The 144,179-nt window shown below is 40.2% G+C and overlaps 5 protein-coding genes and 2 pseudogenes across 8 annotated transcripts; 3 read left to right on the top strand and 4 right to left on the bottom strand.

Moving 5' to 3' along the window:
* Positions 1–10,236: 10,236 nt before the first annotated feature.
* LOC148355455 (claudin-24-like) lies at positions 10,237–11,164 on the bottom strand. The gene has a single exon (XM_088349726.1). The coding sequence runs from the start codon at positions 11,111–11,113 to the stop codon at positions 10,466–10,468; it is 648 nt and encodes a 215-aa protein (XP_088205852.1). The 5' UTR covers positions 11,114–11,164; the 3' UTR covers positions 10,237–10,465.
* A 14,063-nt stretch (positions 11,165–25,227) lies between these two features.
* Positions 25,228–86,016, top strand: wwc3 (WWC family member 3). The gene is made up of 21 exons (XM_088349997.1): positions 25,228–25,714; positions 53,824–53,933; positions 54,100–54,303; positions 54,613–54,689; positions 56,130–56,209; positions 63,314–63,443; positions 67,443–67,607; positions 67,680–67,741; positions 67,811–68,134; positions 68,815–68,904; positions 70,265–70,797; positions 72,418–72,538; positions 73,977–74,060; positions 74,905–74,991; positions 75,974–76,169; positions 77,413–77,583; positions 78,812–78,952; positions 80,726–80,893; positions 82,589–82,918; positions 82,988–83,115; positions 85,432–86,016. Exons 1-21 carry the CDS (start codon positions 25,563–25,565, stop codon positions 85,502–85,504), a joined length of 3,426 nt encoding a protein of 1,141 aa, XP_088206123.1. The 5' UTR covers positions 25,228–25,562; the 3' UTR covers positions 85,505–86,016.
* Positions 86,017–87,313: 1,297 nt separating this feature from the next.
* Positions 87,314–107,747, bottom strand: traf3ip2l (TRAF3 interacting protein 2-like). 4 transcript variants are annotated; one of them, XM_088349381.1, is made up of 10 exons: positions 107,488–107,741; positions 102,910–102,973; positions 94,125–94,660; positions 94,013–94,049; positions 90,241–90,311; positions 90,072–90,169; positions 89,923–89,991; positions 88,771–88,887; positions 88,623–88,697; positions 87,711–88,455 (listed from the first exon to the last, which is right to left on the bottom strand). In XM_088349381.1, the coding sequence occupies exons 2-10, from the start codon at positions 102,954–102,956 to the stop codon at positions 88,309–88,311; spliced, it is 1,197 nt and encodes a 398-aa protein (XP_088205507.1). In that variant the 5' UTR covers positions 102,957–102,973; positions 107,488–107,741; the 3' UTR covers positions 87,711–88,308. The 4 variants fall into 4 exon arrangements, with proteins under 4 accessions (XP_088205506.1, XP_088205505.1, XP_088205508.1 ...); XM_088349380.1 differs by having other exon boundaries at positions 87,314–88,455; positions 94,013–94,660; positions 102,910–102,976; positions 107,488–107,747; XM_088349379.1 differs by having other exon boundaries at positions 87,707–88,455; positions 94,013–94,660; positions 107,488–107,743.
* Positions 96,139–96,288, top strand: LOC148355453 (U2 spliceosomal RNA; annotated as a pseudogene).
* LOC148355452 (U2 spliceosomal RNA) lies at positions 100,947–101,103 on the top strand (annotated as a pseudogene).
* A 3,696-nt stretch (positions 107,748–111,443) lies between the features above and the next one.
* On the bottom strand, positions 111,444–134,255 carry chd1l (chromodomain helicase DNA binding protein 1-like). The gene is made up of 25 exons (XM_088349378.1): positions 134,083–134,255; positions 133,482–133,594; positions 131,279–131,385; positions 131,109–131,214; positions 131,014–131,045; positions 129,972–130,053; positions 129,742–129,904; positions 129,521–129,676; positions 129,286–129,378; positions 128,041–128,137; positions 126,776–126,849; positions 126,605–126,715; positions 125,006–125,120; positions 124,371–124,524; positions 123,214–123,406; positions 122,962–123,107; positions 120,466–120,629; positions 120,204–120,397; positions 118,730–118,828; positions 117,897–117,967; positions 117,670–117,784; positions 114,807–114,915; positions 113,538–113,747; positions 111,912–111,996; positions 111,444–111,823 (listed from the first exon to the last, which is right to left on the bottom strand). The coding sequence occupies exons 1-25, from the start codon at positions 134,174–134,176 to the stop codon at positions 111,701–111,703; spliced, it is 3,006 nt and encodes a 1,001-aa protein (XP_088205504.1). The 5' UTR covers positions 134,177–134,255; the 3' UTR covers positions 111,444–111,700.
* Positions 134,256–136,975: 2,720 nt separating this feature from the next.
* On the bottom strand, positions 136,976–142,737 carry sft2d2a (SFT2 domain containing 2a). Its single transcript, XM_088349562.1, has 8 exons — positions 142,531–142,737; positions 142,374–142,463; positions 139,849–139,934; positions 137,893–137,974; positions 137,677–137,712; positions 137,536–137,594; positions 137,433–137,462; positions 136,976–137,286 (listed from the first exon to the last, which is right to left on the bottom strand). Exons 1-8 carry the CDS (start codon positions 142,594–142,596, stop codon positions 137,247–137,249), a joined length of 489 nt encoding a protein of 162 aa, XP_088205688.1. The 5' UTR covers positions 142,597–142,737; the 3' UTR covers positions 136,976–137,246.
* Between the last annotated feature and the right edge of the window lie 1,442 nt (positions 142,738–144,179).

The following is a 144,179-nucleotide window of genomic DNA, read 5'->3' as shown; positions in this document are numbered from 1 at the left end:
CTCACACAAGCCTTTTATTTTACGGGAAATGGGGAGTTATGCACGTTAGGCAGCGTCTGGCATGGAAAGACAGGAAGCCAGAGACCGATCGATTCCAATAGCCCGAGTTGATATATGACATATGCAGGGTTGGGTAGGGTTACTTTAACTTGATTACTTTCAATTACTTTTGGATTACTCCAATACTAAATATGCTAATAAAAGACAAAAGAAACTAAATATGAATAAAATTACAAAATTTTGTGCAGGCTTGGGAGTAACGGAATACACGGAACGGCAAAAATGATTTTGGCAAGCTGTTTGGATTTATTTTCATTTTGTTTCTGTCTCATTTTATGTTAGTTTTGCCGGAGATCAAAGAGATCAAAGGCAGGAGAGAAAGCTTACCATGTGTTGTGATTCATAATTTTTTTCATATTTAGTTTCTTTTGTCTTTTATTAGCATATTTGGTATTGGGGTAATCCAAAAGTAATTGAAAGTAATCAAGTTAAAGTAACCCTACCCAACCCTGGACATATGGGGTCGATACCGGACAGGCTGGATAGATAAGGAATCAGGATATCGAAAATAAACAGGACAAAAATAGATGGTAACAAAACTAGAAACTGATATTAAACAGGACAAAATAAACGGGAACAATACCGCACAGGAAATGCCAACAGGGACGGGACTGAGTCGAAACCCACCTCTTGCTGGGTAGAATTTTGTTGACGGGCTGACAAAGGAAGCAAGAGAGCGCTGAGCTTAAAATAGACAGAAAGCCAATCTGTTAACGAGCTGCTGCAAATAAACGTGAAAACCCTTCAATTAAAAAAAGCCTCAAATATTTTGCGCCCTACATTTAATATTAGTATTGTTTTCATTTAATGTACTATTTGGTGAAACCCTTTTGAATTTAATTATTGAAAACCTGTTTTTTGTAAACAACATAGTTAAGATTTATACGTATTGCATAATATGCTGATTATGATCTTCTACGTGTACTTTAAAATGTCCTCTGGAGTATCTTATCAAAACTTTCATCTTGCATCATAAACAGGTTGTTTTACCATCCATGCAAAGATCAAAGTTTCTGATAATGCTCGGTTTTCTCCCTAGCTCTAGATGTACAATACTCTAGTACGGTGTTTCTCAACTAGTGGGTCGGGACCTAAAAGTGGGCCGTGGATCTTGGGCCTTTGCCGTGCGAACAATGCTAAGAAGAATAAAAAAACGGAGGGTCAATTACACAATAGATGGTAATATCCAATTTCCACCTGTCCCAGAAGTGGCGGCCCTCACAGTCAACTTTCCTTTTTTCTTTTTTTTATTCAGTCGCCATGTTGGACATGGGGTGGGATAGAATTTTCCCAGAAAGCCAAGGGCATGGTGGCTAAAAGGCCACAGCCCTCATCTGGTGAAACATTTTTTTCCCCCCTACAAATGTATTTTTTCTGCTGTCAACATTACTGGCGGACCACATATTAATTATTTGATGACAGAGGCTGCAGGCCAGTAAAAATTTAATCACGGCAGTAACTGGCCCCTGGGCTACAATTTGGACATGGCTTGGCGAGTTATATATCTGTCTCTCACTGTCGCCACCTCTGTCAGAAAATGTAACTCCATCAAATCGAACAATAACACATACCTTAATATTTCATAATAATCATTCTTCTGATCCGTACATAAATCTAGGTGTAACAGTTTTTTGTTCAACTTTTATTAGAGGGCTCAAATCTTCCAGCAGTTTTTATTTGTTGGTGTTCCTGTTCAAGTTAGCAGGGTTCCATTTTCGGACACTGCGGGGGTCCAATAATCCCCGACAACATGTTAACAATCCAAAACTCAGCGGGTAAAAGGTCTGCTGATCCACTTCTGTTTCCAATCAACAATGCTAAGGACTACTATACTTATGTTATACTGTAGTAATAAAGTCAGCAACTTTTGGATTTTATGGACGACTCCAAATTTCCCAGTAAATGACAAATGCATGTACAGGTACCTAGTGTTAAGGCTACATGAGTTTATTGTCATTCAGTTTTAATCTTCACAGTTTATTGGTAATACAAATCAGTTATCTCTTCAAGATTTTTCAGTTCCCAACAATATTGTAAATTATACAAAATAATATTGCTGAAATTATTATATAAATCCATATTTTCATTCAGTTTTAATCATCACTGTTAATTGGTAATACAAAGCAGTTATCGCTTCAGATTTTTCAGTTCACAATATTGTACATTATACAAAATACTGAAAATACTGCCATCCACTTAACTATCTTTAGCAGTGAAAGCATGGCCAAGTCTTCTTTTTGATGTCGTATCCGTTCATACTTGCCTCTCTCTTCCTGCAGCGACAGAATTTCCATAGCTAATTTGTGGTTTTCATTGTCGTTGTGCCGATCCAATGTGCTTTTCTGAAAGTTCGTATTGCAAAATGATTTATGCAGTCCAGTTTTTTTGTCACGCTGGGTACACGCATCACGGAACATGTAGCTTCCATTATCATCCTCCTCATAGCGTAACCAGGAATATAATTTAGTCCATTTTGGCAGAAAAGTCCTTTTCTTGCTAGGAGTATTCTTTTATTTTCTTTCGTCGAATCGTCCGCTTCAACGCACGTGTTTTCCTTGCCTTCGCTATCTTCTGAAGAATTTCTCCACAGTTTTTTCGTGCCGGAATTATTGCCGTTGTTATCACTTTCTGCATTATGTTTCGACTTATTACTGACACTGAAGAAATTACTAATTTTGTGTTGATTTTCATCTTAACTTGACGACAACCAACACAACAATGACGTCATCTCGAAGCAACGAGATCTCGTTGGCCGAGATCGGCGTGCAGACGAAAACTCGAACCGCGAGACCAAAACAACAATGGCGGATCTGCTTGACGAAAAGTTTGGAGTGCGGTAAATATTCGTTTGAAAAAAATAATAATCGGGTAATAATGACAATTTTGTGTCAAAAAAGTTGCGTCCCCAGCAAAAATGATGCGTCTAGGACGCAGAGGCGCGGGCAAACGAGAACACTGATTCAATCCTAGTTAGAAATAACAGTATACTTTCAGTTAATTGACTCTTGGCGATTATGTTAAATGAATAGCATGCTAGCGTAACATTGGCTCGTAGCTTTTGAAAGCTTAATTTTTCTTCCTTCAATAATTCACTAAGTTAATTTTTTTGGGAAGCAAACAAGAAATGTTAAAAAAGATATGTGGTTTTATATGTATAGACATTTTAATTTTAGTTAAGGTTAAATCAAAAGTATGCTTATCTTCTAGCCTAACCATTATGCGAGTCAAGAACTCTTGACATCCACTTAATTTATTCACGTCAAGTGTCCACTGTATTTATCCAAATATTTCAAAAAGGAAACATAGCCTTTTTGGGTTTTTACTTCTGTTTATCTGCTTACATATATAGTTATCATGCTAACAAACGTTAGCTTGTAGGCTAGCTATTGTGTTTGACAAAGTAGTTGACATCCACTTTTTTTGCACAAGAGTCAACTGAGTTGATTTCTTTATACAAGGAGAACAAATCTGAAAACAAAACCTAAAACTTTATCCACTTAAGTTTTTATAAAAGGTAAAAAAAAAAATCATAGAAAAACCTTTTGAGCTATAATTTGACTGTTCTGCGTGTATGCAATGGCAGGCTAATGAAGGTTAGCTTTTAAGCTAGCTAATATGCTCAACAAAACTCTCAAAATCCCTGTTTTTCTGCACATATGTCCACTAAGTTGTCAATCCATCCATCCATTATCAACACCGTTTATCCTCAGTAGGATCACGGGGGAGCTGGAGCCCATCCCAGCTATCTTCAGGCAGTGGGCAGGGGACACCCTGAACTGGTTGCCAAGTTTATGTATTTTTACATATTTTTAAATCAATATTCGTCACGGTGGCCATGGCGCCCAATTGGCGCCAGCTGCGGCTCGTTGACAGATTGGTTTACCTTCTATTTATGCTCAGTGCTCTTACTCACCCTTTGACAGTCCGTCAACGAACCTCTGCCCTGCAAGACGTGGGTTTTGACTCTGTCCGGTTCCCTGCCTGTGTTTCCTGTCCGGTATTGTTCCCGTCTATTTTGTCCTTTTTAATTTTGATATCCATTTTTGATATCAATTATGTCTGTCCCGTCCTGTCTGGTATCACTCCAGCAATTGGTATCGATCTCGTCGGACTCTGGCTTCCTGTCATTCCTCGCCAGACTGCTGCCTTACATTTTCCGCCCAACAATCGCCGAATCACTGGCGTTTGGGTTAACGTGCATGACTGCCCTGTAAAATTAAAGCTTGTGTTAGAAACGTCACACATTTGGGTTCTCATCCAGTTCCGGTTGTTGACAATATTGTTGTTGTTTTTTTTAAGTTTACCACCAGGAGGCGGTTAATAATACACACTAACCCTTTAACAACTTCTTGATTTGTTTTTACAAGCAACTATTTTACTGATAAAATTGTAATCTTTTGGAAAACAATTGGAAGAATAACAAAACATTTTAGGGTAGTACATGGTGCAGCGTTCATGTCAGGGTTGCAAATGAAATCAATGATATAGTTGCTAATTTTTCGCCACCCGGTAGCAAAGGGGTGTCAAACTCATTTTAACTCGGGGCCCACACGATAGAACAAACATTCTGTCGGGGGCCGGACTAGTAGATTAAAGAGTAAAAGAGAGATAAAGAAATAAGAGCAAGAGGGAGGGAAAGGAGAGAGGGCGGAACAATGAAAGAAAAAGAGAGAGAGGGAGACAGCGGGAGAAACAAAAGATAAAAAGTCGCGAGAGAGGTGGAAAAGAAAGGGAGAGGAAGAAATAAATCCAAAGAGAAATAGAAAGACAGAAGAAGAGAAAAGAAAGTGCGAAGGGTATGAAGGGAGAAAGAGAAAAGAGAGAAAAGGAAAAGGAAGTTAGAGCAAAAGAGGTTAAAAGACACAGAGAAAGAGACAAAGAGCAACAAAGGAAGAGAGTGAAAGAGAGAGAAATAAATACAAGTACAGTGTCTTTGTTCGAGGCACCTGGCTTTGGCAACATCAAGTTGACATATTTCAACCTGCAGCCTGTTTTTCTCTTGCGCTTCTCTGAGTGTTGTCTCGCGGGCCTGATCTGGCCCGTGGGCCGCCTGTTTGACACCTTTGACCAGGGTTGGGTAGGGTTAATTTAACTGGATTACTTTCAAATACTTTTGGATGACTCCAATACCAAATATGCTAATAAAAGACAAAAGAAACTAAATATGAATAAAATGATGACTCACAACACGTGGTAAGCTTTATCTCCTGGCTTTGATCTCTTTGATCTCCGGCAAAACGAACATAAAATGCGACAGAAACGAAATGAAAATAAATCCAAACAGCTTGCCAACATCATTTTTGCCGTTCCATGTATTCCGTTACTCCCCGAGCCTGCACAAAATGTAGTCATTTGATTCATATTTAGTTTCTTTTGTCTTTTATTAGCATATTTGGTATTGCAGTACCGTAATCCAAAAGTAATTGAAAGTAATCCAGTTAAAGTAACCCTACCCAACCCTGCCTGTGACCTAGCAACATGTCGCCGATTGTTTCCAAACATTATGAAACGGTCAATTAGCCTGCTTTTATTGCTGCAAACTCCACATGTCGTGTGCACGGTACGCTTGCGCAATTTGTCGCCTTCCTGCAAAGTCGGCGACATCTGACCTTTTGGAAAAAAAACGCGTAATTAAGCTAAGGTTGTTGGGCGAGGGCGACCCGCTTCGCATTCTTTGCACTGCGCGCTTCACATTAATGCGTTCATTAAACGCAGCTTAGGGCAGGAAATGCGATGGAATTAGCCGCATGCTGCGTTTCCACTCAGGGCAAAACCGAAGGTCTGTGCCAAACGCAACAGGCTGTGCTTTTTGGGGCTAGTGTCATTAGGCTAGATTTCTCTGTGGTTTGATTGACATTTTTGGAAAAAATATTGACATTTCACTGCCTATGTTTAGTCGTCATTGTATACGGTGGAACCTCGGTTTTCGAACGCCTCTCAGTTCGAACAAATCGGAGTCCGACCAAAAATTTCGAGAAATTCTTGCTTCGCTGTTCGGTCAAGAGTTCCAACGCCGGTAATGCGTGACTGCGTACGCTAAGGTGCGATGCTGAGCGGCATACGGGTGTAGATCGCTCTTTTCGTGACCGACTGTTATCGCGTGCGGACGTGCTTCGTTTTGCTTTCGCTTTTAATATAGGTGTAGGAAGTGTTTTAGCCCCTAATTATGCCTCCAAAGAAAGTCAGTGCAAGCAGCAAAGTTGCTACAGGTGAAAAAAGAAAAGTAGTGCGTATAACTACGCACAACAAAGAAATAAGAGCAAAATATGAAGGAGGTCGTCCACCTGCGCCTTCTGCTGACCACCACAAAGGTAAGAAATCCTATTCATAATTCTTTTCTTTATCCTTTTTTTTTTATTTTTACACGTTCATGTTAGCGTCATCTTTCGTACGGAAGATTACGATAACGCGAACGTAGGATTAGCCTGGGTTAGCTTTATGTTTACGTTAAACATTCAAGGTAAACATTCAGGGTGTTGGAACGGAGCCCAATATTCAGGGTGTTGGAACGGAGCCCCCTTTCCATGAACCGCTCACCACTTGTTGTGGAGACCCGGGTTCTAAATGCCTTGTAAACGACCTAATTTTTGTTCATGTTAGCGTAATCTTTCGTACGGAAGATTATGATAACGCGAACGTACGATTAGCCTGGATTAGCTTTAAGTTTACGTTAAACATTCAAGGTAAACATTCAGGGTGTTGGAACGGATTAAAACGATTTACATTATTTTTAATGGGAAAAATAATTTCGGTGATCAAACAAATCGGTTTTCGAACAGGGTTCTGGAAGGGATTATGGTCGAGAACCGAGGTTCCACTGTTTCTTCATTTGTGGCTTTTTCGTTTCTTAAATGACTATTATTCCACCACTTCCAGCTCAAACTAAGCATCCAGAGTGACATCGGAGGTCTCCTACAAGAATGTGTGAAAGGTCCTAAAGAATGTTGCAAGTGATTTTTTTATATCTGGGCCTTACAGGGTTAAGTGATAATCAACTTTACAAACACACTGCGGCACCTATCTATCTATCTACCTTGGTCATATCCCTCGAGAGGGGTGACCTAAAGCAAGACAAACATATACAAAAAAATAAAATAAAAAAAACACACAAAATTTTGTGGAACATGGCCAACCCGAATGCCCAAACACCCAAACAAGTTAAGCACCTTGACACCCAAGTTGGTCATTCTTTCGTCCTTCCAGATGAAACGGGACACAAGAAAGTGGCCATGTCACTCCGGTCAGGGTGACCCAACACACTATTTTGTTCAACAGCTTTCACTGGTTTACCCCTGCCACATCATACAGGTGCCCGTTTAGCTCCAGCTGCGGCTCGTTGACTGATTGGCTTGCCTCCTATTGAAGCTCAGTGCTCTCACTCACCCACTCACTCACTGGCCAGCTGGACACGGGAAGCAAGCCGCTCACAGAATCGGAACGTGTTCCAAATGCGGAAGCGGATCTTCCGGAGCGGGAGACCGTGGTGTTGAAGACTGAAGAAACAGGTCGATAGCCGGGACAGGAGAGCAAAACATGGTCGGGATCGAAGACGAGTCGTAAGCCGGGACAGCAAAACGTGGTCGGGGTAAAAAAAAAACAGTTTGTAGCCGGAGACAAATGGGGAAATCGGGAACGGACAGGTGGAAAACGGGTGCAAAAAAAGCGGGACCGACGGGAGTCAAAGTCAAAGTGCTTGCCTTGTAGAAACAGAGGTTCGCTGACGGACCGACAACAGGCGAGTGAAAGGACTGGGCTTAAAAAGGACAGAAAACCAATCACCAGCAGCAGCTGGCGCCAAACGAGCGGTCACAGGTGGGTGTAATGAGTAATCATGACACGTCTAGAAAGCTTCCCACTAATAAACAAGAACGTTCAAGTGATTGAAACACATTTGATGTCTTGTGTACTTAAATATGAAAATGTTTCACATTTGTATTACAATAAATGGTTATAGTACACACTTTACTAATTTCAGCTGGAGCGCTGCTAAGTAGACAGTAAATCCCACTGCACTGCATTTAAAAAAACATCTTAAATTCAAAATCAAATCGCTTGTTCCCCTTTTATCAGAAAGAAGTTCCCTGTTGTTCATTTAATCTTCTTATTGGAAAAATAAAGAAGAAAATAAACCTCATAATAACCTAAACTACATTCAAGGATTTATTAAAGTTTATCTTAAAATTGATTTGAAGTAATGGAAAAAACAAATTAGTGATTGGATATGACATACAGACTTGGTCATTTCGTGAGTTACTTTTTACAAAAATAACTCGAAATTAGGACGTTTTCCTTCATTTCAGATTGCTTAGCTATTTTATCAATGAAAAAGTTCTAAATATAACAACGATTTATCAGCAAAAAGGTTTCTGTTATTAAATGTGATCTGTTTTTTACATTGCACAATGTCAAAGCCCATTTAGGAACTCGTTTAGAGTGCATTTTCCTTTAAATATATATCATTATTGTTTTTCTTTTATAAACACTGACCTAGAATATCTGATAACCAGAAAAACTCAATTCAATCCCCCAAAACATACAATATAATTTTTAATTATTCAAAAACACACAAACTATCATACAATGAACAAAGATGCTGTAATTTTATATTGAGTTGCTCAGAAAATGTACAATTGATTCAAGAAGAAGGCAATATTATCCACAAATTTAACAGAATGTGATTCTTCAAAGGGACATTGTGTATTATTTAGCACCTCCCAGTGGTAAAACAAATCTTTGTTCATTAAAAAAACTATTCCGTTTTGAATCATCAAAATTACATTAACTTTCATCCAAACGAGCAATAAATACTCGTCAGTCGAAAATTTGGGATATAGTTTACAAAACGTGGTTGTCCGCCATTTTGCCTCGAAAGGCCACCCCAAAAGAAAATTATTTTGAAACGCTCGACAAAAAAAAGAAAAATGTTGCTGTTTGGTTACTGTGAGATTCCGTAGTTTGTATTGTTCCTTACGGCTCCTAGCACTCGTTTTTAGTTGCACAACACAATGCAGCGACATCTCGGTCAAATATTACACAATGTCCCTTTAAATGTCCATAGAGTGCATAAGTTATCGTACAAGTACAAATTGTATTCATGCCTATGCCGCATATTGCACTAATACGATCCCAAAACTGTATGTACATGCCCACATTTCTTGTGTAAACATTGTGTAAATTTTAACCTTATCTTCTTTGTTTTCTTTTATCCTCGCTGTTAAATGTGATACTTGAGTGCCACGTCCAATTTCGTTGTCACAAAATGTTCAACTCATTTTGCAACAATGACAATAAAGGTATATTCTTTTATCCTCACTGTTAAATGTGAAACTGGAGTGCCACGTCCAATTTCGTTGACACAATACGTTCAACCCATTTTGTAACAATGACAATAAAGGTATATTCTTTTATCCTCACTGTTAAATGTGAACCTGGAGCGCCACGTCCAATTTCGTTGTCACAATATGTTCAACCCATTTTGTAACAATGACAATAAAGCTATATTATTTTATCCTCACTGTTAAATGTGAAACTGGAGTGCCACGTCCAATTTCGTTGTCACGATAGGTTCAACCCATTTCGTAACAATGACAATAAAGGTATATTCTTTTATCCTCACTGTTAAATGTGAAACTGGAGTGCCACGTCCAATTTCGTTGTCACAATATGTTCAACCCATTTTGTAACAATGACAATAAAGGTATATTCTTTAATCCTCACTGTTAAATGTGACACTGGAGTGCCACGTCCAATTTTGTTGTCACAATATGTTCAACCCATTTTGTAACAATGACAATAAAGGTATATTCTAATCTATTCTTTTCTAAGTATCAAAGAGGATGTATCTTTAGCTTGAGTTTCATTTATTTTTACAGGTGACAGCAGCTTCTATTCTTCTATTTACATATCTATGCACAGGGTTGGGTAAAGTTACTTTAACTGGATTACTTTCAATTACTTTTGGATTACTCCAATACCAAATATGCTAATAAAAGACAAAATAAACTAAATCTGAATAAAAATACTAAATTTTGTGCAGGCCCGGGGAGTAACGGAATACATGGAACGGCAAAAATGATGTTGGCAAGCTGTTTGGATTTTTTTTCATTTTGTGTCTGTCACATTTTATGTTCGTTTTGCCGGAGATCAAAGAGATCAAAGCCAGGAGAGAAAGCTTACCACGTGTTGTGAGTCATCATTTTATTCATATTTAATTTCTTTTGTATTTTATTAGCATATTTGGTATTGGAGTCATCCAAAAGTAATTGAAAGTAATCCAGTTAAAGTAACCCTACCCAACTTATTATACAGGTGACAGCAGCTTCTATTCTTCTATTTACATATCTATGCAACTTTTAAAAGTAAAATAGAATGTCTCAATGATTTTTTTGACTCCATCCATCTGAGTTCACACGTATTCAGTCCTGGGCAGGATTGTGTTCATCACCTGGTACCTCCTGTTCGGGCAAGCTTGATGCGGTGGCGGTGGATCCAGACCGGCTGAACGGGACGCGAGAGCAACCAGAAGTCCGGCCACCATCAGCAGAAAGCCCCCTGCCCATCCGCAAAACAGGGCATCCCCGAACTCCCAGCGCGGCACCACATCAGGCAGCGCATCATCGAAGAAGCGCACCACTGCCAGGTGTGCCACGTACGAGACAGGAATCAAACACAGAACCCCGGAGAGCACACCCAACACCCCGCCTGCCGTGCCCAGGATCCTCTTGGCGCCATCGCAGCCGTTAACCAGCGACAAGCCGGGCACGGCTACCAGGAAGCCCAGGGCGCCCACCGCCAAGGAGGCGCAGGTCAACACCCGGCCGAGCTTGAGATCCGGCGAGAGGCCCAGCAGGCTGTCGTAGGCCCGGCACTCCATGCCGCCTGTGTCCTGGACCACGCATGTCTCCCACAAGCCCAGCTGGTAGCTCTCTACAGGGAGAAGGTTCGTGGACATGCTGAGCCAGCGCGAGGACAGCGCCGTCCCTAGGACGCACAGCCAGGCCCCGCCATACAGAAGCATGGCTGGCAGCTCCAGGGCGCGGGCGCACCCGTCCATCGGCTCACGGCGACAGCTGCTGGCTCCTGGCACCGAATGCTGCCGCTCTGAGGAGAGATGGTCCTCTACTGGTGGGAGAGGAGGCAGGGAGGGAAGACGGCCGAGGTCTGGCCCTCCCCTCTACCGCCCTCCTGCCGCCTGTACCAATGGGCAGCAGGGCAGAGGTTGATGCGCAAATTTCTAGCGATTCTGGTAAGGGTACACATGTGCACTATATCTATATATCTATATCTATAGATATATAGAGAGAGAGAGAGATAGAGAGAGAGAGATATAGAGGGATAGAGAGAGAGAGATATAGAGGGATAGAGAGAGAGAGATAGAGAGATATATATAAATAGAGAGATAGAGATATATATAGAGAGAGAGAGATATAGATAGAGAGGGATAGAGATAGAGAGAGAGATAGAGATAGAGAGCTATCTATCTATCTAACAGAAAAGTGAACATTGTTTGCAGCAAGATGAGACACGATACTCCAAGATAAACATGGAATAAAGAATGAAAAGAGAAAACATAAGATAAAAAGAATTTCTGGGTATGTATAGGCAAAATATTTTCATGGTCGTATTTAAGTACTGGGCAAAGTTGTAAGTGCATTGTATTAATAGTCAAGTCACAAGGAGTCTCAAAGGGCTGCACAGACCAGATTATTGCAAACTACAGAATATTTATACACCATCCCCTGATCTAAAACCTACATGAGGGCAAGGAAAAACTCAAAAACTTCAACATGAGGAAAATGAAGAGTGCAAAGAAAATAGTGCGATGAAAGGTAATGCAATAACATGGAGCAGCAACAAAATTCACAAATAAATTGATAAATAAGATATGAATTCCCATTTTCCTATACAATACTACAATGTTATTGTTTGAGTCATACCTAAGACTTATAACATTGGTAAAAAATGGCGGCGCCCTCTGTTGGCTGCGGCTGCATCGGCTCGCTACAACGGGTCAGGTGTATCGACATTTCGTTCTGTGTACATTGTTACAAAGAATGACAATACAAAGGAAATTATTATTATTATTATTATTATTTAATGACTTGTTTACCTGACTGCCCATTTTGCTCATCTGGTTAGCTGCTCCTCTTGCACTCTTTGCACTACTGTATAATACTATACATAGTTATAAATTATTTAGCATATTCTCAGTACTTCAATACTCTAACTCAGTGCGACATTTATTTATATCTGTACATTCAAGAAAACTGTGCGGGTCAGATGTATCGACATTTCGTTCTGTATACACGTGTACAAGAATGACAATAAAGTATATCTGAATCTGAATACCCATTTTTCAATACACAATTTTATCCCCCCTAGCTTTAATAACCCCAAAAAATATTCAGCCTGTATTTGGAAAAGAATTCTCATTTTTATTATCAAAGTCAAATGTGATTGCTATTGTGATTGATCTTTGAGTTTTAGATCAGGGGATGGTGCGGTTTAAGGGCTACTGTATACAAATAAACATGACTTGACTATTTCCTGAAAATGTGGAAATGTCGCTGTCTTTGTCTATCTTGCCAGCCTGCTGCAAACACAGAGACTCATTGTGTCGCCATCATAGGGGTGCAACGTGTCCTGTGGAAAACGGCCTATGGGAGGCAACTGCAGATTACCGTTTGGATCAGGAGTGGGCATACTAAGGGTCGAGAGCCACATCCCCCCAAGGCCTTTTACCCGGCCCGCCAAACAAAAATGGTCAAAATACAATGACAATATATATTTATATATACAGGGTTGGGTAGGGTTACTTTAACTGGATTACTTTCAATGACTTTTGATTTACTCCAATACCAAATATGCTAATAAAAGACAAAAGAAACTAAATATGAATAAAATGATGACTCACAACACGTGGTAAGCTTTCTCTCCTGGCTTTGATCTCTTTGATCTCCGGCAAAACGAACATAAAATGTGACAGAAACGAATTTAAAATAAATCCAAACAGCTTGCCGACACCATTTTTGCCGTTCCCTGTATTCCGTTACTCCCCAAGCCCGCACAAAATTTACTCATTTTATTCATATTTACTTTCTTTTGTCTTTTATTAGCATATTTGGTATTGGAGTAATCCAAAAGTAATTGAAAGTAATCAAGTTGAAGTAACCCTACCCAAACCTGTATATATAATAGTAAATAAAGTACTTCTGATAAAAATGTTAATGCCGACATGGTGTCCCTTTGTGTGTACAACAAAAATACTACAACAAAAATACAAAAAAAGTCTACAAGATTAGAAATATCAAGTTTAGTGCTGAAAAACAGGCACCTAATATGTTATTTTGCTTTCATTCTAAAAAGAAAAAAAAATACAATTAAAGCACTACAAATATAGGACTAGAGTAATACTACCCATCCATTATCTGCACTGCTTATTCTCAGTAGGGTCGCGGGGGTGCTGGAGCCCATCTCCGTTATCTTTCGGCAGTGGGCAGGGGAAACTCTCAACTGGTTGCAGGGCACACAGAGACAGACACTTTCACATCCTAGGGACAATTTGGTGCCTGGATGAAACCCATACAAGCACAGGGAGAACATGCAAACTCTACACAGGAAAGTTTGATCTCGTGACCTCAGAACTGAGCTGCACACGCACTAACCACTGCGCCTACGTGCTGCCACAGAGTAATACTATGAAACAAAAATATGACTATGGAAATACTACTACCGAAATACAATAAAAATACTACTTCAGTAATACTATAGAAATACTACAACAGACATACCACAAACATACTACAGAATTTCCCCACGGAAATACTAAAAAATACTTCTGCAGAAATACTACAAAAGTAACACTACAGTAATATAATAATACAAAAGTACTACTACAGAAATACAACAAAAATACTACCGATACATCATAAATATTATTTTAGAAAAACACAAATACAAATACTGAACTCCAAAAATACAACTATGACATTTTTATTGAAATACTACTGCAGAAATACATTAAAAAAAATTACAGTACTGTAATACTACAAAAATGTTACAGAAATAGGACAAAATCCTACTGCAGAAATACTGCAAATAATGCATTAAAAATACAGTAATTCTACAAAAATACTGGTGCTGTAAAATGCAGCACAGTAATACTACAAAACTAAATGTAAAAACAGGGACTTAGTATTTTGCTTTGATTGCAAACATTTTGAAATTTGATTAAACAAATTAATTTAAAAAATGAACCCGTAGATGTTTGCAGGTATGTTTATTCATGTATGAAAAAAATTTGATGGGTCTCCAGTCCCCCTCAGCCAAATATTTTGAACCGAATGCGACCCGCGATTCCGGTTTAGATCAGGGGTCGGCAACCTATGACACGCGTGCCAGCAGTGGCACGGCAAAATAATAATGATTATATTTTAAATATGCGTATTTTTACCTGAAATTTAGACATTTTCAGTTGCGCGCGATAAATGGATGAATCATGACGGCTCCTCGAGCGAAAACATGTCATTCTTTCCAGGCAGCGTGGACGGACGAATGAGGCTTTGTGCAAAAAATGACGGTGCTGTTCTGTGCATTATGCCTCGAGAGCAGTGTTTAATGTCATTATGAGACGAAATATGAACATGAATTCAAGGATGAGTCTGACATGGCGGAGACATTTAAACGCGTAGTGTCCAAGTACGGCAAACAAACACAGACCCTGAAAACATTTGTCACTGCTAAAAACACCACCACTGAAGAAAGCTATCACATTGCTCACTGCATAGCAAAGCACAGAAAACCATTTACTGATGGCGAATATTTTAAAGCAGCGTGTGTGTTGAAGGATTTTATACATTTGACTATAAAGGATTTTATACGATCAAATACAAATTTAATTTAAATGCAAAAGATTTTCACTGCCTGAGCTGTGGGGCGAGGTCAATGCAACCTAGTGGAGAATGATGTTTACAGAAACAGCGGGAACTGGGACAAAGGGCTGATATGATAATCAGCACTTACCGACGCAGAGGGGCCCTGATGACGCAGAAACGCTCTGGGATGTTTTGACCATTCCAGACATCGAGGCGAGGAGGTGGAGCCCACGTGGGGCTTCTCTGGCACGCCCATGGGAGGAGCCGGCGCGCCATTGTGCGCGGAGAAGATGGCCAATAAGAAGAAAGCTAAAGCTAGTTGCAGACACACATAGGAAATTGGAGAAGGGTGGGATGTCTTTTGATATATTTGGTGAAATGTATAAATGATCCTGGAAACATCGGGGTGGGAGACTCGTCTCCGGAGGGCACACTTACATCTGCTGTTGTGAATAAACCCGCCCCCGTGTGGAATTGCAGACTGTTTGATTATTTTCTTTTATTGTCTCTCAAAATCGAGCATGCATGATTGTTGGGTAAATGTAGCTCGTCTTTGGTTAATAGAGTCAGATAACTAACAAGATATCATTGATGAATGGTATGCTAGCTGTCCATAGCACTTGTTTTTTGATTGTAGTTCATTGTTAATGAAGAATGGTTAATTCCAGTGTTCCCTAGAAAATCTAGCTTGCGCACAAAAATGAGGGCTCAAAATTACTAATTAAGAAGCGACTTAAGTCAAAGTTACAGTGCATGAAGGTAAAAATACACGGGTTCCCCTGACGTTGTGTCCTAAATGCGGTATTTTGAAGTCGAGTCAGAGAAGAAAGAAGTTGAGTAAAGTTAGTAGAGTTTGTCGAGAAACGGCTTCTTCGGCTCGGCTCACTAAAACGAACCGTCTCTTTCGGGTCCTAAACCTCTCTTCAGGTTGTTTTTGCTTCTTTAATCCCAACATGACCAACTATTATGTAAAATTATGCACAAAATGACCCAAAGGAAGGGGGAATAGAACAAAAAAGAAAAAAATACCAAAATGAAAAAGTAGTGAAAAGTGAAAAGAAACAAAAGGAAGAGAAAAAAAGAAGGAAAAATTTAGAAAAAAGCCAGAAAAAAAGAAAAGAAAGAAATGTGGGAAAAAAAATAAATAGAGAACAATAAGAAAAAAAGTAAAAGTTCGGAAAAAATAAACCCAATGAGATTTATTTTTAAAGGAATTTAAAAAAAAGTAGAAAAAAAAAGAAAAAAGAAGAAAAAGTTTGTGTTGCATTCAAATAATTTCCAATTATATCAATTGAATCTTGTTGCCAACATTGTACTTCCACTAAAAAATGTGATTAAGTACAGTTCTGTATCGTGCACCCAAATAAATTATCCCCCCAAAAATGTTATTATTATGCAACAAAATATATCGGGAAATAAAAAGAAATGGATATCTTGTAAAAGAATTGTAAGAACAAACTGTCATGGTCGCCGTGGCGACCGGCTGGGCACCAGCTGAAGCAGATCAGCTAATTGAGTGTGTGCTACTTAAGGCTGGGTTGTGGGTTTTGCGGGTGCTGGCTCATTACACATTTTCCGTTCTGTTACGCCCTGTCCTGTTTAGTTTGAGTCGGAGGAAACCTGTACTTGCCCATTCTGAGTGTAAGAATGTTTTTGTTCTGTCTTGTCCCTGAGTTTGGACGACTTTTATTTTGGTAGATAAAAGTTTTGATCGTCAACGCAATTGAGTTCTCCCTTCCTGCCTCCTGCCTCCGTTCTGGTCCGGTCCACCCGCGTGACACAAACGACGTTTGTAGGCCGTACAACCTTAGCTATCGTACACGAGTCAATTCATTCAAAAGAGAAAAATCATTTTGCATTGCCGGAAACTCAGCAAAATGTAACTCGATGTCAAGTTTTGGACATGTTTGATAGTTAATTATCCAGCCACACTTGGGATTATGGTTGCTCACCGTTGTTTCAAGCGTTGCTCACCGACTTTGTGTGAACGCTCGGACCCGTGGAAAATTATTAGGAACATTGGTTGATTCTGGATAATTCTTGTGGTAAAAAGTTGACGTCATGGATGGCTACAGGCCTTTCCACTTGTTATTCACATTCATTTTTTAGTTGAGTGATGAACAAGAATACTGGAAGATAAATGTGTGAGTTGTACCGTTAAAATGTCTATCCATTTTGTATATTTGGACTGGTGTAAAATGACAGCTCTGTTGGATATTAAAAAAAATGTTGTGCGAGTCATTAATCTTGGTGTGGCACACTGATTTACAAGGAAATTTGAAAGAGGCACTCCGCACCGAAAAAGGTTGCTGACCCCTGGTTTAGATGAAAGACGGATATCGACGTCGGTGGCAATCCCGCTCACACACTCACTCAGAAGCCATGCAGGAGATGAAAATGCAGATATAAACTCCCCCTCAGGTGGAGAACAAATGCTCAGCTGACTGCAGTGACGTCAAACACACACACAGTAGTGGGAGTTAAGATTTTTTTTTCTTGTTTTTCTGTACTTTTCTTCAGTTTTTTCTGGGTAAATTTTTTTTTATATTTTCTTCATTCCAACTGCATACTCTAAATATAAACAATATAGAATAATTTATACAGGGTTGGGTAGGGTTACTTTAACTTGATTACTTTCAATTACTTTTGGATGACTCCAATACCAAACATGCTAATAATGTCACGGTCGCCATGACGACCAGTATGCCACGCCCCGAACTCAAGCTGAAGCAGATCAGCTGATTGCTGTTCTGCTTTTTAAGGCTGGATTTTGGGTTTGGCGGGTGCTGGTTAATACTCATTATTCACAATCCCGGTCTGTTATGCCTTGTCCTGTTTTAGTCTGTTATGCCTTGTCCTGTTGAGTTCGTGCCGGAGGAACTCTGTATTGTTCTGTTTTGCCTCGGAGTATTGGGCGACTTTTATTTTATTAAATAAAACCTATGGATCGTCAACGCATTTGAGTTCTCCCTTCATGCCTCCTGCCTCCGTTCTGGTCCGGTCACCTTCCACGCCACCACGACTCGTGACAGAATGAACCAGCCAAAAAATAGAACTCAGCGAACGATCCCAGCGCGACTTGGGGAGAGCTGGAGTGCGCAGTTCGGCAGGCGCCTACTGAGTTGGCCTTCCCTGCTCGTTCGAACCACGGCCCCGCCCGTCGTGGCCCTTGCTGTGCCTCGAATCGACTCCCGGGAAGAATTGACGCCTGCCTGTTCGACTCTCATGCCTGCCTGCCCGACTCCCGTGCCGATTGCCTGCTATTCCGTCTCCCCTGCGTGCCAGCCCGACTCCGACTCCGCTGCCCGTCGGGCCGACTCCGACTCCCAAGCCTGCCTGTTCGACTCCCAAGCCTGCCTGTTCGACTCCCAAGCCTGCCTGTTCGACTCCCAAGCCTGCCTGTTCGACTCCCAAGCCTGCCTGTTCGACTCCCAAGCCTGCCTGTTCGACTCCCAAGCCTGCCTGTTCGACTCCCAAGCCTGCCTGTTCGACTCTCATGCCTGCCTGCCCGACTCCCGTGCCGATTGCCTGCTATTCCGTCTCCCCTGCGTGCCAGCCCGACTCCGACTCCCAAGCCTGCCTGTTCGACTCCCATGCCTGCCTGTTCGACTCCCATGCCTGCCTGTTCGACTCCCATGCCTGCCTGTTCGACTCCCATGCCTGCCTTGACTCTCCCTGTACTGATTTTGTTCAGTCTTTCCTGTCCTGTCTTGTCTGTTCTGAATCTGTTCCCCCCTGAGTCTGACTCTTCTGAATCTGTTCCCCCCTGAGTCTGACTCTTCTGAATCTGTTCCCCCCTGAGTCTGACTCTTCTGAATCTGTTCCCCCCTGAGTCTGACTCTTCTGAATCTGTTCCCCCCTGAGTCTGACTCTTCTGAATCTGTTCCCCCCTGAGTCTGACTCTTCTGAATCTGTTCCCCCCTGAGTCTGACTCTTCTGAATCTGATCCCCCCTGAGTCTGACTCTTCTGAATCTGATCCCCCCTGAGTCTGACTCTTCTGAATCTGATCCCCCCTGAGTCTGACTCTTCTGAATCTGATAACCCCCTGAGTCGACTCTTCTGAATCTGACCCCCCTGAGTGCGACTCTTCTGCATCGGCCTGACCTGAGTGCGACTCTTCTGCATCGGCCTGACCTGAGTGCGACTCTTCTGCATCGGCCTGACCTGAGTGCGACTCTTCTGCATCGGCCTGACCTGAGTGCGACTCTTCTGCATCGGCCTGACCTGAGTGCGACTCTTCTGCATCGGCCTGACCTGAGTGCGACTCTTCTGCATCGGCCTGACCTGAGTGCGACTCTTCTGCATCGGCCTGACCTGAGTGCGACTCTTCTGCATCGGCCTGTCCTGTTTACCTGTTCTGTTTTTGCCTGTCCTGTTTACCTGTCCTGTTTTTGCCTGTCCTGTTTATCTGTCCTGTTCTCGTCGGTTCTGCCTGTCTGTCATCCCCTGTCCAGTTGGCCACCAGACCCCCCCTGCCGAGCGCCGATTCCGATCCGCCCGACGCAGATGGCGCCTGCCTCTCCCCGTTCCTGCGTGTTCGGAGGAGGGAGCAGGGTTGCCCCAATCGCGATCGTCAACATTCCGGGGCGCGAGGTTGTAATTTTTTCTTTTTTGGGACCTCGGGAGCTGTCCCTTAAGAGGGGGGCTCTGTCATGGTCGCCATGACAGAGCCCCCCTCTTAAGGGACAGCTCCCGAGGTCCCAAAAAAAGAGGGGGGCTCTGTCACGGTCGCCATGACAGAGCCCCCCTCTTTTTTTGGGACCTCGGGAGCTGTCCCTTAAGAGGGGGGCTCTGTCACGGTCGCCATGACGACCAGTATGCCACGCCCCGAACTCAAGCTGAAGCAGATCAGCTGATTGCTGTTCTGCTTTTTAAGGCTGGATTTTGGGTTTGGCGGGTGGCATACTGGTCGTCATGGCGTGACTTTTGGATTACTCCGATACCAAATATGCTAATAAAAGACAAAAGAAACTAAATATGAATAAAATGATGACTCACAACACGTGGTAAGCTTTCTCTCCTGGCTTTGATCTCCGGCAAAACTGACCTAAAATGCGACAAAAGCAAAATGAAAATAAATCCAAACATCATTTTTGCTGTTCCATGTATTCCGTTACTCCCCAAGCCTGCAAAAAATTTAGTCATTTTATTCATATTTAGTTTCTTTTGTCTTTTATTAGCATATTTGGTATCGGAGTAATCCAAAAGTAATTGAAAGTAATCCAGTTAAAGTAACCCTACCCAACCCTGAATATTTACGTGTAACTGTCACCAGCCAGAAACGGAGACAGGACCCAGTAGCATGTAACTCGGAGGAGCCGGGATTCGAACTACGATCTCTTGATCCCAAGACGAGCGCTCTACCTCCTGAGCTACTCACAAGTATATTGAAATACAGAGGAAAGGCAGGTAGAACAGGCGTAATCAGGTCCAGAAACGGCTCAAAAACGAAGATCAGGCAGGAGAAAGGTTTTAGCAGAAACGGAGTCCAACGGGAATGCTCGCTGAGTGGAATACAACAGCTCGCAACGATCTGACAATGACTGAGAGGAAGCCGGGGGTTTGAAAAGGGAGTGTCCACCAATCAGCTGTCCGGGCTGTTGGTGCCAATCAGGCCGCCGCAAGTGCTCCAAATTGGCAATCACGACACAAGGAACTTCAGCCGTTGCTAGCCTCAGTTTAGATCGGGGTTCATGACTCCACTGTAAGAAAGACACTGGCCACAAATGGCATTAATGAGAGAGTTCCCAGGCAAAAACCACTGCTGTCACAAAATAACATAAAGAGTCGTCTCACACTTGCCAAAAATGGTCTTGATTATTGTTAGGAATTTAAAATATTAAAATGTGCCGTTTACCAAATTGTTCGAATTAGTTATCTGACTCCATTAACCAAACACAACCTGCATTCTCCTAACAATGCATGCCCGTTTCTTGATGGGAAAATATGGACAAGAGACCGGCATTTCCACACGAGGGCAGATTTAATTTCTTAAAATTAATTTAACTAAGTGAACTCCACCGAATTAGCGTCGCCCGAGTCTTTGTGAAGCCTTCTCTCTCGATCTTCCCTCTCGATCCTCTCAATCCTCTTCTGCCCACGCTTTTTCCACAAGCTGGTGTGCCGGCTCCTCCCATGGGCGTGTCAATGAAAGCCCCCTCACCTCGAAGTCTAAAATGGTCAAAACATCAAAGCGCTTATCAGAACAATTTCTCCAAACAATGCCTGCCTTCCTGCGTCAGACCCGTTTTCAAAAATCCCCAGCCAAAACATTTCGCATTTGGAACGGCGTGACCTGAAGCTCACTCAGTGAAAACCTTCATTGCACTCGGTGAATGTAACTTGTATTTAATCGGATAAAATATAAAATCCTTCAATATCTTTAAGACTTTTGGAGAAACACTGTGTGGACAGATGAGTCAAAAATTTAGCTTTTTGGAAGGTAGCTACATCCGGCGTACAAATAGCACAGCGTTTGATTAAAAGAACATGATGCCAACTGTAAAGCATGGTGGTGGCAGTGTGATAGTCTCGGGTGTTTTTCTGCCTCAGGACCAGAACTACTTGCTGTGGTTGACGGAATAATGAATAAGATTACTAGTCCAAAATAAACTATAAAATATATTTACAAACGAATAAAAATTGAAGAAACAATTGAATAACTAAATAAAAAAACGTAATTAAAACAACTGGAATACAATATATGGTACAGACGATGGGTATAAGACATTTGATATATTTTGGGAATATTCACCACAGAGTATAATAAAAAATCGTCCATTGAGACAAATTCGTGTTAACAATAAATCAGTGAAGCAAAAGGTTGGAAAACACTAACGCACGGTTTTATGGGGAATTACTGGCCAAGAAACATGTAATGTCTAAGTTTGACCAGCAGATGTCAGCATTCGCCTTGTTGTGATAGGATCTCAATATACCGGTACTTGCAAAAGAAGAGGACTTACTAATGGTTAAAACTAACCTGTCTCACAACGGTCTAAACCAAGCTAATTATGATACTATCGTAACTATATGACAAAACTTCAGGTCTCACCATTTTGAATCAAAACCACTAAAATAATCCTATGATACTTTAAGATTTTTATGGATTTACTATGTATATTAATGTACTAGACATTTTTCAAAAACACACACAAATGTGTTTTTTTCCCTTTGTATTCTTCTGTTGTGGTTATTGATACTTGTTTGAACTCAAATGTTCAATCAAGTGCTGTTTACCAGGGTGCTTCTTGCCGACCGTCATGGGTCTCATTCTGCCAGGGAAGGTTCAGTGATGGGAATAACTGTGTTTTTGGTAAAAGAGGAATATAACTCATTACTTTTTCCCCCGTTACAACGCCGTTATCGTTACTGACGGTCAAAAGCGATTCATTACTTTAAATAAAGAAGGTATTATCACAGACCAGAAACGGACACAGGACCCAATAGTGCTCGACTTCTCAGTTTTTATTGAAAAAGAAGAAGAGTAAGGCTTGCTTCTACGATCCGATGGCTGACGGACAAAAGGAGCTAGCGGTGCGGAAGTGGCACTTGTGTGTTTGGCGAGGAGGATCGGAGGCAGGCGGGAATAGCAAGTCGTTGGCAGGACTGGAGATCAAAGGCGGTGTCGAGTTCGTAAGCAAGTAACGAGGCGAAACAGGTCAGGTAACAGGCAGGCAGAACGGGGCGCAGTCCGGTCCGGAAACAGGTTGGCAACAAAGATCAGGCAGAAAAAAAGCAGGGCAGGAACGGAGTCGAACGAAAAGGCTTACTGAGCTGAAGGCAACAGTTAGCACAACGATCTGACGGCTTTCAAGAGGAAGCCGGGGGTTTAAAAAGAGAGTGTACACCAATCAGCTGTCCGGGCTGTTGGCGGCAATTAAGCCGCCGCAGCTGCGCTGAATCGGCAATCATGACAGGTATCAGCTCTCTTTCGAGTTTGTTGCGTCACGTCTTTTACATGGCACTATTTAAAATAGCGACTACCATATAGAAAGATAGCAGATACAAATACAGTTGTTACTAAATTGGCCGAAAGAAAAGGCGAATGACGGCTGGTGTGGCAACATACTAATGTCGTTTGCGAATTAAATTGCTTTGTTAGCCGTCTTTTGGAAGTGGGAGCCGACTACACACCAAGCGATAGCCGGTTACTTTCGAGACACTATTTTTCTCTTGCAATTGGTCAAATGAGTTTACGGATTCTGTGCTGTTGACTTTAAATTTGTTGAATATAAAAGAGGTTGAAATTGTTTTGTATTTTATCGTTTTCTTTGTATATTTATAAATATCTTAATTTATGAGTTTTATGTTTTCCCAGTGTTAACAATTAAGTGTTAATTTGCTTTGTTTTCCCCCTTAAAGTCATTCAGAATAATACATAATAAATGGTAAAAACAAGGGCTGCACGGTGGAGCAGTGGTTAGCGCGTGTGCGGCACAGTTCTGAGGTCATGGTATCAAAGCTTCCTGTGTTGAGTTTGCATGTTCTCCCCGTGCCTGTGGGGATTTACTCCGGGCACTCCGGTTTCCTCCCACATTCCAAAAACTTGCATGTCAGGTTAATTGGCTGGTCCAAATTGTTGCTAAGTGTGACTCCAACAGCCCCGCGACCCTACTGAGGATAAGCGGTGCAGATAATGGACGCATGGATGGATTCAACAGCAAAACAACCTGAAGAGAAATTTGGGAGCCGAAAGAGCAGGGTTCTCTAAAAAGAGTCAGAATTCCCATCCATACAACGGACCATTCGAGTTATATTTGATTTAATAAAGTTACTTTTAACAGTTTACTGCTATTTTTTATTTTATTATATTGTTTACTGTTTATTTTTGTTGCAGTTCAAGTACGGGATAATTCTGTTGCTGGTGAGGTGCAATAAATATGACAAGGTTCTATAACCCAATTTCCTGTCGGTTCTTCTCTATTCAACTGACTCGAATACTGCTCAGAAAATGCCAAAATATTTGCCATACAACTTATTTTTAAAGTAACGAAAAATAGTTAATTTGTCTGGTAACCAGTCTCTTTAATCATAGAGTCACTCAGTTACGTTTTGGAAGAAGTAGTGAGTAACCAAAACTAATAATTTGAAAAGAAAAAAAAAACGTGCCCAGCACTGAATATAATTCATACCTGTCGCGCTCCAGGGCTCCATGCCCTTACAAAATGTTGTATTGATAAATAATCTTACACCATATTTTTTTAAACGTGTTTATTTATGTAGTTTAACATGTTATATTGTACATGTGTTTTGTTATATCATATATATTGTTAATTAACATTTTTTGTGAGATATGAATGAGGTTTATTATAAAAAAAGTTCAAAAATGAAGTAGCTTGGACGTTCACTGTAGAAGGGAAAAAATACATGCAAATATAATTAAGTAGAATAATACATTTTCTTATTCAAATTATGAATTCATTTTCTGCATTAAATTATTGTTGGTAATATACTGATGAAAGGGATAACCACAAACCTGTCTTTTTTCATTTTCTCCTTTTATATTTCCTTTTTTTCTTAACTTCTTTATACAACATGATCGTTCGTAATATAATGCATCAAAGCAAGTGAGCTGTTTGAGAACCGGCTCTCTTTATTGAGTTGAGTCGAAAAAGCCGGTTCTCTAAAAAGAGACGGACTTCCTTTCACTAAATAACTACCACATGAAATCCGAGGCTGCGCATACGCGTAGTAGCATCAAACCGCTCGCTTCGTTTGCAACGAAAAAAACCTATACCGAGATAGAGGCTACTGCGGCGAACTCGTTTGACTTGATTGATTTGCCGTTTCGTGATAATCGGTGTATACCGGATGGTACCCATCATTGACAAATTTGCGATTTTCTCTTTCGTCGTACACGTCTTAAAATGCATGATAAACGTACTTTGTACGGCAAAAAAACGTAAAGGTTGACAGGTATGATAACGTTCCAGGTTGAAACATGTGACAGGAGAGCCGTGTGACGTCACAAAAAGCCGAAGAGTGCAATTCTCACATCGTCCTTTAGATTGCGCCAAAGTATAACAAAATCCATCAAAGTACGTAGCGTTCCCACTGGAGGGAAAAATTGCTAAGGGAAAAACTTTTGACATTAATCTCACTCGAAATGGTCAAAACAGTCAGATGCGGAAACATCCGCACGAATCAACCACAATGATTGTGAAAAACACACATACCGTTAATGATAAGGCAAAAATATGAAACTTTTAAAAAATGAATAAATAACTCCCACCCCCCTTTACTTTTTGAGTAGGCTGCTTTAAAATGGACCCGCAGAGGGAGACAAAAGAAGGGGATTGGACAAGAAGGGCCAAACTCGCGTCCGTTTATGCAAATCCGCCCGGGGCCCGAATAAGGACACGCAGGAATGAAACATGGTGGCGGAGGGAGCGGGCCAATATGGAGGCGAGAGCACCGTGAGAGCGCCGCCGCCACCACCAACGCCGCCGCCGCCACCTTCCTCTTCTTAAAGCCAAAACTTACTTCTTTTCTTTAACGGCGGGGCCGCGAGGCGGTGAAGAGGAGCGACTGGCTGTCTAACCGACCCGGGACAACGAAAAAGGAACGACGACGACGTCGAAGCGACGGGGCTGGAGCCCTCCGCTCTGCAGCGGCGGCCAGCGGCAATGCCGTGGCCGGGCGGAGGCAGCGGCAAACGGCGAGAAAGTTCCGAGCTCCCGCTACCCGCCGGCTGGGAGGAAGCCCGGGACTACGACGGCAGAGTGTTCTTTATCGACCACAACACCCGGCAGACGTCGTGGATAGACCCCAGAGATAGGTACAAGACCCCTAAATGTCATTTTGTTTGAAAAACGGGACAGAATGATGCTTGGGAGTTTATGTTGACGCAGATGTCAAACACCATCATTTAACTTCACGAAAAACTATTTCTCTTGACTTTCTAAAACTAACATTTTATGCTTTCCCATACTTTTTTTTTAGTACCGATATCAAGTTCCAGTATTTGTGCTCATATCTAACGTTTGCAAAAGTTTGATACTCGCACTTTTAGTTGATATTTATCAACCAGGAACATTAAATCAAAGCAATCCTAAAATGCAAAATTAATAAATACTATACGATGGAAAGTATGTTAGGATTGGGAGGTATTTCCTCTTTTGTGGCTTTTTATTCAGGTACAGCATTTAAAAAAAACATCAATGATTTAATTAACAAAAGGAAAAAATAAAATAGTTGAACAAAACAGCTGAGCAATACTATTGTGTAATACTATAAATATGTGCCCAAAGGTAGTAGGTTTAACCGAAAGCTTAGGACAAGGGTCAGGAACCTTTTTGACCCAAAGAACCATAAAAGTAAAAAAAGTGTTTTAAAAAGAAATTGAGAGAGCCACATCATATATTTTCAGACAAAATTGAAAAAAACTGCCAAACACGCTCTCTAGACAAAAGCTAATTCTTCAGCACATTTTTTTCATTGTGTCATTTGATGATTCAGTCAAATGTATGACATGATATTAATGCCAAATCCTGTGTCCCAAATCAATGTAAATATGCTATTTACAATTTGTCTTCCACCTTCAGTTAAGAGTGTTGAGGCAATTTTTCCCATGGAATTTGTCCTTAATAACGGTTTAAAAACAATGTGCATGCAAAGTTCCTTTGTAAAAATGTCACAAATTTCTGCAAACGATAAGCATATCGTCATATTCACTTTCGGTGTAGACTGCACTGAGCGAGAGAGAAGGAAGTGCCTTGCGCTGTGTGCAGGGATTCGCCCACATGTACTGCTCACCCAATCAAAGTCGTTTGCCAGCGTTTTTATTTATCAGTTTAAATGGTTTCTTATCGAACTTCTGCATTAAGTTGCTTCGGCTTTATATGCACCAAAATCGGGATGAAATCACTTGACTTTGGAACGCCACAGAGAGGTGTGCAATAGTTACATTTTCTTTCGGAGCCATATATATACTCATGAAAAGAGCCATATATGGCTCCCAAGCCATAGGTTCCCTACCCCTGGCTTAGGAGATGTCAGTCATTTTGTATGTACTACAGGTACTCAAGATTTGGGTATCAGTATTGGTCTGGGGAACTCTGATCACTAAAATACTGTGTTATTTCCATTCACTTTTACACACTGCATTTTTTTATTACTTACTTAATGAAAATGGTTTCATTTAACACGAGCTTTACGCTTCTATACCCCCACTATTGCCTAATTTGCAGTACATCCCATTCATGTGTATGTGACTTCCATTGGCCTGCAGCGTTCCAGAACCTCTCTCCTACCACTGTCCTCACCCCCATTTCTGTCATCTTTATTTCCAAAGAGTCCCCCCTAATCCAACCAAACGTGTGTATGACTGACGCTTTTGTACATTTGTATGTGGGGCCTCAAAGACTCCATCTCCCAGAAATCCAGGCAGAACTATGCTAGGAATGTTGCTAAAGTTGGGCCGCTGGGAAAAGCCACGGGGAAGATGCGATTCTCCACCGGGGACTGGGAATTCACCGAGTCCTCACTTTTGAGCGATGGACTGGGAATTTTAAGCTGTTTTCAAAATACGCACACTATTTTTCAACAATGTTCTTTTTAAAATCAGATAATCTTGGAAGAGGATTGACTAGGGAGGCGGACGGACTAGGACTCAATGAAAATACACATTTTCTGGATTCTGGTTTCTAAATAAGTGGAATTACATTCATTTGTGTTGAAGACTTGTTTCTAGGATTGAACTTTAGGGGTGATTGAGAAGATTTTTGTTTAAGAAGATTTTTATTTCTATCAATGTTTCTCAACTGGTGGGTCGCGACCCAAAAGTTGGGTTCTTGTTTCCAGTGCTAAGACAAAAAGAACTGAGGAAAAGACAGCTAACATTTGTTGAACTAAGTGCTAAGGATTTCCTTTAAAGACTCAGCTAATTGAGCATTAAAGGGACAGTGTGTATTACTTAACCACCAGATGTTGCTTTATGGCTAGGTGGAACCACGCACAGAACAGGAAAATGGAAAGGAAAAGGAAGAACACAAACTATGAAAATGCTAAGTGACCAAACAGAACAATTTTTCATACTTTTTGACCACCTTTTTCCCGCAAGCTTTTTTGTTTATATACAGGTGTCTGTAGAAGCAAGATGGCTGACATTTATGTTTTAAATTTTGATTTTTGATGAATTGTTGTTGTTTTTTTCAACCACTTAACATTGCTAAATAACACACACTGTCGATTTAAAGGAAAAATTGTTACTTGAAGTCGTTTTGGTTTTGCTGATCATTTGTTTTTGTTTTTAAAAAACAGAAATATTTTCGACTACCTATGGTTTAAACTGCACAATCTTTTCATTCAATACATTTTGAGAAGTGGAATATTTTTCTTAATTTGAGTTGCGGTTTGTAATTAGGTTGGGATGGTGGGTCTTGAAGGCAGACCAGTTGAGAACCACTGGTTTATATTGTCACTTTCGGGTGTAATCTTGCCTACTTTTTATGATTAGGGCTTGTAGAAATAAACACGACTTGACTTTTTTAGGAAGTACAAAACAAATTCATTGCTTTTAACTCAATCATGGCCTACATAAAGGAAAAATGAAGTTGTCGTCTATAGTCTGAAAGTTTGAAATTTAACCAAAGCTCTTTTATTTCTGAGAGTTTTAGCATGTTTCACATTACCAAAATTCATTCATCTCATCTCATCTCATTAGCTGCACCGCTTATCCTCAGTAGGGTCGCGGGGGTGCTGGAGCCCATCCCAGTAATCATCAGGCAGTGGGCAGGGGACACCCTGAACTGGTTGCCAGCCAATTGCAGGGCACACAGGGACAGACAACTCACTCGCTCATTCACACCCAGGGACAATTTGGACCGGCCAATCCACCTGAAATGCATGTCTTTGGAATGTGGGAGGAAACTGGAGTGCCCAGAGGAAACCCACGCAAGCACGGGGAGAACATACAAACTCCGCACAGGAAGTCCGGTTGCTGGATTTGAACCCACACAGGAGGTTCCCAAGACCTTAGAACTGTGCCGCACACGCGCTAGCCACTGTGCTGCCGTGCTGTCCCCAAAATTCATTATCAGTCAGAAATTTTATGTGCAGAAAAAGAATAATAAAAATAAACTAACAGCACTTTGCCTACTTTCCATTAACTCCAAACAACCCACTTTAGTCGATTTTACATTGTACAGCCTTTAATACTTTCTAAAGGCAAACAACTCTGGGTATGTCGTCTTCTCAAATTCCCTTAAAGTGACACGTTTAAAAAAACATGATTGGAATTAGACAGTTCGAGGCATAAATTATTTTGCATTAATGTACCTATAAGGCTGACTTGTTCATTCTGCACTAAAGCAAATCAGTTACCTGTTTAATAATGATAATTATGATAATTGAGCTGCAATGTTACACTTTTTGAATACTAAAATTCAATTAATATTGATTATTTTGTTGATGAATTGGTCAAACCAAAAGAAGTTTCATTTCAATACTCTATGGCCCACGTGTCAAACTCATGGCCTATGGGCCAAATTGGGCCCGCCACATCATTTTATATGGCTTGCGAAAGCTTAAAATGTCTATGGGTCTGAACGGGTCAAAAGAGTGCTTTGACCAAAAACCCTTCCCTATAATACAATAATGTTTGTGACTTTAATAAGTCATACATTTGGAGTTATTTTGCAGAGAGTAGTGACATTTGTTTTACATACAATTCAATTAAATATAGTTACATTTGTAAGACAAAACCGATCTATGATATTCACAATCTTTTTTTTTTTTTACATGAATTTACTACCGCTTTGTCTCATACCATGTAAACGAAACAAAAATCCTATAACCTGATCTTGGGCCGGTACCAACTGCCTCAAAATAATTTTAACTCATTCAATCCAAAACCTACTTAGATTTTGTATTTTAAGTAAAGGCCTACAGTGTTCATTTTACCTAAAAAATCTATGAGTCTCAACAGAGATCTATGGGTCCCCAAAATTAAGTGTTATCGAGGTTGAAATCGTAAATCGGTGACAAATATATAATATAAATCTATATATTCATTCAGTTTTAATCATCAAATTATTAATTCATTTTCTGCATCAAATTATTGTTGGTAATATACCGATTAAAAAGATAACCACAAACATTTCTTTTTTTAATTTTCTCCTTTTATACTTCCTTTTTTTCTTAACTTCTTTATACAACATAATTCGTAATATCAATCATCAAAGCAAGTGAGCCGTTCGAGAGCCGGCTCTTTTTAATGAGTTGAGCCAAAAAAGCCGGTTCTCTAAAAAAAGACTGACTTCCTTTCACTACACAACGAGATCTCGTGCAGACGAAAACCTGAACCGCGAGACCAAAACAACAATGGCGGATCTGCCTGAAGAAAAGTTTGGAGTGCAGTAAATCTTTGTTAAAAAAAAGAAATCGGGTAATAATGACAATTTTGTGGCAAATGGTTGATTTGAGACTATGCTTCCCCAGCAAAAATGATGCGTCTAGGACGCGGGCAAACGAGAACACTGGCCTATAAACGGTATATCAATGGTGCTACAAGTTTGAATCATTTCTAAATGACTTCCTAAAACCAACAGCTAAGTCAAACTTAACACCCTATGTCAGGGATAGCTCGAACGGAAAACCCGCTGCCTGAAGCCGACAGATCTCGTTGCAGGTATTTCCAACAAAGGGAATGCAGAAGTTGCGCGTCAAACTATTTGAGAACAACCTGATTTCTTCAACAGCTTTTGCTTCATCAACTTTTTTGGACCGTAGTGATTCATAGATTTTCTCCGCCAGAGGAATGCCTCCTGTTGCAAGGCTGTGCTGACATTTCAATAAATCACAAGCAACATCCCGAGCAAGGCAGATGCTGGTCGTCCTTTTCAAGGGTTCCTACTGTGGAAAATCAACATTTACAATAGGTTATGCAACTTAGAAAAGTTAATACACTGTTCCCATTTTTTGCATGAACGAAATAATAAGTGTCATGCTCGTATCCGTACATTTATTGTTGAGCCACCAATTATAAAGTATCTGGTGGATTATATTGGCCAATATTATGATTTTTTAGTAGTACTAGTACCATGTAATTTAAGTGACCCAAGGGTCTAAAAACCCTAAATGCTGCATATTTGATTCATATTTCATACTGTAACGCTCATATAAACATGCAATTGAATCATTTAGTGTCAGAAAAGTGATAATAGGACTGTCTCAGGATGTTTTAATATTGTGATAAAAATGTTTATTTTCTGAAATGCAATTTTTAAAAAAAGATGCCTTTCATTAGTTTAATATTGCTTATTATGGTTCACAACCTACTTGTATAAACAAATATTAAAACAACAAGACATGCAATATTCCAATAGTAATAAAGACTTAAAACAAATGTAGGATACAAATAAATGTCAGGATAAATGGGCAAATATACAGGGTTGGGTAGGCTTACTTTAACTTGATTACTTTCAATTACTTTTGGATTACTCCAATACCAAATATGCTAATAAAAGACAAAAGAAACTAAATGGGAATAAAATTACTCAATTTTGTGCTTGCTTGGGGAGTAACGGAATACACGGAACAGCAAAAATGATGTTGGCTAGCTGTTTGGATTTATTTTCATTTTGTTTCTGTCGCATTTTATGTTAGTTTTGCCGGAGATCAAAGATATCAAAGCCACGAGAAGGTTTACTACGTGTTGTGAGTCATCATTTTATTCATATTTAGTTTCTTTTGTCTTTTTTTTAGCATATTTGGTATTGGTGTGATCCAAAAGTAATTGAAAGTAATCAAGTTCAAGTAAGCCTACCCAACCCTGCAAATATATTTAATATCTGTCAACCTGTACGGTTTTGCCGTACAAAGTGCGTTTTTTAATGCATTTTAAGACAAGTACGACGTACAAGGAAATCGGTACGGAAAAACGCAAATTTGTCAATCGCATGCGTCTGCCGCCTGGGGATTTCCCATCATGCATCATTCCGAAAAAAAATATGGTGTACGATTATTTTGTACCGAAAAATACGACCGTTAATACGGGCATGGAGCCGTGGAGGTTGACAGGTATGATATTTTGAAGGTAGCTCTTTGGCGACTGGTACGAGTTGTAAGGTGAGAGTTTTGACAAATAAGTACATAATTGTGAATATTTGAAAAGACATTCATGTTGATGGGAACTGTGAAGGTAATATGCTTTTTTTTTTTTTCGCAAATCATTATGAATGGTTTAGTGTCTGCCTTGTGATTGACAAGTCATCAGTCCAGGGTTTGCGTCCCTCCTTTTACGCAAAGTCAGCTGGGAGAAACTCAGGCCTCCACCCCGTGACCCTAAACAGGATAAGCGCTGTAGAAAATGGACGGATGGCAAAAATTCCAAACATTCTTTGGGCGCTCAGCTGCAGTTAGTGCTGCTTGACACTATACCGTCACAAGCAACTTCAATTGCTATCTTTTAACTCCAATGTCTCATGTGTTTTCTCTCACTTTTTCTGTGAGAAATGTAATCAAAACTATGGTTTGTTGGTATTAATCTTAACAAACATTGTTAAAGCCGTACTATGTGGTCTTTGATGGACGACTTGCAGTCCAATCTTTTTGTTTGATGTGTAGTTTGACAGCACTATATTCAAGTAAGAGTAAATATGGAAAAAATGCAAGTAAGAAAGGACACTTGGATTGGTCTCCTGACGAGTGCGAGGCCAATAGTCAGCTGACTGGGCCGCTGGCGAAAAACACAAGAGCCATTTAGGCCGTACATAATTGTCAATGGCCGTTGTGATGCGGCGCGTTTGGCAACCGGTTCGAGGTCGCGCCCCGCCGGCGTGCCGCGTGTCTGCTTGAGATCGCGGCGTGTCGCGAAAATTTGGATCACGCCGCGAAACGGACACTCTTCCTAAACGTTGACGAGATCCCTCAGGTAAGCAGATGGTCGCGTTTACCTTGTCGTGGATTCTCGGAAGGAACGGACAAATATTGGAAGGTTTCGGTGCTATGTAATGGATCAAGAAGATTCATTCATGTTGGAGTGCGTCGTTTGAGGTTTCCCTAAAAAGTTGAAAGTAGAATATCTTGTCCATGAAGTCTGTGTTAACAATGTCCTGCTTAGTTCAAAGAGCCTTTATATTTATATCTGCTTCCACCTTAGTTTTAGTATCTGTGATCCGGCCACAGAGCGCATTAGGCCCTTATATTTTTTCTCACCGTGCCTATCTGCTTTTATGTAACTTTTGGCAAAGCTGTTCAAGGCAAAACACATTAGGTGGGGGAATAAGGGGTGCAGGAGTAGGGTGGAGAGTGATTTTATGCTCTTCCCTGCATTTTCTATTTGTAAGTGTAGCATGTAAATGGTGAAAGTAAGAAAAGGCCTGTTTCGTGTAGAGTCCAAATGCCAACCCAAACCCTGAGAAAGATGAAAAAGAAGTTTATTTGAGCGTGTCTAACAAATGCACTCACTTGCACGTGCAACATGAGGAGCTTGATAGAGGCTGCAATCATGACATAAGCTAGGAGATGGCGGCAGCGAGTAAGAGTTCCAAATTTCGTACAGCTCTGTTGATGAAAATGAAATACAACAGCAACAATACAAAATATTAGGACCAATGTATTACCCAATATCAAATCCATTTTCTTTTAAATGATCTGATGTAGCTTAAGACAACCATCTCTTTTTTTCCCCAGAAACTCTGCATCCATCCATCCATCCTTTTTTTGCGCCGCTTAGCCTCACTAGGGTTGCATGGTCCCTAGAAATAATATATTTTTTTGAAATTTACTCTTATAAGGATTTGGTATAATATTTAGCCCCTCCTAGTGGTAACAAAGACGTTTTGTATTTATTTGACCTAACACGAGGCTCACCCAGAGGGAGCAGACATTATTGCTGGCCATCTTGCTGCTACGGCTAGATGGATAAAAACAAAAGGCTTGCAAAAGACTTAGCAAACATTTTTTAAGAAAAATATTGCTGTTGTGTCACTTAAGTTTCATAGTTTGTATTTATTTTATTGATCGAATTACAATCATGATTGTAATAATTTTGACCAGTTACTCCCGCTACGTAACTTGATTTGTTATTTGATGAGTTTTTGTATGTCCTTAATTATAAGAAAAAATAGATTTTCTATCATTATATATTTTTTGTCTTCTGTTAAAGTGAATGGACTAAGTTTAATAAAAGCTGAATTGGTCTAAACTCTTGGAAAATCAAATAACTGAATGAAACTTAAAGATATTTATTTAAGTTCTTTATTCACCTAATTTATAGGAACAGTGTGTATTATTTAGAGCGTACCAGTGGTAAAAAAACTTAATTTATCACACATTTCTCATTATTTCTACTCGTTGGTAAAAAAAAAAGCTTTTATTTTACATAACATGAGCCTCACCATGAGCAGGCATAATTTTTCGCCAGCTTGCTGCTACGAGTATCCCAACAACTATAAACCTTACAAAAGACTGTGCAAAAAAATTATGCAATTTTGTGAAAAATCGCCAATTTACACTTGACCTGGAGTCAACTTTCCTTTTTTAATTTACATTCGCCGTGTTGGAAATGTACCTTCATGTGGTCAGTTACGTCCTTTGGTGTCTGTATCTGGTATCAGTCTGAATAAAGTGAAATTTTAATATCTTTATGTAATAAAAGATAAATACCGTATTTTGCGCACTAAAAGTCGCACCGGTTCATAAGGCGCATTCCCCAAAAATAGCCTTTTGTCATATTTTTCATAAATTAGGTGCTTAAAATTGAGGCATGAGACTACAGTAAGAGCTACCGTGTTTATTCGTGTACAACCATTTTCAGTTGTATATGCAATGATAAAATGCAACAATAACTTATCGGTTTAATATGTATACGTACGTAGAAGAGCTTGTATTTTTTTTAAAGACTTTCTGTTTCTTATTTTTGCAACATTATCCACACACAGGTGAATAAGTAGAGAGACTGTTTAACGTATCAGAATGCACTATGCAAATCTTTGTTTCTGCCAACTTGAGTAAATACAGTGTGATAATGAGATAAGCGCTAGTCTTAAGGCTTTTTGTTTGTCATCTGTACCACTGGTGGTCTAATGGTAAAGTGTTGGCTCATTTACCGCCACAATCCAAATTCTAATCCTGTTGCATGTAATATGTTGCAATTTGGATTTAGGATTGTCGGTTATTCATGTAGTAATGAACACCTATATATCCTGTACACATTTTCAATCTTGTCTATCGTATTCTGCTGTACATAAGGTTTATTGGGTTACACAGTAAGGCCTACTTCCAAATTTCCGGCCAATTAAGGTTTTTAGGTGTTCCTTTAAAGTCTGGAAAATTTGGTACAGAGACCCCTTGCTACTTCATGCTTCGGTTATCGCCGGTTCACTGCTTCAAAGATTTTGAATTGAATTGTCTTTGATATCAACGTATTGTGCATTGTGTTTGGAGCAGACAGCACAGCAAAGTCTGTCACAGGGGCAAGTAAGGGATGGTTTTGTGTGTTGGATGGGCGTGACTGTATGCTGGTGTATGCTGTCAGTCAAACAGTGGGGCGGGCGCACAAGTCAATGTGTTCACCCTAAACAAACTGGGAAGCATGCCGACCGTTAGATTTTAGCGGCTAGTTACATTTAAAATAAATTCATCAATTAGACCGGACGCTGCCGAAAGTCAGAAGAGCGCCAAGAATTTTTTATTGCCAGCGAGTGCTCCGTGGATTGTTATTGGGTCCGGAATGCGACCAGGAGGCGGCGGGGAGAAGGCAATCCTGAGGCTGCGGGTCCTGCTTACTGCTACAGTAAGGCTAACCAGTCTCTTAAGCCACCCCTGCAGAGCCTGAATCTCACCAACGGCAGATCCATTACCTATGAAACGGATGACTTGGAGCTACAACCCGTGGGAAATCGCTACATCCATGATTCTTATATTTTAATCACTGAGACATGGATCCATTTGAGGTTACCCGGGGCTAGTGTGCAGCTTGCCAGTCGCTCTCTAAATCACTTTGCACTGTAAAGAGAAGCCCATCAATTTTCTTCTACATTTGTATATGTCAGTGTTTTTATATGTAGATCTACAGTTGTATACTGCACTCTGTCGGTAGGAATGTCATCTCGAGGTAAATTTGACCCTTGGGGTTTCTTTTTTTCCATGAAGGTGCGACGTTACTTTGCGAATTTTCACTTTTCGCGGGGGGTTCTGTTCCCCATGAACTGCGATAACCGAAGGATATATGTGTATATATTTGCTCTTATTTTTGATTCACTCCATTCCCTCATCACTTTAGACCCATGCTTTACTCTCTTAACTTGCAGTTTGGTACGTGGTTTCTCTGAAAGGGCAGTCGGGGTCTTGATTATCTGGGGAACGCCGTCGCCAGCTCACGCCACTGCGTGGGACTTTTTTGTTCCTGTGGAATGAACGTCATGCAAGGCATGTCTAACTAATGCCGGGGGCTGCATTCGCTCGCTCTCTCGCTCGCTTGCTTGCGGCCTCAGACGAAGCGGTAGGAACGGGAGTAAGGGGGAATGGCTGCAGAGGGGGAGGTAGGCGGGGGTGCGGGTGAGGGTGTTTCCCACGTGTCCATGTGCCGTCCCGGCGGGCTTGCTTTATTAGCTCTGTTATGCAACCCTACGCTCGGCAAAGGCAGGCCATTATGCCGGGGCACAAAGCACACCAAATTCAATTATTCTGGAAAGGGTGAGCTGTGTCCGCCGGCGTCCGCAGGTTATTCACATGCGCTGAACCTCGCTTTTATTTTGCTTCACACAGTATTTTCTTTATGTGCCAAAGGGGCGGCGACACCACGCCTTCTCGTCGGCTCTGTGTCATTTGGCCTGTTTGCTTTTTTTTTTTTTTTTTGATCATTTTGATGAATACAGTGGTGTTTTAAATGCCCAGTGAGCCATAGATGGATAGATAGATACTTTATTCATCCCCGCAGGGAAATTCACATTTCCAGCAGCATCCCTTCGCTGAGAACAATACAATAATAAAGCAAAAGGAATACAATATACAAATACCCATGTGCTAATACCCACTGTAGCGTGTTGTATAGAGTATTTAAATAGTGCTACATAAAATACACAAAATACACACTGCAATAAAAGTACGGTAATATGCAATGTAGGGAGTGTGGTTTAATGTGGGCCTTTACTCCGCCGGGTAGAGTTAAAGAGCCTCATGGCATGAGGAAGAAAAGATCTCTTCAGTCTGTCCGTGGTGCAAGACAGTGACCATATTCATGTTAATAACATGTATTTTTGATTAACTCATTCAATGTCAGACGTTTTTCTCAAATGGGAAAAGCCGGTGCCTGTCAATTTTTCGCATTTTGACTAATCTTTGAAGCTTTACAGAAAATTCAGTCCTGTAGCTATGTAGGCATAGGAATATCAAAAGAAAGCTTAAACCCTCATCTTTTATTTAGATAAAATGTTTCTAGCTTTTATCGTTGTTTAGTAAACAACAGTTGCACATTGCTTATTTTGTGAAAAAACACATTTCTAAGAAAACCTTGAGAAAAACATTTTTTTTGTGAAAGGATGCATTTTAAGCAGAACTTTTACTTGCATGCTTTTTTCGTTTGCATTTGTGATACCTCCAATATCTTAGTAATACTTTTCATCATCACAAGGGCACTCTGCTTGCAAAATAACATTTTTTTGCAAGAACACTGAACTTGTGCATGAACTTTGCAAAATCTTTTCATCGCCGATGTTTCCGATGACGCGATCACACAACTTTGGTAACCATGGTGATCGTGTTCCTGCGGACGTTCCCTACCTGTCATCTCTCTCTTACCCAACAATGATGAAGGGACTTTGTCATTATTTTAAAAATAACTTTTTCAAAAAATGTTTGATGGTGTAAAAAATATTTGGTTGATGTAGAAAGATCTACATGACACAAACGTTTTTAACGTTTTCCAATAAATAAAGATTTATACGGTATATTGAAAAATGTGTTTGCTTGGAGAGGATTGGTTGGCACCATGCTGTACTTGCCCAAGACACACCACAGTAAATGGTGCCCCTACATCCTTAGTGGTTAAAAGAAGAATTTTAGGTTGCCAACCCCTGGCTTAGGTGAACATAAACTGGAGAATGGAGTTCACAGTTCGTCAAAACCACTCAGCCATACCCTGGGGAGGGGACAATATCGGCTAGATGACCTACCATGCTTATCTTACAATGGGGGGAACTGCGATCTGAGTGAAATGAAGTATGACAGCATGAAGTGAGATTAAAGGGACAATGTGTAATATTTGACAACTAGATCTTGCTTTATTGTCTTGTCCATATTCAACCCTTTTTGAACAAAGGTACACTTTTATTTATAAAAAAGTTCCGCGGCACACCGTCCGTTGCAAATGTTTGAAAATGAAGTTATGTCAAATATCTAACTGTACTACCTCATAAGCAGGTAATTAGTATATAAAAAGAAGAAAATGATACTTGAAATAAAAAAGAATGATGTGCTTTTTGTTTTTATTTTTTACAGTGCAATCTTAAACCGCTTTGCTAAACAAATTAAGTTATTAAATGTGCTGCGCTACCTCATGAGCAGATAAATAGTATATAAAATGTATATAAAAATCTACTGCCACCTACTGATTTGGATGACTATAACAGAAAGCAAAAATACGGAATGATGGCCTAATGTTTTGGAATAATGAAATTGGGCAAATTCCAGCGGCACACTAGACAAAGTCTCACGGCACACAAGTGTGCCCGGGCACACTGGTTGAAAAAAACTGGTCTAGTCTAGTGCAACCGAAAACGTATGCTACATGGCACAAGGAAGAATACAAACTTTGGAGACCAAAACGTTCATGAGGTTTTTCGATGGCGGACATTCATGTCGGTCTCATGTTATCTAGAATACATACAGTATAAAAATCTCAACCAAGTATTTTAATAAATGCACCTTTAAATGATAATGTATTTTTGCTTATTAGAATAGTGGAGGTGTTTTTTGAAATGAATAATAGGCTCTAAATAATATACTATATCTTTAATTAAACACAGTAAATGTTCATACAAAACATAAGTCAGTTACCGGTGTTCCTTCAATTCACATTGTGCACAACAGCATTTTTTTTTTCATTAAAGTAAAGCCACTGGTAAGGGGATAGTTTAACAGCTCACATTTTGTAAATTTATAAGTATTTCGTATGTGTATGTACAAAATAATCTACAAAAAAAATACATTATAGTGCATGTATTTTTGCTTATTATTGAAATCAATGTTATTTTACCTCTAGGAGGCGCTAGTCACTAAAAAGGTTCCCTTTAAGTCACCCACTGAGAACATTCAAATGGATAAATGAAAGTTGCAAACAGAACAAAAGCTAACACTATTTTTTTTCCTTTATTTTTAGAGGTCCAAAGACTAATCCATCATCTAATATAACCGCAACTATTTTTTATCATTGTTTAATCGTTCAGATATACCTTTTCAGTATGAGAAATATTCTCATTTATTTTCTCAGTAATTAAACAGTTTGCCCAAAGTAATTTATTTTATGCTATGTTATAGTCAAAAGATTCATTGAATATTAAAATAACCATCTGTTGCATGCGTAGTGATTGCCTGACGGGAAAAACGTGTTATGCTTTTAAACAGGGACTGAGGCCCAAGTCTTGCTCAGCGTAGTGGTCCGTGAACGGGAAGAGAAGAATGCAACCTAAACAGGACATGCCAAACTCTGCGAGCCGTCAGGGCCTCCATTGTTCCACATTGGTGCACACTTTATGTTGAAACGCAGAATAATGTCATCGCTAACACTTTTCTTCACTTCACAACCTCATTCTTTTTTGGTCTATTCAATTTTACATTTATGTTCTTGTATATCTGGTTGCACTGATATGCTTTTGTGTTTCCTTTATTACCATTAGTTACCTTTTGATGTAGATTGTATAGAACAGCTCCATGTACTTTTTCAATGTTGGACCTACTGAGGGGGATGTTATCATTCTGAAGTGACCATTGCTGCTTTTCAGCAAATGATTTTACCATTACCCATTTATTTTATCGCAAGAGATACAGATATTCTGTTTTTCTACTGATGGGTTGCTTTAATGGAAGTAGTACATTTATTTTGAATGAATGAAAACTTTTATTTCGAACATTAAAATAAAAACAGGACAAAAACAAGGAGTCAACAACAAAATAATGTCACATAACATGTTCGAAAAGGGGTAGTCAGAAGCAGATGCTTATTTTTCCTACCCCTTTATCTTCCCTATTAAATACATTTTACAAATCCTCCTTTCCTCTTATGTCTAATATAACAAAATCTCATGGATATACTTATTACATAGGTCAGATATCAATAATGATAATAATTCCAATAATCACATATTTTATACACTAATCTTCGCAATACCCATCCCTCAACGTCATAATGCGCCTATTTAATTATTTTACATAAGATAAGCCTCACCTAAAGAGAGCTGACGTAATTTGTCTGCCATCTTGCTAGTACGGGTCCCCAAAGAATTGAAAAGTAAAATGGTGCGTATTGTTCACTTTGACTCTCCAGAGCCTTCCTTATGCTTTGTAGCACTCATTTTTGGTTGCACGACACATTGCAGCAACATATCATGGTCGAATATTACACAGTGTCCCTTTAAGTTCTCATTCATTCCACTTCCAGGTTCGCACGCGCTTTAGAAAAAATGTCGTCACTGTTTTTAATTACAATTCTGAGCTAGTAGTTAGCATGAGCACTACAACTAAATAGCAGCAGTAGCACTTTTATCCCCACTGCCACAACTCACAGACTTTCCCCTATGTTCTCCCAGACGCTAACGCTACTTTTAGGAGGCCTATTTCCATCGGATTTAACACATAAAAGGCCCAAGCAGATTCCGTCTGCATTTCAGCTGCTTGAAGCCCTGAAATCCTGCACCAGCAGCGCCTCAGACGGAGCCTGAGCGCGAGTGACATTCCTCCTAAAGTTGTTTTCACGTTTCTTTTTTAAACACACAATGGAATTTTCAGGCCGACACCACTTGTGGCCTTTTTTTCGGGCCTTCTGTTGAAGATCTTGGGAAAGCAGGTGATACAGTACTTCCGGGTTGCTAATTCTCTTGAAAGTGTGAGAAAATTTGTATCCGAAGTCGGAAGGAATATTTATTTTATGTTTAAAAACGTAGGGAATTATGCATTTTTGGGAATGGGGGGCCCCGGACTTGAGTCTACGTTCCCACGCCACCTAAGTGTTGACCCGGTCGCCGGGCAAAAAGCGGCTGGCGTGGGATGGAAATATCCTCCGGGACGGATTATTCTAGAATTAGCAAATGTCTTTTGACAACTAAATATATTTTTCAGGGAAGGTGCGAGAGTGTCAGTCCACAGCTGGACATGCTTGTCAGTCTGCCTCGGCTAATTTCAGAAAAGTCTTTTTCGCCACGCCAATGCGCAGAATGTGTACGCGGAATGCTACACGCGCAACACAACACAACCTTAAACCATCAGGGGATTCCTAAAAGATGTTTCCCATACTGATATCAAGAAACTTCATTCTGTGTAATTGTTTTCATGGAATTTTAAACCGCATAGAGATGAGATGACCAACTCATTTTATTGAAAGAAAGAAAAGGTTTGTATGAATGTATTAGTTTAGATGCATTGAATTGCTCCTTTTTGGTGATGAGCTAGCACTGATACCAGGTTTCATTTTGTAAGGTCGGTGTCTGGTGAGGCAGTCAGATTTACAATTAAAGAACCTGTATTTTTATTCATCATTCGATTGGCAGTGCAAGAAAACTACGTCAACTGTAGCATAGAAAAAAGTAAGTTTAATTGTCTTACCTTAACTTATAAACCAAATCTATGCGCTGCTGGTTTTGAATAAAAGCATCAATAGATGATTCTCTGTGATGGGTAATCCTCGAAGATAAAAAAAAGTCAATGCAACAAGAAAAAAATACTGAATGGTTTGACTTGTTATTTTCACTAATCCAATTGTTCTGAGATGAGGTGTCCGCCAAATTAGAATCCTTGGTCCTATTATCGCAAGAGAATTGTATGACTCCCTCTGCATCTGCAAACACTCAGCAAATTAATACGTTAAAAACCAATTATATTAATAGTATTCATGATACAATGTGTGTCACAAGCCAGAAACGGAGACAGGACCCAGTAGCGTTCGTTTACTCAGTTTTATTGATAAAGAGGGAGAGCAGTGCTTGCTTTCACGCTCCGATGATCGACGGAGACAAGTAGCAGGTGGCTGGAACGCGGAAGTGGCACTTCCATGTCGAGCGAGGATAATCGTAGACTGCAGGGATACTGGTCACGAGCCGGGACGGCAGAGCAAGGGCAGTATCGAGTTCAGAAAAGAGGTCGGCAACAGGTATCAGGCAGAAAACAGGGCAGTACAGGTCAGTGGTCGCGATGGCACATCAAGGCAGAAATGGGTCCAGAAATAGGTCTGCAACAGGTATCAGGTAGGAGAAAACTGGGCAGGAAAATGTCGGAAGGTATGAGCTTGCCTAGCTGGGAGCATAGGTTCGCAAACGGTCTGACGGCTTCTCTTGGAAGCCGGGGGTTTAAAAAGAGCCTCTGAATCTATCAGCGCTCAAGGCAGTTGGCGCCAATTGGGCAGTCACAGGTGCCCTCAATCAGCAATCATGACAATGTGAAAATTATGCAGTTTTAAAAGAGAATATCCTTAAATTCAAAGTTCAATTACAAGAAACCTTAACACTGACTAAATATAACCATTAAATATATTTTCTTTTTTACATTTCCAAGACAAGTGAATCAGAGCTTCACCTGCTTTCCCTGACTGCATATCACTGATCTTAATGATAAAAATAAATTTTAAATTGCCATTCTTTTCATACAGTTTTGAGGAAATATGCACTATTCAAAAATTGCCTATGAAATGAAATCTTTCTTGTATCAAAAGCATTAGTGTAATTTTTGTTTGGCACCCACTTCTAAGACAATTAAATAAGGATGTTCACTATGGATAGCCGTTTTCTTTTATTTTCAGACCGATACCAGAGGCTGAACTCAATGCTGGTCGTCTATATTAATACCACTAATAAAATTACACGTTTATCCCATCCCAAAAAAAAGACTTCCATCTTTTTTCCTTGAAATAGCATGAAATTATTGACAATATATTTATAACCCACCAACGGAGCAAGTTTGATAGAATTAGATTTGTCTTTATCGTCAATGATGATGAATTATGAAATATTGTATGCAACAAGATCAGACATGGCACTTCAGAGTAAAACATGTTATAAAGACTTTGAAGTATCAGGGTGAATAGGCCAAAAATACTAATTACAACATAGTGCTTAGCAAAACTGCCCTAAGGTAAAATCATCATAATAATAATGCGATGAAGAATAGTGCATTGTAACAATACGCCAGAAATCTTTTTTTTTTATCTGCCGATTGTCTCGAATTCGATGCCTCAGCAATACATGAGAAATTAAATGGAAATAATACATTACATCCTGGGCAGCACGGCGGCCCAGTGGTTAGCGCGAGTGCGGCACAGTTCAAAGGTCTTGGGAACCTCCTGTGTGGGTTCAAATCCAGCTACCAGACTTACTGTGCGGAGTTTGTATGTTCTCCATGTGCTTGCATGGGTTTCCTCCGGGCACTCCGGTTTCCTCCCACATTCCAAAGACATGCATTTCAGGTGGATTGGCAGGTCCAAATTGTCCCTAGGTGTGAATGGAGTCGAGTTGTCTGTCCCTGTGTGCCCTGCGATTGGCTGGCAACCATCAGGGTGTCCTCTGCCCACTGCCTGATGATTGCTGGGATGGGCTCCAGCACCCCCGCGACCCTACTGAGGATAAGCGGTGCAGCTAATGAGATGAGATGAGACATTACATCCTGACTTTAGTATTATGCATTGAAATACGGAATTTGTCCTTTCCTTTTTTTGAATTACATTTTAGAAATATCTTGAAAAATCAAAAGCATCCTTAAAACAAATAGCAAGTACATAAATATTTAGCCAGCTATGGGACTGTTGGCATTGAGCGCAGTGCACAATAATGCTCTATCATAACCGTATTTCTTATTGGAGGGAAGACAATCGAAGACAAACTTTTCTTAGTAGTGTTTTGTTTGCCATTTTATATGAAATAGTGATATTTTTAACATTTTTGTTGTGCGGACCGTAGAAAAATCCAGATGGGCCATATTTGGCCCGGGGGGCGTGGTTGTCCCATTACCGGTCTATAGTAATCCTTAACTTGTGTTTTAAAAAAAAAAAAAATGTTTGCCCTTATCGATCCATCCGTTTGTCCTCATTTGGCTTAAACAGGTTATACCAGGGGTCTCCAACGGGTAGCCTTAAAACACCTGAGCTATTTTTAGAACCTATGCACAGGATACTCACCAGTGATGGGTCATTGTAATTTTCAGGGAAACTGGCATTATGTGGTAGACAAAACATATTTGAACTGTACTTCTAAAAATCATAACCTGGTTTAGTAACAACATTGTAATAACATAAGTTCTCATTGTAGAACTGAGTATCAAAATGGTAGCCTTTCGCAGCAATAAGTAACAAAAAGTTGCTCTCGGCTTCAAAAAGATTGGTGACCTCAGGTTCATTGACCCTTTGCACACACGTGACCTAAATACCTGACGACACCATGATGGCAGAGATAAACCGTAGTAAAGAGTGGGTAAGGCCAGTAAACTGTAGACATACAACAACAAGAAAAACTACCGTATTTTCCGCACTATAAGGCGCACCGGGTTATAGGACGCACCCTGAAAAAATAGTTTTTGGTCCTATTTTTGACATACATAAGACGCACCGGATTATAAGGCGCTACAATGGGAACGTCGACAAAACAGTCAGATAGTTCAGTCAAACTTATTACCCCCCTAACATTCCCAAAGCTTGCAAAGATGCAAATACGTGTCGAGAACACGTGCGAATGCGGTGTCCGTACGATGTGCGGTGTCCGTACGATGTCACGCAAATGCATCGTTCCATCATTCGGAAGGTTAAAGTCTTGGGATTCAAGAAATGCCAACCATTCCTTAGTTTCTATTTTCTTTTTCGCTTGCAACTTTACTGTGCATATGACAATACACACTTGGAATTTAGTTTAATTTAAAAATAGACACTCCATTCCATCCATTATCTGCACCGCTTATCACAGAAACATCAAGTTCAGTCTGAAACAAGATACAGGATAATATATAGCCGGAGTAGCTCACCGAAGTCGTTGTGTTCATAATAATGTGCAGCCAATGTCCTCTTATATCCGTGAGTGTAGTAAATCCAGGAGAATTAAATATTTACAAATACAGAATAGCAAAATATGCTTTCTGTATGCCGTCAACCACGTGCTATACACATTCATTCTTTTTCGGCCATTGCAGGCTTTGTTTTGCCGTTCAAGCCTATGCCAGACTGTAAATGATAAAAAGGATCCGCCCCTTGACCTCCGAATAACTTTAGCCAATCGTGATCGATTCAAATGATGATTGACACACACATTGGTTAGCCAATGAAACACCGGTAAATAAATCCCAGCATACACCGCGGACTACTTGGCGTTAGGGGGAAAATCTAGTCGGCGGCTGCAAGTTAATTGGAAGACTTTGCGATTTACTGTTGATCCATAAATAAGGCGCACTGTATTATAAGGCGCATGGTCAGCTTTAAAAAAAAAAAAAAAGGCTTTTAGGTGCGCCTTATAGTGCGGAAAATACGGTACTATTTAACACCATTCGCAATGACTAGTCAAACGAATAATGTGCAGCTGAAGTGGGTCACCTTGTCGGAAAGCACAAAAAGCGCTATTGAGAGAAACTGAGGATAGCAGGGGTAGTTACCGACCCATACCGTCTTCTTCCTGACACAGTCACGGATCTATACAAATCGTCCAGTCTGCCTGACTTCAGTCCACACGATCTATACCACCACAGTTGGACCTCTACTTACGAATTTTAAGTTGTTGTGGGAGTATCTTTGTATCCTGAAACAACATTTGAAAGTAAAGATACCTTTTGAATGTTATTGCGCTAATCTGTTCTGAGCCACGCAAAAATTTGATATATTTTTTAAATTAATCATAAGAGCATCACTTCATAAAACAAGTACTTATTAAAATTATATTACCGCACAATAAATATAAAGCGAGAGGCACATAATGTAAAAAATATGAAAAAAATAGAAATGTAAATTTACCTTTTAACTGGTCTCTTTGTGTCCTCAGCAGTGTTTTTGCCTCGCCTTATGGAAAAACTGATCAAATGATGTCCGCTTTTGCCGGATTTTGACAATATGTCGGAAATGCATGAGGCAAAAGTCATCATAATGCGCGATAGCCTGACCTGTTGATACTTTTTTTGGGTTATTCCTTTCCACAAATCCTGAAACTTCATGGAAGTTTGCCAACATGTTTTTAATTTGGGATGATGGAATAATGGCTGCATTCTCCTTGTCGTCTCTGAACTCCTCCTGCACGGCGGTGTGTGTTTTCATCCCTTTCCATTATCTCTGGCTTTTTTTCGATGGCCAGAAAAAGGCTCTTCCACTTCTCTTTCCCTTGTCTTCTTTTCTGCATGTGTGGGGTCCATAGTGAATGATAACTCTCTCATAGCAGTACCACACAGTAGATCAGGAGGGGGACACAAAGAGCAATGCACTGGTTGCCAGGTAGAACTCAGGGAGCGGCAAAAGGGAGTGCGTACTGTACTTTATTTTTGACTTTGTTTCCTGAAACGCCTTTGTAACTAGAGGCAATATTTTCCTGTTCAGGTACTTTGTTACCTGAAACTTTTGTATGTAGAAAAAATTTAAGTAGAGGTACTACTGTATATTGTAAATAAAGTATCCCCATACACCGGTGCTGATCCAAAGCTTATAAATGTCTCTATGCTTCCCTGTTCTTTGTAGCTGGTACGCGTTGCTGTGCATTGTTTTGCTGAAAAATGTTCCCCCGTCGCGCAAACTGAAATAAATGTCTATCTTAGTTTGGGGGAATGCAATAGAACAGTAAAGCACGGGGCATTTGCACCTTGCATAGAAATCACTTTTGAGCATGTTGAAAATATTTACTTTGGCGAAAGTAAGTTCATTTTGGCATTATATGTTTCATAGTCGAGCACATAAGTTTTCAATACATGTGATTTTCTGAAGATTAGTGTTTTAAATCGTTGGTTAATAGAAATTAAAGCAGTGCGTTTATGTAGTAAGAAATGGCAACGGTAAGTCACTAATGTTAGCTAGATAGCACTATCCATCCATCCATCCATTATTTGTACCGCTTATCCTCAGTATGGTCGCGGGGGGTGCTGGAGCCCATCCAAGCTATCTTCGGGCAGTGAGCAGGGGACACCCTGAACTGGTTGCCAGCCAGTCGCAGGGCACACAGTGACAGACAATTCGCACGCTCAGTCACACCTAGGGACAATTTAGACCGGCCAATTAACCTGACATGCATGTTTTTGGAATGTGGGAGGAAACCGGAGTGCCCGGAGGAATCTTATCCAAGCACGGGGAGAACATGCAAACTCCACACAGAACGACCTCAGAACTGTGCCGCAACTGTGCCGTCTTCTGTCTTTATCCAAAGGGATTCGATAAAATCCTGAATCGGCAGGGTTGGGTTGGGTTACTTTAACTTAATTACTTTTGGATTACTCCAATACCAGATATGCTAATAAAAGACAAAAGAAACTAAATATGAATAAAATGACTAAATTTTGTGCAGGCTTGGGGAGTAACGAAATACATGGAACGGCAAAAATGATGTTGGCAAGCTGTTTGGATTTATTTTCATTTTGTTTCTGTCGCATTTTATGTTAGTTTTGCCGGAGATCAAAGAGTTTAAAGCCAGGAGAGAAAGCTTACCACGTGTTGGGAGTCATCATTTTATTCATATTTAGTTTCTTTTGTCTTTTATTAGCATATTTGGTATTGGAGTCATCCAAAAGTAATTGAAAGTAATCAAGTTAAAGTAACCCTACCCAACCCTGTGAATCGGGTTTAGAACATGGCAGGTCAGTACACCCCACTGCACAGCAATAAATCACCATCGTAAAAAGTGGTGGTTATATTCAGCGTGTTGGGGAGGCAGCGTCAAGAAGAAGGATGCCTCTCGTCTCAATAAACTGGCTAGGAAAGCGAGCTCTGTTGTGGGCAAAGAGCTGGACAGCCTAACAACAGTAGCTGAGAGACGAGCACTGAAAAAGCTGAGGTCAATCATGGACAATCCATCGCATCCACTACACAGCATTATCTCCAGACAGAAGAGCAGTTTCAGCAACAGACTGCTGTCACTGTCTTGTACTACGGACAGACTGAAGAGATCTTTTCTTCCTCATGCCATGAGGCTCTTTAACTCCACCCGGCAGAGTAAAGGCCCACATTAAACCACACCACCTACATTGGATATTACCGAATCTTACTGCAATATGTATTCTGTGTAGCACTATTTAGTTACTCTATATAACACGCTACAGTGGGCATTTGCACGTCACACTGGGTATTTGTATATTGTATTCTTTTGGCTTTATTATTGTACTGTTCTCAGCTCAGGGATGCTGCTGGAAATGTGAATTTCCCTTAGGGGATGAATAAAGTATCTATCTATCTATCTATCTATCTTTTGTCATCGTTATTGATATTTGTTTCTGTTCAAATGCTCATTCGAGTGCTGTCCGCTAGTGTGCTTTTTGCCATCCGTCACGGCTCATTCTGTCAGGGAAGGCAACGTGCCGTCAAGTGCAACGAGTCAATACAATATGTGCCTTTATGAACAATCAATCTAAAGCGCATAGGTTTGCTCGTGTGTCACCATGACAGGTTTTTTTTTTTTTTTTTTTTTGCAGCGTGTACAAGTATGTATGCCTACGCCATGCATGCGCGTGTTTTTGAGAGACAAAAGTGAGCACGCCATCACAAGACCGCGGAACAAAGCAAACATTCACATGTGGCGTGATTAGAATCTGCGAGCAGACGTGTTTTTCCCTCTCAAGACGTGACGTCAAACATTTTTGTCCAATTTGCGCCAGAATGCTGCGGAGTGCAAACAAAAACTGAAACGCTGGGGCAATAATTGAATCTTTGAAATGTCAAAGGGGAGGCTTGAAGTTGGAATGTTTTCAATCTGTCAAGACAAGTGTTATGCTTTACTTGAAGGGACATTTTGTATGATTTAACTCAGAGGTTGGAAAACCATGGCCTGAGGGCCACATGCGGCCCATAAAGCTTTTTAATCTGGCCTGCGAAAAAAAAACAAAGAAAAATAACTACAAATAAAAATGTGTTTTAGTTTTGGTGCCCACAGTATTGCTTTGTGGACCCCTCCGTAAAAAACTATTTTTCATAAATATAGTGTTCATTAAAATAATATAAATGTAATTTTTAATATCATTTGTTAAAATTGTGCATTTTTCTGTATTTGCATTGTGTTAATATTTATTTATTAAAATAATTATCAAATGTCCTGTAAAAGAAAACTGCACATTATCGAATAAAATGATTATAAGCAGTGTCTGAAACTCATGACAAAAAGTTACCAGACAACTCTGAAAAGTTGCCTGCCCAGCCATAAAGTTGCCTGCCCCATTTTTCACAACTTGATACACAATAAGACGACTAATCACAAAAAAAACCCCGTTGTTGCCAAGTATTGAGGATTGATAATCAGAATATATAACAGAACAACACTTTAAATTTAAGTTTATTATAAATCTACTTATAACATTCATTGCATGTATATGACATCGCTGTTTTCCATCTGCCATCGGTATGTACCTGTATTTACGCATTTTCATTCATGCAATGTTTGCGTTGCGTCGTCTGCTACAAGCCACGTGAACTCCTCTTTCCACAATGCTTTTAATGTACGTTTACATTTTGTTAGCTTCTTTCGAATATTTCTTCTGGGGCTGAGGTTTTGGCTTGATTCCTAACCATTTATCCATTTTTCTTGTGTTTTCTTTGCTTTTAATTTGGAAAATGATATGCAAATGCACGACCTTATAATGCTTGGGAAAGTACGGAAGCATAAAGTTATTCGATGCAGGCTTGTGATTGGCTGCCGAGTATGCAAATTGCCAAATGAACCAAAATTCAGAAATTTCTAAACTGAAGATTTCAAAATCTGAATGAAGCAAACATTTGATTTGGGGAAAAAAAAAAGTAAAAAAATAATGTGGTTTTTTTTTCTTGAAAAAGTTGTCGGCCACCCGGGCAGATGTTGTGTAAGTTGTACACCTGACGTAAAAGATGCTCGGCCCGGGCGTCCGGGCAGACGTCATTTCAGACTCCGTTAAAAGGGTGCAAAATATGTTACTTTGCTTCAATCACGAGTGTTTTAAAATCAATTTGATTAGATGGTGTATTGATAAAAATAGATAAAAGTGCCCGAATTAAAATCAAAGAAAGACGCTACACAGAAAGTTTGAACAATATACAGTACCTTAGCCACTCAAGGATCAAACGGCTCGCTGGTGGGCTACCGAACTTTTGATAAACAAATCCGTGTCTGTATGATGTCACCAGTCACTGAAATATGTTATGCCACATATCATTGGAAAGCTTAAACTCTTGGGATTCAGGATATGATAAATGTCAAAATTTACTCATCAGAAAAACATATCAGTCTGAAACAAGACACCCAAAACCTATAAAGCCATTGTAACTCACCCATACGTCCCCTGGGCCGTCTTCAACTTCTTTGAATGTCCGCAAAAATGACTTCGCTACATCAAGGACAATCTATAGAATCCAACCGTGTAAAATATTTAGTCCATAATACACAATAATGCCAACAGATGAAAAAATTCCTGCTTCGTTGGACGTTGCCTCTTGTAATCCGTCTGGTTCCTCACATTATTTCCATTTACAAATCAGCCCAATTTTTTTTAACTCGATGCGCCCCGACTCAATGTTAGCCCACTCCTGGTTTACAACCTCCAAATGGTAAAAAGAATAATTCATAAAAAAGTACGATTGAAATAATAAGCAAATACACATAAACCCTCATATAAACTTGCATTGTTTTTAAATACTCGTAGGTCGTAAAGTTTGTATTTGTTTCACGTATAATGAGGCTCTCCTAGAGGGAGCGGACCTAATGTCTGCTACGGGTACCCCCAAAAACCTTGTGAAAGGCTGTTTGGTCACCTTAAGTTTTCTTATTTTGTAATCTTCTTTGTGCCTTTTAGCGCTCCTTTTAGTGTCAGTACACAATACAGGGACGTTTAGTTGCCTGGTCAAATATTTTACTAGGTCCCTTTAAGACTTTTTATGTTATTTCGAGCGATGGGATTCGTTTTTCAAGATGACCTACGTTGGACTATTCTAAATCAGTCGAGATATGTGGGAGGAGGTAAATGTTTCAAAAAATTTTGGGGGGGGGGGAATGTTGCTGTCAAGTGTGGAATTGTGGGAATGTGAGATTTCTTGGAATCCCTTGAATACCCTTAGCAAGATGTTCTGAACAAGCTGAGCAACCTTATTTTACTCTCTTTTTTTCGGGGTCTTAGAAATTGAGGGAAAGTTGGGAATTCTGGGAATATGGCAAATAGCCTGTCACGTAGATGTGAATTTGTTGAAGTTAGAATGGGTTGAATCAGTTGGGGATTAGGGAGTGAAAATAAAAGACACGTATGATCATTCGTAATGTTTTATTTTTAAAGTTTAGATGTGTGAATAGCACACATGGTTCCCGCTTGTAAGCAGATCCTTGCAAGATTTCTCCTCCTCCTGCATCCTTTGGCGTGTGTGCAGACATGAGTGTGTTTACCTTTGGCAAACACTTGAAATGAGGTGTTTGCCTCCTTGTTGTCGGTGAATGCGTGCACTTTCACCTGTCAATCACGTGGCTGACACGCGACCATTCCCACCTGCAAATGTGTCGTTTCCTAGTCTTGAAATTATATTTGAGCAAGATCACAATATACTAAGTCCAGTTGCTTCATTTAAACCTTTGAGGATTAGATAAAACTTGGCTGGCAGAAAAACGTAAAGAATAGAAGATCTAGATTTTTTTTGAGCCACAAGTGAACATTTGTTTTTTGTTTTTTTTTAAGATCATGTGGCAATTGGCTAATGTTGACACTAGTCACTAGAAAAATCTATTCAGTCCATCCACAATTGCACCACGCCAATAGAATAGTGCTTGGTTAAAATTATTGAACTTTGAATAATGAATGATTTAATTTTAGGATTGTTTTTATCCCAATGGATTTATGACAACGTGTAAATGTAAAGGCTTATTTTGAAAGTATCGGGGCATTTTTGTGTTTCCTTGCTCTATTTTCTCTTCACAGTCATTTTAAAGTATTGCACTTTAAGACAACTATTCCGAATTTCACAATCACAATTATCAAAATTGGTATTTAACAAAATAAACTAAATCTTTTGGCCAGTCTCTCCTTTCACATTGTATACTTTTAAATTAAGATATTTATTACATTCTCGTTATTAAAAAAATATTGTAATTAGTTTTTTAAATAAATATATTAAAGGTATGGGTGGATAATTCGAGGTGTCCTTAAAGTTCAAATTTAAATATTTTATCTATCAAGTATGTGTTACCAATGCCCAACTGTGTTCAAAAAGCCTTTATATCTTTTTTTTCCACCGGTGTTCCGGCCAAATAGCGCAGTCATGGCTGGAGGTGCGGAGAGTGATTTCAGGCATTTTGTGCTGGAGTTTCTTTTATTCTTGGATAAAATGGTGAAAGTAAGAAAAGGATTGTTTCAAATTCAGTCCAAATGCCAACACAAACCCCAAAAAAGATAATACAAAGAGTTTATTTGAGCACGTCTAAGAATGAGACAAGTACGTTCAAGCGCCATACAAGCAGCTTCATAGAGGCTGCAATAATGACTTCAGCCAGAAAATGAAAACGGCAAGTAAAATACTTTGAAGTTATTACTAATGCCACCTTCAACCAATTGGTGGCACAGTGAATGACTGGTTAGCACGTCCGCTCTCGGTTCAGAGGTCCTGGCTTCGATTCCAGCTACCAGCCTTATTGTGCAGAGTTTGCATGTTCTCTTGGTTGAGGTGGTCGGTCAGGCAAGAATGTGATCTCCCGCTGGTTGGCCAGATCATTCTCCTTCACGTGATCCAAAGTTCCACCTAAGTCAGTACCTGTCTTCAGAAACCAAAAGAGGAATGTGATAACCAGAGGCAGACTGTTAACCAAAAACACAAGTATCTATTATCCAAGCAATCTTGGGGGGTTATTCTCCCAAGTCATAGTAGGTGCTAGTGTGGGTGAATAGCAAATCGTGCAAGAATTCCATTACAAAATGTTGTAGGTCCCAATAGGGTGGAATCCCCTCCCAACCCTCAATCCAACCAACCAAGTCCCCGGTAGCACCCAGACATGCCGTCCTACCCACGGCAGCAGCGCCCACCAAAGAACCAGCCCAATGGCCCGGAGCAACTTCACTAGGGCGACCAGGCACCCCCAGCCGAACAACGTAGGATGTAGGCCAGCTACATTTCTCGTTGTTGGGACCTCCCACCCTGGCCCCGTACTGTACTTCAACTGCTACTGATGAGGAACCAAATAATTCAAGTCATGTTTATTTGTATAGCCCTTAATCACAAAGAGTCTCAAAGGGCTGCACAGATCAACGACTATTGCAAACTACAGACTATAGGGCAAATAATACACATATTATCAAGATATAGGTTAATCATGTGCTATAGAGTAGAAGTGTGTTTTAAACTCGGATTTAAACATTTCCAATTCACTTTGAAGATTCTACGAAACTCCTCATTTTACATCAGTGTATTTCCTTTAAAACATGACACCACATGATGTTGGCTAAGTAATACTTTTACCAATTTCCAACAAAAAAATACAATACAGTTCGCCTGGAGTAGCTCATTTTAAAATGTTGATAAAATACTGATTTTATTTTGTTTTTGATATTCAATTAAAATCAACCAATCCGTTTTCACGTTAGGATCACCAAGCCGCTGACCTTTGCCGACTGTGTTGGTGATGAACTTCCACTAGGCTGGGAGGAAGTTTACGATCAGCAAGTGGGGGTTTATTACATCGACCACATCAACAGTAAGTATTTGACATGGTTTGGTATGCATTACTCCATTTTAAGGTTATTTAAGTTAGCATTGTTGTTCCTGTAATTATAGACCTCACATAACTGCTACCCAAACACATACATTTATTCTTCCGCTTTGTGGTAACAACTTCACGGGTCTTCTGTGGTGTGCCTCAGAAACCACCCAGATCGAGAACCCTCGCACACAATGGCGTCAGGAGCAGGAGCGCATGTTGAAGGAGTACCTGGTGGTGGCGCAAGAGGCTCTCAGAGCCAAGAAGGAGATGTACCTGGTTAAGCAGCAGCGCCTGGAGCTGGCCCAGCGCGAAATGCTGCTCTTCCATGAGCTGTCCGAGGACAGCTGCTCTGTTGCCAGCAGTGGTGAGAACGCCGGGGCAATTGTCCTTTATGATTATTTTTATAGTATATTTTACTATTATGGTTTGCATCTCGTGTGCCTGGCCATTCATACCAAAGGGTGACCTTTAAAACCGCTTGCTTTTCCAAGCAGTTAAAAAGTCCATTTCACACTGTGTTGACTTTCAGAGCACATCCGGAACACCGGATCCTCTGCCCTACTTTTTTTGTGTATTTCTCATCTTCACCTTGGATTCCAGACCCCCCAGCAAGCCGCAACTCACCCCCCTTCTGCACCGTGTTTCTTTTTCTCTCTGGTTTGTGTGTCTCCAGCACTCTCCGGCTCATCCTCGGGCGCGAAATATGACCCAGACCAAATCAAAGTGGAAGTGGCTTGTAGGCGAGAGCGGGTGAGTCATTATCACGGGAGAACAATGGGACGCCGCCAGGGGGAAGGGGGGGAATGGAGTCCGTCAGGATAGTAGGGTGGCCGGGGTGTGGCCCCGACAGGATACTCTGGCTCGAGGGGCCCGGGGCCTCTATTGGGTGAGCTCACCATCAAAGGGTCAGAGAAAGGCGAGTCAGTTCATATTTAAATGTTCAATAAAACATTAATGATATTATTTATATATAGCTATATAGCTTTAAAGGCACATTGTGTATTATTTATCGCCCCCTACTGGTAATAATAACGTCATTCAATAAAAAGACAATACAGAAAATCCGCAAAGTCATGTCGCACTTTTTTTTTTTTATAGAATAGAATAGAATATACCTTTATTGTCATTGTTACAAAATGGGTTAACATATTGTGACAACGAAATTGGGCATGACTCTCCAGTTTTACACATTCACAGTGAGGTATGAGCCAAGAAGATAAAGGAACAGAGAAGATAAAGTTATAAAACAAGGGGGCATTGTTAGAGTAAAAAAAAACCTGGTATTGGCTGGGCAATTTTCTTTTTTAAGAAAAATGGTGCAGTTTGGTCACTTTGACTCTCCTTAGTTTGTATTCGTTCTATCTTTTGTCACCTTTTATGTGTTGTTTTTTTACTTTTTGCGTAGATCATTATTATTTTTATAATTATTATAATTGTTGTTTCCCTATTTTGTAATATGAATCTATGTAAATGTATATATTCAGGAGGTCTTCGTTATATTTAAATACACAGATCTGGTTGTAATTACAATTATTAAGGAAGTTGAAGTGGTAAGATAAAACAAGCATATGCTTCTTCCTATTCCTTTTTGGACATGTTACGTGAACGTTTTTGTTTTTTGACTTGTTGTTTTGTTTTTCCCATGTTTGAAAAAATAGTTTCATTCATTCTTCCTTTTGCTTTTTTAGCACTCATTTTTGGTTATTCTACCCAATACAACGATATCTAGTCGTCAAATATTACACACTGTCCCTTTAAGAGGGTTACCGGAGCGTAAAACGTCTCTTCCGACTCAATTTTGTTTATATTGGCATGTCCCAATAGTTTTGCATCCCTTTTATTTGTCCTTATGGTGACCCAGTGCCCGTGTGCATGAGGTAGGGGTGGGACAATCCACCTGACAGCAGCGTGGCTCTGCAGTCATTTCACGCTTCAAACCCCAACACCCCCACCCAAATTAAAAACGTTCCGCGAATTAATGAAATGACAGGAATAGCGGTCGCGTTGAAATGCACCTCCATCAAATACATTCCACCGCTGCTGGATATTTTTATTTATACAATTTAGTATCCAGTTGAGTATCGCACCTTCTTAAATAAATGTCTTAATACCTTTTTATTGAGTGTTTATTGGTTTAATGCTCTTATTCACAGAATAGAACTGATGTGTGACCCTCTCCTTGTCTTGCAGCTTTCCCGACTAAAGCACGAGCTGGCCCAGGTGAGGCAGGAGCTGCAATACAAGGAAATGGGCGTGGAGACCCTGCAAGAGTGAGTGTGACCGCCACCCTTCCTCATCAACATCCCCTACCACCCTTTTCACTTCTCTCTTTCTGACCTCTCCCTCTCCATTTCTCTGTCATTATGCATTATCAACTCTAGCACAGTTAGACTTCCCCATCCGAAATGCCCCATCTACAATTTTAAGTTACAGCTTTTGTTTTTCGTAAGAAAGTTTTTCCTTGAAGATACCAACCAGATTGTCCATACAAAGTTGCATTTATTTTCTTTGATAAAAACATAGTGAACTTTGACTTGGCACTCCAGGTTGTACACATAATAAAGACTTGTTTGGAGATTTATGTTGCTGCTAAGTCTTATTGCACTTATTTTAATTGCACTTGTGTACTGATGCATTATTCTTTTTATTGCTCTATTATTAACTTGGGCCAGTCTCTATAAGCATTACATTGTAAATGTGTGTTATCCTGATGGTCTTTTCTCTCTTATAAGTGTTTATTAGAAGTTTACCCTGGCGGGCCATCTCTCATCTCGTTGCATTCAATGTTTCACAGTGTTGATATCATTGACAATAAAAAATAATCCAAATCAACAAGGGAAGAATAGGAAAAAATATGATAATAATGAATAAAGTTCTTGCGAGCTTTGCCTAAGTTGTAAGTGCATCAAAATAATAGTGCAACGAAAAGTAGTGCATTTAACAATTGTGCAATGCAAAGTAGTACAATAAAATTTTGCAGCAACAAAATCCACAAACAAGTCAATAAGTAAGATTTAAATACACATTTTCCCATACGACTATCAAGATCTATGTTCATCACGGTATAGCACTTGTTTAGGGTGGTGATCGCCCTGGGTAAGAAACTGAGTCTGTTAGTCATTGTTTTAAGGGACCTATAGCGCCTGTTGTTGGCTTTGTTGCGGTATTGCAAGCCGCCAATGTCCTCTAGACCGGGCAGAGATAATTATAGCTATTAGATCCCTCTTATATTATCCTTATTACTGTATAGATTTTTACTTTAGCAGCTAGTTCGCTCATCCCTGGCTAAGCCTCAGGGTGTTAGCTTGAGCTTCTCCAGACAGCCATTAAATCCTCGTTTCAAGGATTTAGACTGAATTTCTGATAGTACAATTTAGCCTTCAAATATAGTTTTGATTGTATTGGTATGTTGCTAATTTACCGCAAATTAGCTAGCCATTGTCTGGCAGAAGAACCTACCCTTGTTCACAGCTGGCGTATATAGTTGTTTTAATGTGTATTTCCGTGCGGGGATGAATAAAGTATCTATCTATCTATCTAAAAATATTTGTGCTTTTAAGGACAAGGGTAGCTATGTTATCTTCTTGCTGTTAGCTGCTACCTGTTGTTGTCTTTTCACTACCTACATAACTGGGCTCAAGCATTGTTGATTCAAAATGTATAGCCTTTTTTAGTGCATTTGCTTCTGTTTTTACTATGGAACCTAGTAAGTAGCTAGCTAAGAGCTACTAATACTAATGTTATTTTGATCTGTGTCCGGTGTCTGAGCTTATGCATTGGTAGCTTTAATGTACAGGTAATCCTTTAGTTCTTGGTGTTTGCTTAAGGGGACATTGTGCCTTATTTTAGCAAAAATACATGGTGCTTGCTAAAGTTTCGCTTACGTAATGAGATGAAATAGAAATCAAACAATTTCGCTAAAACCTTATTTTAACAACCTTATTATATTTCTGAACCGTAGTATATTTCAGAATTCACTACTCTCTCTAAACGGGGTGGGAAAACTATGGCCCGCGGGCCACATGTGGTCAGCCAGGCTATTTAATATAGCTTCTGCCAAACCAAAATTATAAATAATGGTAAATAAACTACTATTAAATATAAAGAAAAAGGTTCTGGGTGCCAGATTTGTCCCCATTTTCCGTTTGTGTGTTTACATACAAAATTACGACAAAAAAAAGGCTACAAAACTAAATATTAAATTTAGTGCTTGAAAACTGGGACTTAATATATAATTTTGCTTTCATTCTGAAACTAGAAAATAATATAGAAATACTACAAAAACATTACAACAGTAATACTATAATACAAAAATACTATAACAGAAATACTTAAAAATTCAACTACGGTAATGTTTTAGAAATACTAGAGAAATACTATAAAAAGTAATCAAGGAATTCCACAAAAATACCACTAAGGAAATACTACACAAATAATAGAAATACGACAAAGATTCAACTTTGGAAATACAAATATAAATACAAGAAAATTACAACTACCGTCATACTATAATAGAAAAATACTGCTACTGAAATATTACACCAGAAATGCTACGGAAATCAACTACAGTAATTTTACAAAAATATTAAAGAAATACTATGGATTACTACAGAAATACTACATAAATCTGACTTCAATAATACTACAAAAATACAACTACAGTAATACTGTTGAGTTTGTGTGTTTCTCCCCTTAAACACTAGGGTCGAAGGGGCACCATTTCCTTTGGTGTGTCTTGGGCAAGTACAGCCTGGTGGTAACACTACAAAACTAAAAATCAAATGAAGTGCTTAAAACAGGGAGCTAATAACTATCCACCCACCCATCCATCCATCCATTATCTGCACCGCTTATCCTCAGTAGGGTCACGGGGGTGCTGGAGCCTTCCCAGCTATCTTCGGGCAGTGGCTAATAAATATTTTCGCTTTATTTGTGAGTGCTTCAAAACCAATTTAATAATATTAATCTTATTAAAAAGAAATATAACTCGTAGATATCTGCACGTTTCATTATTCAAAAAAAGGACATGTCTCCAGGTTCGTTCCCCTGGCCAAATCTTTCAACCCAATGCGGCTCCCGACTCCAAAAAGTTGCCCACCCCTGCTCTATACGGAGAGCAGTCCCACAAAAAGGCCAACTCAACAAAAAAGCGCACAGTATATCATATGGGGAGTCATTTCAGACATGGTCGCTGTCTTTTTGTCTTGGCAACGTTTGTGGGAGAAAGTGAAGCTCCTCCTCCAGCAGGATAGGGAAAGGGGAGAGAAAAAAAGCACAAAATCACAAAGTAGGAACTGCGAACGGAGGGTCCCTGGAAAAGGGAGTGCGGGGGCCAAAGAGGGGCTCCACCTCAGGAAGAGGATGCACCAGTGGAGTGCAAAGAGCCAAGGAGAGGAAGTGGAGGGTGGGAGGTGGGTGTGGGGTGCCGCACAGTTTGAAAAACACTGCAGTGAGATATCTGTGACCAAATTCCTCAGCACTTCCTGACTCGCTTATCTGCCAGATGTACACGACTGCAGACGTTCCCAGAATAACCTGAAAAGGTTGTGCACAATATGGCGACCCCACGCACACAAACACACACTTTCTGTTTATGTTGTGTACGTGTTGATATGGATGTGTATTGTGTGATGTGTTTTTTTTTTTGTGGGGTTGGGTGCATTCAGGGTGCTGTGGGCATTATACTGTTCACACTTTGTCAAATTAGATCAAACACTCACTTTTCTCTCGCGAGCTCAATTGTGCCTTTATCTACTTCTATACAGCGGACAATTAGCTTAGGGGTTTGGAAGACAAATAGGAATAGGTGCATTGTCCTCTCGCTGCATTGTTTGCCCCCCCAGCCGGCCAATATATCGGTCTCCACATACATCCCATGGACAGACAACCCTTTTTTACTGTAAAATCATCTTTGTGATTGTTTTTTTTTTTTTTTTTTTACATTGCAGATTTCTTTGTACACATTAGTGCATTATTTTTCACATGTTCATTTTTGCTAAATATATGTTGTTTGTGAAGTAAAAATTTAGTTGTTTGATGGCAAATGGTTTACATTTAACTTGAATTGTTTTAATATTTACCTTAAATACTTGACAATTACTTTTCAAGAAAAAAAAAAAAAAATATATATATATATATATATATATATATATATATATTCTCTTGTAGAATTAAAAAAAAAAAACAACTTAAAAAACAGGTGGGCAAACCACCACCCGCAGGCCACATGCGATCAATTGGGCTTTTACATCCGGCCCTCCAAACTAAATTGTTAAAAATATAATATGTTAAAAAAGAAGGACTTCTACTGAAAATGTGTTGATTCTGTTTCACTCTTGTCCCTACTGTCTGTCCTTAGTGTCAAATAGCTGGCTACATTTTTCTTTACCATTTTATTTATCAAGTCAATGAAAAAAACATCTGAACTAGCTATATTGTATTTTGAGTTTTTCAGCGCATATTATCAAATTTATGAATGAATGGATGGCCTTTATTATCATTATACAACAGTAAAGCAAAATTAGAGGGCTTCTCCTTTCAGTGCAAAGAAAACAAATCAAAAAGATACAAATGTCTCATCTCATCTCATTAGCCGTACCGCTTATCCTCAGTAGGGTCGCGGGGGGCTGGAGCCCATCCCAGCAATCATCGGGCAGTGGAGTTTGTATGTTCTCCCCGTGCTTGCGTGGGTTTCCTCCGGGCACTCCGGTTTCCTCCCACATTCCAAAGACATGCATTTCAGGTGAATTGGCCGGTCCAAATTGTCCCTAGGTGTGAATGAGCGAATGAGTTGTCTGTCCCTGTGTGCCCTGCGATTGGCTGGCAACCAGTATAGTAAAAATGTAAAAAAATAAAATTTTAACGATACATAATTTATAACTTGCCCTGAGCGACTCAAAACAAATTTAAATAAATGGTTTCTTTATATACGAAAAAGGAATATAACATGTACTTGGGAACTTTTTTATTCATAAATGCATATCGTCCATGTTATTCTAAAAAGACTTTTTTTGGGTCATTTATTTTTGCCTAAATAGAATGTGAAGAAAATGCATAAAATATTTCTCAAATGCCTGAAAATAGACATAGTCCTACCTTTGAAATTCACGAGGGGAAAAGATAATGTATCGGATCTAAGGCTGTATTTGTAGATACAAAAATAAAATTACTTATTTTTCCGTATTTTGCCAAAATGTTTAACCCAACGTGGTTCGCGACTCAAAATGTTTGCCTACCACTGTTCTAAAATAACCCATTGTGGTTGTTTTCCGTCATAATGATACTTTGTGACAGCTTTAGACTATGACCTAATTTGGGGAATGTTTAAGTCTAGTCTGTCAATTTTTTTTTTAATTTTCAGTATGTCCCTCTCCCCCTTCCTTTAAGCATATAAACTCCACGGCCTTGCTTGTGTGTGTGTGTCGGGGGTGGTGGTGTAAAGGTGGGTGTGGGGTTTTTGGCCTGAACAAAGCAAGTCTTGTTGCCTGGTGGCTGACTGAACACTACCTGCTGTTGAAATGCCGTGAAGGAAACGGGCTGCGGTAAGAACGGCGGCCACGTGCCAGGCTCGGCGACAGGGGTGAAGGAGGAGGGGGGGAGGCTACCCCCTCCCTGTACACACCCAAATACCTCTACTCCTCATCATCCCCCTGCACCTCCCTGCAGAACATAATCCGATTCACCTCAGGGCCATGGCAGATTGGTTCCGTTTTGTTGTTTTGCAGTTGGTCCGATGAAAAGAAACTTTGAAGCACGAGGCGCGTGTGTGTGCATATAAGTAGGTTTGTGCATGTTTTACAGAGTAGACACTGGATATTCAAGGAGAGAAAACCTTTGAAAAGAACTTGAAAAGCGGCTCGAACAATAGGGGGTCCACATTAGAGCAGCAAAACTCATACTCGAAAGCCTTGTCTTTGAAACCGGGAAGAATAACTGCTGTGTTGTCGAGAAAAAAATATTGTAAAAGACAATACAGGCCTATCTCAATTTTTTGGGTATTTCTCAAAATTGTTTTTGTTTTTGCAGTTTTTTACCCATTCCATTCAAGGCCAAACCATAAAAATGACCCAAAAAACTAAGATAGAATTTTTAGAATAACGACTACAGTAATCTCTCGCTATAACACGGTTTAGTTTTCACCGTTTTGCTACTTCACGCTTTTAAAAATATTTTTATTTGTTCAACAAACGCTTTCAGTGAATAATAGAGCAGGGGTGGTAAAAAAGTGGCTCTAGAGCCGCATGCGGCTCATGGCCAATAAGAATGCAGCTCTTTGCCTAATCATATTTTCTATATACTGCGGCTCTTTGCCTCTTTTCATGTTAAGTTATTTCCCCCCTCTTAAAACACACTTGAATCCATCAGAGTTAATAACAAATAATAAATAATATTTTTAAATTAATTAGGCAGATTTGTTGTTTTTATGCTGCTCCGGACACGTAACTGACTGCCAATCATCTGCGTTGGTTATGTCTAATGCTGGTCAGTGTGTGGTGTGGCTCTTTGACTCTCACGGTTAAAAATTTCGGCTTCTGTCAAACTTGTTCCCTGTAATAGAGTATTTAATTGTATAGTTATTTTTAGACTCATAACGGTTTCTTCTTCACGGATTTCACCTATCACAGGTTCTTTTTGGAATGTAACCCAGTGATCAGCAGTGAATTACTGTATACCTTATTATGAATAAAAATAAATGCAGACATGTTATTTCCTTTTTTTGTCTATGAAGAAACCATTTAGTCCAACTGGTTTTGAAACACTCAGAATGAAAGCAAAATGATAAAATGACGTCCTTTTTAAAGCACTACATTTTACAATATTCTTTGAAAAACTCAAAATGCAATAAAGCTAGCTTAGACTTTTTTCCTCTAAATTTGACACATATATTAATAAATGGAATAAAAACACGATAAAAATAGCAAGTAAAGAAAAATGTAGCCAGCCACTTGGACAAGAGTGGCACCAAATCAACACAATTTCATTGGTAGAGCATTTTTTAACCAATTACCTTTTTTAAACGTATTATCATTCTATTTTTAACATTTTTGTTTTGTGCACCGAAAAAAAATCATGCTGGGCCACAAGTGGCTCACGGGCTACAGTTTGTTAATCCTCATGTAGAGGATTTATTTGAGGGGTTTAAAATGGTTTGAAAAATAAACCAAAAAGTGGGTAGTTGTGATAAACCTCTTCCTATTCTTCTCCACAACTTACCCTTCACCAACAGAGCCCCCAATGAAGTTTTAGTATGGATTGAGGTAAAAAAAGTCAGATAAAGTTGGAGCTGGGCGAGAAGCTGAGGTTGCTCTGAATGCGGTTCAAGTGCAAGTGTCATTTGACATTTAACCAACAGGTTTGTTTCCTTTTCTCATTAGAATCGATCGCAAGATGTCCTGCAGTCAGACCAGCTACAAGCTGGACGAGGCCCAGGCCATCTTCAACGAGCTCCGTAGCATCAAGAAGGTCATCAACGCCGGCGAGAAGGAGAGGCAGGACCTCATCCAGGTAGGATTTATTCACTGCTGAGCGCCTTTCCAGACATATGAGTCAGCGGGTGCGTCGCGCTCATTCAGCCAGAAAATACTGAGGAAAAAAAACACAACACATGACAACGCGTGTGATTCAGTGGCAGAAAGTCACTTGTTTATTTGCCGCCGCGTTGCTGCTCTATTAACTCTTAAACAAAGTCATTTCATTGACATAACTCATTAATATCTGTTTCTGGTTTATGATTCAGAACAGTGTCTGAAATAATGTCTGTCCGGACACCTGGGGCGTGCATCTTTTACTTCGGGGATACTACTTACAAAACGTCTCCGCCCGGGTGGCCGACAACTTTTTCAAGGAGGAAAAAAAAAAAAATCTTTCCTTTTTTCTTTGTTTTTTTTAATTTACTTTTTCAAATCAAACATTTGATATATTCTGATTTTTAAATCTTGGTTCCGTTTGGAAATTTCGGTTCGTTTAGCAATTTGCATACTCTGCAGCCAATCAGAAGCCTGCATCGAATAACTTAGTACTTCCGGACTTTCCCGAGAGTAATAAGGCCGTTAGCATATCATTTTCCAAAGTAGACGCACAGAGAACATAAGAAAAACGGATAAGTGGTTAGGAATCAAGCCAAAACCTCAGCGCCAGAAGAAATATTCAAAAGAAGCGAACAAAATTTATGACGCTACAAAACATAAACGTACATTAAAAGCATCGTGGAACTAGGAGTTCACGTGGCTTGTAGCAGACGACGCAGCGCAAACTTTGCAAGAATGAAGCTGAGTAAATAGAGGTACCCACCGATGGCAGATAGAAAACAGCAATGTCATATACATGCAATGAATGTTATTAGTAGAATTATAATAAACTTAATTTTAAAGTGTTGTTCTGTTATATAGTCTGAATATCAATCCTTAATACTTTGCAACAATGTTTTTTTTTTTTTTTGCGATTAGTTGTATTGTGTAAAATGGGGCAGGCAACTTTATGGCTGGGAAGACAACTGGTGTCCTGTAACCTTTTGTCATGAGATTCAGACACTGTTCAGAATTAAAAAAATAATAATTTCACAGGGTTCGTAAGAGTGCTTGAAATCCTTCAAAATATCTGAATTAAAAAAAAAAAAGGAAAGTGCCTGTAAAAGCTGCAAATTGTTGCCACATTTCTCGGCAGCCTGAATTGATAGACCACGCATTAAATTCCAAAAGCAAACACCAGCCTTTTTTTTGGGGGGGGCGCATTAGTCTATAATATATTAGTTATCGCTATCCAACTATATGTTACTCGCCCTTTTGAACGGTGACATGTTCTGAGAAGACGTGACATAAACAATTTGGAGGAGAGCGGAACGGCGTCTGTTGGGTGTTCTGCTGCCAAAGTACCGTCAGTAACGGTAATGGCGGGGAAAAAAAATTAAATTACCCCGTTACCAAAAAAAATAAAATAACAGTTATTCCCAACACTGCCAATAAAGCATTATCGCCCCCTACGGGTCACACGCAAGAGGACCGGTGCATGCGACACCGAAACGGGCACTAAGAAATGTGTTTCAGTCCAAGCATTACATATAAATTGTGGATATTTATTCATAAATATTTTCATTGTATTTTAAACATTTTTGTTTTGTGGGCCGGGCGGCCATGTAAAAAAATATTTTAGTGTTTCCGAGTGCTAAATTGACCGCACGCAACAGAAAATATACATATTACAACATATTACCATCATTTTTACCCAACACCTACAAGGGGAGAGATTTGTTTCAAAAATATTTACACACTAATTGTTTAAATCCACACATATATTTTTTTATTTACTCAAGATCTCTAAGTCATATGTCTTTATAAATGCCCAGCAAGATTAAAATTGCATATGCAAACCGCAAAAACATTTGTGGATCTGCAAATCACACGATTCACTTTGGATTTGTTTTTAATAGTAATGGAGAAATTGGAAAGTTGAATTTGAAAGTCCATAAAAAGTGCTTGAATTTGGCCATGACAAAAACTAACTAACTGACTAATTTCTAGTGCAATCTCCTGGATTTTGAAGTTAGCTAAGCTGTGTAAATCGAACGTATTATTTAAAGGGACACCATGTAACATTTGACCACTAGGTTCACTGTATTGTGTAGTGCAATTACAATTTGATTCAGTACATTTCTGTGCTTGTGATTAGCTGGTAATATTCCAGTAGCATGCTAATTTGATCAATAATTACACAGTAAATCATTTGCAAATGTAATAGGGGGATTTTGTATGCAATACATGTAGTCCGTTTCTTTTGGCCTTGTTAAAATGTAGATGATTTGATTCAATAGCCATCAAATGAGTCAGTTGTGAGTTTGAGTCCTTAGTCAGTAAAGAAGACCAAAAGCTTTTTTTGGACTTAGCTTTATTTTGGTGGAGGAGACACTTGTGGCGCCTTTCAAATGTTTGATTCCTTTTTAGCTCTTTTTGCTTTTCTTCTTGACTTGATGTTCAAGAACAAGCAGATCTGGCTCTGTGTGGTTACCGTGGTTTTCTTCTTAAGCTAAAGTCTGCTGCTTTTTTCTCTTCTTCTGCTTCCTCTTGTGATTCTCTTCACCAGTTTCTACACGTGTCATTTCCTCCTCACCATCATCATCACTCTGTTTCTTTTTTTCTTTTTAATTACAGACAGTTGAGAAGGCATTTAGTGTAACACTTGGGGTGCCCATCCACTTATAAACAAACCAGGCATAGTCTACCTGTGCTTACTTGTTGGCAAAATTGCTTATTTACTTCATCGCGCTAAATACAGATGCAGAGAAATTGCTCGGTAATTAGTCTGTCATTGTATATGATGCGGCATTCCAGCATTAGTAATCAGCCAATTACAGCTGGGTAAAAACACTGACAGCATTTAGCTGCATTCAAATGCAGTCGGTTATTTCAAATTTGGGCCGACAAATTTTGATTTGTTCCTCGAGGTTGTTGAGCGGATCTTTGTGGGACTGTGTGAAATTTGGATTCCATGCCTGTTTTTAACATTAAAAAAGAAAATATTTGCTCAAGAAAATAAACTATTGCATTCACTTAAACCAGGGGTCTCCAACGTGGTGCCTGTGGGCACCAGTTACCCCCCTAGGAACACCTGAGCAGCCCACAGACAGGTTCTGAAAATAGCTCACCAGTCATGGGTCATTGTTATTTTCCAGGAAATATGATTTCTAACTGGCACGATATCTTATCGTTTGACTGAGCATATTCTAACTCAAACTTTAATAATTACAAAAAGTTTGGCAGCTCGAAAAGGTTTCTGACCCCTGCTCTAGGTGATTCTCATGTGATGTAAAGTAAATACACATTTCATGGCCTACGAGTATTCACAATACATTTACATGACATGTAATTTTGCATATTTTTTAAAGGTAGGGTTGAATCATTTAAGGTCTTCTTAAAATAGTTAAAAGATAAATATTTTCTCTTAAGTAGGGTGTTGACAATGCCCAAGTTCAAAGAGCCCTTATGCTTTATTTTCCACTGGGCCTATCTGCTTTTATCTTAATTTTAGCAATGCTGTTTGGGTGGAACACACTAGGTAAGATCAACGGGGCTGGGGGATTTCCGGAAAGTGACGTCCCTACTTGTTTTTTTTGTTTGCATTTTTTAGTGTAAAATGAAAATGGTGAATGTAAGATAAGGCCTGCTTCAAGTAGAGTACAAACGCCAACACAAGCCCTCCGAAATTGAAAAAAATCGTTTATTAAGGCCTGTCAAAGAAATGCATGTACTTGCTCGCGCATGATGAACAAGCTGACTAAGGCAATTATGACACAATCCAGGAGATGGCAGCAGCAGCAAGGAAAAAAAGTTCCATATTCCGTACAGCTCCCTTAAACAATGTCAAATAGAATAACAATAGGAGGGATAAAACAATTGTTAATTGCTTTTGCTGCACTACAATTAAAAGAACGTAGCGGAACACACAAAAAATGGTTTCACCTGGAAATATTCTTTTTCAACCCCATTAAAATGAGCACTCTTATTTTTGTAGAGCCTGGCCAAGCTGACAGTGAATTTCCAGAGCAGCCTGTGTGCGGGTGATGCAGCCGGTGACGTGGTCAACAGCAGCAGTGGAGTAGGTGGCGGGGCCACTCTGACGGGCGACCACCAGCAACAGTACAGCGATGCCGGCTGCCAGACAGACATGATGGGAGAGGTAGTTCGCCCGACCTCGTCCTTTTGTATGTCACAACTGTTAGTTACTTACTGATGCCCATCTTGTTTGCAGGACTCCCCCCAAAAGGTGGACAAGGTCAAAGTCAACTGGCAGTATGAAGAGGCCAAAAAGAAGTAAGGATTGTTTTCCCCTTTTTTATCACATCACTTTTACTTGATTGTGATTCCTCGCTTGTCCACCAGGGTGCAGAGTATCCAGCACCAGCTAGCCCAGCTGGACAGCGAAAGCTGGTCAGGTCGAGCTGAGGCCGATCGGGATCGGGATTTCATGCAGCTCTTGCGTGAGAAGGAGGCTTTGCTGCATGACCTCATCATGGTCAGCAAGCAGCACAAAAAGGGTCAAGGACCTGTCGAGACTCTCGATTCCGATCAGAGCGTCGACACCGAGCCCGGTCCTGGTCCCGGTCCTGACCCTGATACGCTGCGACAGCTGGAAGAGGAACGTTGTCGGTTGGAGGAGGAAGTACAGCAAGCGCACAGCTCACAGAGTCAAGGGGCCAATCAGAGGTCTGCCTCGTCCGCATCGCTACCTTATTTGACTCTACGCCAATACTAGATACCTTGATGTGTCTGTTACTACAAGTCTTTGTGTTTGATACCACTTTTGTTTCTAGACTGATATCAGTAGTTGTGTGAGTTTATACACCAAACAGACACTTATTTTTCTATACATTTCATTTACCCCCAAAAAAATATATATATTTTTTTTCCCCTATATTTGCATCAAATTAATGGCAGTTTTCTGATCGTAACATCCTAAAGACTGTGTAGATCGAAGACATCCGGCTTTCGGCCTGATATCAATACCTGTTGTATTGGAAGTTGCTTATCCCTAATCTGTTTCTATTGCTTCTTTTTATCTGCTTCCTTTTCTACTGATCTTTTTCCAATGGTACACTTTTATGTTTATAATCGCCTGCAGTGTTATCAGTGGTACGTCTAACTACTATTGCTTCAACTTTTATTCAGAACTTTACTACTTTACTTTGCTCTACAACTTTTACTTCCGATATTGAGTATTTCTTGTAATACTGCTACTCTCAGGGTTTGATCCATTGATTTGTTAGCCAGGCTTTTGTTGCCCTTCCCCTATTAATTTTTGAATAGTAATGACTAACTGACTTGCTAACTTGTATTAATACACAATCATATTTAATGATGCCGCACTGCTTGTTGTTTATCTCCAGACTGCTGCAACAGGAGAAACGAAATGTGCTGCTGAGACAGCTGGAAGAGGCCACCCGAATCACCACATATCTTCACTCTCAGCTCAAAAGGTGTGTCAACTTATGTGTATTCCAAATCCTTCCTATCCGGCTTTGAGTGTCTTTAATAATGGATTCAACTTTCTGTGTATTCTACTAGAGCAGGGGTCGGTAACCCTGTTGACTCAAAGAGCCTTAAAGGCAAAATATAGATTTTCTTTTTTCAGTGAAAGCCACACTGTACATTTTCAGACAGAATTTAACAAAGCCAGCAAACCGGATCTCAAGACAAAAGCTATGTAATTCTTAAGTGGTTTTATTTCAGTGTGTGACGTTTGATTTCATAAATAATATGAAATTAAGGTAATGCCGGAGCCTGTGTCCCATACCAAGACCTCACATAAAATGTGTGCCCCAGCTGCAGTTACTTAAAAGTGGGATGCGTTGTTTGAGGTCTCTGTAAATAGTTCAAAGTAGAATATATTCTCTATTAAGAACGTGTTAATACTGCCCAGTTCTAAGATTGTTTATGATTTTTTACCACTGCGCCTATCTGCTTTTAACTTAATTTTATCAGAAATATTTGGGACATGCGACACATTAGGAACAAGGAAAGGAGAGGGGTGTAGAGGGGGGTTGAAAGTGATTTTATTCTCGTCATCACTGTTTTTTTGTTGGTTTACCTTAAAACTGGCGAAAGCAAGAAAAGGTCTGCTTCAAATACAGTCCAAATAACAACCCAGACCCGAAAAAAAGATGTAAAAAGAAAGTTTATTCGAGCGCTTCTAAGAAATTCATGTAGTTGCATGCACCACAAAGAGGCAGCAATAATGGTTTAAGCCAGAAGATGGTGTCAGCGAGTATAAATATTTCAAAGTCTGGACACCTCCTTTTATAATCTTCAATCACTTTGACCCCTCATTCCCGTCATGAATAATGGTTTAAAAACATGGTGCGATTAGTTATTTAAAAAAAATGTCACACAATACTGCTAACGAGAAAAATACCCCCGTATTTACCTTTAGCTGTGTGATGATGTCGAAGTTCTAACTTTGGAAATTGAGTGGTCATTATTTGTCCGCCTTTAAGTTTTATAGATGGAGAATCTTCAACATATTTAAAATCTACAAAATCTTGAAAGTTGTCTTGTGCATCGTTCGTTCATATTTTTTTCATAACTTTTGCATACTGTATGCTTGAAAAAAAATCTAAGAAGGGTAGAGGCACACTCGGCTGTATATTTTGATGTATCTCATTGGCTTGGAAACACAGAAAAAATCCAAATGGCATTTCTTACCAACCTTAAAGGTAGAAAAGTGGAACTCATTAAGAGTGCCACCTGGCTCCAGAACCATAGCTTCCCGACCCCTGTACTAGTAAATCGGCTGTTCTGTAAAGTTTATATTGTGTTTCCTCTAATTCTTATTCACAGCTTGTCCGCTAGCTCCCTGACTGTGTCGTCCAGCAGCAGCCGCGGTTCTCTTGCATCCAGCCGTGGCTCACTGGCATCCAGTCGCGGCTCTCTCAGCTCCATCAGCTTCAGCGACATCTACGGCGTGCCGCAGTACGAGCGCCACGACGAGCAGGCCGATCCGCACCTTCGCTTCGTGCTCCCACCGGAGATGACGTGCAGGGACGCGTACACACCTGAGCCAACCGCTCCAAGCAAAGCCAAGCGCGCTCACGACACGCCGCAGTCGCTTGCCTCGCTTTCGTCGCGCTCCTCGCTTTCCTCGCTGTCGCCGCCCAGTTCGCCCATGGACACGCCTTACCACCCCACCTCACAGGACTGCCCCCTGGCGCAGATGACGGAGGAGTACATGGAGCAGGCGGGAAGAGGGCTGCTGGAGGGTCTGCGTGCCCCGACGCAGTCACAGCAGGACATCGGCGCCCTCGGTGTCACGCATTCTTTAGACGGGAAGAACCACAGAGATGGAGGCTCTCAAGGGGCTTTCAACACAAGTGGTAAGACAATCTAATCATTTAGACAGTAATTTCCCCTCGTGTAATTTCAGAAGACCTTGAGGTGATTTTACACAGCCAGAGTGTTCTGATGCCTAACCTAACAAACTTCTCACAATCATTTCCTAAATGCCCTAAAGCAGATGTCAGAAACTACTGGGTCATTTGGTACCAGGCCAAGTAAATAAAAGTTGCCGTATGTATTGCTTATGCAATATATTGCGTGCATTTTTTTTTTTTTACCCAAAAAAGAACTTATAAATCTAGTCCACGTTATACACAAGGTAATGCAGTAGTATATTTCCAAATGGAGCGAAAATAGATCAGTCCAAAAATATTGCTGCCCACATGTGCAAAACATTTGATGCAACAGGAATCAAACCAGGATCACAGCAATGAGAGAGCCGAATCCCAACCAATAAATCTCTAGGGATGTAGAATATATGGGAAAAGGCATTCTATTTTATGTCATCATCACTCTATTTTTACTCTTACTTATTTATTTACGTGTTTAATACGTGGGGCCAAGATAAAGATCATTTATTGACAACGCACACTGAACACAATACCAACATCAAATTTACAACATATTTAATATGCAAATACACAAAATAGTTGTTTCCCTTGTCATGTTTTTTTTGCATTTATTTAATCTTTTCAACATTCGTCTCTGGTCCCTTTAGTAAAAATAGTGTGATGATGAGATAAAATCGAATGTCTTTTCCTATGTCATCTACATCCCCTGTGATCTAGTAATCAAGCAGTGGATTTAGGGTTATTTTATTGTTATTGTCATTATTGTTAATGGTCTTAGTGGGCCAGTCCGCGAGTATATTGTCAGACATTAAACGAGTCTGTCGTACAGAAAAGGTTGGGGACCATTGTCCTAAAGCCAGGATCAAAGAGGATTAATTTTAATTTTGTTTTTTTCAATTCTTGTATGTGTGGACGATGTGGCCAATATATCATCATAATGGTTTTTTTTTTTTATTTACTACAATCTGTTTTAACTAGCTTTTTTTTGGATTAATAAGCAAGTTAAATTCTAAGCCAACTGAGCTGTCTAAGCAAGTTTTAATTCATATAATAATGTGAACATGCAACATTTTTAAAAGTTGTATTTGGCTTCTTTAACTTCAAATAACATAAATAAATCAGTAATAAAGACACTACAAAGTAAAGTAAGTAAATAAATAAATGAATAATTCAAAGACTGTTTCAAACTATATTTATTAGAATGAGCATATTAAACCATCTATAATACACGTTTATTATATCAGTGGGCGGCGTCAACTTTGTCCACTAATTACTAAGCCTGGACAATAGAGCCTTAAATTGTTTTTGTTTTTTATATATACCTGACCATTTCGATACTTTGTATACATATATCTTTCTGTGCATCCACACACAAACTGGAAGCTATCAGTCTCTTCCCATCACAAAGTGCAAACCGTAAATCTCTCCAAATCACACACAGAGGAACAAAAAAAAAGTTCCGTGCTTGCAGTCACATGAACTTGTTAACATATGTTAAACTTATTCATGTACACATGTTATGTAAACATTCGCCCACTCGCATACAAAGCTTAACATTCACATGCACGCATCAACTGTCATGCGCAGGAGTGACTTTGCGCGGCAACAGCGGCAACCGAAGCAGCAGGAGAACCAGGAGAGTCTCTGCGGGCATCTCTGAGGACGCTCTGGCCACAGACAGCGGGGTCTTTGAGGCCTGGGGCCGGAGGTGAGACGGTGGCATGTTTGCATAAAAGGGCCAAGAAGTTTCTAGCAATAAACATAGTATTTTTTGAGTAATACAGCATTTTTGAATAAAGAAAGTCTTCATCAAACTTAAAGGTATTCCTTAACATGCAAAATGTGAGGAAATAGTACATTTCTGCATAAAATCTCTGTATATTTTATCGGTGTATTCCAATTATTTTCCGAGATGCATTTTGAAGACTAATGACTTGTCTTTGTCATCCTGACTTGTGACCTCATCAGGGAACACTAGCCTCTTAGCTAGCCAGCCGCCATATTATTTTATGTGTTAATTAGTCCAAGCGGTTAGGATTGATTTAAGCGAAGTTTTGGTAGTTTTTGTGGAGAATGTCTAGGCGTTGTGTCACAGGTGGATGCAGAAATGGTACAGGAGAGAGCAAGAAGCCAAAAAGATGCTAACTGGCAAAAATAGCACATAGAAAGCTTAACGGTGGCTAACTGGGATCAATCAACGAAAGGCGGCTGAGGCCTCTTTGAAAAAACACAAGGCTGGCCGACCCAAATAACACGCATTGAGAAGCATCACTAACCCTAAACCTTTAACCTAATCCTAACCCAACGAAAAGCAGAAACGGTTACAGCGACAAACCCAAACCCGGCTGGAAGTGAACCGATGGACACACCAAAACCGGCGCGAAGGCCAGGTTAACCGACCAAACAACACATGGTAGGCAGCCAACGGGGAGCTAACAAAACAGGAAAGCCCCTCTGAAGCCCCGACGCTAATGGGAAGCTGGCATGACAAAACGATACCACCCGCGACTCGCGCAGCAAAAAACACAAAAGAAAAGCCACAATCTCCTACCTAAAACATGGCAAAGAAAGAAAGAACGCACGCTAAAGCTGTGGCAGGTAAATTTACATCACGCGGCTTTTGGAGGTCGAAACACTGCATTCCGAACGAAAAAATCACAAGGGCTCTAATGACAGGTTAAACAAAGTTCCAATTTGAGCGGTGTGCAATCGCTGATCACCGTAATCGCTGATCGTTTCGGAGCTGAATCACATGTTGTGTTAATGGGATTCACCATATTAAAATGGTGTTCTTTCAATGACATCACAGCTCCAGAGGAAACAAGCAAGTTGGGTCAACAATTTTTTTCAAGTGCATTGTGTGGAATATTTTGCAACATATTTGCATAATTGTGGGGAGGAACACTACACATACTGTGCCTATTTGACTATAAAGATCTGTTTAGGAAAACATTTTCCTCGTGCTGAGGTTTTGAGTTTTTCCTTTCCCACATGTTGGTTTAAGATTAGGGGATGGTGTGATTGTAATCTCTGCAGTCCTTTGAGACAGTTTGTGATTAAGGCTTATACAAATAAATATGTCTCGACTTGACAGGTCAGCCTGACTTTAAAAAAAAATTAAAAAAAAAACCTTGTGCTTTTACCAGGCCGGAAGAATCTGATGAGATGCCGTACCTGAAGGAGCAAACGGCACCCCCCAGTGAGCCAACGCAAATCCAGCTGGGACTTTTGTAAGTTTACTTCAGTGTCAAGTTTAACAAAGCCGAGCGAGGACGAGAGAAAAGAGAGGGAGAACAAAGGCTTCAGCCTGACGAAGGAGCAAGACACAACTTTTAACGAGATGCAGAATGCTACGACGCAGGTGTCCGGTCACAATACAGTATGAAAGACACCAATAGGAATCAGTCAATCGACATCAGACATCTCTCAAGTCATAGGGTGCCGGCCCCCCCCGCCGCTCCTCTCTCCACAGTTGCGAGAGCGGTGCAGTCGGTGTGGGAATTTGTTGTTTGTTATTGTTGGGGTTTTTTGGGGCTTCAATCTTGAATGGCCAAAACATTCCTTAAGGGTGTGAGGACCATCCCTCTGTTTTTTTTAATCCAATCTTTTTTTTCCCCCCCAGATATTTTTTTTTTTTTTTAAATTAAGTATTTTTTCCCTGCAAATGAGTGATCATCTCCACGATGATAGAAGTGCGAAGTAGTGAGGGGTCTCTGCACCGCAATGTTATACCTAATTGGTATAATGGCGGCGCCCTCTGTTGGCTGCGGCTGCATCGACTCGCTACAACGGGTCAGGTGTATCGACATTTCGTTCTGTGTACATTGTTACAAAGAATGACAATACAAAGGAAATTATTATTATTATTATTATTTTAATCATTGCTTTGTAATGCACGGCAAATCAGTACTGGTGGTTTTGACATAAAGATGCCACGAGATGGCGCAAAAACCACAGTTTCATCCATTGGCATAACTCGGAAGATGTACAGTACTGTGTACTTTGCAATGCTATTTTAATAGTTTTGTTGTACTTTTAGTTTTTCTCTTAATTGTTTGTTGTTTTTTTTACCAGGTGGGAATCCACTTCTCATTCCTTGCGTCTTCATCTGCTCCAGCTCAAGAATCTGGCCCGGTTCGCTATGCGGGATGGATACAAAATGTGAGTGTACTAACATAGAGAAGCTTTTTTTATTTCAATGGGACTTTTTTTTTCTCTTACAGTAAGTTTTTAATGTTGTTTTATTTTTTTTATTTTTCAAAAAGGATACCCTACATTTCATTTGTATTACAATGTTTAATACAATATGTTATAGGTTTGGTTAAGTTTGGTGCGGGACCAAATCACACCATATTTTTTTGAAATCATAGGGCGAGAATTTTTTTTTTCTTTTAAACATAGTGGAATCCATACCTAGTACTCCACAGTGTCTGTCTGGCGTTTTTTTTCTGCTTGCTGTGGCATTGGTTTTCATTTGTTGTAGACAACAGTGCCATCTAGTATTCAAATATTAAACACCAGGGCTTTAAAACCAATCGAAGCTCTCCTCTATTTCCGGATACTGTTCATGTTTTGATCCTCTGTCCGCATGTTTGGCCTTAGGTGCAATTTCCAATGATGTAATCTTATTCCATCTTCTGAGAATGTTTACAACAACACCAAAGTTTCTTGCTGCTTCCATGTTGCTTTTCCCCCCTGCCACTTTAAAAAAAAAAAAAGGAATTCTTGAAGTCAGCAGTACAGTATAGTTTTCTTTGTTTTGCAAAAATAATTTTACAAATTAAAAGATCAAAATGCACCACACATGCTTTAACCCTTTATGCGCTGCTAGGTGACAAAACATTTATCGATTGATCTTTTCATTTTTAGGTGATAACATAATATCGGCGGAGACAGAACACTAATTGCCCGGCATTGGTGGGGACACGTCCTCTTCGTCCATTTCAAAACTACGCCATTGATATAATAAAAAAAGGGGGGGGTTAGGAGTAGAAGGATTATAGTGATTAATTTTGTCAACCTTATAATGTTCTGCAACACTTAAATATCCAAATATACATTTTTGCTTTACTTTATTTCTTTTTTTCTCTGATCGTAACTTTTGCCATTTGTGTTAGCTATATTAACCATGGCGCGTTGTCAGCTTTGTGAAGGTGCACCTGATTCCGCTGGATGCAAGCCGGGCCTGTGCCTTCTACTGCTGCACGGCTCTGGAGCCGCAGACGCATTTGAGCTTCAACGAGGGCTTTCGCATCCCTGTGCCGCCCAATGCCCTGGCAGCCTCTGCCCTGCAACTGGCCCTGTGCTCACTCGGGCCGCAGGCTCAAGAGGAGCTCTTGGTAGGTCTGAAGGATAAATCAGGGGTAGGGGGCTACTGATGACACGTGTACAGAGATTCCTTGTTTTTTTGTGGTTAATGGGGACTGGAACGAACCACGAAAAGTGAAAATCTGCGAAGTAGCGTCGTACCTTCATAAAAATCCCCCAAAGGGTTAAACTTAATTCGAGATGACATTACTGACTTAGAGTATACGACTGTAGCTATAACTATCGATCTACAAATAACAACACATTATTGTGGTTGAATGGATGGTTTTATTGTCTTCATACAAAAGTAAAAACAAATTGAAGTTCTTCTCCTTCAGAGAGCAATTTAGAGAGCAGCTGGCTGGCTACGCGCTAGCTTAGGGTGTCCTTGATTTGCGTCTCCGCAATGATTGAACTAAAACTACCAAAAGTTTTTTCCCCTGAGTTGTTGCTTGAGGTTTTTTTTTCATGGTTAATGGATCTGACGTTGCTGAAATACAAGCCTACACAGGGGTAGCCTGTGATGGTTGTTAGCTTAGCCATAGCAATAGATGGGACCTGCAGCCTCGCTATTGCTTTCTCTCTGGATGCTGCCTCAGTCGATTCCCGGACCCGATAACCAACTATGGAGCTCCTAGTGGTGATCAGCCGTTTCTTTGCGCTCTTCTGACTTTCATTAGAGTCCGATTTAATTGCCAAATTTATTTTCAATGTAACAAGCCGCTAAAAGATAGATGTAGCTGTTTGCCTAGTAGGTTTTAATTCAAAGATGTAGACTGTGCCTGCCCACCCCGTACACACACACAATCCGCCCTGAACAGCTTTACTCTGTGCTCTCTCTGACACCGATAAATGATACGTTGCTATTAATGACAATAAAGACAATTCAATTAAAAATCCGCAAATGAGTGAACCAGCAATAACTGAAGCGCGAAGTAGCAAGGGGTCTCTATATTCATTTTGTTCAACTTCCTCTTGTAATTCCAATGTCAGCCGTTGGGAGGCGTCATACTTATCGATTTGAACGTGAAGAGCATCAACAGGAAAAGCTCACCATATAGTTTTCGGTCTAGATTATTAAGTTTGGGATCTTTTTTTTTTTTTTTAAGTTTATAGAGGCAATATTTTGTCTTCTAATAAGCACTTTCATTCTATTGTAATTCCAGGTGGTGGTAGTTCTGATAGTTACACTAACAAACAATTCCAGTATTGTGATTCAACCAAAATTGAATGATTGAGGATACAAAGGAAGGTTTTTTTTGTCTATGTATTTAGGGCAGAGCACAGTTGGGGCTGGCTGAGTGCGAGGGGAGTGCAGAGATGGTTTACCACTGGCTGCGGGTCCAAATGCTCGGCGGGACAGAGCCACAAAGACCGGAGCCGAGGGTTCAAGGCCAGCGCCGTCATCACGACGGAGCAAAGGATGAGCACCGACAGAGAGCCCTGGTAAAGACGATATCCTTGTCATGAAAACTTGTAAGGAAAGTTCTCATAGCCATGAGTAAAACATTTTTTATGCTGAAGTTTTTGAATTTTTCCCTTGGGCTCCTGTAGGTTATAGACCAGGGGACGACGACCTAGTACTCTGTACAGCTCTTTGAGACTTCTTGTGATTTGGATCTTTACAGATAAACATGATATGAGTTTTCACCATAGCCAGCAATCTTAAAGTAATAAAAGGCTTGTGATATTTAAGTTGATTTGAAATGAATCCAGAAAGTATAAAAATTGCATTACAAAAAATAAAGAATTCTATAACACTATTCTCATTTTTGAGACGGTCCCGTAAACATGTATTTAATGTGTAATACTGTTTACAAATTTAAAAGGGTAGAAGCTAACACATTTGAAATAAAAACATAAAAGCATACAAATCAATGTAGCTGAACACATACTCAAATGTTTTTTAAGAACTAATGGAATATATTTGATTTAAAAATGTTAACATGTTAATTGATATAGTACATGAAATAAAATGTATGGATTTTTAATACTAAAATCAGAATTTACCAATTAAAAGGTTATGTTTTATTTTTATTAACGTTTTGTCAATTATTCTTAAAGGGACAGTGTTTCTTATTTAGCGCCTCTTAGAGTTACAAGAAACTTTATTCATTAAAACAATATTCATTGTAATAATAAGCAAAAATACAGAAAACTATCATTTGAACACCCTTTTTTTTTAAAGACCGTACCTGTGGGTTGAGAAATCTTTGTTTTACATAACGTGAGCCTCACCTAGAGGCAGTTGACATTATTGCTTGCATTATTGCTGCTAAGGGTACCCTCAAAAACTTTGGGTAAGGCTGGGCAAACCAAAAATAGAAGAAAAATGATGTGGGTTGGTCACTTTGAGTCTCTGTAGTTTGTATTCATCCATGTGCTTTGTAGCGTGACACGACACAGCGACATCTAGTGATCAAACGACAAACACTGTCCCTTTGATTTAATTGTATATATTTTTATAAGTAATTTCATTTTTAAGAATCACTAATACACAAATGCTTAATTATATTACTTGCCATCAATCATGCAATACCTTGGACATGATTTATTGTTTTATTTTTAGACAAACAACGTTTAACTATTCAGTAACGCAATCTATTGAACTATTCCTTGATGCCCACTGATCTGAAGCTTGATGAGAAGGTAACCCATATTCTCACCATTCCAGGAAAGCTCATACGGCCTGTTGTCACGCACTGATACCGAAGCGGACCCGGACTCGCACCCGCCGCCGAGACTGCAGGCAGAGTCGCTCGACAGCGGCTGCGGAAACAATGAACGCACCCTGGCAAAGTTGGGTGTGCTCAAGGTACGCCCACCATTTTGTGAGATTGTGTATCTGGTTTTGTTGTTTTTCAAGATTCAGAGTAGTAAAGTGTGATACATGTTCTGTGGCTCAGAGCTTATAAGTTATTGTCTAGAGCAGGGGTCAGCAACCTTTTTGGTGCGGAGTGCCACTTTCAAATGTCCTTGTAAATCAGTGTGCCACACCAAGATTAATGACTCGCACAACATTTTAATATCCAACAGAGCTGTCATTTTACACCAGTCCAAATATACAACATGGATAGACATTTTAATCGTATAACTCAGTGTTTTTCAACCCTTTTTGAACCAAGGTTCACTTTCATTTATAAAAAAGTTCCGAGGCACACCGTCCGTCGAAAATGTTTGAAAATGAAGTTATGTCAAATATTTCACTGTACTACCTCATAAGCAAATAATTGTACATAAAAAGTATAGAAAAATCTACTGATATGGATGACTATTACAGTTCCTTGTCTGAAGACTGCAAAAATACTGATTTTTTTTGAAAAATAAAATTGGGAAAATTCCAGCGGCACACTAGACAAGGTCTCAAGGCACACTAGTGTGCCCCGGCACACGGGTTGAAAAACACTGTTATAACTAACTGACCAATTTATCTTCCACTATTCTTGTTCATCAATCAACTAAAAAATGAATGTTTATAATAAGTGGAAAGGCCTGTAGCCATCCTTAACTTTTTGTCACAAGAATTAACCAGAATCAACCATTCTTCATTAACTATAAACTACAATAAAAAAACAAGTGCTATGAACTGCTACCATACCATTCATCAATGATATCTTGTTGCAGAAAATATCAAAACTTGAAAAAACAGCAGCAATGCAGAAGGCACGAGCGTGCACACAAACACTCACGCTTGTTTAATATATTCGCCATCAGTAAATGGTTTTCCTTGCTTTGCTATGCAGTGATCATGTGAAAACTTGCTTAAGTGGTGTTTTTAGCAGTGACAAAGGTTTTTAGGGTCCGTGTTTGTTTGCCGTACCTGGACACAGCGCGTTTTAATGTCGCTGCGTTGAATTCATGTTCATGTTTCGTCTCGTAATGACGTTTAACACTTGATTCGCGAGGTACAATGCTCTCGAGGCATAATGCACAAAACGGCCCGGTCATTTTTTGCACAAAGCCTCATTCGTCTGTCCACGCTGGCTGGAAAGAACGAAATGTTTTCGCTCGAGGAGCCGTCATGATTTGTTCATTTATCGCACGCGACCATAAACACGGCGCGCAACTGAACATGTCTAAATTTCAGGTAAAAACGCGCATTTTTAAAGTATAATCATTATTTTGCCGTGCGCTCGCGTGCCAGCAGTGGCACGCATGTCATAGGTTGCCGACCCCTGGTCTAGAGTTAGGGGTAGAGGGTGGTTTAGGTATTGGACAGCTCTGGGGAAAAAACTGTCTCTCAGTAGGTGGGTGGTGGTACAGATGTTCCTGTACCACTTTTCTGAAAACAGACTCTGTCCCGGGTGGCTGGGATTTGTGGCAATGGCCTTTTACTCTATATATAGTCTTCAAGTGAGGGAGAGGGTGGCCTACAATTCCTCGAGCAGTCCTAACCACCCGCGCTAGTCGTTTCCTCTTCTGTGCCGCACAGCTGCCATACCAAACGGTCACGTTGAGGCCGAGGATGCTCTCGTTTGTTGCTCCGTAAAATTTGAGGAGCAGCAGATGGAAGAAACCAGCCCATTGAAGTTTTCTGAGGAAGAGGATTAAGATTTTTTGTTCTTCTCTAAATATTTCATCCCTAAAGGTGGAGAAGGCTACCATGACAGAGGGACACTTTGCAGAGGCGGTGCGAGTCCGGGGCAAAGAAAGAGGCGGTGCACGCTGGGGCCACGGAGCCCCCTTCATGCGCGGCAGCACTCTCGTGCGTTCCCAGACGTTTTCTCCTGGAGCTCGCAGTCAGTATGTCTGCAGGGTAGGTGCCCATGCTCTAAAAAACTTTAAAATCATGCATAATAATCAATCCATGTTCAATGTTCGGGATCTATCAACACGTGTGTATATACGTGCATTTAAATTCAATTGAATTGTCTTTATTGTCATTGATATCTACGTTGTAAAACGGTCTATAGGTAATAAGACATGGCATTCAAAGGTAATTGTCCTAAAAGATAGACTATCAGGATAAAAGTACAAGAAATAGAATAGAATAGAATAGAATAGAAAAGAATATACCTTTGTCATTGTTACAACATGGGATATAGTGTAACAACGAAATTGGACGACTCCAGTTCCACATTTTACAGTGAGGATAATGAAACAAAGAGATAAAAGAACAAAGAACATGTTTTAACTGTCTTTGTTGTAAATAGGCTCTGCTTCCCCCGGAGGGGGGGGTGATGAGGGGGGTGAGGGACAAACAGAAATGGTGGATCGAACTGGATGTTTGATCTTACAGTACACACAGTCCAGTGTATTTTCCCGAATTGCTCAGTCCACGTATTGAATGGATTTGGGGAGTACAGTCTATAAAGTCGCCGGCGACGATAAAAGCTCTGTTGGGGTGTGCAAGCTGCTGTTTATTGATAGCAGCGGGCAGGAGATTTAGCGCTATGCTAACGTTAGCATAAACACCAAGCACAATGACCACAGTTAGCTCTCCCGGTAGATAGAAGTGTCTGCACGATACTGCTAGAAACTCCATATCGAGTGAGCAGTGTGTGTCAATGATTCGGCTGTTATTGTAGCGCGTAGTCTCCAACCCCCGTTTTTACCGGAGTTTCCGTCTCGTTCGTGCTGGTGAAGCGTGCGTCCTGCTAGTTGTAATGCGGCGTCGGGAAAGCCAAGACTCCGTGATGACAAAAATACTCCAATTGCGGACGTTGTTGGGGGCGATCCGCAGCTCAAATTCACTCATTGTGGACGATGGATCTGGCGTTGGTTAGGAGCATGCTTGGGAGCGCTAGTCTGTGTGGTCGCCTTCTTAGCCAGACCCGACTGGCAGCCTTTTTCTTTTGCTCCGTCGTTGTCGGCAGGCAGATCAGCCAGGGAGATCCGGTGGTCTCTGTTTATCCCTCGGGATGTTGTGGATGTTATTGTTTATGCGAAGGGAGTCGAAGGGAAAATATGAGGGATAAGGGGACACTGAAAAACAAAAGATGAACTGGAGCCCGTGAAGCCGCACGCGCCGCCATCTTGAATCTAATTTAATTAATTTAATTTAATTCTAAAATATTTAGAATGTAGTGCTTAGAGACTGGCCCCAGTTGTAATGATAGTCCAACATTCGTGAATGAGAAGGAATAGTGCATCGTAACTTCTTTAACTTTCTTAGATGCAGTTGAATAATCTTATTTTTTTCATCTTTCTTGGGATTTGGGTTGGCGTTTGGACACTACATGAGGAAGGCCTATTACATTCCCCATTTGTATGTTACACTAACAAATATAAAACAAATTTAAAAACCCGTGGGAACAAGCATGACATCACTCTAGGAAATAACAACGCCAGAGCTTGTGCCCCATATCAATATAAATATAGCGGCTTATAACCAGGTGCGCTCTATAGTCGGGATTTTACGGTATATTCATCTTATTTTTCTCTTTTAAGTTTATCCTGGAGTGCCCCGTCAATGTTATCCGTGTGTTTTTTTTTATTTTTTTGGATCCAGTTGTATCGCAGCGATAGCGACAGCTCCACCCTACCAAAGAAATCTCCGTTTGTCCGCAACACGCTGGAGCGCCGGACGCTGCGCTACAAGCAGCAGTCGTACCATTCCTCGCTGGCCGAGCAGCCCACGCGCACCTCCCTGGACCTGGAGCTGGACCTCCAGGCCTGCAGGACGCGCCAGAGGCAGCTGAGCGAAGAACTAAGCGCCCTCAGGGAGCTCAAACTGCGGCTGGAGGAGCCGCCTGCGTCCCGCCAGCACGCCGGGGAGCTGCCTCACTGGGCCCTGAGGGACGAGCGCTTCCGCTGCCTGCTGAGGGAGGCTCACAGACAGGTCGGACGCCGGTCGGTTGCAAAATCCACTTCGATGGTGCGATTGACGTATGCCCGTCCGGGTCTCTAGGCGGGAAAGAGCGAGCAGGAGCAGCGTCAGGAGGAAGAGGTCGGGCGGAGGCTGAGGAAAGCGTCCAAAGAGCTTCTGCATTTGAGGGGGCAGAGCCACAAGGAGCCGCTTCCCGTTCACACTTTCAGGTCGGTCAAACAAAAATTTTATGGGAGCAGTCTGCAAAATTGTTATTTCACACTCAGGTTTGATCGCCGTCGTTACCAAATGTATTTTTTTCATTGCAGTATTATTACAACATTGCCCACCCTTAACATGAGCCAATCTCCAAGCACTTACCTTGCAAAAGTATTTGCTTATGATGTTCTGTTATTTAAGTTTTCGGTTTTAATTCTTTCGTGTCCATCTTTGACTATGTTGGTGTCAATGGCAATCAGGATAATTCAACTCAATTGTGCTTATTAAAAAGTGAGGGACCTGAGATTGAAACCTGGGGAACGCCACAAAGTTTACCAAATTGTTCGAATTAGTTATCTGACTCCATTAACCTAACACAACCTACATTCACCTAACAATGCGCGCTCGTTTCTTGATGGAAAAATGAACAAGAGACCGGCATTTCCACACGGGGGCAGATTTAATTTCCTTAACAATTTAGCTAAGTGAACTCCATCCAATATCGCTCGAGTCTCTGTCAAGCCTCCTCTCTCGATATTTTGCTTCTTTTTCTCGGCCCACGGTTTTTTTCTGCAAGCTGGTGTGCCGGCTTCTCCCATGGGCGTGCCAGGAAAGTCCCTATGTCTGAAAAACTCATAACAGCAAAGCGTTTATCAAAACAATGCCTGCCGTCCTGCGTCATCAGGGCCCCTCCGCGTCTAGATGCGCTGATTATCTTATCACTGCTCATTGAACTTAAGCCTACTCAGTGAAAATCTTCATTGCACACAATAAATGTAACTTGTATTCAATCGTATAAATTCTTTTATAGTCAAATGTATAAAATCCTTCAATACGCTTTTTAAAACTTCTTAAATATAAAAGATTAAAACATTAAAGGGATGCTGTGTAATATGAATTGACAACAATTATTTACCTGAGCCACTTACTGAGCCATGGCCGCTCAATCAATGAATTCTAATCAAGAAACTAAGGACTGAACTGAAAAGTATGGAAAAACTAAAAAAGGTAGTGAAAAGCCTCCAAAGTACTGAAACAGAATTAAATGAATAAAAAAGTACTGTACAGCATGAAAATGATGTAGAAGTACTAAAAAGTAGTAAAAGTACATATAACTCAAAAGTATGAACAGCTGAAATGACCCAAACCGCATTTAATAAAAATGATATGTATATATTTTTTTAAAGACGGCGGCAACAAACCCATCCCACTGGCCGCGTGTTTAAAACCCCTGTCTTATATGCATTATCATTATATTTTCTTCACTAGTATGCCCACCCAAGCGCTAAATACACACCGTCCCTCTAGTCAAACTCATTTTAACTCGGGGGCCACACGATAGAACAAACATTCTGTCAGGGGCCAGACTAGTAAATTAAAGAGAAAGAAAAGAGAGATACAGAAATGAGAGAAAGAGGGAGGGAAAGGAGAGAGGGTGGGACAAAGACAAAGAGAGAGGGAGAGAGCATGAGAAACAAAAGAGATAAAAAGAGAAGTCGTGAGAGAGAGGGAAAGAAAGGGTGAGGAAGAAAGAAATCCAAAGAGAAATAGAAAGACCGAAGGAGAGAAAAGAAAGCACGAAGGGTAGGAAGAGAGAAAGAAAAAAGAAAAAGAAGTTCAAGCAAAAGAAGTTAAAAAGACAGAGAAAAAGAGACAGAGAGTTGGGGAAAAGGGGTGGAAGAGAGAGAGAGAAAGAGAGGGAGAGGGAGAGCATGAGAAACCAAAGAGATAAAGAGAAGTTGTGACAGAGGGGGAAAGAAATGGGGAGGAAGAAAGAAATCCAAAGAGAAATAGAAGGACAGAAGGAGAGAAAAGAGAAAAGAAAGTGCGAAGGGTAGGAACAGAGAAAGAGAAAAGAGAGAAAAGAAAAAAAGGAAATTAGAGCACAAGAAGTTAAAAAGACAGAGAGAAAAAGATACACAGAGAGTGGGAGAAAAGGGGTGGAAAAGAGACAAAGAAAGAGACAAAGACAAAGAAAGAGAGGGAGAGAGCATGAGATAAAAAGAGAAGTCGTGAGAGAGGGGGAAATAAAGGGAGAGGAAGAAAAAATCCAAAGAGAAATAGAAAGACAGAAGGTGAGAAAAGAGAAAGGAAAGCGCGAAGGGTAGGAAGAGAAAAGAGAGAAAAGAAAAAAGGGAAGTTAGAGAGACACATACACGTACACACACACACATATGTACACACACATACATGCACACACGTACAGTGTCTTTGTTCGAGGCACCTGGCTTTTGCAATATAAAGTTGACATATTTCAACCTGCAGCTCGTTTTTCTCCTGCGCTTCTTTAAGTGTTGTTTTCTGACTGAGGTGACTTTTGATGGCAGAGAGAAGATGGCTTTTTTCACCAGACCAAGGTTCAACATTCACGTACCTCCTTTGCCGGCTGACGACGTGTGACGAGGGTCACATGAGATGAAGTATTTGTACTACTTTCTATTCACGCAAAAACACACAAAGAAGTCCTGAAAGCGTTTGTGCGCCATGAAGAAAGTATTCCTATTCCCGCACGAGTGTCTTCTGCTTGCCGGACTGGAACTATCACATTTCAAAACACACAAAAAGCTACTTATTGTACTGTAACTTATTTTATAGTACATTTCCTTGAAGGAAATTTGGAAAAAATATCCAATAAAACCCGCTTCCTGCTTTTTAAGTGTAGCTTTTGAACAAATAGCACTTAATTGTTTGTACTTAATCCCAAACGCAATGTATTTACATCCAATGTCACTTTGTAATCCGCTCGTATTACAGATGTCCTTTTTTTTTGTTATTAAAATTAATATTATACTTTTCATTATACAGATGAAACACTGTATTCAGATTTTTTTGTTTTGTTTTCTAATGATGTCTGTATGAGCATCTGCAGTGTTACCTCTTTTTTGTGAAATAAAGTTATTAAACCTGGGAAATTCTTCCTTCTTTCCCATCACACTATTAGGTATTTTTCAAAGGGACAGAGTGTAGTATTTAACCACTAGATGTCGCTGTATTGTGTCATGTATCCAGCACCGGTTGGGTAGGGTTACTTTAACTGGCTTACTTTCAATGACTTTTGGATCACTCCAATACCAAATATGCTAATAAAAGACAAAAGAAACTAAATATGAATAAAATGATGACTCACAACACGTGGTAAGCTTTCTCTCCTGGCTTTGATCTCTTTGATCTCCGGCAAAACGAACATCAAATGCGACAGAAACAAAATGAAAATAAATCCAAACAGCTTGCCAACATCATTTTTGCCGTTCCATGTATTCCGTTACACCCCAAGCCTGTACAAAATGTAATCGTTTTATTCATATTTAGTTTGTTTTGTCTTTTATTAGCATGTTTGGTATTGGAGTAATCCAAAAGTCATTGAAAGTAATCCAGTTAAAGTAACCCTACCCAACCCTGCGTGTAACCCAAAACAAGTGCTAAAAAGCAAAGACCAACAACGGAGACCAGAGGTGACCAAAATGAAACATTTTCTTTGTTTTTCTTTCTGGCCTTTTTGAGGTTTTTGGGTACTTGTAACAGGGTCCGGACAATGACGTCAACTCCCTTTGGGTGAGGCTCATGTTACAGAAAATAAATGCAATTATTTCGACAGCTATTTTTTAAAAATGCACGTTTATATACGTGTAACGTACACGTGTAATGTAAGATCAAACATCAAACATTCCGGTTGTATCCACCATCTCTGTTTGTCCCTCACTCCCCTCATCACCAGCCCCCCACCCCCCCACCCCACCCCCCGAAGGAAAACAAAGCCTACTTACAACAAAGACAGTTCTTTGTTCCTTTATCTCTTTGTTTCCTTATCCTCACTGTAAATGTGGAACTGGAGTCGTCCAATTTCGTTGTCACAGCATATCCCATGTTGTAACACTGACAATAAAGGCATATTCTATTCTATTCTATATCATTGTTATTCATACATTTGGCTTATTACTTATTACCCCCTTAACATTCCGAAAGCTTGCAGAAGCAAATCCGTGTCTCAGACATGTACGGAAACCGTGTCTGTACAATGTCACTCAAAGTTCCAAATATCATTCGGAAGGTTAAAGTCTTGGGATTCAAAAAATGCCAACCATTCCTTAGTTTCTATTTTCTTTTTCGCTCGCAACTTAACTGTGCATGACAATAAACACTTGGAATTGAGTTTAATTTAAAAATAGACACTCCATTCCATCCATTATCTGCACCGCTTATCACAGAAACATCGAGTTCAGTCTGAAACAAGATACTGGGAAAATATATAGCCGGAGTAGCTCACCGAAGTCATTGTGTTCAACAATAATGTGCAACCATGGTCCTCTTATATCCGTGAGTAGTAAATCCAGGAGAGAAAAATATTTACGAATACAGTACAGAATAGTAAAATACTGTTTCCTCTATGCCGTAGTTCGACCTAACATGCTATTCACATTCGTCTTTTTCGGCCAATTGCAGGCTTTGTTTTGCCCCTTTAGCCTATCCGAGCCTGTAAATGATAAAAAGGATCTGCCCCCTTTACCTCCAAATAACTTTAGCCAATAGTGATCGATTCAAATGATGATTGACACATTGGTTAGCCAATGAAACGCCGGTATATAAATCCCAGCATACACCGCGGACTACTTGGCGTTCGGGGGAAAATCTAGTCGGCGGCTGTGCATTAGTTGCAAGACGTTGCGACTTAATATTGATCCATATATAAGGCGCACTGTATTATAAGGCGCATGGTCAGCTTTTGAAAAAAATAAAGGCTTTTAGGTGCGCCTTATAGTGCGGAAAATACGGTATCTCTAACTACAGGGTGTCTCAAAAAATACTCTTAGAATGACGAGAAAACCTTTATTTATGAACATAGAGTGAGGTGAAATAGAATCGAATATGAGACAAATGTAATTGAAGAATCATGTTCACAAATGTTCAAAGTGATCATTACATTTTTTGAGACACCCTGTATATCCCGTGTTTGGTCAATGCAAAAACTTTGTTCCACGCAATTATTAAATTAAAAAAGGCACAAATATTTATTGCAATGTGTAACATCTGTAATAACCTCAAACAATATGGAAGTCTTTGAAAAATAATTTTAAAAGTAAACGAAGTAACTTAATAAGTGTGTTGTCAACCACAAAAAAAATAAAAAATCTTGACAGTGCAGCTATAGAATTCAAAGAGGCCTTAAACAACATCGCGCATATTTCTCCTGGAACCGATCCAAATGTCTATATAGGGATGGACACAATTGTGGGTAGTTCTCCGATGGGAGGCGGGTTGTACTTTTCGACCCTCATCAGCCGTCGCAGGATATCGTCGCGGTCCCGAGGCCAACCGTAAACGTGCGTGTTCAGCAGCCAGTTGGGAATGTGACGCTGTGGGAAACAAAAACCGCTTTGTATTTCATGACGGACGGAATCATTTTTCTTTCTTTGCCTCTTGTCATAACCAAAAGAAGTTCCCCAAGGCTCAATCCTGGGACCCATTAGTTATCCAGAACCCGTTAAAATCAACCGATTCATCCGTTTCCACGAAAGCTTACCTTTTTTGCACCGGGAAACAAAATGGGAATGAAGCGAAAATTCTTGCTCCCGTTCTGGATGAACTCGTTCTGAAGCTGAATGAAAAGGAAGCCGTGGATGGGTAGCCAGACCGGCAGAATCTCAATCGGGATACGTTTAGGTGGATACCTGTTTGTGGATGTAAACGGTGTTACACGTCCTCTCGTCGTTATCGGAGCTGACATGGGAGGCGGTGACCGTCTCGTGGTATTTGGGGCTGATGATGATGATGATCAGGTACTCTTTCTGAAACGGAGCCGACGAAGAATGATCAGCATGTGCCAGGAGGCAAAATTGGAGGACAAATCCTGCCATATGTAAAAATAAATGCTCAAATAATTACAAAATGCCACTAAATGAACACATGTGAATCATATCCATCCATTAGCTGCGCCGCTAATTGTCATTTATCTATCCATCTACTGCACCGCTTATCCTCAGTAGGGTCGCGGGGGTGTTGGAGCCCATCTCAGATATCATCGGGCAGTGGGCAGGGGACACCCTGAACTGGTTGAACTGGTTGCCAGCCAGTCGCAGGGCACACAGGGACAGACAATTCGCTCGCTAATCCACACCTAGGGACAATTTGGACCGGCCAATTCACCTGACATGCATGTTTTTGGAATGTGGGACGAAACCGGAGTGCCCGGAGGAAACCCACGCAAGCACGGGGAGAACATGCAAACTCCGCACAGGAAGGTTGGTAGCTGGATTTGAACCCATGACCTCAGAACTGTGCCGCACAAGCGCTAACCACTGCGCCGCCGTGACTTGTCTGTCTCCGTCTGCCCTGCGATTGGCTGGCAACCAGTTGAGGGTGTCCCCTGCCCACTGCCCGATGATACCTGAGATGGGCTACAACACCCCCGCGACCCTACTGAGGATAAGCGGTGCCGAAGATGGATAAATGACAAAATAAATTGCAAAATGCATAAGTAAATAAATGAATGAATTGTATTTATTTCGTATGTTTTCAGTATAGTGGATTTAATTTGTAGGTATTTTTTTATTTCTACATTTATTCCTACATATAATAATAATAATAATAATAATTTCCTTGTATTGTCATTCTGTGTAACAATGTACACAGAACGAAATGTCGATTGCACCTGACCCGTTGTAGCGAGCCGATGCAGCCGCAGCCAACAGAGGGCGCCGCCGACCACTTTTTAAGTCTTAGGAATGACTCGGCCGGGGCGCGAACCACCGACCTCCCATATGGCTGGAGCGTTCCTCCATAGAAAACCCCAAAAGGGGAGACGCAGTGTCTTTATTTTGCACCTCGCTAAGGTAGCGCTCCATGAAGTCGATCTTGCTGATGCTGCTGTACTGCTGCTCGAATATGTCGATCTGAAAGCAGCGCAACAGAAACAACGATTCAGGTGGCTTACTCGGATGCCGCGTGTTTTTGTTTTTTTTAAATCACGTACGTGCGTGTCGAAGCCATTATGCCGTAGCAGCGCCACAAAATTGATGATCTCGTTTACGTGCGCCTCGTCGTCGGCCTCGTACGTGACGAACACCCTCCCTGCGCACAACCGCAATATTAAAACTGTCTTCTTGCGCTTTTCTGTATCGGGTGCTTGGGGGGTGACTTACTCTGCTCCAAGGACAAGGGCATGCTGTGCGTCGGCGGCTTCTCAGCCTCGGCCGGTGCAACGCTGCGTCCCCTTTCGGAGGTTAACAAAAAACAAACCTGTTAGGTACAGAAGGATTTTATACATGTGACTATAAAGGATATTATAAAATTAACTACACAGTAAGTACATGTACTCAGTTTGATGCAGTAGAGAGATTCACTGACTGTTCTTCAAGGTACATTAGAAGGTTAGGCTGTCTGGAATGCATCAGACGTATTTTGATAACAGAATTCCTGTGAGTGCTGACGGGAGAAGGCCAGACGCACAGGGACAAACATCGCGACGCCCTTCGGCGAAGAGGTGGTGAAGCTGGCACCTGGCGCGCCCATGGGAGGAGTCGGCACGCCCACGGGAGGAGTCAGCACACCCATGGGAGGAGCCGGCACGCCAGCTTGTGAAAAGACGTGGGAAGATCGAGGGACAACGAGAGAGACACTAATTCGGCTAATTCGATGGAGTTCACTTAGTTAAATTATTTAAGAAAATGAATCTGCCCCCCTGTAGAAATGCCGGTCTCTTGTCCGTCTTTTCACAAAAAGAAACAAGCATGCATTGTTAGGTGAATGAAGGCTATGTTTGGTTAATGGAGTCTGATAACTAATTCGAACAATTTGGTAAGCGATACATTTTAATAGTTTATTTCCTAACAGTACTCGTTAGTGAGTGCACAGATAGACACTAGGCGGTGCTAAGGATGCTGCTCTAATATTGAAATGTATCACTGCATATATTGTCATAATTTTAGGAAATTCCTCATTTATAACCTTTTTTTTAATTATTTTAGTCGTTTATAACGCCTTTGCTAGTTTATGAATGCACTTCATGATTATTCCTTTATTTGAGTGTTATCATTTACTTCTTGATATATCCTTTCATTCAGGTGTTATTCAGTCTCTACATTGTTTCAAGTGGTGTTTTTAGTTTGAAGTTAGGAAATGAAAATGAAATGATCTGCATTTATATAGCGCTTTTCAAGTCAATGACTTCCCAAAGCGCTTTACAATGTGCTCCACATTTCCCAAAAGCGTCCTTGCAGCCATGTAAGGCGCTAACCTGCTTATTGGGGGTATTAGGGGTTCAGTGTCTTACCCAAGGACACTTCGACATGTAACTCGGACGAGCTACTGCCTATTAGTATTTTTCAATAGTTGCCAGGCCTGGTCTAGACAAATGGCTGTTGTGAATGAAGTAGGGCTTTTCCACTAAAATTAAAAGTTCCTTTTTTCATAGCCAGCCCTCCTTGTATAAAAGTTATCGTCTGCCATACACATCGACACTTATGAATCAAAAAGCTTCATCTGTTTTCTATGGTAAAACCTTAGTGGAACTGCTCAGCTCCAGAAAGAAACTACACTGCCCTCACCCAAAAATTGCTTTCTTGTTAAAAAAAAAAATCTTTTTTTAAACAGTGCACAGTTTAGAAATAACCAAGAACATTTATAATTTTCTCTTTTATTGAGAAAAATAGTTGAGAGCAGAAATTCCTGAGGGCTTTGTAAAAAGCGCTCATGTTCAAAATGGCCCCATGCTATACCTTTTAAACTTTTGCAGCTAAGCAGTTTTCACATACAGTTTAAAAAAACTTTTTGCACCCTAGACCAGCATTTCTCAACCTTTTTTTAAGCCAAGGTAAATGTTAGGATCCAGCACGCCATCGTCCTCCAGAGGGCGCCAACAGGCAAACTAACGGGGGGGGGGGGGGGGGGGACCTGACACCTGTTCCTCATCAAGAACCTATTATCAAAGGACTGCGCTAAAAGGAAAAGCTGTCAGATTGCGGTTTGTCCTTGATGTTCCTGATCTTCTTCTGGAGCTTTGTCACTCATGAGTGTTTTATAAACTGCGTTTTTTTAATCTTTGACTCCCTCCCTTGTGTGGAGCACGTTGTGTTAATTCCCTTTCCCCCTAAATAAACCCTTGTGTGTCTGCCTCAAATGGTAAATGGTCTGCATTTATATAGCACTTTTCAAGTAAATAAAGACCTCCCAAAGCGCTTTACAATGTGCTTCACACTTACCCATTCACACACACACTCACACACCAATAGCGGCCATGCAGCCTTGCAAGGCGCCAACCTGCTTATTGGGGGCATTAGGGATTCAGTGTCTTGCCCAAGCAAAATTAACATAGTGATATAACACAAGTTGTAAAATGTTTCATTTATTCTAAGTATAGTGTTTCATTATTATGGATCACATTTTGATTTGGAGCCCATCCCAGCTATCTTCGGGCAGTGGGCAGGGGAAACCCTGAACCGGTTGCCAGCTAGTCGCAAAGAACACAGACAGACAACTCCCACGCTCATTCACACCTAAGGACAATTCGGACCGGCCAAATCACCTCACATGCATGTTTTTGGAAACTGGGAGGAAACAGGAATGCCCAGAGGAAACCCATGCAACCACGAGGAGAACATGCAAACCCCGCACAGAAATGTTGGGACCTGGATTTGACCGGAGATCTGTGGCCGCAGACGCGCTAACCACTCATTTGCTGTGCCGAGCTGCTAAGCAGATATATTGAAACATAATAATGCAACAAATAATGACAGACATTGTCTGATTAGGTAAACTGCAGGTTACTTAGCTAATAATAAGTACAGTGGTAAGTACCTCGCTAGTTCGCGGATCCACTTTTGCGGGTTCCGAGCTTCGCGGGTCTAAAAAAATATACCTTACCTTCTCAATAAAAGCATTTATTTACTTGACGCCATTGAGCGCGAGCTTATGTCAACTGAGGACACGGTGTGGACACTCTTATTGTGAAGGGGAGGGGGAGGCCCTGACACAAAGCTTAGTCATTGCCGCTTCGCTCACCCGCCACCTCCTTCAACTCCTCCCACCTCACCCCCTTCTTATGTGGCGCTCAGTTTATCAAGGAGGAACTCGGCGACGCGACGTATGTATATTCTCTTCTGTCACATTTTATCTCAAGTTTGACTTTATTATACCAAAAGCGAGCGGTTGTTTGTACTACCTAAACGCGGCTAATTGTGTGTGGTTTCGTGTATTTGTTGTAAAAGCCGTTCGATGCCGCTAGCTTAAGTATGTTGTTATTGTCAGAAGGTAGATCTTTCACTTTCATTAAAATGAACACAGACCATTTTTTTAACTGTTGTTACCCAAAACGCTTCACAAATATCACATTTTCACTGTTTTTATTTTCAATATGTAACGGGTAGTGTTAACAAGCAAAATAAACTGCGATTGCTGAATGTGGTTGAGAGGGGTTAAAACAATCATACTGAATGGTTCGTAGTGGTTTCGCCGCAGTCCTATTCCGTGTACATACAACATATTTTACAGTTTTTTTTTGTTATAACATGAATTTCACTCTCTCTACCCATATTCTATATGGTGTACTGTATACAGGGGGGGTGTACTGTATACCTTTATACGTTTTTTTTAAGCATTTTTGAAGGGGCGTCGCTACTTCGCAGATTTTCAGTTTTCGCGGGGGGTCTTGGTCCCCATTAACCGCAAAAACCGAGGGATTACTGTATTATATTTCTTTTTTGGGACATTTTTGAGCGAAACACTGTTAAAGAACTTGATGTTTAAAGTAGAAAAAATGCAAAAAATGTGCATTTATGTTTCATTTACACTTTATAAGAACAAATGCATTATCATTATATTTGTTATATATTATAAATGTATATGTTCTAAATATATGTTATCTATTTCCCTTTTGGTACTTGCCTTTCAAAATGTCAATCTTACAAATCTACTTACATTGGCGTGAATCGGCCCAACGGACTTCTGCAGTCGCCTGTGTGTTGAAAACAGAAGCAAAGCTGAGAAGAGTGCAGAAAAAGCCCGATCGCAACAGAAAATAGAGACTCACAGTTCTGCGGGGAGCAAGCCGCCCAGTTCTGAGGCCACGGTGGCTTAGCGGGGCAGTCGGTAGGACCGCGAGCCCAGCAGGCGGCCCCTGGAGACGGGCCCCCGTACGGCGACAAGGTGTGGTGCCGACTGGGCGGCTCCGAGCGCAGCGAGCACGGCTGCTCCAAGCTCAACTTTTGCTCGGAGCAGAAACTTTCTCCGCAGCAGCTGCAGGATTCTTGGCCGTCCGAGCCGGACATTGGCCCGCTGATGGGGTAACCGGACCAGTCGGTGGAGGAACCGGGCCCCTGCGGCCAGCTATCGTCCGCCAAGCTTGGAAAGGGAGCCGGCGGGATGGAACGGTAGCTCAGGTCGGAGAAGCAGCTCCTGTCCGACTCGGGGTCCGATTTCTGATCCAGACTCCGAGTACTGAGCAGAGAGGAGGCCCCGGAGGGAAAGCGGGACCGATCCGATTCAAGGGCACTGGACACCGGATGCTGTTCGGCGCTCATGGTTTCATCGTCCTCTTGGGGCATGTTGCTCTTTCGCCTGAACCAACTGAACAGGAAGTCAAAATTTGGACTAATGAAGTTCAGTTTTGTGTTCCAAGGTCAAATTTCCCCATCAGCTACATTTGGGTCTCATTACTAGATAGATAGATAGATAGATAGATACTTTATTCATCCCCTAAGGGAAATTCACATTTCCAGCAGCATCCCTGAGCTGAGAACAGTACAATAATAAAGCCAAAAGAATACAATATACAAATACCCAGTGTGACGTGCAAATGCCCACTGTAGCGTGTTATATAGAGTAACTAAATAGTGCTACACAGAATACATATTGCAGTGAGATTCGGTAATATCCAATGTAGGTGGTGTGGTTTAATGTGGGCATTTACTCTGCCGGGTGGAGTTAAAGAGCCTCATGGCATGAGGAAGAAAAGATCTCTTCAGTCTGTCCGTAGTACAAGACAGTGACAGTAGTCTGTCGCTGAAACTGCTCTTCTGTCTGGAGATAATGCTGTGTAGTGGATGTAGTGTTAGAACATTAAAATGTGTCATTGCATGTACTGTAAAATCCAGACTATAGAGCGCACCTGATTATAAGCTGCACCCACCACTTTTAAAGAGGTTTGCCACTTTTGTACTTACACAAGCCGCACCTCTGTACAAGCCGCGTGCGCACGCATTAAAACTTGTGACACAATCACAAGTTTAACCCAGACCAGGCTGTAAGTTCCACGATTGTAACTTTTTTTTTTGGTTTGAACAAATTTATTGACACTAATAACAGCAAACAAACAATGCGAGGTTTGAACAACCCTTCTCGACAATCTTAACAGCAATCAAGCATATTCACAATTTCGTTATGTCTGGCAATATGACGTTTTAACATTTTTTTCTGACATTTTTAACATCTTTGTTAGTGTCAATAGATCCGTCCAGGCCAAAGTCGATTGTTTTTTGGTCTGAACAGCAGATTGTAACTAAATAAATAATAGACAATCTTAGAACCACAATCAGCATCATGAATGGAAAATGATACCCATAATTAACGTATGATGCATACTTGTAAAATCCGGGTCCCGTTGAAAGTAATCCAAGGAAAAAAAAATGTATATTTCCAACGTTAAGGGTGGGAAAAATATATATCCACTATTGTCCGCTGCGACAACAATCAGATCTACCGGTAACTCAGCTTTACCCCACTTCCCATCAGCCCGCGTTTGCTCCGCCCCTTCTTTTTGATTCGCCCGTAGAACACATGACAGAATAAGTCTCTAAAATAAATACATTACAAAAATATACAGTTGCAAATACATATTATACATGGTTACACATATTTACAAAGAACGACGGTACACCGAGAGAGTTTTCAAAGCTTTAATAATAATAATATAACTTTCATCCCAAACCGTGCCTGTGAAAGGTACCAACACGCTAGTAGGATCACGCTCGCAATGCATCAAACGTGCGTGTTAAAAAAAAGCATCCCGTAAATAGTGAAATTGATGCTAGGTCCTTAGCTTGGCCTTAGCTTGGCTTTGATGCTAAGTCCTTAGCTTGGCCTGTCCTTAGCTTGGCCTTTTGATTTTTGCATTCCGGAGATGGAATAAGAGCTTGCTCTGTCCACTCCACGCATCGGCCCGGTATTGCAGTACCTTCGGGAACGGTGCATTCGCAATGATCGCAACAAGGCTTTAGGGCTAGGACCTTAGCTTAGCCTTTTGGCTGAGAGTAAGTGTCCTGGCTCCTAGGCTTTGTAGCATATAATGAACTGACCGATAACGGATAATGGATAATGAATAACGAAGATAGATCAATAACCCTTAAAAACCCCAAAACCCCCATTAATGGTAAATCGTCCTCAACTTCCTCCACGTAACCATCGCCATCAAAGGCGTCTTCCTCATTATCGGAAAGTACCTTTATTTTACAGGCAATGTATGCATAAACTTAGAGGTTGCAGTCTTTCTTGGTGCACACATTCTACTGGTCTTAATCTTACCTTTTATACTCCAGCGCCGCTGGTAGCCGTTAGAAAAATTACATAAATTGGCCGCTTCACTGAATAAGCCGCAGGGGTGAACATTTGGGAAAAAAGTAGCAGCTTATAGTCCGGAATTTACGGTAGTCATAATTATGTGAGATTTTCAGTTAAATCCGCTCTTTCTTTTAATTCATCAATACAGTCGTATGCAGAAGTTTGGGCACCCCTGATCATTTTCAAGATTTTCCTTTAGAAATCATTGGTTGTTCGGATCAGCAATTTCAGTTAAATGTATAAAATAGCAGACAAACACAGTAATATCTGTTAATAGGATTTACAGAAAGTGTGCAATAATTGCTTAAACAAAAGTAGGCAGGTGCATAAATTTGGGCACCCCAACAGAAAAATTCCATCAATATTTAGTAGATTTTCCTTTTGCAGAAAAAAACAGCCTCCAAACACTTCCTACAGCTTCCAATGAGGGTCCGGATTCTGGTTGATGGTATTTTTGACCATTTTTCTACAAAACATCTCCACTTCACTCAGGTTTGATGGTTTCCGAAAATGGACAGTCCGCTTTAAATTACAGCACAGATTTTCAATAATATTCATGTCTGGAGACTGAGATGGCCATTCCCGAACATTGTACTTGTTCCTCTGCATGAATGCTTTAGTAGAATCGGAGCAGTGTTTGCTGTCGTTGTCTTGTTGAAATATCCAGCTCTGGCGCATCTTCAGTTTTGTCACTGATTCTAGAAAATTGTTCACAAGAATCTGCTGATACTGACTGGAATCCATGCGACTTTCAACTTTAACAAGATTGCCAGTACCTGCACTGCCCACACAGCCCCACAGCATGATGGAACCACCACCAAATTTCACTGTGGGTAGCAAGTGTTTGTCTTGGAATGCTGTGTTCTTCTTCCGTCATGCATACCGCCCCTTGTTATGTCCAAATTACTCAATTTTAGTTTCATCAGTCCACAGCATTTTATTCCAAAATGAAGCTGGCTTGTCCAAATGTGCTTTAGCATACCTCAAGCGACTCTGTATGTGGCATGTGCGCAGAAAAGGCTTCTGCCGCATTACTCTGCCATACAGCATCTCCTTGTGCAAAGTGCACTGAATAGTTGAACGATGCGCAGTGACACTATCTGCAGCAAGATCATGTTGTAGGTCTTTAGAGCTGGTCTGTGGATTGAGTTTGACTGTTCTCACCATCCTTCGCCTCTGCTTATCTGAGATTTTTCTTGGCCTGCCACTCTGTGCCTTAAGTAGAATTGTGCCTGTGTTCTTCCATTTACTCACTATGTTCAGTGCAAACTGACAGCTGAAATCCCTGAGCTAGCTTTTTGTATCCTTCCCCTAAACCATGATGATGAACAATCTTTGTTTTCAGGTCATTTGACAGTTGTTCTGAGGCTCCCATGTTGCCATTCTTCAGAGAAGATGCAAAGAAGAGAACAACTTGCAACTGGCCGCCTTAAATACCCTTTCTCATGATTGGCTTCACCTATGTATGTAGGTCGAGGGTCAATGAGCTTACCAAACAAATTTTTTTGTTCCAATAATTAGTGCTAAAGTTATTCAAATCAATAAAACAACAAGGGTGCCCAAATTTATGCACCTGCCTAATTTTGTTCAAGTGATTATTGCTCACTTTCTGTAAGTCTTATAAACTTTATTTCACTTCTCAGATATCACTTTGTCTGCTATATGATATATTTAACTGAAATTGCTGATCCGAACAACCAAGGATTTATAAAGGAAGATCTTAAATGATCAGGGGTGCCCAAACTTTTGCATAAGACTGTTTATTAATCTAGTTAATCATTTAGTGGCAATGACCTTATTAATTCATCCTTTTTTTCAAATGCATTTAATCACTTCTTGTTTAATTACCTTGTCACCACAAAATATCCATTTATTTAGTGTTTTTACCATTTCTACATTGTTCCGAGTGGTTTTCTGATTTACCATTGGTAGGGAAGACAAACCACCTGCAGGCTTCATTCTGAATGAAAAACAGGTGTGAAGATGGAGCCTTGGGAATTTTCCACTAACTTCTGTGTTCTTTCCCTTTTGTGTATAAACGATTGTCAGCGATTTTGAAAGCGCACTTGTCAAACCACTACCGCCTTGTTCTGTACTCACAAGCCTAGCTTAGTCCGTTTTATTTATTTTATTGTAACAAAAACCTCAAACTCCTCACTCCTGCGGATGTTTTTAATTGTCTCATCTTGTGACCCGGTTGTTCATTCAAACAAGTCTGTCCTCTTACATCCAACCCAGCAAAAAATGGTTGATAAAACGCCAAAGTTTAGTCCAAAATAGCCGAATTTTCCCACTATGAATATTATTAATACACTTAGTATGTAATGTTGAAAGGATGGTGGGATTGTGGACGCGTTCTAAAGGATGGGCTGGGCACCCGTATGATGCGGCAGGGGTAAACCAGTGAAAGCTGTCGGGCCCTGCTGTTGAAGAGAAGAGTGTGTTGTGTCACCCTGACCCGAGTGAAATGGCCGCTTTCTTGTGTCCTGTTTCATCTGGATGGACAAAAGCATGACCAACTTGGGTGCCGAGGTGCCTAACTTGTTCGGGTATTTGGTCATTTGGGTTGGCCATGGTCCAAAAATCTTTGTGTATGTTTTTTTTGCTACTTTTTTCCCTTTTTTCTTTTCTTTGTTATTGTATGTGTTTGTTTTGCTGACAGTCACACCTCCTGGGATATGACCAAGGTAGATAGACAGATAGATTTATTTTATGATAATAAAAACCTCAAACTGCTCTATCCAGAAAATGTTTTTACCATAAATTCCGGACTATAAGCCGCTACTTTTTTCCCTAACTTTCAACCCTGCGGCTTATTCAGTGATGCGGCCAATTTATGTAATTTTTCTAACGGCCGCTAGCAGCGCTCGAGTGTTGCTACCATTAACTGCCCTGTCAAAGCTATATTATTATTATTAAAGCTTTGAAAACTCTCTCGGTGTACCGTCTTTCTTTGTAAATATGTGTAACCCATGTATAATATGTATTTGCAACTGTATATTTTTGTAATGTATTTATATGTATTTATTTTAGACACTTATTCTGATATGTTTTGAACGGGTGAACGAAAAATGAGGGGCGGAACAAACGCGGGGTGCCCAGTTTAAGTGGGGACCGCTAAAGGTGAGGGACAGACAAGGAAAGAAGAGGGGGTAAAAAGTTGGTTAAAGAAAAAGGAGTTGCGTGAGTAAATGTGTTCATCTGATATATTTTTCCCACCCTAACCTTTGGAAATATACACTTTTTTCCTTGGATTATTTTCAACGGGACCCGGACTCTGCCGGTCTGCATCAAACCTTGAGTACCGGTATCGTTTTACGTTCATTTTGCCGGCTGTGATTTTTGGACTGTGGACTTTAATGAAGGACATTTAGTTTCAATCGCAGGACTTGAAGTCGGGTTTGGGTTAATTTTGTGTTTGTGTTACATGTTTAAATGTGGGCGCATGCGGCTTATATACAGGTGCGGCTTGTGTATGTACAAAATCGGTTTTCCTCTTAAAATGTGGTGGCTGCGGCTTATAGTCAGGTGCGCTCTATAGTCCGGAATTTACAGTAATTGTCTCATCTTGTCTCCCGGTTGTTCATTCAAACAAGTCTGTCCTTTTACATCCAACCCTGCAAAAAATGGTTGATAAAACGCCAAAGTTTAGTCCAAAAAACATCTTTATTTGGTGATAAAAGTATTTTTTTTCACTCAACGTCACAATTATTCATCTTTCGAAATTGCTGAATTTTCCCACTATGAATATTATTAATACACTTAGTATGTACCGTAAATTCCGGACTATAAGCCGCTACTTTTTTCCCAAACTTTCAACCATGCGGCTTATTCAGTGATGCGGCCAGTTTATGTAATTCACAGGCACGGTTTGGGATGAAAGTTATAATATTATTATCAAAGCTTTGAAAACTCTCTCGGTGTACCGTTTTTCTTTGTAAATATGTGTAACCCATGTATAATATGTATTTGCAACACTATATTTTTGGAATGTATTTATTTTAGACACTTATTCTGATATGTTTTGCACGAGCAAATGAGAAAGAAGGGGCGGGGCAAACGCGGGCTGACGGGAAGTGGAGTAAAGGTGAGACGTGTTTGTGGTTGCGGCCGACAATAGTGGATATATATTTTTCCCACCCTTACCTTTGGAAATATACACTTTTTTCCTTGGATTACTTTCAACGGGCACCCGGACTCTGCAGGTCTGCATTAAATTTTAAGTACCGTTATCATTTTCCCTTCATTTTGCCGGCTGTGTTTTTTGGACTGTGTCGGGTATGGGTTAGCTTGGTCCTTAGCTTGGCCTTTTGGCTTTGATGCTATGTCAGTCCTTAGCTTGGCCTTTGCCATGATCTTTGATTTTTGCAATCCGGAGATGGAATAAGAGCTTGCTCTGTCCACTCCACGCATCGGCCCGGTATTGCAGTACCTCCGGGAACGGTGCATTCGCAATGATCGCAGCAAGGCTTTAGGGCTAGGACCTTAGCTTGGCCTTTTGGCTGAGAGTAAGTGTCCCGGCTCCTAGGCTTTGTAGCGTATTATGAACTGACCGATAAAGGATAATGGATAATGAATAATGAAGATAGAACAATAACCCTTAAAAACCCCAAAACCCCAATTTCGTGTTTGTATTGCATTTATTCAATGTGGGCGCATGCGGCTAATATACAGGTGCGGCTTGTGTATGTACAAAATCGGTTTTCCTCCCGAAATGTGGTGGGTGCGGCTTATAATCAGGTGCGCTCTATAGTCCGGAATTTACGGTAATGTATTATTGAGCTTGCGTCTACAGATGCAGAGTAAGGCGCGTAATTCTCCTGCCACATGGCAGAGGGCGATATTGAGATCAAGGATTCTGATAAGTGATAGCATTACCAAGCTAACAGCAAGTCAGGCCATCCAGTATTTTTTTTTCTCATAGCATGGACTTTTTTAGTAATGGGGGATTACCTATCTTTGGATGCTTTTATTCAAAAGGAGCAGTAAACAGACTTCGTAAGTTAAGGTAAGACAATAAAGCTTTTGTTTTCAAAGCTACGATTTCCATATTGCTTGACTAAGATGTACCGTATTTTCCGCACTATAAGGCGCACTGGGTTATAGGGCGCACCCCGAAAAAATAGTTTTTGGTCCTAAATTTGACCCACATAAGACGCACCGGATTATAAGGCGCTACAATGGGAACGTCGACAAAACAGTCAGGTAGTTCAGTCCAACTTATTACCCCCCTAACATTCCCAAAGCTTGCAAATACGCAAATACGTGTCGTAGACACGTGCGGATGCGGTGTCCGTACGATGTCACTCAAATGCATCGTTCCAAATATCATTCGGAAGGTTAAAGTCTTGGGATTCAAGAAATGCCAACCATTCCTTAGTTTCTATTTTCTTTTTTGCTCGCAACTTTACTGTGCATATGACAATAAACACTTGGAATTGAGTTGAATTTAAAAATAGACACTCCATTCCATCCATTATCTGCACCGCTTATCACAGAAACATTGAGTTCAGTCTGAAACAAGATACAGGGAAAATATATAGCCGGAGTAGCTCACCGAAGTCGTTGTGTTCAAAAATAATGTGCAACCATGGTCCTCTTATATCCGCGAGTGTAGTAAATCCAGGAGAGTAAAATATTTACAAATACAGAATTGTTTCCTCTATGCCGTAGACAACCGAACTTGCTATTCACATTCATCTTTTTCGGCCAATTGCAGGCTTTGTTTTGCCGCTTTAGCCTATGCCATCCTGTAAATGATAAAAAGGATCCGCCCCCTTTACCTCCGAATAACTTTAGCCAATAGTGATCAATTCAATTGATGATTGACACATCTTTTTCGGCCAATTGCAGGCTTTGTTTGGCCCCTTTAGCCTATGCCAGCCTGTAAATGATAAAAAGGATCCGCCCCCTTAACCTCCGAATAGCTTTAGCCAATAGTGATCGATTCAAATGACACATTTGTTAGCCAAGGGTTAGGGTCCCAGCATACACCGCGGACTACTTGGCCTTCGGGGGAAAATCTAGTCGGCGGCTGCTGCATTAGTTGCAAGACGTTGCGACTTAATATTGATCCATATACAGTATAAGGTGCCCTGTATTATAAGGCGCATGGTCAGCTTTTGAAAAAAATAAAGGCTTTTAGGTGCGCCTTATAGTGCGGAAAATACGGTTGGTTCATTTATTTGTAAATCAGACAGTCAAGACTTTTGTATATTGATCAGCAAGCATTTCAAAAAACACGTTTGTGTATGACTCACCTATTTGGAGATCTGAAAGCTGGCAGCATGATTGCGTCTCCTGGCATCCATGTGTGTTTTCACACTGCTTGGCACAAAAACAAAACTACTTTTTGAATTTATATAATCCTTTTTTTGATGTTGTGAGAAAGAGCAACAATTGGCAAGAAACACGTTACTCAACAGCTTTTCGACTGTTTTCCAACCGAGGCACAATTTTAATCGAACAAATATAGACGCTCGTTTTCATTGGAAGATTCTTAAGTCAGATCACTCAAGGAATATATTTTTTTTAATTCTTGGCTCCATTTTCGTTTTTGAACGTTGACATTTTCAATACAGGTTAGACAAGGGTTGGCAAACGTTTTGGGGTTATATCAATTTGGCGAAACGGAGGGTAAAATGTATTGATTTTATCCTTGGTATCTACCGAATCCGATACGACAGCAATACAAAAGAGTGCGCATTCCATTTAAAAGATAAAAAGCATTTTAAAAATAGCAGCTCTAATATGTATTTATGAATGAATATGTCGTGGGATCAAATCCAGCGCAGCGACCAGCCTTTCTGTGTGGAGTTTGCATGTTCTCCCCGTGCTTGCGTGGGTTTCCTCCGGGCACTCCGGTTTCCTCCCACAAAATACAAAAACATGCATGTCAGGTGAATTGGCTGGTTCAAATTGTCCCTAGGTGTGAATGAGCGAGATAATTGTCTGTCCCCTGCCCACTGTCCAAAGTTATCTGGTATGGGCTCCAGTACCCCCGCGACCCTACTGAGGATAAGCGGTGCAGATAATGGATGGCTGGATGGTATGTTTCCTTTATTAATTATAAATAAACAATTTAATCAAATGAGTTTTATAAGGTTTCAGCAAAGAAACAAATGAGGTCCCTTTTAAAGCACAAACCTTGATAACTCAAAATGCAATACAGCAAGCTGAAATGTTTTTTTTTTTGTCATATACGTTGACAAATCGATAAATAATATAAATACATGATGACAATTGAAAGTAGAGAAAAGTGTAGCCCGCTATTTACATTTTGGGATACTGGGGACAAGAGTTGCATCAAATCAAAATATTTTCATTTGATATAGGTTTTTTTATCGTTTTGTATATAATATCATTGTATTTTTTAACATTTTTGTTTGGTGCGCCAGATTAAATGGTATGAGGGCAGCATGTGGCCTGAGGGCCGCAGTTTGCCTACCACTCCAGGTCTCAGAGCCAGAACCAGCAGGCTCAAGGATAGCTTCTTCCATCAGGCCGTTAGGACTTTCTCCCTCTGACTTCTGCCAAATTAATGTAAAACTGCTCTATTTCGATTCCGGCTTACACTTTGCACATTCTAGTCCACACATTATATATTTTCATATGCATACTTCTTTTTACCTTGTTTTTATTTGTATTTGAGTCTTATTCATGACATGTTTGCACGCTGGGAAGAGGAAGTAATCTCATCTGTGCTGTATGTTGTGCATATAGCATATTCAAATATAAAGTTGAAAATATAGCCTTGGTTGGAAATATCAAGTTGTCTCAAAGTAATAAAATTAATAATTTTTTGTGGCCATGGCTAAGGGAGTGGTACGGGTAGATCATTGTTGGTATTCTGCATTTATTTTTTTCTATATATATTTTTTTCACTAGTTTTATTTAATGTTAGACTATTTTTGTTGTAAATTAAAAATGATTATGTTTAAAATTAGGAACCTTATTTGCAAGTGAAACCGATTATTTTAATAATATTTTTAGATGTTTTTCTTGTCAAATTAAGAAAAAGAGTGTCACTTGAAACTGGCCCAAGTGTGTCATGACACACTGCTTGAGGACGCACTGCTACTTCTACAGTAAAAGTACCCTTACTTCAGAAAAATTGGGTTACTTCCGCTAGTACGCCCCCAAACATTCTCGATATCCATGCAATCGTCTACAACTTGTGAGGATTGACAAAAGGTCAAAACACACACAAAAAAAACATTTAACAAGTCTAGGTGAAATGTCACAAGTCGAACCACACAAAAATAGAAAAACAAGAACACAGACAAAGCAAGGATTCCAACAAACAGCAGAGGCAGGAAGAAAGCCAAAAAAATCGAAGTTAAATGAAAAGTGCCTTTATCAGACAATATTTTAATACTAGCATTGGAGCGAAAAAAGTTAATTTTATCATGGAATGTTGTGCCTACTGTAGCGGAATCATACAAGCAAATACTTTTCAATATTACCATTACAAATAAGACACTAAACGTCACGTTTTCTTACAATATTATTTTTGTTCTTGATATCGATTTTAATTGTAGTTAAAACCTACGCACAAGGTCGTACTAAATCGGCAACGAGCAGTCAGGGTAGGCAGGTGTTAGGTTAACCCCAACACTTGTAATAAAAACCTGCACTCAAAGAAGACACAGAGACGTGAATTTGACTTGCTTGCAAGGAGAGCTGACCATGGTCTGCCTATTGCAGTCTACTAGACACTCTGAAAATGTATATTTCGTCCTTGCCTTTTTATTGTATTAGGAACGCCCTAATTTACATGTTTCTTCTGCTAAAGGGAAGGGGAGTGACAAAAAAACAGTTTGAGATCTGTTTTCACAACAACATCTTATCGTATCAACACCTGTTTAAACTTACAACAACATGTTATCGTACCAACAATATCACTACTATTGAACTAGGCGAGAATGACACACTAAGCAAGAATAGAACACAGTATGCAACAGTAGAATAACTTATTTACAGTTTAAATCCATCAGCAGGTGAGGAACAGCCTCACCTGTCATGGAAATATACAATTTAAAATATTTTAAATTATTATATTTATCGAATTTTTCTCTGTTTATCTATGTCAATTCAATATAAGGATTATTTAAAGATTTCACTTTGACTTTAAAAGAGAAAGTTGTTTTTCAAGACGTGTCTGTTAATATGGCGGATTTGGTCTGTCTGTTCTATGGTCTGTTGCCAATTCATTGATTTACATTTTAAAGACAAATTCATACCTTAGAAAATACAAAATAATCTTAAACCATATTTTTTTCCCAAGAGAGTTTATTCATGTAGTTTAACATGTTATAGTGTACATGTGTTTTGTTATTCAAATATATTGTTAATTCACATTTTGTTGTGAGGTCCTGAGTTGCTCGACATGAATGAGGTTTATTATAAAAAAAGTTCAAAACTAAAGTAGCTTGGACGTTCACTGTAGAAGGAAAAAATACATGCAACTATAATCAAGTAGAATAATACATTTTCTTATTCAAATTATGAATAAGAGAGCCGGCTCTCTTGAATGAGTTGAGCCGAAAAAGCCGGTTCTCTAAAAAGAGACGGACTTCCTTTCACTACATCAAACCGCTCACTTTGTTTGCAACGAAAGAAAACGATACCGAGATAGAGGCTACCGCGGCGAACTCGTTTGACTTGATTGGTTTGCTGTTTCGTGATAGTCGGTGTATATTTTTTTTATTGCGTTTTTCCGTACAGATTTTCTTGTACGTCGTACACGTCCCAAAATGCATAATAAACGTACTTTGTACGGCAAAAACGTACAGGTTGACAGGTCTGCAAATTAAGCTGGGTAAGAAAATGATTTTAAGGAAGCTTGACGCCCTTTTTAATATTTTTCTCGTTAAAATGACAACCATAACTATCTGTCGACATTAGTGTTTTTGTTGGAAAAGTATGTTGGACTATTACACATAAAAAAGCAGTCTAGGCTCTTTCGGAAGACCCGCCACTACTGTGGCAAAAGACGAACAAAGAATTAAAGCGACACTGTCTATTATTTGACCACTAGATGTCGCTGTATTGTGTCGTGCAACCGAAAGCAAGTACTACAGAGCACAAGAAATAATACAAACTACGGAGACTTAAATTGACCAAACTTGTCCCTAGGTGTGAATGAGCGAGTGAGTTGTCTGTCTGTCCCCGTGTGCCCTGCGATTGGCTGGCAACCAGTTCAGGGTGTCCCCTGCCCACTGCCCGATGATTGCTGGGATGGGCTCCAGCACCCCCGCGACCCTAATGAGGATAAGCGGTACGGCTGATGAGATGAGATGATATAAGGAAACACGTGTACAATATACCTTGTTAAACTACATAAATAAACACTTTGTATGGTGTATGATTATTTTGTAATGGAAAGTACGACAGTTTGTAAGGGCATGGAGCCCTGGAGCACGACAGGTATGCTACCTGTGTTGTATTTAAGTAGTTAATTTATTATATATATGGTAAGTCCTCATGAACTGGGACAAAGAAGTAACTTGAAAAGAAAGGAAAAACCCCTGGGGTATTTTTCGCTCTCATTTGAAGTGGTTTTACTTGACACACTTGGCCCACGTGCAATGACGTCCAGAAAAGTCACGTATACCCAGTTAGAGACGAATTTAATGTTTAGGGGAGGTTGATTTCCCTGCTAAACATGTTTTAATTATGTATAATCTTGAATGTCAATCAATTTGGCATTCGAATACAGACACAATACTTTATGCTAGGAGGACAGAAATGTTCTCCGGCGCTGTATAATTGCCAAAAATACAGTTCTAAATTGTTTTGGTTCCAGGTTACGTAAGATAGGGGAAAGGAAAACGTACCCTTTCGAAGTTCCAGGTCATGCGAAACCTCACCCACGACGCTCCAACCTTCTCGTGGGAAACCGAGCTCGCCCAACGGCTACTTTGTGGGAGACGTTCCGAAGCCTGCGTTTATGTGGAAGACATTTGCTCGTTTCAGTTTGCTTGTCATCAATGTGAAGTCATTTGCTGTCTGCTTGCTTGTCTTTGGCTTCCCTTCAAGTCACGCCCGTCATCTCCACCCACACTCAGCGTCAGGTATTTTATTGACTTTACACAGCACGTGGGCCTAAATCTGGAAATATGCTTGGGGCTGCCTCTGATTTTCCCCTTCCATTATTATTACAAAGTCTCTAGTGCATTCATTAGCAGGGTTGGGTAGGGTTACTTTAACTGGATTACTTTCAATTTCTTTTGGATTACTCCAATACCAAATATGCTAACAAAAGACAAAAGAAACTAAATATGAAAAAAAATATGACTCACAACACGTGGTAAGCTTTCTCTTCTGGCTTTGATCTCCGGCAAAACTAACATAAAATGCGACAGAAACAAACAAAAAACAAAATCCAAACAGCTTGCCAACATCATTTTTGCCGTTCCAAGCCTGCACAAAATTTAGTAATTGTATTCATATTTAGTTTCTTATGTCTTTTATTAGCATATTTGGTATTGGAGTATTCCAAAAGTAATTGAAAGTAATCCAGTTAAAGTAACCCCACCCAACCCTGTCTTTTTGTAATGTATAGTGCAGTGGTGGCGAACAAGTTTGACACAAAGAACTGAATTTTTTAACTGTGAAAGTCAAAGAGCCACACCACGCACTTGAGACTGTCTTTTGACCTGGCTTTTCAAGGTGCTCAATTTTTGCTAGTTCAGTACCTTTGGGGAATTCTGTGTCAATATTAACATGGGCTGTGCTAAAATGACGCTGAAGATTTAAAGTCTTGAAATGGGATATCGTGGTCCTGCATAATAAACAGTGATTTGCCATTCCGTTCTACAAAAAAGAAAGCATCTTCCCATTCTTTCTGAAATGCCCTGTGTTCATCTTCATATTTCCGTTTCGCTTTGCATCTTGCCATTTTGACCATGAGACTAACCATCTGCACACTCATGAAATGTTTACTTAATTTCCCGGCATTAGACGTAACCAACGCAGATGATTGGCAGTCAGTTATGTGTCCAGAGCGGCATAAAATAACAACAAATCTGCCAAATTAATTTCAAAACATGATTTATTATTTGTTATCTGATGGATTCAAGTGTGTTTTAAGAGGGGAGAAAAACTTAACATGAAACGAGGCAAAGAGCCACAGTATGTAGAAAATATGATGAGGCAAAGAGCCGCATTCTTATTGGCCAGGAGCCGCGAGCCGCGTGTTCGCCACCCCTGGTATAGTGCTTTAATCACAAAAGGTCTCAACGGACTTCAAAGGCCACAATTACAACATCCCTTGATCTGGAACCTTCATGCATGCAAGGAAAAACTCGAAATCCCAGAAGGAGGAAAATCAGAAACCTTAAGATTAGAATAGAATATACCTTTATTGTCATTGTTACAACATGGGATATATTGTGACAACGAAATTGGACGTGGCACTCCAGTTCCACATTTTACAGTGAGGATAAGGAAAACTAAGAGATAAAGGAACAAAGAAGATGTTTTAACTGTCTTTGTTGTACAGGCTTTGTTTTCCTCCGGGGGGGGGGGGGGGGGGGGGTATGAGGGGGTGAGGGACAGACAGAGATGGGCGGATCCAACTAGATGTTTGATCTTACTCTACACACGGTCCAGTGTTTTTTCCCTAATTGCTCAGTCCACGTGTTGAATGGATTTGGGAAGTACAGTCCTCAAACATGCCCGATTAAAGTCGCCGGCGACGATAAAAGATAAAAAGAAGGGGCCACAGAAGAGCTAAGGCTGCAATAGATGTTGCTTGGGTGCCAATTCACTGAACATAATTGACATCAACAATAACCCTAATCCTAATACACAGCTGATCATTGGAATAAAGCAAAGATACTGAGAAATTGGTATATTATGCAATGAAAAAAGTAACCTAAGGGCAATTTCCTGCAGCACACTGAGCAAGAATCCCTGTGGAACGTTTACATATTCTTCAGTACCAAAAAATATATTCTTCAAACAATCCAAAAAATATACTTGAAATCAATTGTCATCATTTGGGGCTTTGCATCAGGTCGGGGCAGCTGCAGTTTACCCTGTCTTTGGTAGTTGAAGAGTTCAAGGTGGCCAAGTGTAGGGCTGTCATGATGCTCAAAGATTCCGGCGACGAGATGTTAGGGGCAAGGGCGTGATTACAAGATCTGGGCGTAAATGGGCAGCAGACAGCCAAGTACATTGGGCAGAAGGCAGGCTGAGGTTGAAAGATGTCATCGGAAATGCATGCATAGGGCGTCAGGGACTAGGGTCTACTCATTTCCAGCAATGGTCAAAAGCTGATCCAAGGCAGAGGAGAGACATGGTGCAGGCCGAGGTCCGCCAATTGGGAGAGGAACGTCCTGGGCTGTGGAGCTTGGAGTCCAAGGAGCCTGGACGAAGTGGAACCTTCCAAAGCCAAGGATCACCTGGCCAGAACTCTGGAGATTGGAACCTTTCCAGATCTCTTTCTCGCTCCGTTCAGTGTACGACACCCTCCCAACACTGACCAACCTGTACAGGTGGGGGTTGAGGGAGGACCCGCAGTGCAGGCTATGTGGTGGAAAAGGGACACTGGCGCATATACTGGCAGGATGCCAGACTGCTCTTAGCCAGGGCAGATACCGCTGGCGCCACAACAAGGTCCTCGGTGCAGCACCAACCTCAACCAAGTCCAACACATTCCATCCAGTTCGTCAGAGAAGGGGAGAAACCAGCATCCTCCAAGAAAACCAAGAAGAACCACCTGAAAACAGCACCAGCATGGCAAATGAGGGTAGACCTGGGAAGGAAATTACACTTTCCCCAGGTAGTCCAAACTTTCTTGAGACCAGACATCGTGATTTGGTCAGAAGAGGCCCAAAGGATCATCCTGATTGAGCTAACTGTACGGTGGGAAGATAAATGCAGCAAAGCCCATGAAAGGAAAAACGCCAAATATCAAGAACCTGTTCAACAGTGCAGGGACAAGGGATGGTAGACCTGGCTATTCCCAGTGGAGGTCGGTTGCAGGGGCTTCCCAGCACAGTTTTTACGGGACACAGCTCTGGGAATAAGTGGAAGGGAGAGGAAGGCAGCTGCCCATAGGGTGGGGGAAGCCGTGAAGAGAGGAGCTTAGCTGGGGACCAGGAGAAGATAGGCAGTGACTAGACATCACTGCCGGCCCGCCAACTTGAAGGGCGTCGTGGTGTAGGGTCAAAACGCCCAGTGACAGTGGACACCACCTGATGACATCTTCTCCTGGTTGAAGGCTAGTCACTGTTTGAGCGACTGATTAAAAGTGTATGTAATAGTCAGCAGTTCTTTATTTGGCAATGACAAGTCCATATTTTTGTTAGAATCAGAGGCGTGTTCAGGAGAGTGAGCGATTGCTATCGCTAGCTATCGCTAGCTTCTGAACGGCCAATGATTATTGAGCGCTCGCGTGCCCGAGTAATCACGGGAGAAAGACCGCTTACTTTGATTTCCAACATGGCGTCGACAGTGCTGAACATGGAGGATCTCACCCTGACGAGTGCTGTTGGCGATGTAATATATCGTCTTACATTGCCTGGTAATGTTTGTGAACAATGCAAGACAGGTATGACCCTTCCACTGCGTTTAGGATAACCTTAACTGTGTCAATATGCGAACTGTCGCTCATATCAGCCAACTCGCTCAAAGCAAGCTGTAGAACGAAATCCATTGTACTGTCGTCGGCCATTTTGGATCAGTAAGGCAATCACAGTGAGCGATTACAAAACGTTCAGCAGTGCGCGGCAAGCGATTAACAAGCGACTACATGTCTGATTACTCTCCTGAACACGCCTCTGGTGGTCCATTATCAACTCAATCTAATCTCAATATTTTACAGGTACATTTCTACATACTTCAGACATGCACAAATTTAAGAGCGTATCTCACAGTGCCGTGCGAAGCACAGCACATTTTTATGATTGTTTTTCTCCTTTAAATCAGTGCTATGAATCAAACGCTTTCTGCCAGCTTGATCTCGCTTCGTGCCAACAATATAAAAAACAAAAAAAAAAAGAATTTATTTCTAGTATTGTACTAAAAAAATACACAAGTCTATCATGTGAGATTGTGTGCAAAGAGTGCGCTTTGGACTTGTTTCTGTTGGGAAAAGCAGGCCTCCAGCCAGGCTTTGCGCACCAACACGGCTGTTTGGTAGCGATGCGTAAGCTCCCGCAGCTCCTGCGTTCACGCGGGACAAAACACAGAATAATCTGCATGGGTATCTGCTCTGATTTTGCGACTAAGAGCTAAAATTCCCGTGGCTTACCCGAGAGTGGAATTCGTGCTCCAGCTCGGCAACGATGTGAGTGACCTCATCGTTCATCAATTCCTCTTCATCACCATCATAAGTGCAATGTTGCTAAGGAACTTTGAGGCGTAGAAGTAAAAGTTATTAGACACTGTTACGATTACTAATCTGTGACTTTCAGTGACATGCGATAAGGCTGGTGTCTGGTCTGGTGAGGCAGTCAGATTTACAAATGAATGAAACTACATCTTATTCATCATTTGATTGACAGCGCAAGAAAGCAATATATAAAGTGCAGCATAGAAACAAGTATTTTATTGTACGTCACATTTGACCCCAATCTGTCCTTTCAAACACAAGTTAAGAATATTAGCAGAACAGCTTTTTTCCATCTTCGCAACATTGCTAAAATTCGCCTTATGTTGTCTCAGTTGGATGCGGGGTTTATAATTCATGCGTTTGTTACCTCCCGTCTTGATTACTGTAATGCACTACTCTCCGGTCTCCCGAAGTCCAAAATCAAAAGTCTTCAGCCGGTACAAAATGCTGCAGCGAGGCTTTTAACTAAAACAAGAAAGTTTGATCACATTACCCCGATTTTTGCTAACCTGGATTGGCTCCCTGTTAGTTTAAGATGTGATTTTATGGTTCTGTTGGTAGTATACAAAATCATGCATGGACGGTCCGGAGCCTTCGCTCTGAAAATGCTGATCTACTAGTGATCCCAAGAGCCGAGAAGAGATCCGCGCGTTCGAGAGCGTTCTCCATTCGGGCCCTGGTGCTGTGGAATGCTCTTCCCCCTGAGATTTGATCTGCAACCTCAGTGGAACTGTTTAAATCTAGGCTTAAAACACACTTCTATTCTATAGCATATGAATAACCTATATTTTATGTTGACAATATCTGTGTTTTATTTGTGTTTGCAACATCCATTGCAGCCTGGTCATCCTGGAAGGGGGATTAAAAAGTTTTTTTCATTTTCCTCATGTTGAGGTTTTTGAGTTTTTCCTTGCCCTCATGTAGGTTTTAGATCAGGGGATGGTGTCAGAATAGTCTGTGGTTTGCAATAATCTGTGGTCTGTGCAGCCCTTTGAGACTCTTTGTGATTAAGGGCTATACAAATAAACTTGACTTGACTTCCTTAGCTTATAAATAAAGTTTATGTGCTTCTCCTTTTGAATAAAAGCAACAATAGATAGGTGATTCCATATTATGAAAAAATCCATGCAATGAGAAAATTTTGGGGGGATGGTTTGACTTGCTGCTAGCTTGCTAATATCATCACGTAGCCTATTGATTGGGGCTGAGCAATATTGTTCTCAGCTCAGGGGTGCTGCTGGAAATGTGAATTTCCCTTCGGGGATGAATAAAGTATCTATCTATCTATCTGAGCACCAAATCAAATTCATTGGTTTCATTACTTATCTCTGCTTTGAGGCAAGAGAATTACGTGCTTGACTCTGCATCTTCAGACGCTCTGGAGAATAACATGTTACATACTTAAGTATTACTCATATTCAAAATATAATGAGAAAATTCCTCTCCTTCCTCCCGTGACTGCACGTCTCTGACATAGCACATCATGTCTGACTTCTAGTTGTGTTAAATTCTACTGTGCAATGTGGCACTTCCCAAGGATATGTGATGAGGTAGCGAGCCAGTCTCTTTCGGTCCGTTGCCGTCAGGTTGTAGAAAAGCACGCGGACGCCCCTCATGAAGCAAGGCAGCCCGGGGGACATCTTGGAGGAGGACGTCTCTCGCGTGTCTGTGGCCAAGCAATGCTCTTCCTGGGAGGAAGACGAGGGGGTGGCTGCGGGGGCAGCTGTGTTTTTGCTGTTCCGACTGTGATAGTATCTGTCGGTCAGGTGAAGGTAAAGACCTCAAAAGTGGTCAGAGAGGTTATAAATACATATAATAACATTGTGAATAAATGGTCTAAAAAAATATGGTGATAAGAGGGAAACTGCACATAAAAAAACAGGGAAAAATACCAAAAAATAAACACTAAAATACATCAAATAGTAAAAAAAAAAGGCTTCAATTTAACCCTACTGTTTTCTTCATTTTCTGTAAACAGTCCTCCAGGTAAGACGCATCCAATGTTTTGCGATGGTGTGATCAATTGTTTCACAAATATGGTAACATAAAACCTCGTGTATAATCAGTGTTGGGTGGGGTTACTTTAACTGGATTACTTTCAATTACTTTTGGATGACTCCAATACCAAATATGCTAATAAAAGACAAAAGTCACTATGAATAAAATGATGACTCAGAACATGTGGTAAGCTTTCTCTCCTGGCTTTGATCTCCGGCAAAACGAACATAAAATGCGACAGAAACAAAATTAAAATAAATCCAAACAGCTTGCCGCCATCATTTTCGCCGTTCCATGTATTCCGTTACTCCCCAAGCCTGCACTAAATTTAGTAATTTCATTCATATTTAGTTTCTTTTGTTAGCATATTTGGTATTGGAGTAATCCAAAAGTAATTGAAAGTAATCAAGTTAAAGTAACCCTACTCAACCCTGTATATAATGCACACCCAAATGTTGAGTTCGTTTTGAGTGAAAAATACACAAAAAATACTGTATTTATCCTGACATTCTTTCGATCTTATTTGTAATTTTTAAGTCTCTATCACGTGTTTATCCCTGAGTCTATTCTTGTTGTAAACAATGTACACTATGTTGATATCAATGACAATAAAGACAGTTCTAAATGTAAAAGTATTTTCAAAAGCTACGAAATTGATGTGAGGCAAAAAAATCAAACTATTGGAGTAATAATATTTAAAAAGAAAACCAAAAGTCCAGATCCATTTGGAAACTTGCGCTTGCATATTTCTCCTTGCCCCTTAAGCGAAACCTGCAGGTGTGTTAGTTGTCACTAGTTTGTCCCCAAAAAGGATACATGAAGGTGGGAACACCTCTTGACGCCAGATGTTTCCTGATCAAGCGCTCGGTACCGTACCAGTTGAAGCCCTTGGTGGCGTGGCCGATACGGGGCAGGTGCACGCTCGCTATTGGATAAATACGAAAAATGATGTTTGTTTCCTCCATTTTAATCGAGTTATTAGCGGACACTTTGATGTGTGAGCATGCATTCCGGCGTAGCCACAAAGAAACCCCGGCGGCCGTTGGGGGGGCCGGCATATCCCGTCAGTCAAGTCTAACCGTGAAGCCGCGCTGACGCCGCCGTTCTCGGGAATTTAAAATGCTGCTCAAACCTGCAGCGTGTCAAACTGCAACATGAATTTAAATCTGATAATTTACGACCGGCGCTCACGCTCACAATGCTGCAAAACAAGGACAACATGAATTCTCAGAAGAATAATATAATAAAACACATGGTATAGGTTATACCAGTGTTTTTCAACCTTTTTTTGAGCAAGGGTACGTTTTTTTTTTTTACATTGGAAACATTTCGCGGCACACCACTAACCAAAAATGTTATAAAATGATACTGAACAGTATGTTTAATTACAATATAATTTATAATACCCCCAGTTTTTACAGCACAGACACACTTGACAATGACATAATATTTGCAGAAAATGATTCCTAATTGTTTTATAAAATTTTAAAAAGTGACATTGGATAATTTCTCACGGCACACCTGACGATCTCTCACGGCACACTAGTGTGTCGCGGCAGGGTGGTTGAAAATCACTGGGTTATATAACAATTCATAGGAAAAGATACACAAGTGATGGGGTAAATACTTGTATATTGTTCTTTAATAAATCTTACTATAATTAATGTATTCAATTCATTTGGAAAATGTCTTTTCACTGACTGTACCAGGGGTGGAGGAGAAGGTTACAGTGGGTGCTGTTGCAGCAGAGCGTTCGCCAAATGACCTATTTACAGCACCTGGCATTCCCAGACGGTCTCCCATCTGAGTACTGACCAGGCCCAACCCTGCTTAGCTTACGAGATAGAGCGTGTTCAGGGTGGTATGGCTGAAAACAGGAAAAAAATATAATACTATAATAATAATATACTAAAGAATATACTATCTAGTGGCACCGCTGATAGGTGGTTAGCACGCAACACCACGATACGGAGGTCCAGGGTTCAATTCTAGCAATGGCACCCTCCCCGTGTGGAGTTTGCATGTTCTCCCCGTGCTTACGTGGGTTTCCTCCGGGCACTCCGGTTTCCTCCCACATTCCAAAAACATGCATGTCAGGTTAATTGGCTGGTCCAAAATTATCCTTAGGTGTGAATGAGCGAGTGAGTTGTCTGTCCCTGTGTGCCCTGCGACTGGCTGGCAACCAATTCAGGGTGTCCTCTGCCCTCTACCCAAAGATAGCTGGGATGGACTCCAGCCCCCTCCCGGCCCTACTGAGGATAAGCGGTGCATATGGATATACTATGTAATGAATTTCCTAATGGGATTAAAAGGATTTAAATAATCCCCTTTTTATGGACAAAACATTTACCAAGGATTGTTTTTAATAAAAATAAATTTCTTTGTAAATAGGAAATGACTATCATCTTATTAATTATTAAAATAATCTGATAAATATACTGTTATGTGTGCTCATTCGTTAAACTGTTCTTAATCTTCTTAAACATCTGATACGACTAAAAATAAATTAATTTATTATCAAACATGACTGATTTTTTTTTTTTTAACGATAAGACGATATTGACGCTATAAGACATATCATCCATATACTACTGTAAAATGACTTATCTCCAATTCGTCATTTTTCTTTTCTTCATGAATGAAATGTTAAAAGTGAAAAAAAACCTGCCGAAAAAATTAAGATAGATCTTTTTGAAATTGTGACAAAATGTTAAGAATATGACCTCTTCATCATAATTAAAGGATTTCGAATAAAATTCAACATAGTGTTGGTAAGAAACAAACGAGAAATAGTAATTTCTTTATAATTATTATTTTCATAAAATATCTAAAGAATAGTGTTGATTTGAGTTATGTTTCCTCTGTTTTTTTACTCAATATTTATTTCTGTAGCGAAAAACTGCCATATGTGTGCTTGTGTAATTATTCCATAAAAAAGGGGAAAAAACAATTTTTGTTTGAAAGAAAAAACATTAGAAAAATACCTGTAAAAACATTTTTTAAAATACAATTTCCAATAAAAAATGAACCTCATTTTGGAACTTATTTTAAAAATGTGTTTTTTCTAGAATATCTGAAAACTGAGCTATTTTACTCAATATGTATTTCTGTAATAACACAGTTATAAACACGTGCTAGTAATATTATACTCCCCTCCTTAAAAAAAATACCGGTGTGTGTATATAGTCTTTTTTGATTAAAGGAAAAACATTCTGAAATACCTGTAAAAACATACAGTAACTCCTTGCTTTAACAAGGTTCACCTTTTACAGTCTAACTGCTACACAAATTTTTTTCGCGCATTGTGTTCTGCATTCCGATTGGCTGAACAGTCCTGAAGAGAGTTCTGTTATTATTAAAAAACAAAAAAAAACTAAACAAATGTTTACAGGAATACTTGGGCCTGTAAAAGGGTTTATTCTTTGATTTCAATGTACTGTATAATAGAGTATTTAATTGTATGATAATTGTAAAAAATTAAAGACTTCTCAGATTTTGCTTGCCAGGTTTTTTTTTCTTATCCCTCGTGATAAACGAGTGTCCACTGTACACATATGAAATAAAATGAAAAAAAATGGAAATCTACTCTCACAATGCTAAAACTGTTTTTCCATTTCCGTTTCATCATTTGACACTAACGATAAGGATAAATCGGGTTTGTTTTGAGACGTTTGTCCACCTTTCTTTTGTTTTGCAGCTGCGTGAATCTTCTTAAGGCCTTCGTCGAGCGCCGTCAGAAAGATGCCCGATAACTTGTTGGCTTTGTCTCGCTGTTGCGCTACGATGAGGGCCAACTAAGGAGAGAGCACAACACGTTCGAAACAAACTCAGGGGGTCCTATCGCTGCACACATCAGGGGAGGAAGTCACCCACACGCTCGAAAGTAAGCCTGTGCTCGGAACTTACGTGATCGCTTCCCTCCAGGCGGGACTGCTTGTCGTCGATGGGGAAGAAAAGCACGCTGCCAAGATCCAAGTCTGGATATCGTCGTCATGGGGAAATAACGTTAAGCATATATGAGACGTTTCACTTATAAAATGTGATGAAATATTTGAATCACTGTTTAACAGGAAATGTTGCTACGTTTTTTTAAGCATAAAAGTTTACCGTTTAGAGCTATTATGCATAAAAGCTAATTATTGCTTCACCGTGTTTTGCTTTAAACCCTTGGCTCCAAACTTTATTCACTATACTTAGCAAAATTGTAATCCCTACCATCGCTTCCCAGGGGCGAATAGTATTCCGCGGACCATTAGAGGGATTTTTGTCGGGCCTGGCCTTGTTTTTTGCCATTCTGTGCACCAAAATGTGAACTGCACACGTGCGGCCGCGATCCATTATCTACGATAGCAAATTGCTGGAAGGGGGGACTTGCAGAAGACACTTTTGTCGGGATGCGTGCCGCTCTTTTTGCCACAAAACAGAACTTTCACAGGGTCCCCACAGCTTAAGGCAAGTAAATTGGTGAATAATTAAAAAAAGATAGAAAAATTGATAGATGTAACTTTTAGTTTTACAAATCTAAATCTTATTAATATGTTTACATTTTTAAGACTTTAGAAAACTGGAATTAAAAAAACGTCTATATTTATGACTTTCAAAACTAATTCTTCAAATGTGACCATACATCACAATATTTTTTTTATTATTTTCTTTTGATAACTTTGTTAAAAAAGGGGAATATCTTTCTGGTGTCATTTAAAACAAAAAAACATGGCACCAAACTTTAGGTTCCTCACCTTTCATCTCTCCTGCCAGCTCGTACTGCCGCCGGGGTTCGTCCGAGCGCACTTCCAGTGCCGTGAACAAGCCTCCCTTGCCCCACCAGCCTGAGTCATCTGACATCACACAGTGGAGTAAGCATTCATTTATTCATTTCTCCCTTCCTTCCTTCCTTCATTCATTCATTCCCTATTGCCTAGATTTGTATCCAGTGAACTGTATATGCGAGCAGACAATATATTGAAACATTTCCTATATTATTTGAATTCTGTTATTCACTATATATGCTTGCATATACGCCAAATTCAGAACTATAAAATACAATAACGAAATCAAGGGGTCAGCTTACATGCGCATTAAACAAAATGATGACAAGACAGGGATAGCCATTGTCCGTATATCCCCCTCCTTGTCCAATCTCTTATTCCTGTTCAGTCAATCAGCCCCGGAATGTCTTTAATTAAGAGGGACCACATCTTATTAATTGTTATGTAGTGTGTTTATTTGCCTTTTTTTGCCGATAATAATGGATCCCCAAAAAGTTAGTGATAAGGAAAAGTGGAAAATCGTGCCAACAAGGATCTAGACGAAAGACAGAAATTATTGTGACATTCAAGAATGATGTCTGCAATTGAAGTGCTGCTAAAGGTACAGTAAATGGTTTAAATAGTTTGATTTTATATTTGTAATACTGATATATTCACATTTATTTTCTAGACATTTAAAAAAATTAGCATTGTTTCGGTACACATTTTACTAATATTTTTTTGGTACATATTTCTTTCAGTATGTGGCGATTATAAAGAAGTTTAAGGTGGTCTGCTTATATTCAAGTATGTACGGTAGAAGTAAGAACTTAAGCTTATGCCCGAGCCCGAACCGGATTTTGACCCATGTCAGGCCTAAAATGTCAATCATTACGTTCGGGTCGTGCTTTTCTTTTGCTGATTTAAAAAAAAAATGTTTAAAAAGATGTACTGTATACCAAAACAAGGTGCTGATAGTAAATAAAAAAAAATAAAAAAAAAGAATGCATAATGATCTGGCAGTGTCACAGCTAGTACTGTAGCCCATGATGTGCAAGAACACCATGTTTAAATCAGTATTTTGTCACAACTCTTTGTGATTTTACTAGGCTAATCTCAGTGCGCTAAGCTGCTTCGAGGCAGTGAGTAGTTTAAGCCACGGGAAACGCCAAAAAACAGTGGTTGCCTCATCACAACATGTACTAAATTAAACTCTTGCAATGTCAATTGAAAGCACTCCTTTCTGTCTATTACCCACCTGTCATTGTTATCATTAATTACTTCTCCTCCTCCCGAGTCCCCGCAAATAAAATATCTCGGGGTTGCTTCCGGCTCCGTCCAGCTAATCGAGTTAATTGGTCGGCTAGATTTTTTAGCCCCGACCTTACCTCTGTTATACGAGAGGATGTTGAAGCCAGTGATTTGCTGTCACATAATGCCAACAAGAAGAGGGAACTAAACATACCCACGCAGTGGACAATAATAGCGTCGCCACGCGCAGAATGAGGATGTGTCACATCTCCCAGGACATAGTTTATTGCGCCACTGTCCGAGTAGGCTGAGTCCACACTGCTGCTGTCCTCTTCGTCGTTGTCTTCCTCGCTCTCTTCGCACTTTAGGCAGCGGGATTCATAGCCCTGGGACGCCCACCATGCCATCCTGTGTGGAGTGACACAATGAAGAAGGAATGGCAGCCAAACTACGCATACACTGACAAAGCGTTTTACTTCTTTTTGTATTTCTTCTCCTCTTGCTTCTTCTTGGCCTCCGCCTCGTATTTGGCCCGCTTGGCCCGGGATTCCTCGCGCTTCTGCCGCCGGAGCACCAGCTCCGCTTCGGTCAGAGGGCGCCGCTTCCTAGTCGGGAAGATAAGACCTGCTCCTGGCAACGCCTGGAAAAACGTTTGGCAGGTGAAAAACGGGTGCGGTGGAATTTATTTACTGATTCGTACCACAACCAAAGCTCACTGGTGTGCCGCGGGAAATTGTCCAGTCGTTTTATGCATTATTTTACTAATTTTCAATTAACATTTCATGTTATTTCACAATTTTCATTGCACCATTGTTACAATGCACTATATTGTATTGCACTATTATAATATTTTAGGACATTTTCCAGGCACCTTTTCAACTATTGACTATTTTTGAGAATTGATCCCGACATTCTTTTCTTGTTTTTCTGTACAAGGCTGTATCAGCATGGAGTGCTGCCAGGACTCATGGGGCTGATGACTGTATGACATTCTGATGACAAGCATAGATCTACAAGTACCTCCGGAAATGGTTGGTATTCTGTTAGATTAGGCCTCTTAGATATCAGCTAGAAGACTTGAGCTCACCCGCTCGGTTGTTGTGACTAATCCTTGCTTTGGCGACTTATATCATCTAAGCACTCTTGCATACATTATCAAGTTTAACTAGCTAAGACCGTTGAGTCACACACAGTCACATTAAGGCTGTGTCATTCCCCCCTGCGTGGGTCTGCGTCAAAGAAAGTATTTTTTGAAAAGTCAGACTTCTTCCGTGTCATGCTGAAGAAGGCTCCGCAGCTGTGTACTGTATCTCCCTGGCATCCAGTAGATAATTAGAGGAGAATTTGCCATATCCTGGTTCCTTATTATAATATAGTGAGCATCTAAGATAAAAGAACCGAGTTGAGGATTAGGCAAACCTTTTAAGATTCCTTTCAAGTTTTACATGTGGTGACCTGAAGAGGGATGGGCACCACCAGGTTGTACCTGCCCAAATACATCACAGAAAATGGTGCCCCTAGGACCCTAGTGGTTAAGGGATCCAACCAACCAACCAGGCATGTGTATAAGATCAGCGCAGCTCCAACTCCCTCTTTCATCCGTAGTGGAGGAATTCAAGGTTGCTAAGTGCAAAGTCAAAATGACAAAGTGACTCCCAGGGTAAACAAGTTAGGCATGCAGGCATCCTCACAGCTTGAAAGTATGCTGACACTCCGTGACATCATCGGAACACCATGCACAAGTAGACAGGGCTTTGGGACTTCCCACAACCAGCAATAGACAAAGGCAGGAACGTAGGACCGAAAAGCCATGATCCAGTAAGGCATACTAAGCATGGAGGAGGAAGGCCGGAAGGCAAAAGCAGTGGCACTAGCGTCCCAGGGAGCATGGACCCAATAGCACCTACCCAGGAAGAAGATCACATGGGGAGATCTGTGGGGATTTGAATCTTTTCGCAGCCTTTTCTGCCAAGATCGGTTTATGACACACTGCTGACGCCACCTAACTTGCACAAATGGGGTTTGAGGGAGAACCCTTTTTCCGAGCTTTGTGGAGAAAGGAGTACCATGACGCACATCCTGTCGGGATGTAAAGTAGCACTCACTCAAGGAAGATACAGGGGGCGCCACGATAAGGTGTTGAAGAACCTTGCTAATAGTTTGGAGCAAAAGCGATGTAAGAAACGGCAACCACACAATGCCAAAAAGCAACCTTCTACAAAAGGCCTCATCATGGGAAAGGAGTGTAGACCTGGGGCACAGACTGCAATTTTCCTCAGTTCCCCAGAAAACCCCAAGGCCAGATGTGGTAATGTGGTTGAACCATGGGTCCCATGGGAAGAGGTTTGAGAGGAGGCGTGCGAAAGAGAGTGTAAAATACTAGGACCTTTTGCATGCCCGCAGGAGGAAAGGATGGCAGGCTTGGTTGTTCCCAGTCAAGGTCGGCTATAAGAAATTCCCCGCCCAGCCAGTGTGGAGACATTTACTACAAGTGGTATTCCTAGAGAGGTTTTCTGTTAAAAAAAAGTGTGCCTTGACTTAAAAAAGGATGATCAACTGCAGTAATTGATTTTTGTTGATAAATGTATACTGCTTTCTCTTGGTTTTTAATATTGGACCGCCAAGAGATTTGTCAGGGTTGTTCTGTAGTTTGACAGTTATGCACTGTTTACTTTTGTCAATACGGGCGACTAATGTTGCTGTTCTTTGATTTCCACAAGCTTTTGGGAGGATCAGTGTATTGTAATCGAGATTTCATGAAAAGAAAAGGCTCAGAGGGGGACCTTTAGAAGAGATTGTAATTATTGCATCTTAAGGTTTCGTGTACTGTCCTCCCCTGTTCTCCTTGCAAGTTCAAATTTCATTGATGACTTTTCTTATTTTGAGTGTCTACTGAACTATAAAGTTATCATTGCCTCATTGCTTTTGTTTTGTTTTATATTTGTGTGTCTGTAGTGGTGACCAGTTCATACATCCGTTTTGTTTCGAAGGCTTCTTCCTTCCCCGCCGGCTTTCTGCAGCTCGGCGAGCTGTTCCTCTAGCAAGCGTTCAAAACTCCTTTGGTCCTCTGAGCTGGGGTCCTTGCTGTAGTCTTTGCCCTCAAAGCAGTACATGTGAGCTGGAAGAAAAACAGGTGGCCAGCTTAACCATACATGAAAAAAATTCTGTCTTTTTTGTAAACTTTGAATGCAGAATCTATTAAGCTGATAGTTAGCGAAACATACTCTGCCTGTCATGTTCTGAGTCGCTGTCTTCGTCCTCTTGCAAAAAAGAAGGCTCTTCGCCAGTGTCATCTTGTTCGACCGCCCAACAACCTTTGCACGAGGCACCGAGGATCTTCTCCAGTTCGACGTCCTGGACCGAGCTCTCGTCAGAAGACAGCAGCTTGTCCACACCAAACTTCAAGATCTCACTGAGCTGAGCCAAGGAAAATCCCAAAGTACATTTAAAAAATATATACTCTGATTAAATGTGGCTGTTATCAAGTCACTATTCTACAAAACTTAAAGACCAAACACTTCTGGGTTTTGTAAGATCTCCCACATTTTTAAATTATATCACAATACTAGAAAAAACGAATATTTTTAAGACATTTTCAAACTCAATTTATTTGACATACACTCAAATTTAAGACCTTTTTACTTTGAAGGATTTAATACCACGGGATAATGTTGTAAGAAATAAGTCTTGCACTAAATCTGACAACTCGAACGGAGCAAGATAAATAATTAATTTAAAGCCCACCAGATAGATGAAGAGATTTCTTTGTTATATTTGAATATGCTCATCAATGTTGATGATTTCTCATGCTAGGTAGAAATCAAATTTCCAGGAAAATCACAATGACCCATCACTGGTGAGCTTTTTTCATAAAAAGTTCATGGGCTAATCAGTTGTTCTTAGGGGGCACCATGTTGTTAACTCCTCTTATAAATTAGCAAGTAAAGGTCACACAAGAATTAAAAAAGGGGGAAAACAGCAGGGCAGCACGGCACAGTTCTGAGATCATGAGATTGAACCTTCCTGTATGGAGTTTGCATGTTCTCCCTGTGCATGCGTGGATTTCCTCCGGGCATTCTGGTTTCCTCCCACATTCCAAAAACATGCATGTCAGGTTCATTGGCCGGTCCAAATTGTCCCTAGGTGGGAATGAGCGAGCAAATTGTCTGTACCTGTGTGCCCTGCGAATGGCTGGCAACCAGTTCAGGGTGTCCCCTGCCCACTGACTGAAGATAGCTGGGATGGGCCCCAGCTCCCCCGCGACCCTACTGAGGATAAGCGGTGCCGATAATGGATGGATGGGAAAAACCGTGATTTCAATGTATATGAGCATAAATAAGAAGTAAGGTGCCTTTATTTGAAAGAGATGGTATAGACTTACTTGCAGTCCTGCTGCTGCGGACTGAGCGCGCTCCAGCAGCGAAAATCGTCCCTCTTCAATCACGGTGTTGGTGAGCTCCAGTTTGGAAACGGCGCGCGAGTACATGATCTCTTCCACCGTGTCTCTGGCCAGCAGACGGATCACCTTCACCGGTCTAAAACAAAGTTCCATGATAAAAAAGTAACAAAAAAATCAATACCCCCTAAGGGTGCATGAAATAAAAAAGTAATGATTTGATTCCTGCAAGACTTTGTAGAAAGCTAATCCAGATATTTTACATTTTAAGGGGATGCTAATGGCTAAAAACATATAAGGCAATGTGACACTCAAATTGCAGAGATAATATAGATACTTTTTTCATCCCTATAGGGGAATTCACATTTCCAGCAATATCCTTGTGTTGAAAATCATGTTAAAAGATGAAATAGAATAAGAGATATAGCATCAGAAATACCCAATGTAACATGTAGAATGCAGAGCATTTAAATAATGTTTCAAAAATAGACACTGTGATAAAAATAAAGCAAAAAAATAGATATACAATAATAATAATAATAATATAGCGTGAACACAAGTTTTTTTTTTAAATTTTTAAGATGACATCAGCATGAGGATGACATGATTGTGGAGGGCACCTGTTCTGGCCAATCCGGTGGCAGCGTGCAGCTGCCTGAAGGTCGTTTTGAGGGTTGAAGTCGCTGTCCACGAAAATAACCGTGTCGGCGGCTGTGAGGTTCATGCCCACGCCTCCTGTGTGTGGGCACAATTAATTAAATGTTAGTATTTGAGCAATTAAATCAATTTGAACAAAAAAAATAATATTTTCAAATATTTAAGAAATAATTTATAAAAATTGAGAAAAAAAAAGGTTAAACATCTTCAAAAAAGAAATGTATAAAATGTTTGAGGCTAGAGAAATGTATAAAAAAAATAAAAAATACATATATACATATACTGCAATCCTTTGCCTCTTAAAGGCCATTATACCTGATCACATATTGCTGCAGGGTGAGGGCCGGAAAAGCACATTTTTGTTGATGCATCATGATCTTTTTTCCCCTTCCGTCAACCCAAAAAAATGAACTGCACTCATGCAGCTGCGATCTTTTCTCCCTGATAGTGAGTTGCAGAGAGAGGGGACTGGCAGAAGAGCATACTCTTGTTGGGCTTGGTGGCTCTTTTTTTGTTACTGTATTTCTGCCTAAAATGAACAGCACTCAAGAGACCACAGCCCATTATCCCTGAAGCCATATTGCTGCAAGCGGGGACCATTAGCAAGCACCTACATCAGGAGGCTTGCTGATCTGGCCCGCCTAAATTGAAATGCACGTTTGTGGGCGCCAGCTATTGTCCCCGGTTGACTATTACTGTGAGCAGCGGCCGGCAGAGCGCATTTTCTTTCTGCAAATGAGCCGTTCCATAGTGTCTTGCCTAAAAAGAACCACTATTTTGGCAGCAATACATTAGCCCCAGTCGACTATTGCTTAGAGCAGGGGCTGAGAAAGTAGAATTGTGTCACATTTGGCGGCTCTTTTTTTCTGTTCTTTCAACCTAAAATAAAATGCACCTGTGCAACCTCGATCCATTATCCGCGGTTGACACTTGCTGCAAGTGGGGGCCGGGGAACGTATGATAAAAATGGGGGAAAGACTAGTACAAGGATTTTAGCATATTGTGGGGGTTGTTGGTCCCCATTACAGCAATAAACGAGGGATTACAGTACTGTATAAACATATTCTTATACACTCAACAAAAGAAAAAATGCATAGCTATGGGAAAATAAATCCTCTGCAGTTTTTCAACCTTTTTTGTCAATGTGTATACATGAAATTGTATGTACAAAAACTACTGCAAGAATGATTGCCTTTGTTATTATTCATCAGGATCCTGGTGGCTATAACGCACTTTATTTAGTCAACTATACAGATGATTTAAAATACTTATGTAATCTGCCTTAGAAACTTGCGTTAGTTAGTTTAACCCTCCAAAACAACGCTAAGCCAAATCAGCCTTTCTACTGACTTACTTGTTCAAGTCTCATGCAAGGCAGTTACAATTTAGAGCTGAAAGCTACCGGGCAAGTGACAGGAAGTGGCGCGATGGCCTTGTTTTCATCCTGCCGCAAGTCTTATCCGCGGTCATCAAGCGCTCACTTTCCTTTCACGCACACACAAATGCCACACAAACGCACATTTCAGCCGAATGTGCAAAATCAAAAGCATGTACGAGTTCACCTGCTTTGGTGCTGAGCAGGAAGACAAAAACATCCTTGCTGCTGAAGTTCTTTACCGCCAAGTTCCGTTCTTCGCCGCGGACCGAGCCGTCCAGACGCTCGTAGCTGTAACCTGCAAAAAAGTAGTTCGCTCAATGCATTCACAATATTGGGGACACCCTCGGCATCCTACCTCTGTACTCCATGTAGTCCTGAATAATGTCCAGCATCCTGGTCATCTGGGAGAAGAGCAAAACACGATGGCCGCTGCAAAACGGAAAAATTATATCTAATTTAGTACAAATAATGTAATAAATGTGAAGCCACTTAAAGTCTCAATGTAATATCTATATGTCCAGTTCATAGTGTACTTAATTTATCAATTACTGCATTTTTATTATTAGGTGTTTATTGTATCCATGGACTTATCTTTCTCTTATTCCATAAACAAAAACTTTTTGTTTTCCTATTCAATTAAAACCGGCAGTTTACTAAATTTATAAAGATTTAAACGTATTCGTTAATGCAGTTTATTTAATGATATTTCTATGAATTTTATTCAATATTTAATAGATGTGATTTTGTATATCGGGGCAATGTTTGTCCGGCTTTCTGGCGCCACGCTGTGCTGTGTATCACTGGACCTCACTCGTACCAGACAACACAGTGCCATCTAGTGTTCGAATAATACACATTGGGGCTACAAATTCGTTTTTTTACGAATATAATTACTTTTATTACACTTTGTAATTGTTCCCAGTGGAATGCCTGATACGTTAAGTGTTATTTGAGATATTTTTTATTTGTTGACATTGTATTTTTATAGTAGTCGGTATCGTTTATGTATTTTAAAACAATGATCAACTACCATTTACAAAATAAATAAGTTAATATTGTCTAAAACATAATTTTAAAAACAAGAATTAAAAGGGACAATGTACTGGTATATTGTTTGACAACTAAACGTCATTGCATTGTATTGTGCAACCAAAAACAAGTGCCAGAAAAAAGAAAACAAATTAGGGAGACTCAACGTGACCAAAAGGCACTTCTTCTTTTTACCCAAACATTTGAGGGGTTTTTTTTTGTACCTGTAAAAGCAAGATGGCGGACAACTATTTCAGCACCCTGTGAGACTCGTGTATTGTAAAATAAAAGCAAATTGCTAGTCCTGCGAGTGATTTTAAAAATGCACGTTTAAATGACAGTTTGTGAATTTTATTTTTCAAATCAATATTTATTTTCCACTGACTACTACATAATACACACTGTTCCTTTAATGTCATTGAGGTAAAAATGTTATATTAAAATGTTTTGGTTGTTGGAAACATTGATTTCACTCACTGTCATTGTTTTTAAAGTACACGTTTCCATCTTAAATTTTTGCCTTTTGTAAAATTGATGCTACGGAAAAGGGTACATGTGGACGAGACCCAGGCTCACGCAGCAGCAACCCACCCTTCTTGCAGGTAGGCCAGCATGCTGTCCAGAAGGCAAAGCTTCCCACTGGCTTGGATTAGATGTTCCCCCATCTCAAAAGGCTCTGGCTCCACTCCTGATTAAAGACAATTAATTGTTTTTTTTTAAATTTAGCCCATCTGAGATCGACAGCGTCTGCCGTCATTCGGACCCTGTACCGGTCCGTCGTGGTGAAGAGGGAGCCGAGCCGAAAGGCAAAGCTCTCGATCTACCGGTCAATCTACGTTCCTACCCTCACCTATGGTCGTGAACTCTGGGTTACGACCGAAAGAACACGATCCCTGATACAAGTGGCCGAAATGAGTTTCCTCCGCAGGGTGGCTGGGCTCTCCCTTAGAGATAAGGTGAGAAGCTCAGTCATCCGGGAGGGACTCTGTGTAGAGCCACTGCTCCTCCGCATTGAGAGGAGCCAGTTATGGTGGCTCGGGCATCTGATAAGAATGCCTCCTGGACGCCTCCTTCGGGAGGTGTTCCAGGCATGTCCCACCAGCAGGAGGCCCTGAGGGCGACCCAGGACACGCTGGAGAGACTATGTCTCTAGGCTGGCCTGGGAACGCCTCGGGATCCTGTCGGATGAGCTGGAGGAGGTGGCTGGGGATAGGGACGTCTGGGCTTCCCTTTTAAGGCTGCTGCCCCCACGACATAACCCCGGATAAGCGGAAGACAATGGGTGGATGGATGGATATCCCATCTGAAAGGTTTACAGTTAGTTAGTTGGTTGGATCCCTTAACCACTAGGGTTGTAGGGCCACCGTTTCCTGTGGTGTGTCTTAGGCAAGTACAGCCTGGTGCCGCCCATTCCTCTCCAGGCCAACATATGCTTCCACCCTATCTGGACCCCGAGACCTTTCGCGTTTTAGGCGAATGTGCTAACTACGGAAACACTTAGACACTCAAAAAAAAAGGAAAGAAGACATCAATGGCTTTTAAACTTGCTGGGAGAGAGCCTAAACCTCAGATAAGAAATTCTAACAGGTACAAAAGTCCATCCTAAAGGGAGTGGTGATCAAAGAACAGCAATTAGATTGGGCTACAGTGAAAATGATGTAAACAATGCATAAAAGTAAAAACAACAAACATCAGCGCACAATAATAGTCAAAATAACAAACTGGCATCCGATGCGAACTCATTTGCTGGTGTCCAATATTATAAACAGAATAAATAAAGTTATCACCACCCCAATTGTACTTATATTTTACCTGAGGTGATTTAAATTTCCTTACCGTCAAACAGATAGGGGTGGTCCACGCACTTCCTCAGCTGCATCAGGATGTTCAACAGACGGGTCTTGTTGTTTTGCTCGCTGCTAAATGCATCTAAAAGCGTATTGTTAGAAAACATGAGAGCAGTGTCGCGATCCAGAGCTGGGCCTCAGTGGTAATCTAACTTTCAATACTATAACCTTCACATTGTAAAAATATTCCAACATAGCTCACAAATATTTTGCTCTCAACTCACCGACGTCTTTCATAAGAAGGGCTTTGTAATATTTCTTCTGCAGGGCCGTCATGCCGTGGTACACAACAACTTCTGTCTTCTTGGGCAGGTCCACCGCCACTTCCGACTTGACCCGACGGAGCAGGAAGGGCTCCAGGACGCTTTGCAGGTCCTCAGCTGGTGGCAACAGACAATAGCGGTTGCAGACATTCTAGTAATGTAAAATATTTGGTCAGTCATACCAAGGGATGGTTGGCTTTGCACGTCCGCATACGACCGGGCAAAACCGTCTGCATCGTTCTCGGAGAAGATGGCTGGCTGGATGAAACTTAGCAGGGAGTAGAGCTCATGCAGGTTGTTTTGGATGGGAGTGCCGGTCAGCAGAACCCGAAAGCCAACTGAGAACTAAACAAGGAGTTATTACTGAGCACAATAATGAACACAATGAATGTGAACATGGTGCAAAGAGTACTTCAGTCAGGGTCTTGCGCAGCAAAGATTTTTGGTTTTTGAGCCGGTGAGCCTCATCTACGACCAGGACTTTCCACTTCCACCTGACATTCGGCAAAAACATAAAAATATCTTTGAAAAGTCGAAAAAAAAAAGCTCATTGGGTGAGGAAAGAAATAATTCAGGTAATAGAAAAGCTAATTAAAGTCGATTTTAGGATCTATGTTCCAAGCGGATGAACCCACAAAGGTATAGGGCGTCATCTAGAGGACAAAATCGAGAATTACAGTGATAATCAAACGACCGATTTAGGGATTCTGTACACTATAATATTAAAAGGGACGTTATGTATAATTTAGCGCCTTCCAGTGGTAAAAAAACTTCATTGATTAAAAAAAAAAACAATATTAATTGAATAATGGGTATCCCTTAAAACCCTGTAAAAGGCTGGGCTAAATAAACGAGAGGAAAATTGTATAGTTTGGTCATTTTGAGTCACCATTGTTTGTATTCTTACTTGTGCTTTGTAACACTCGATCTCGGTTGCACTACACAACACAGCGACATCTAGTTATCAAATATTACAGTGTCCATTTAAATGTGTTTTCTTTCTATGAGATATATTGCATTAATATTGGAGCCAATCTCAGCTGTCCTCGGGCAGTGGGCAGGGGACACCCTGAACTGGTTGCCAGCCAGTCGCAGGGCACACAGAGAAGGACAACTCCCTCGCTCATTCACACCTAGGGACAATTTGGACCAGCCAATTAACCTGAAATGCATGTTTTTGAAATGTGGGAGGAAACCGGAGCGCCCGGAGGAAATCCACGCAAGCACGGGGAGAACATGCAAACTCCGCACAGGAAGGCTGGTAGCTGGATTTCATCCCATGACCTTACAACTGTGGACGTCCTGAATGCCACTAATCCATCAGACTTGTTTTGTATGCAGTCACGTTACCGCCATTCATCCACTATTTAAATTCCGAACTCTTGATAAGAAAGTTTTTTTTAAGGAATCGAAAAAATTGTCAACTTGACGAAAACATTTGGGAAGACACTCACCGTCTCAGAAAAGAAGCATCTTTTAGGCAGAGCTGGAATAATAAGATTATTAAAATCAGAAATAGCAAGACAAAAAATCATCCAGGCTCGCAAACCTCATAAGTGGTGAGTAGAATGTGGAAGTCCTGCGCATCCCGTTGAATCTCCATTCTTTGGTCTTTGTCTCCCTTGTAGCACAGCACAGTTAAAGCTGGCGAGAAACTGGGGGTGAAAAAAGACTAAGTAAAATTAAATAGGCGGAGGATTCTTTTCTTAGAAGACCTACCGTTCCAGCTCACTCCTCCAATTCTCCATTACAGATAGTGGGCTCAGGATTAGGAAGGGACCTTTGATTTTAAGATTGCCGGACATGTACACCAGCAGGGAGATGGTCTGAATTGGTAAAACATAACATGCAACCAAACACCATAACGAGATAAGCAAACGTCAGTGATTTAAACAAAACAAAAAAAGACAGTAAACCCCTGGGATATGACATGAATTCATTCTGAGGTGGAGAATGCCAAAATAAATCATACGGTGGGACATAGAAAACTAGGGTGATGCGTAGGTAATGCATTCCGAAGATTCGGCACCCTAGATAAAAACACGAAAAAACAAAAAAATATAGAGTAAGTACTTTGTTTCTATAATATACATGTACATTATTTAGTACCATAAATAAATATACATGTTAAGTAAAAATGACATTGTAATAACCTTTTTTGTGACATGACTTGAGCTGGTCAAGTGGAGTAATGGGTGGATGCAGGATGGGTGGGGCGTGGGGACAGCGAAAGCGGAATAACAATGAAACTAATTTTAAAACGTCCCGTTAGCCAGGATAGTCATGACCTTAGAAGATCTCCTTGCTTTGTTCACCCCCCTTTTTTAATAACAATTCAAATTGACGATCAGATGTAGCCATGCAACTTAGTGAATGTGGTTATTTGTGCGCCTTTTTCATAGTTCTTGATAATGGCAAGCTTTGTTTCCATGCTTAACATGTCTCTGCTTCTATCTTTAGCATCACCGCAGGCCTTGCGACCCATATTGAATCAATACAATGAAAAAGATACAGTATCATCGACTTGCAAAATCTTTATGAAGCGCGCGAGATTCTGAACTGAATAAGGATAAAGGTCATTTTAGGAGGTAATGCAAAATTAATAGCAGACCAGCATTTTTTATGACTTTGACCAAAAAAAGTCATGCATCTGAGATATACATATATATATGCATTAACACCAACACTGCAAAGTTTGAATTGATCCGTTTTGAGACATGCACATTTGTTGTTGTTGTGGTCCAGTGGGAATATGTTGTGAATGTTGTTACTCTGAAAAGACCAAAATGTTAGTTATTGGTCCATCTAAATGCCGTGACTTGTTCTCAAAAACTGCTCTGAACATTGACAAATGTAAGATAACCCAGAGTGACTCAGTTAAAAATTTAGGTGTCATATATGACCCCGATCTGTCCTTATAAACACACGTGAAGATTATTACTAGAACAGCTTTCTTCCATTTTCGCAACATTGCTAAAATTCGTCCTATGCCGTCTCAGTCAGATGCGGGGATTATAATTCACGTGTTTGTTACTTCCCGTCTCAATTACTGTAATGCACTACTCTCCGGTCTCCCTAAGTCCAAAATCAAGAGCCTTCAGCTGGTACAAAATGCTGCACCGAGGCTTTTAACTAAGACAAGAAAGTTTGATCACATTACCCCGATTTTAGCTAACCTGCATTGGCTCCCTGTTAGCTTAAGATGTGATTTTAAGGTTCTCTTGGTATTATACAAAGTCATGCATGGACTTTCTCCCTCATATCTTTCAGATTAAATTTCACCCTATGTTCCGGTCCAGAGCCTTCGCTCTGAAAATGCTTGTGTACTAGGAATCCCAAGAGCCAAGAAGAAATCCGCAGTTTCAAGAGCGTTCTCCATCCGGGCACCGGTGCTGTGGAATTCTCTTCCCCCTGAGATTCGATCTGCAACCTCAGTGGAAATGTTTAAATCTAAGCTTAAAACACACTTCTACTCTATTGCATATGATTAACCTATCATTTTTGTTGACAATATCTGTGTATTATTTGTTATTGCAACATCCATTGCAGCCTGGTCATCCTGAAAGGGGATTACCACATGTGCCGTCCCTTCTCAAGGTTTCTTCATTTTCCTCATATTGAGATTTTTGAGTTCTTCCTTGCCCTCATGTAAGTTTTAGACCAGGGGATGGTGTAATAATAGTCTGTAATAATAGTCTGTGGTTGGCAATAACCTGTGCAGCCCTTTGAGACTCTTTGTGATTAAGGGCTATACAAACAAAAATGACTTGACTTGAAAACAAGGCCCCCAAAAAATAATTTCACACCATTAAGGTTAAACGTTGTAAGTTGCCGTATCCCGGGGGTCTATTGTGTCAACCTACTGTGATGTAAAGCAAAATTGGGCGCACACAACTTTTTGAGCAACTTAATTTCCTCGAACCTGACAAGTTTTTCCCAATCCCATCTCATCCCCTAGGATACACCCTTGCTGGTTCTTCTGGCATTGAGTCAGCCACTGGACGCCCCGCAGCTGGTAAGTCCTCAGTTGGATCCCTATTGAAAGGCGATAACACAAACTGTATGTTTGCCTCCTTATCAATCGATGAACTCATTCAAGTTTCCTGCTGCTGAGCAGGGTTGGGTAGGGTTACTTTAACTGGATTACTTTCAATTACTTTTGGATTACTCCAATACCAAATATGCTAATAAAATACAAAAGAAACCAAATATGAATAAAATTACTAAATTTTGTGCAGGCTTGGGAAGTAACGGAATACATGGAACGGCAAAAATTATGTTGGCAAGCTGTTTGGATTTATTTTCATTTTGCTTCTCTCGCATTTTAGGTTACCGGTAGTTTTGCCGGAGATCAAAGCCAGGAGAGAAAGCTTACCACGTGTTGTGAGTTATAATTGTATTCATATTTAGTTTCTTTTGTCTTTTATTAGCATATTTGGTATTGGAGTAATCCAAAAGTAATTGAAAGTAATCCACTTAAAGTAACCCTACCCAACCCTGATGCTGAGGCCTCGGAAAGTTACCTTCTAAGCCCCAACGGTTTAAGTCGCTCTGTGTTAAAGTCGTGGAAGTCTTGGCGGGTACGCTGTTTTTGATTTTAAGCAATAATTCCGACATGTTTCCACAGCGAAGGGACCAAAACAAAAACTAGCATGTGCATGAATGACGTCCGAGCGCCATGCCCTGGCAAGTCTGTCAAAACACTTCCGCGTTCGTCACGTGGCGCAGGAAGACGTTTAATGTTTCCCACGAAAAAAAACAAAGTTAGGTTCAAAACCTCTACCTGTAAGCATACACATTTTTTAACATGTTTTGGTTTTTAAAACATTTTCTATCTAGTAAGCATTTGTAACAAATTAAACAGATTGGAGCGTTTGCTAGACTTTTCCGCCTACATCACGTGACAAAGTTTTCCTTTCTTTATTTAAATCGTGAATGAGGTAAAATCTATCAACGTTTGTCTTTATGTAATAGTTGTGTTTTACTGTTTATACCTGTTCATTTATTAATTGAACAATGAATTGGGTAATTATTGGAGGTGGCAAATGTAAAAACAATTTCAGAATTTAAGGGACCGTGTAGAATGTTCATACATGTCAAGCTCAAGGGCTCATTGCCCTTACAAACTGTCTATTTTCCCTTAAAAAAAATAATCTTACACCGTATTTTTTTTCTTCAAACGTGTTTATTAATGTAGTTTAACATGTTGTATTGTACATGTGTTTCATTGAATCATATAAATTGTTAATTAACATTTTGTTTCGAGATACCGAGTTGCTCGACATGAATGAGGTTTATTATAGAAAAAGTTAAAAAATTAAGTAGCTTGGACATTCGCTGTAGAAGGAAATACTACATAAGTAGAATAATACATTTTCTTATTCAAATTATGAATTCATTTTCTGCATTAAATTATTGTTGGTGATATACTGATTAAAGGGATAACCACAAACCTGTCTTTTTTCATTTTCTCCTTTTATACTTCCCTTTTTTCTTAACTTCTTTATACAACATAATAATTCGTAATATAATGCATCAAAGCAAGTGAGCCGTTTGAGAGCCGGCTCTCTTTAATGAGTTGAGCCGAAAAAGCCGGTTCTCTAAAAAGAGACGGACTTCTTTTCACTACACAACTACCACATGAAATCCGATGTTGAATGATGCATGATGGGAAGTCCCCAGGCGGCAGACGCATGCGCACAGTAGCATCAAAACGCTCGCTTCGTTTGCAACGAAAAAAAACGATACCGAGATAGAGGCTACCACGGCAAACTCGTCTGACTTGATTGATTTGACGTTTCGTGATAGTGGGTGTATGCCGGATGGTACGCATTATTGACAAATTTGCGTTTTTCCGTACAGATTTTCTTGTACGTCGTACAAGTCTTAAAAAGAATAAGAAACATACTTTGTACGGCAAAAACATACAGGTTGACAGGTATGACTATTATTACACCACCCCCTCATCTAAAATCTACATGAAGCCAAGGAAAAACTCAGAAACCCATGAGGAAGATGAAGAGACCTTGAGAAGAGTGCACATGAGGAATCCCCTTTCCAGGAGGACCAGGTTGCAATGGATGTTGCAATAACAAATAATACACAGATATTGTCGACATGAAATATAGGTTATTCATGTGCTATAGAATAGAAGAGTGTTTTAAGGTTCGATTTAAACATTTCCACTGAAGTTGCAGATCGAATCAACGTTTGTCTTTATGTAATAGTTGTGTTTTACTGTTTAATGATTGTACCCGTTCATTTATGAATTGAACAATGAATTGGGTAATTATTGGAGGGGGAATGTAAAAACAATTTCAGAATCTAAGGGACCGTGTGGAATGTTTGACCACTTGATGTCACTGTATTGTGCAACGGAAAATTGCTAAAGAGCACAAGGAAGAATACAAATTACAGAGATTCAAGTGGCCAAACTGCACTAGTTTTCTTCTCATTTCTTTAGTTTTTAGTTTTTGTGGGTACCCTTAGCAGCAAATTGCAATCTTGTCAGCTCCTTCTCAATGGGCTTCATATTATGTAATATAAATACAAATTTATTGACCTATAAACGTTTACATGAAAGTACATGTATTTGTGCTTATAATTCAAATGAATATAGTTTTTTCCCAAGATTTTTTTTTTACCCCTAAGAGGCACTAAATAAGACACAATGTCCCTAAAATAGAATTAAACCTTTTTTATTTTAGTTGTATATACACAGCTAGCCCAAGACACACCACAGGAAATGGTGTCCCTACAACAGTAGTGGTTAAGGGATCCAAACAAAACAATCATTTTAAAAAGTAATTTGTTCTGGTTTGATTGCGCAATATGACCCAATTTTCTAGGTTGACTCCCCGTCCTTCGATATATTTTTATCAATAATTCATTCAAGAAACCAAACCAACCAAACGTTCTAGTTGAGTATTACAAAAAAAAAGAAATCACATCTTATTGTAAAGATGTTGGTGTTTTAAAGAAAATAAAAAAATTGGGGGGATATTTTGCACAATTAAAACCCCCATTTTATGGAGGATTTTTCAAAATAAAAAACAATTCAGACTATTAATTTAAAATAAATTGACTCCGCGTTTATCTTTTTTGTCAACAAAAATACCTGATTTTTGCTGCTATCTTTTTTGACCAACCTTTCGTGAGTTTTGTTTTTGTTTCCAGGACAACTCTCTCAGATACCTTTGCAAGTTTCTCTGCATATTGGCATAGCATTTCGGGGGGAAACACTTTTGTATAATAGTTCAAGTATTTTTGCTGATTATTTAAATCAAAAATTGTTTTATTTTAATTAGATTTTTTTACCACTAGGAGGCGCTACATAATGCACCTTGTCCCTTTAAATTGTCCCCCACCGTTACTCCAAACAAAACTGACTGCATTGAAAATGACAGCATATTTTTCTTTCTTTTTTATTCTGATATAATGTAATACATTTCAACAATTTACACAGACAGTAACATGTAACAGAAATATTATTCATAACACGTTAATTTAAAAAGGACTATACAAACAAAAATCCAGAACCTTGTGTATCACCAAAGCCCATTTTGTGACAAAGATTGAAAATCAGAAAATATTACAAAACACACTTATATTTGTACACAGGAAAACGAGGGAAATATTTGCAATTTTTAAAAAAAACACATGAACATTGACGAATTTGATGCAGGCCTCATTTTATGCACATGGCCACCAGCCTCAAGATAGCGTCCCTGCAAGGCAATTCAACGGATTAGAAAGCAAGTTTATTTCTACTTGAACTACAGCAGACAAAAAACATTTTAAATATTAAGTTGTAACTATGCATTCTAATTTTTACCATGACTTTTCAGTAAACAGTAAAGGTAATTCAACAAACCTGACAAATGGGATGTAAGAAAGGCTGTACCTGTTGGAAAAAAAAAAAAAAAAAAAAAAATTAAATCCAACAGTCCAATTGTAGAGCGATATTTAAGACTCACCAGCTAAACGATAACACTTGCAGGATGACAAACAACAATGCCAAGCCAAAGTTTTTCCACTGGAGTGAAAAAGATGAACACAATTGTGATCAAGTCAGCAGGAATTTTTGTTTTAGCATCATGAAAAAGATAATTACTCACCCAGAAAGCAGCACACAGCGTCAACACTAGACACGTCTAAAAAAAGAAAAAATGCACAAGAATCACGTGTTAGCCGTGTCCAACTTCTGATAAAAGACATAAATTTGTTACATACACATCAATACACCTAAAACTAAGAAATATTTTTGTATTTATGTCATGATGTATCTCTGTTTTACTGCAACACAACTTAAAATAATATGGCATTTTCCTCACAATCATGATGGTGGTGGCCAGGGCTCTAGTCTTGTCACACATCCTTTTCAGCTGCTTCATGGGGCCCATCAGGAACATGGTGCTGTAGGAACAAACAGCATTTAATGGAGCTAAAAAAAAATCCTACACAACACTGTTTCAGTGCAGGTTTTTGTGATATTAGAGACGGCATAAAATTTAATGACTTAGCTATTGTTGTTGTGGCTTTTTACAAAATTGCCCTTAATCACAAGGAGTCTTAAATGGCTGCACAGACCACAATTATTGAAAACTATGGACTATTATTACACCATCCCATACTTATCAACCTGTACTTTTTTGCTGTACAAAGTACGTTTATTATGCATTTTAAGACGAGTACGACGTACAAGAAAATCTGTACGGAAAAACCCAAATTTGTCAATTATGGGTACCATTCGGTATACACCGACTATCACGAAACGGCAAATTAACGAGTCAAACGAGTTCGAGTTGTGTAGTGAAAGGAAGTCCGTCTCTTTTTAGAGAACCGGCTTTTCGGCTCAACTCATTAAAGAGAGCCGGCTCTCAAACGGCTCACTTGCTTTGATGCATTATATTACGAATTATGATGTTGTATAAAGAAGTTAAGAAAAAAAGGAAGTATAAAAGGAGAAAATGAAAAAAGACAGGTTTGTGGTTATCCCTTTAATCAGTATATTACCAACAATAATTGAATGCAGAAAATGAATTCATAATTTGAATAAGAAAATGTATTACAGTATTCTACTTAATTATATTTGCATGTATTTTCCTTCTACAGTGAATGTCCAAGCTACTTAATTTATAATAAACCTTATTCATGTCGAGCAACTCAGGATCTCATAACAAAATGTTAATTAACAATATATATGATATAACGAAACACATGTACAATATAACATGTTAAACTATAGAAATAAACACGTTTAAAAAAAATATGATATAAGATTATTTTGTATTTTGTAAGGGAAAATACAACATTTTGTAAGGGCATGGAGCACTGGAGGTTGACAGGTATGCCATTCCCTGATCCAAAACCTACATGAGGGCAAGGAAAACCTCTAAATGAGGAAAATGAAGAAACCTGGAGAAGGGACGGCACATGAGAGTGTCATGATTACTCATTACACTGACCTGTGCCCGCTCGTTTGGCGCCAGCTGCTGCTGGTTACCCGATTGGTCCCCCCTCCTATTTAAGCTCAGCGCTCTCACTCACCCTTGGTCAGTTCGTACTGTCAAGAACCGGAACAGGAGAAGGACCCAGATGCGTAACGTTCTTCACACAAGCTTTATTATACGGGAATGGGGCAGTCATGCACATTAACACAGATGCCAGTGATTCGGCGATCGCTGGGCAGGAGAAAAAAGACAAAAGTCTGGCGTGGAGTAACAGAAAGCCAGAGACAAACGAGATCGATACCAGTTACACGAGCCCATACCGGACAGATGGTGTGGATACCGGACAGAACGGGACTGACAGGCTTGATAACAGATATAGGAGACTGGAGACAGATCAGACAAAACGAGATAGACGGGAACTATACCAGACACTGGAGACCGGAGACAGATATCAAAACAGGACGAAATAGACAGGATCGATACCGGACAGGATACACAAACAGGATACCGGACAGAGTCAAACCACACTTCTTGCGGGTGCAGAGGTTCGTTGACGGACTGACAAAGGGTGAGTGAGAGCACTGAGCTTAAATAGGAGGGAAGCCAATCAGTCAACCAGCCGCAGCTGGCGCCAAACGAGCAGGGCCCATTGGGCGCCATGGGCAACCGTGACAGAGAGCTCCAAACAAGTTCACCTGGCACCATTTGAAGTGCAATGTAAATAAAGTTATGCTTATTGTCAGTCTCATTTATTCAATAACAAAACATTGCATTCGAACAAGGGTGTGAACATGACGACCTAAAATAATATGAATATTATCTGGTATGCAGACTCACCTCCCCAACGCGCAAATGTTGCCAAAAGTGTAAAGGACGATGAAGAGGATGAGGCCGATTCGGGGGAGGAAAAGTAAACACACACCCTGCAAACACACACATAATGAAACTTTCATTTTCAAACAGCAGAAATCCGGAACCCGAAGCAATTTGGGGGGTTTATAACAAAAGAACCATTCACATGTGGTTGTGTGTAATATTTTGGTCCATTACAGCAAACAAATCAGAACATGGCTGTCACGGTTGCCATGGCGCCCAATTGGCCCTGCACGTGTGGTGCCAGCTGCGGCTCGTTGACAGATTGGCTTTCCGTCTATTTAAGCTCAGTGCTTTCACTCTTCCTTTGTCAGTCCGTCAACGATCCTCTGTTGGTATTTCCTGTCCAGTATTGTTCCCGTTTATTTTGTCCTGTTTAATATCGGTTTCCAGTTTCGTTCCTGTCTAGTTTATCCTGTTTTGATATCAATTCCTGTCCGTCCCGTTGCTTAATATCGGTTTCCAGTTTTGTTCCCGTCTAGTTTGTCTTGTTTAATTTCGATATTCTGTTTTGATAGCTATCCTGTCTGTCCTGTCTTGTCCGATATCTGCTCAGGCAATTGGTATCGATCTCGTCGGCCTCTGAATTACTATCATTCCCCGCCAGACTGCTGCCTAACATGCATGACTCCCAATTTCCTGTAAAATAAAAGGCTTGTGTGAGAAACTTCATGCATTTGGGTCCTGTTCCGGTTCTTGACAATGGCACAAAATCTTCTTAGAAATTAAATGTTGAAAATGCTTTATATATTGGCAATATAGGAAAATAATCTATATAATAGATGTTATATGAATTATTTTCAGAATAGGATATGTTTAAGTTATTGTTGATCTTTTTTATGATCATTTATTATATTATGTATAATTTTAGAGTAGCATACGTGCTTGAGGGATACTGTCCATCAAAAAAAATGTGAAAACTTTGTTAAAATGATTCTTTCCTTTATTTGGTTCTAAAGTAGAAAGAAAAACATTTTTCAGGATGATTAAAACGTGACTTTATATCATGAATAGCATGAATGAATCAATGAACGGTCTTTATTGTCATTATACAGAAGTACAACAAGATTGGAGGACTTCTCCTTTCAGTGCAAAATAAGACTAAATAAGGATAAAGGATTAAAAATGTGTAAAAAGATGAAAATGTGAAAAAAATAATAGAACAGTAATATATAATAAACACAACCAGGTCAGGGTGTCCCCTGCCCACTGCTCGAGGATGGCTGGGATGGGCTCCAGCACCCCCGCGACCCTACTGAGGATAAGCGGTGCAGATAATGGATGGAAATAATAAACATTTGTGAGTTGGGCAGGTATTAAGATTACCCATCTAGTAATGATTTTATTCAAAATGACTTCATTTAGAAGTTAAGACAATAAAGTGTTCTTTACTATGCTACAGTTTATATACCAATTTATTTCCTTTGAAATCAAAAGATGTAGGTTCAATTATCTGTAAATCTAACTGAGCCTCATCAGACATGAAGCTCACGTCACTTCACTGTGCTACAATAAATTATTAACTTTAAAAGGGACAGTGTGTACTAATAAGCACCTCCAAGTACTAAAAAAACTACCTTCATTACAAAATACAACAGGGATTTAAATATTAAGTAAAAACACCTGAACTCCAGTATAAACATGCATTTTTTAATACACATTAGGTTCAGAAATTTGCATTTATTTGGCATAAATGACGCCAACCTAAAAGGAGCTGACATTGTTGGCCATCTTGTTGCTATGATTACCCAAAAACCTAAAAAAAAAACGTTTTTTCTACTTTTTTTTCCTTTCTTTTCCTGTATTTTTTCCTCCATTTTGCTCTTTTTTTTCATTTTTTCCTTCATTCTTTCCTTCTTATTTCTTGATTTGCTTTCTCTCAGGTTTTCAGACCTATCACCCTTCTTACTTTTCTTCTTTTTCCTTTTCTCCTTTTTAATCTTTCCATCTTTGTTTTCTTTATTTTTTTCTTAAATGTTATCTTTTCTTTCTTTCATTTCCTTTCATTTCTTCCCTATTTCTTGAAACATGAACATGAAAGACCGGTCAAAAATAAGAAAAGGAAAAAAAAATGCGTTTTGGTTATTTTCAGTCTCCGCAGTTTGTATTCTTCTTTTGCTTATCAGCACAACTTTTTCTGGGTTGCACTACACAATACAATAATCGATAATCAATCCTTGCCTGCATGTTGGTTTAAGATCAGGTAATTGTGTCATTGTAATACTAGGCAGTCCTTTGAGACATTTTTGTGATTAAGGGCTGTATAAACAAATGTGACTTGACTTGACAAGTGGTCAAATATTACACACTGTCCCTTCAAATGTCCCATTTTATTTTAACAGTCAAAAACAACAAATAACCTTTTATCGGAGCTACAGTGAACTTCAGCAGCATTCCCGAGGACGGGACGAACCAGTAAAACGACAACAAGCACCCGTTCGGCTTTGTGCACGCCGACAAAATGTTGCTCGTTTCCGCGTAGGACTTACCAGAATGGCGCACGCTCCACCGATCACAAAACAGGCGATGAATCCTTTTACCCTCGTCCCCCATCCAAGTGTGGACGCATCGTTCACTTGCTGCGCACACAATCAACACAAATTAGCGTGGAAGACAAATACTGTAAATCAATTTCTTCAATCTTGCCTCCAAAACCGTCCTGTCGTCTCTCCGCGATTCTTCGCCGCTTAAAACCGATTTAAGTTTATCCATAGCCAGGATCGGAGATTACTTCGTGGGGGGTTTCTCATAAAAAGCCAATAAATGAAGTATTTCCTCCGTATAGTTCGGTGCGACCTACCTGAGCGCCCAGGTGACGTCACCCCCCATTCACCTGAGACCTGTCAGACAATAAGGAAGTCTCACACTTAAGGAGCGACAGTTTCCGGTCGTTGCCATGGCAACTTTGCTGACGCTTTACCGTAAAACACATATTTAAAAACATTTTTTTAGATTAGTTAGGTGTTTGCTCAACTGTTGATGCGAAAAAAGTTTTTTTATCCGCAAGCATTCCTGTCAACCTGTACGGTTTTGCCGCACAAAGTAGGTTTATTATGCATTTTAAAACATGTACGACGTAAAAGGAAATCTGTACGGAAAAACGCAAATTTCTCAAGTATGGGTACCATCCGGTATACACCGACTATCAGGAAACAGCAAATCAAATCAAGTCAAACGAGTTGGCCGCGGTAGCCTCTATCTCTGTATCGTTTTTTTTCCCCGTTGCAAACGAAGCGAGCGGTTTGATGTAGTGAAAGGCAGTCCGTCTCTTTTTAGAAAACCGGCTTTTTTGGCTCAAGTCATTAAAAAGAGCCGGCTCTCAAACGGCTCACTTTCTTTGATGCATTATATTACGAGTTAAAGTGGGACCTCGCTACTTTGCGGTTCCATGTTCGCTGGTTCAGAGCTTCGTGGGTCTAAAAAATAATAACAATAAAATAAAATGATAAAAAAAAACATTTTTAAAACTCTTTTTTTTTTTAAGCATTTTTGAAGGGGCGTTGCTACTTCGTGGTTCCACGTTCGCGGGTTCAGAGCTTCGCAGGTCTAAAAAATAATAATTATAAAATAAAATAATTTTTTAAAAACAATAATAATAATTAAGCATTTTTGAAGGGCAGATTTTCACTTTGCGCGGGTGGTTTTGGTCCCCATTTACCGCGATAACCGAGGGATTACTGTATAAAGAAGTTAAGAAAAAAAGGAAGTATAAAATGAGAAAATGAAAAAAGACAGGTTTGTGGTTATCCCTTTAATCTGTATATTACCAACAATCATTGAATGCAGAAAATGAATTCATAATTTGAATAAGAAAATGTATTATTCTACTTAATTATATTTGCATGTATTTTTTCCTTCTACAATGAACGTCCAAGCTACTTCATTTTTGAACTCTTTTTATAATAAACCTCATTCATGTCGAGCAATTCAGTATCTCACAACAAAATGTTGATTAACAATATATATGATATAACGAAACACATGTACAATGTAACATGTTAAACTACATAAATAAACATGTTTGAAAAAAATATAGTGTAAGATTATTTTGTATTTTGTAAGGGAAAATACGACAGTTTGTAAGGGCATGGAGCCGTGGAGGTTGACATGTATGAGTTTTTTATCCGCTAGTCAAAACAATTATCTCTCTTTCTATCTATATTTCTATCTCTCTATCTATGTATCTTTATTTATATGTATTTATTTATATTCATGAAATTATTACACTATAAATGTGATTATCATTTACTATTTACTGAAAGCACGTTTAAATTCCGGCCCTGGGACCAGTTAAG

Source organism: Urocampus carinirostris, chromosome 12 (genome assembly GCF_059441175.1).
Source record: "Urocampus carinirostris isolate Australia breed hairy pipefish chromosome 12, RoL_Ucar_1.0, whole genome shotgun sequence".
Classification (NCBI taxonomy): Eukaryota; Metazoa; Chordata; class Actinopteri; order Syngnathiformes; family Syngnathidae; genus Urocampus; species Urocampus carinirostris.
This window is presented reverse-complemented; position numbering and strand designations above follow the sequence as displayed.

Excerpts from the sequence above, each read along its gene's own strand:
- sft2d2a (XM_088349562.1), bottom strand. The coding sequence starts at position 142,596 with ATGGATAAACTTAAATCGGTTTTAAGCGGCGAAGAATCGCGGAGAGAC. Across the intron at positions 137,463-137,535 it reads CAAGTGTTATCGTTTAGCTG|GTACAGCCTTTCTTACATCC; the intron begins GTGAGTCTTAAA and ends TTTTTCCAACAG. Across the intron at positions 137,287-137,432 it reads TCTTACATCCCATTTGTCAG|GGACGCTATCTTGAGGCTGG; the intron begins GTTTGTTGAATT and ends ATTGCCTTGCAG.
- LOC148355455 (XM_088349726.1), bottom strand. The coding sequence starts at position 11,113 with ATGGACGGGTGCGCCCGCGCCCTGGAGCTGCCAGCCATGCTTCTGTAT.
- wwc3 (XM_088349997.1), top strand. The coding sequence starts at position 25,563 with ATGCCGTGGCCGGGCGGAGGCAGCGGCAAACGGCGAGAAAGTTCCGAG. Across the intron at positions 54,304-54,612 it reads CTGCTCTGTTGCCAGCAGTG|CACTCTCCGGCTCATCCTCG; the intron begins GTGAGAACGCCG and ends GTGTGTCTCCAG. Across the intron at positions 54,690-56,129 it reads TGGCTTGTAGGCGAGAGCGG|CTTTCCCGACTAAAGCACGA; the intron begins GTGAGTCATTAT and ends CTTGTCTTGCAG.
- chd1l (XM_088349378.1), bottom strand. The coding sequence starts at position 134,176 with ATGTCGGAATTATTGCTTAAAATCAAAAACAGCGTACCCGCCAAGACT. Across the intron at positions 130,054-131,013 it reads GATGCTTCTTTTCTGAGACG|GTGGAAGTGGAAAGTCCTGG; the intron begins GTGAGTGTCTTC and ends GCCGAATGTCAG. Across the intron at positions 117,968-118,729 it reads GCTGGCAGGAGAGATGAAAG|ACTTGGATCTTGGCAGCGTG; the intron begins GTGAGGAACCTA and ends GACGATATCCAG.
- traf3ip2l (XM_088349380.1), bottom strand. The coding sequence starts at position 102,956 with ATGCCAGGAGACGCAATCATGCTGCCAGCTTTCAGATCTCCAAATAG. Across the intron at positions 89,992-90,071 it reads ATAATGGCTTCGACACGCAC|ATCGACATATTCGAGCAGCA; the intron begins GTACGTGATTTA and ends CGCTGCTTTCAG. Across the intron at positions 88,698-88,770 it reads CCGTTTACATCCACAAACAG|CTTCAGAACGAGTTCATCCA; the intron begins GTATCCACCTAA and ends CTTTTCATTCAG.